Raw genomic sequence first — 144,179 nt, forward strand, 5'->3', positions numbered from 1 at the left:
GCCTTGAACACAGTACCAAAGTGCCCTTCCCCTAAAATTTCAACTGCCGAAAATATTTGAGAAAGGTACGGCTCTTCCAGCGTCTTGAGTGTCACTAAAATCCATAAAATATTCAATTAATTTTAACTCAGCAAGCATTTTCATCTTGTAAACATGCCTTTTATAAACTTTAACTTATTCAACTTTAAAAAACATAGAGATGAATCAAGATATATTATAAAAAAAATTAAAAATATGAAACAAAATTTTTAAGAAACGCTTTTCTTTAGTTACGAGTGACTAAAATTAAAAATAATATAAAAAAATCAACTAAAAAGCAAAAAAAAATTGAAAAAATCACACATTCGTGAAAGAAAAGCGTGGCGCGTCTTCAGCGAGTAAACGGTTTTCGTCCCACCCTTTTCATTAACGAATGTGTTAAATTTTTTAAATTTTTTCGCTTTTTGGTTGGTTTTTTTATACTATTTTTAAGTTTAGTCATTCGTAACTACAAGAAGTCACTACAAAATTTTAGTCACTCGTAACAAGGGAGCGCTGGTTAAAGGATCATGGTGGATCCAGAGCGAGGGGTCACGGGGTCATGACCCCCCCCCCCAAACGAAAATAAGTATCAATTCAATATTCCTAAAAAACGGAGAGCTGTCAAACAAAAAAAATTAGGCCCATCCCAAAAATCCAAAAAATAATTGAAAACCCACTTATCCTAGGGGTGGTAAGACTAAGCGACCTTGCATCAGAGAAAAGTAATTAAATCACCCTCAAGATCCATGACCCCCAAAAAAATTTCTGGATCCGCAACTGTAAAGGATGTAAAAATAAATTGTTTTGACTTACCTCTCTTATCTCAACTATTGTGCCGAAATCAGCCACTTCTTTGTACCAGGTTTTTTCCGTGTATTAGGATGTTATCATCCTTGATATCGTAATGGACCAAACGTCTTTCTGCCAGGTAGATAGAAGCGAGACATACATCACGGATGCAGTCCCAAAAGACGAATTCTGGAACATCATTGGTGATTTTAACGTAGTTTACCAGACTCGTCTGGGATAACTGCATCATGAGGTATATGTCAGCTTCCTGTTCCCGTCCCATGATGTAATTTACAATGTGGGGGTGGTACCACACTTGTTCGAAATTTCTTATTTCTTTGAATATTTCGGATTCAGAAATTTTATCTGCTTTCAATTTTTTTATGGCGTAGTTCTTGTGGTCAGATATGTGTTGAGCCTTGTACACAGTACCAAAGTGCCCTTCCCCTAAAATTTCAACTGCCGAAAATATTTGAGAAAGGTACGGCTCTTCCAGCATCTTTGAGCGTCACTAAAATCCATAAAATATTCAATTAATTTTAACTCAGCAAGCATTTTCATCTTGTAAACATGCCTTTTATAAATTTTAACTTATTCAACTTTAAAAAACTTATAGCTAAATCAAGATATCTTATAAAAAAATTAAAAATATGAAACAAAACTTTTAAGAAACGCTTTTCTTTAGTTATGAGTGACTAGAATTAAAAATAATATAAAAAAAATCAACTAAAAATCAAAAAAAAATTGAAAAAATCTAACACATTCGTGAAAGAAAAGCGTGGCGCGTCTTCATCGAATAAACGGCTTTCGTCCCACCCTTTTCTTTAACAAATGTGATTTTTTAAATTTTTTTGCTTTTTGGTTGATTTTTTTATAGTATTTTTAATTTTAGTCACTCGTAACTACAAGAAGTCACTACAAAATTTTAGTCACTCGTAACAAGGGAGCGTTGGTTAAAGGATCATGATAGATCCAGAGCGAGGGGTCACGGGGTCATGACCCCCCCCCCCCAAACGAAAATAAGTATGAATTCAATAATCCTAAAAAAACGGAGACCTGTCAAACAAAAAAGAATTAGGCCCATCCAAAAAATCCAAAAAATAATTTAAAACCCACTTATCCTAGGGGTGGTAAGACTAAGCGACCTTGCATCAGAGAAAAGTAATTAAATCACCCTCAAGATCCATGACCCCCAAAAAAATTTCTGGAACCGCCACTGTAAAGGATGTAAAATAAATTGTTTTGACTTACCTCTCTTATCTCAACTATTGTGCCGAAATCAGCCAGTTTAAAGTTTTTTCCGTGTATTAGGATGTTATCATCCTTGATATCGTAATGGACCAAATGTCTTTCTGCCAGGTAGATGGAAGCGAGACATACATCACGGATGCAGTCCCAAAAGACGAATAGTGGAACATCATTGGTCATTTTAACGTAGTTTACCAGACTCGTCTGGGATAACTCCATCATGAGGTATATGTCAGCTTCCTGTTCCCATCCCATGATGTAATTTACAATGTGGGGGTGGTACCCCACTTGTTCCAAATTTCTTATTTCTTTGAATATTTCGGATTCATTAATTTTATCTGCTTTCAATTTTTTATGGCGTAGTTCTTGTTCTCAGATATGTGTTGAGCCTTGTACACAGTACCAAAGTACCCTTCCCCTAAAATTTCAACTGCCGAAAATATTTGAGAAAGGTACGGCTCTTCCAGTATCTTTGAGCGTCACTAAAATAGATAAAATATTCAATTAATTTTAACTCGGCAAGCATTTTCATCTTGTAAACATGCCTTTTATAAATTTTAACTTATTCAACTTTAAAAAACTTATAGCTAAATCAAGATATCTTATAAAAAAATTAAAAATATGAAACAATACTTTTAAGAAACGCTTTTCTTTAGTTACGAGTGACTAAAATTAAAAATAATATAAAAAAATCAACTAAAAAGCAAAAAAAAAATTGAAAAAATCTAACACATTCGTGAAAGAAAAGCGTGGCGCATCTTCATCGAATAAACGGTTTTCTTCCCACTCTTTTCTTTAACGAATGTGTTAAATTTTTTAAATTTTTTTGCTTTTTTGTTGATTTTTTTTATAGTATTTTTAATTTTAGTTACTCGTAACTACAAGAAGTCACTACAAAATTTTACTCACTCGTAACAAGGGAGCGCTGGTTAAAGGATCATGGTAGATCCACCACTGTAAAAAAATATCTGGATCCGCCACTGTAAAGGATGTAAAATAAATTGTTTTGACTTACCTCACTTATCTCAACTATTGTGCCGAAATCAGCCACTTCTTTGTGCCAAGTTTTTTCCGTGTATTGGGATGTTATCATCCTTGATATCGTAATGGACCAAACGTCTTTCTGCCAGGTAGATGGAAGCGAGACATACATCACGGATGCAGTCCCAAAAGACGAATTCTGGAACATAATTGGTGATTTTAACGTAGTTTACCAGACCCGTCTGGGATAACTGCATCATGAGGTATATGTCAGCTTCCTGTTCCCATCCCATGATGTAATTTACCCACTTGTTCGAAATTTCTTATTTCTTTGAATTTTTCGGATTCAGAAATTTTATCTGCTTTCAATTTTTTTATGGCGTAGTTCTTGTTGTCAGATATGTGTTGAGCCTTGAACACAGTACCAAAGTGCCCTTCCCCTAAAATTTCAACTGCCGAAAATATTTGAGAAAGGTACGGCTCTTCCAGCGTCTTGAGTGTCACTAAAATCCATAAAATATTCAATTAATTTTAACTCAGCAAGCATTTTCATCTTGTAAACATGCCTTTTATAAACTTTAACTTATTCAACTTTAAAAAACATAGAGATGAATCAAGATATATTATAAAAAAAATTAAAAATATGAAACAAAATTTTTAAGAAACGCTTTTCTTTAGTTACGAGTGACTAAAATTAAAAATAATATAAAAAAATCAACTAAAAAGCAAAAAAAAATTGAAAAAATCACACATTCGTGAAAGAAAAGCGTGGCGCGTCTTCAGCGAGTAAACGGTTTTCGTCCCACCCTTTTCATTAACGAATGTGTTAAATTTTTTAAATTTTTTCGCTTTTTGGTTGGTTTTTTTATAGTATTTTTAAGTTTAGTCATTCGTAACTACAAGAAGTCACTACAAAATTTTAGTCACTCGTAACAAGGGAGCGCTGGTTAAAGGATCATGGTGGATCCAGAGCGAGGGGTCACGGGGTCATGACCCCCCCCCCCCCAAACGAAAATAAGTATCAATTCAATATTCCTAAAAAACGGAGAGCTGTCAAACAAAAAAAATTAGGCCCATCCCAAAAATCCAAAAAATAATTGAAAACCCACTTATCCTAGGGGTGGTAAGACTAAGCGACCTTGCATCAGAGAAAAGTAATTAAATCACCCTCAAGATCCATGACCCCCAAAAAAATTTCTGGATCCGCAACTGTAAAGGATGTAAAAATAAATTGTTTTGACTTACCTCTCTTATCTCAACTATTGTGCCGAAATCAGCCACTTCTTTGTACCAGGTTTTTTCCGTGTATTAGGATGTTATCATCCTTGATATCGTAATGGACCAAACGTCTTTCTGCCAGGTAGATAGAAGCGAGACATACATCACGGATGCAGTCCCAAAAGACGAATTCTGGAACATCATTGGTGATTTTAACGTAGTTTACCAGACTCGTCTGGGATAACTGCATCATGAGGTATATGTCAGCTTCCTGTTCCCGTCCCATGATGTAATTTACAATGTGGGGGTGGTACCACACTTGTTCGAAATTTCTTATTTCTTTGAATATTTCGGATTCAGAAATTTTATCTGCTTTCAATTTTTTTATGGCGTAGTTCTTGTGGTCAGATATGTGTTGAGCCTTGTACACAGTACCAAAGTGCCCTTCCCCTAAAATTTCAACTGCCGAAAATATTTGAGAAAGGTACGGCTCTTCCAGCATCTTTGAGCGTCACTAAAATCCATAAAATATTCAATTAATTTTAACTCAGCAAGCATTTTCATCTTGTAAACATGCCTTTTATAAATTTTAACTTATTCAACTTTAAAAAACTTATAGCTAAATCAAGATATCTTATAAAAAAATTAAAAATATGAAACAAAACTTTTAAGAAACGCTTTTCTTTAGTTATGAGTGACTAGAATTAAAAATAATATAAAAAAAATCAACTAAAAATCAAAAAAAAATTGAAAAAATCTAACACATTCGTGAAAGAAAAGCGTGGCGCGTCTTCATCGAATAAACGGCTTTCGTCCCACCCTTTTCTTTAACAAATGTGATTTTTTAAATTTTTTTGCTTTTTGGTTGATTTTTTTATAGTATTTTTAATTTTAGTCACTCGTAACTACAAGAAGTCACTACAAAATTTTAGTCACTCGTAACAAGGGAGCGTTGGTTAAAGGATCATGATAGATCCAGAGCGAGGGGTCACGGGGTCATGACCCCCCCCCCCAAACGAAAATAAGTATGAATTCAATAATCCTAAAAAAACGGAGACCTGTCAAACAAAAAAGAATTAGGCCCATCCAAAAAATCCAAAAAATAATTTAAAACCCACTTATCCTAGGGGTGGTAAGACTAAGCGACCTTGCATCAGAGAAAAGTAATTAAATCACCCTCAAGATCCATGACCCCCAAAAACATTTCTGGAACCGCCACTGTAAAGGATGTAAAATAAATTGTTTTGACTTACCTCTCTTATCTCAACTATTGTGCCGAAATCAGCCAGTTTAAAGTTTTTTCCGTGTATTAGGATGTTATCATCCTTGATATCGTAATGGACCAAATGTCTTTCTGCCAGGTAGATGGAAGCGAGACATACATCACGGATGCAGTCCCAAAAGACGAATAGTGGAACATCATTGGTCATTTTAACGTAGTTTACCAGACTCGTCTGGGATAACTCCATCATGAGGTATATGTCAGCTTCCTGTTCCCATCCCATGATGTAATTTACAATGTGGGGGTGGTACCCCACTTGTTCCAAATTTCTTATTTCTTTGAATATTTCGGATTCATTAATTTTATCTGCTTTCAATTTTTTATGGCGTAGTTCTTGTTCTCAGATATGTGTTGAGCCTTGTACACAGTACCAAAGTACCCTTCCCCTAAAATTTCAACTGCCGAAAATATTTGAGAAAGGTACGGCTCTTCAAGCATCTTTGAGCGTCACTAAAATCCATAAAATATTCAATTAATTTTAACTCAGCAAGCATTTTCATCTTGTAAACATGCCTTTTATAAATTTTAACTTATTCAACTTTAAAAAACTTATAGCTAAATCAAGATATCTTATAAAAAAATTAAAAATATGAAACAAAACTTTTAAGAAACGCTTTTCTTTACTTACGAGCGACCAAAAATTAAAAATAATATAAAAAAAAATCAACTAAAAATCAAAAAAAAAATTGAAAAAATCTAACACATTCGTGAAAGAAAAGCTTGGCGCGTCTTCAGCTAATAAACGGTTTTCGACCCACCCTTTTCTTGTTCTCAGATATAGTTCTTGTTCTCAGATATGTGTTGAGCCTTGTACACAGTACCAAAATACCCTTCCCCTAAAATTTCAACTGCCGAAAATATTTGAGAAAGGTACGGCTCTTCCAGCATCTTTGAGCGTCACTAAAATCCATAAAATATTCAATTAATTTTAACTCGGCAAGAATTTTCATCTTGTAAACATGCCTTTTATAAATTTTAACTTATTCAACTTTAAAAAACTTATAGCTAAATCAAGATATCTTATAAAAAAATTAAAAATATGAAACAAAACTTTTAAGAAACGCTTTTCTTTACTTACGAGCGACCAAAAATTAAAAATAATATAAAAAAAAATCAACTAAAAATCAAAAAAAAAATTGAAAAAATCTAACACATTCGTGAAAGAAAAGCGTGGCGCGTATTCATCGAATAAACGGCTTTCGTCCCACCCTTTTCTTTAACGAATGTGATTTTTTAAATTTTTTTGCTTTTTGGTTGATTTTTTTATAGTATTTTTAATTTTAGTCACTCGTAACTACAAGAAGTCACTACAAAATTTTAGTCACTCGTAACAAGGGAGCGCTGGTTAAAGGATCATGGTGGATCCAGAGCTTGGTCACGAGGTCATGACCCCCCCCCCAAACGAAAATAAGTATCAATTCAATAATCTAAAAAAAAACGGAGAGCTGTCAAACAGAAAAAATTAGGCCCATCCAAAAAATCCAAAAAATAATTAAAAACCCACTTATCCTAGGGGTGTTAAGACTAAGCGACCTTGCATCAGAGAAAAGTAATTAAATCACCCTCAAGATCCATGACCCCCAAAAAAATTTCTGGATCCGCCACTGTAAAGGATGTAAAATAAATTGTTTTGACTTACCTCTCTTATCTCAACTATTGTGCCGAAATCAGCCAGTTTAAAGTTTTTTCCGTGTATTAGGATGTTATCATCCTTGATATCGTAATGGACCAAATGTCTTTCTGCCAGGTAGATGGAAGCGAGACATACATCACGGATGCAGTCCCAAAAGACGAATTCTGGAACATCATTGGCGATTTTAACGTATTTTACCAGACTCGTCTGGGATAACTGCATCATGAGGTATATGTCAACTTCCTGTTCCCATCCCATGATGTAATTTACAATGTGGGGGTGGTACCCCACTTGTTCGAAATTTCTTATTTCTTTGAATATTTCGGATTCAGAAATTTTATCTGCTTTCAATTTTTTTTATGGCGTAGTTCTTGTTCTCAGATATGTGTTGACCCTTGTACACAGTACCAAAGTACCCTTCCCCTAAAATTTCAACTGCCGAAAATATTTGAGAAAGGTACGGCTCTTCCAGCATCTTTGAGCGTCACTAAAATAGATAAAATATTCAATTAATTTTAACTCAGCAAACATTTTCATCTTGTAAACATGCCTTTTATAAATTTTAACTTATTCAACTTTAAAAAACTTATAGCTAAATCAAGATATCTTATAAAAAAATTAAAAATATGAAACAAAACTTTTAAGAAACGCTTTTCTTTACTTACGAGCGACCAAAAATTAAAAATAATATAAAAAAAAAATCAACTAAAAATCAAAAAAAAAATTGAAAAAATCTAACACATTCGTGAAAGAAAAGCGTGGCGCGTCTTCATCGAATAAACGGCTTTCGTCCCACCCTTTTCTTTAACGAATGTGTTCAATTTTTTAAATTTTTTTGCTTTTTGGTTGATTTTTTATAGTATTTTTAATTTTAGTCACTCGTAACTACAAGAAGTCACTACAAAATTTTAGTCACTCGTAACAAGGGAGCGCTGGTTAAAGGATCATGGTAGATCCAGAGCGAGGGGTCACGGGGTCATGACCCCCTCCCCAAACGAAAATAAGTATGAATTCATTAATCCTAAAAAAACGGAGACCTGTCAAACAAGAAAAAATTAGGCCCATCCAAAAAATCCAAAAAATAATTGAAAACCCACTTATCCTAGGGGTGGTAAGACTAAGCGACCTTGCATCAGAGAAAAGTAATTAAATCACCCTCAAGATCCATGACCCCCAAAAAAATTTCTGGAACCGCCACTGTAAAGGATGTAAAATAAATTGTTTTGACTTACCTCTCTTATCTCAACTATTGTGCCGAAATCAGCCAGTTTAAAGTTTTTTCCGTGTATTAGAATGTTATCATCCTTGATATCGTAATGGACCAAATGTCTTTCTGCCAGGTAGATGGAAGCGAGACATACATCACGGATGCAGTCCCAAAAGACGAATAGTGGAACATCATTGGTCATTTTAACGTAGTTTACCAGACTCGTCTGGGATAACTCCATCATGAGGTATATGTCAGCTTGCTGTTCCCATCCCATGATGTAATTTACAATGTGGGGGTGGTACCCCACTTGTTCCAAATTTCTTATTTCTTTGAATATTTCGGATTCATTAATTTTATCTGCTTTCAATTTTTTATGGCGTAGTTCTTGTTCTCAGATATGTGTTGAGCCTTGTACACAGTACCAAAGTACCCTTCCCCTAAAATTTCAACTGCCGAAAATATTTGAGAAAGGTACGGCTCTTCAAGCATCTTTGAGCGTCACTAAAATCCATAAAATATTCAATTAATTTTAACTCAGCAAGCATTTTCATCTTGTAAACATGCCTTTTATAAATTTTAACTTATTCAACTTTAAAAAACTTATAGCTAAATCAAGATATCTTATAAAAAAATTAAAAATATGAAACAAAACTTTTAAGAAACGCTTTTCTTTACTTACGAGCGACCAAAAATTAAAAATAATATAAAAAAATCAACTAAAAATCAAAAAAAAAATTGAAAAAATCTAACACATTCGTGAAAGAAAAGCGTGGCGCGTCTTCAGCTAATAAACGGTTTTCGACCCACCCTTTTCTTGTTCTCAGATATAGTTCTTGTTCTCAGATATGTGTTGAGCCTTGTACACAGTACCAAAGTACCCTTCCCCTAAAATTTCAACTGCCGAAAATATTTGAGAAAGGTACGGCTCTTCCAGCATCTTTGAGCGTCACTAAAATCCATAAAATATTCAATTAATTTTAACTCGGCAAGCATTTTCATCTTGTAAACATGCCTTTTATAAATTTTAACTTATTCTGGATTTCGGTTAAAAAGTTTCTGGATCCGCCACTGTAAAGGATGTAAAATAAATTGTTTTGACTTACCTCTCTTATCTCAACTATTGTGCCGAAATCAGCCAGTTTAAAGTTTTTTCCGTGTATTAGGATGTTATCATCCTTGATATCGTAATGGACCAAATGTCTTTCTGCCAGGTAGATGGAAGCGAGACATACATCACGGATGCAGTCCCAAAAGACGAATTCTGGAACATCATTGGCGATTTTAACGTATTTTACCAGACTCGTCTGGGATAACTGCATCATGAGGTATATGTCAGCTTCCTGTTCCCATCCCATGATGTAATTTACAATGTGGGGGTGGTACCCCACTTGTTCGAAATTTCTTATTTCTTTGAATATTTCGGATTCAGAAATTTTATCTGCTTTCAATTTTTTTTATGGCGTAGTTCTTGTTCTCAGATATGTGTTGAGCCTTGTACACAGTACCAAAGTACCCTTCCCCTAAAATTTCAACTGCCGAAAATATTTGAGAAAGGTACGGCTCTTCCAGCATCTTTGAGCGTCACTAAAATAGATAAAATATTCAATTAATTTTAACTCAGCAAACATTTTCATCTTGTAAACATGCCTTTTATAAATTTTAACTTATTCAACTTTAAAAAACTTATAGCTAAATCAAGATATTTTATAAAAAAATTAAAAATATGAAACAAAACTTTTAAGAAACGCTTTTCTTTACTTACGAGCGACCAAAAATTAAAAATAATATAAAAAAAAATCAACTAAAAATCAAAAAAAAAATTGAAAAAATCTAACACATTCGTGAAAGAAAAGCGTGGCGCGTCTTCATCGAATAAACGGTTTCGTCCCACCCTTTTCTTTAACAAATGTGTTCAATTTTTTAAATTTTTTTGCTTTTTGGTTGATTTATTTGTAGTATTTTTAATTTAAGTCACTTCTAACTACAAGAAGTCACTACAAAATTTTAGTCACTCGTAACAAGGGAGCGCTGGTTAAAGGATCATGGTGGATCCAGAGCGAGGGGTCACGGGGTCATGACCCCCCCCCAAACGAAAAGAAGTATCAATTCAATATTCCTAAAAAACGGAGAGCTGTCAAACAAAAAAAATTAGGCCCATCCAAAAAATCCAAAAAATAATTGAAAACCCACTTATCCTAGGGGTGGTAAGACTAAGCGACCTTGCATCAGAGAAAAGTAATTAAATCACCCTCAAGATCCATGACCCCCAAAAAAATTTCTGGATCCGCAACTGTAAAGGATGTAAAAATAAATTGTTTTGACTTACCTCTCTTATCTCAACTATTGTGCCGAAATCAGCCACTTCTTTGTACCAGGTTTTTTCCGTGTATTAGGATGTTATCATCCTTGATATCGTAATGGACCAAACGTCTTTCTGCCAGGTAGATAGAAGCGAGGCATACATCACGGATGCAGTCCCAAAAGACGAATTCTGGAACATCATTGGTGATTTTAACGTAGTTTACCAGACTCGTCTGGGATAACTGCATCATGAGGTATATGTCAGCTTCCTGTTCCCATCCCATGATGTAATTTACAATGTGGGGGTGGTACCACACTTGTTCGAAATTTCTTATTTCTTTGAATATTTCGGATTCAGAAATTTTATCTGCTTTCAATTTTTTTATGGCGTAGTTCTTGTGGTCAGATATGTGTTGAGCCTTGTACACAGTACCAAAGTGCCCTTCCCCTAAAATTTCAACTGCCGAAAATATTTGAGAAAGGTACGGCTCTTCCAGCATCTTTGAGCGTCACTAAAATCCATAAAATATTCAATTAATTTTAACTCAGCAAGCATTTTCATCTTGTAAACATGCCTTTTATAAATTTTAACTTATTCAACTTTAAAAAACTTATAGCTAAATCAAGATATCTTATAAAAAAATTAAAAATATGAAACAAAACTTTTAAGAAACGCTTTTCTTTAGTTATGAGTGACTAGAATTAAAAATAATATAAAAAAAATCAACTAAAAATCAAAAAAAAATTGAAAAAATCTAACACATTCGTGAAAGAAAAGCGTGGCGCGTCTTCATCGAATAAACGGCTTTCGTCCCACCCTTTTCTTTAACAAATGTGATTTTTTAAATTTTTTTGCTTTTTGGTTGATTTTTTTATAGTATTTTTAATTTTAGTCACTCGTAACTACAAGAAGTCACTACAAAATTTTAGTCACTCGTAACAAGGGAGCGTTGGTTAAAGGATCATGATAGATCCAGAGCGAGGGGTCACGGGGTCATGACCCCCCCCCCCCCAAACGAAAATAAGTATGAATTCAATAATCCTAAAAAAACGGAGACCTGTCAAACAAAAAAGAATTAGGCCCATCCAAAAAATCCAAAAAATAATTTAAAACCCACTTATCCTAGGGGTGGTAAGACTAAGCGACCTTGCATCAGAGAAAAGTAATTAAATCACCCTCAAGATCCATGACCCCCAAAAAAATTTCTGGAACCGCCACTGTAAAGGATGTAAAATAAATTGTTTTGACTTACCTCTCTTATCTCAACTATTGTGCCGAAATCAGCCAGTTTAAAGTTTTTTCCGTGTATTAGGATGTTATCATCCTTGATATCGTAATGGACCAAATGTCTTTCTGCCAGGTAGATGGAAGCGAGACATACATCACGGATGCAGTCCCAAAAGACGAATAGTGGAACATCATTGGTCATTTTAACGTAGTTTACCAGACTCGTCTGGGATAACTCCATCATGAGGTATATGTCAGCTTCCTGTTCCCATCCCATGATGTAATTTACAATGTGGGGGTGGTACCCCACTTGTTCGAAATTTCTTATTTCTTTGAATATTTCGGATTCAGAAATTTTATCTGCTTTCAATTTTTTTTATGGCGTAGTTCTTGTTCTCAGATATGTGTTGACCCTTGTACACAGTACCAAAGTACCCTTCCCCTAAAATTTCAACTGCCGAAAATATTTGAGAAAGGTACGGCTCTTCCAGCATCTTTGAGCGTCACTAAAATAGATAAAATATTCAATTAATTTTAACTCAGCAAACATTTTCATCTTGTAAACATGCCTTTTATAAATTTTAACTTATTCAACTTTAAAAAACTTATAGCTAAATCAAGATATCTTATAAAAAAATTAAAAATATGAAACAAAACTTTTAAGAAACGCTTTTCTTTACTTACGAGCGACCAAAAATTAAAAATAATATAAAAAAAAAATCAACTAAAAATCAAAAAAAAAATTGAAAAAATCTAACACATTCGTGAAAGAAAAGCGTGGCGCGTCTTCATCGAATAAACGGCTTTCGTCCCACCCTTTTCTTTAACGAATGTGTTCAATTTTTTAAATTTTTTTGCTTTTTGGTTGATTTTTTATAGTATTTTTAATTTTAGTCACTCGTAACTACAAGAAGTCACTACAAAATTTTAGTCACTCGTAACAAGGGAGCGCTGGTTAAAGGATCATGGTAGATCCAGAGCGAGGGGTCACGGGGTCATGACCCCCTCCCCAAACGAAAATAAGTATGAATTCATTAATCCTAAAAAAACGGAGACCTGTCAAACAAGAAAAAATTAGGCCCATCCAAAAAATCCAAAAAATAATTGAAAACCCACTTATCCTAGGGGTGGTAAGACTAAGCGACCTTGCATCAGAGAAAAGTAATTAAATCACCCTCAAGATCCATGACCCCCAAAAAAATTTCTGGAACCGCCACTGTAAAGGATGTAAAATAAATTGTTTTGACTTACCTCTCTTATCTCAACTATTGTGCCGAAATCAGCCAGTTTAAAGTTTTTTCCGTGTATTAGAATGTTATCATCCTTGATATCGTAATGGACCAAATGTCTTTCTGCCAGGTAGATGGAAGCGAGACATACATCACGGATGCAGTCCCAAAAGACGAATAGTGGAACATCATTGGTCATTTTAACGTAGTTTACCAGACTCGTCTGGGATAACTCCATCATGAGGTATATGTCAGCTTGCTGTTCCCATCCCATGATGTAATTTACAATGTGGGGGTGGTACCCCACTTGTTCCAAATTTCTTATTTCTTTGAATATTTCGGATTCATTAATTTTATCTGCTTTCAATTTTTTATGGCGTAGTTCTTGTTCTCAGATATGTGTTGAGCCTTGTACACAGTACCAAAGTACCCTTCCCCTAAAATTTCAACTGCCGAAAATATTTGAGAAAGGTACGGCTCTTCAAGCATCTTTGAGCGTCACTAAAATCCATAAAATATTCAATTAATTTTAACTCAGCAAGCATTTTCATCTTGTAAACATGCCTTTTATAAATTTTAACTTATTCAACTTTAAAAAACTTATAGCTAAATCAAGATATCTTATAAAAAAATTAAAAATATGAAACAAAACTTTTAAGAAACGCTTTTCTTTACTTACGAGCGACCAAAAATTAAAAATAATATAAAAAAATCAACTAAAAATCAAAAAAAAAATTGAAAAAATCTAACACATTCGTGAAAGAAAAGCGTGGCGCGTCTTCAGCTAATAAACGGTTTTCGACCCACCCTTTTCTTGTTCTCAGATATAGTTCTTGTTCTCAGATATGTGTTGAGCCTTGTACACAGTACCAAAGTACCCTTCCCCTAAAATTTCAACTGCCGAAAATATTTGAGAAAGGTACGGCTCTTCCAGCATCTTTGAGCGTCACTAAAATCCATAAAATATTCAATTAATTTTAACTCGGCAAGCATTTTCATCTTGTAAACATGCCTTTTATAAATTTTAACTTATTCTGGATTTCGGTTAAAAAGTTTCTGGATCCGCCACTGTAAAGGATGTAAAATAAATTGTTTTGACTTACCTCTCTTATCTCAACTATTGTGCCGAAATCAGCCAGTTTAAAGTTTTTTCCGTGTATTAGGATGTTATCATCCTTGATATCGTAATGGACCAAATGTCTTTCTGCCAGGTAGATGGAAGCGAGACATACATCACGGATGCAGTCCCAAAAGACGAATTCTGGAACATCATTGGCGATTTTAACGTATTTTACCAGACTCGTCTGGGATAACTGCATCATGAGGTATATGTCAGCTTCCTGTTCCCATCCCATGATGTAATTTACAATGTGGGGGTGGTACCCCACTTGTTCGAAATTTCTTATTTCTTTGAATATTTCGGATTCAGAAATTTTATCTGCTTTCAATTTTTTTTATGGCGTAGTTCTTGTTCTCAGATATGTGTTGAGCCTTGTACACAGTACCAAAGTACCCTTCCCCTAAAATTTCAACTGCCGAAAATATTTGAGAAAGGTACGGCTCTTCCAGCATCTTTGAGCGTCACTAAAATAGATAAAATATTCAATTAATTTTAACTCAGCAAACATTTTCATCTTGTAAACATGCCTTTTATAAATTTTAACTTATTCAACTTTAAAAAACTTATAGCTAAATCAAGATATTTTATAAAAAAATTAAAAATATGAAACAAAACTTTTAAGAAACGCTTTTCTTTACTTACGAGCGACCAAAAATTAAAAATAATATAAAAAAAAATCAACTAAAAATCAAAAAAAAAATTGAAAAAATCTAACACATTCGTGAAAGAAAAGCGTGGCGCGTCTTCATCGAATAAACGGTTTCGTCCCACCCTTTTCTTTAACAAATGTGTTCAATTTTTTAAATTTTTTTGCTTTTTGGTTGATTTATTTGTAGTATTTTTAATTTAAGTCACTTCTAACTACAAGAAGTCACTACAAAATTTTAGTCACTCGTAACAAGGGAGCGCTGGTTAAAGGATCATGGTGGATCCAGAGCGAGGGGTCACGGGGTCATGACCCCCCCCAAACGAAAAGAAGTATCAATTCAATATTCCTAAAAAACGGAGAGCTGTCAAACAAAAAAAATTAGGCCCATCCAAAAAATCCAAAAAATAATTGAAAACCCACTTATCCTAGGGGTGGTAAGACTAAGCGACCTTGCATCAGAGAAAAGTAATTAAATCACCCTCAAGATCCATGACCCCCAAAAAAATTTCTGGATCCGCAACTGTAAAGGATGTAAAAATAAATTGTTTTGACTTACCTCTCTTATCTCAACTATTGTGCCGAAATCAGCCACTTCTTTGTACCAGGTTTTTTCCGTGTATTAGGATGTTATCATCCTTGATATCGTAATGGACCAAACGTCTTTCTGCCAGGTAGATAGAAGCGAGACATACATCACGGATGCAGTCCCAAAAGACGAATTCTGGAACATCATTGGTGATTTTAACGTAGTTTACCAGACTCGTCTGGGATAACTGCATCATGAGGTATATGTCAGCTTCCTGTTCCCATCCCATGATGTAATTTACAATGTGGGGGTGGTACCACACTTGTTCGAAATTTCTTATTTCTTTGAATATTTCGGATTCAGAAATTTTATCTGCTTTCAATTTTTTTATGGCGTAGTTCTTGTGGTCAGATATGTGTTGAGCCTTGTACACAGTACCAAAGTGCCCTTCCCCTAAAATTTCAACTGCCGAAAATATTTGAGAAAGGTACGGCTCTTCCAGCATCTTTGAGCGTCACTAAAATCCATAAAATATTCAATTAATTTTAACTCAGCAAGCATTTTCATCTTGTAAACATGCCTTTTATAAATTTTAACTTATTCAACTTTAAAAAACTTATAGCTAAATCAAGATATCTTATAAAAAAATTAAAAATATGAAACAAAACTTTTAAGAAACGCTTTTCTTTAGTTATGAGTGACTAGAATTAAAAATAATATAAAAAAAATCAACTAAAAATCAAAAAAAAATTGAAAAAATCTAACACATTCGTGAAAGAAAAGCGTGGCGCGTCTTCATCGAATAAACGGCTTTCGTCCCACCCTTTTCTTTAACAAATGTGATTTTTTAAATTTTTTTGCTTTTTGGTTGATTTTTTTATAGTATTTTTAATTTTAGTCACTCGTAACTACAAGAAGTCACTACAAAATTTTAGTCACTCGTAACAAGGGAGCGTTGGTTAAAGGATCATGATAGATCCAGAGCGAGGGGTCACGGGGTCATGACCCCCCCCCCCCAAACGAAAATAAGTATGAATTCAATAATCCTAAAAAAACGGAGACCTGTCAAACAAAAAAGAATTAGGCCCATCCAAAAAATCCAAAAAATAATTTAAAACCCACTTATCCTAGGGGTGGTAAGACTAAGCGACCTTGCATCAGAGAAAAGTAATTAAATCACCCTCAAGATCCATGACCCCCAAAAAAATTTCTGGAACCGCCACTGTAAAGGATGTAAAATAAATTGTTTTGACTTACCTCTCTTATCTCAACTATTGTGCCGAAATCAGCCAGTTTAAAGTTTTTTCCGTGTATTAGGATGTTATCATCCTTGATATCGTAATGGACCAAATGTCTTTCTGCCAGGTAGATGGAAGCGAGACATACATCACGGATGCAGTCCCAAAAGACGAATAGTGGAACATCATTGGTCATTTTAACGTAGTTTACCAGACTCGTCTGGGATAACTCCATCATGAGGTATATGTCAGCTTCCTGTTCCCATCCCATGATGTAATTTACAATGTGGGGGTGGTACCCCACTTGTTCCAAATTTCTTATTTCTTTGAATATTTCGGATTCATTAATTTTATCTGCTTTCAATTTTTTATGGCGTAGTTCTTGTTCTCAGATATGTGTTGAGCCTTGTACACAGTACCAAAGTACCCTTCCCCTAAAATTTCAACTGCCGAAAATATTTGAGAAAGGTACGGCTCTTCAAGCATCTTTGAGCGTCACTAAAATCCATAAAATATTCAATTAATTTTAACTCAGCAAGCATTTTCATCTTGTAAACATGCCTTTTATAAATTTTAACTTATTCAACTTTAAAAAACTTATAGCTAAATCAAGATATCTTATAAAAAAATTAAAAATATGAAACAAAACTTTCAAGAAACGCTTTTCTTTACTTACGAGCGACCAAAAATTAAAAATAATATAAAAAAAAATCAACTAAAAATCAAAAAAAAAATTGAAAAAATCTAACACATTCGTGAAAGAAAAGCTTGGCGCGTCTTCAGCTAATAAACGGTTTTCGACCCACCCTTTTCTTGTTCTCAGATATAGTTCTTGTTCTCAGATATGTGTTGAGCCTTGTACACAGTACCAAAATACCCTTCCCCTAAAATTTCAACTGCCGAAAATATTTGAGAAAGGTACGGCTCTTCCAGCATCTTTGAGCGTCACTAAAATCCATAAAATATTCAATTAATTTTAACTCGGCAAGAATTTTCATCTTGTAAACATGCCTTTTATAAATTTTAACTTATTCAACTTTAAAAAACTTATAGCTAAATCAAGATATCTTATAAAAAAATTAAAAATATGAAACAAAACTTTTAAGAAACGCTTTTCTTTACTTACGAGCGACCAAAAATTAAAAATAATATAAAAAAAAATCAACTAAAAATCAAAAAAAAAATTGAAAAAATCTAACACATTCGTGAAAGAAAAGCGTGGCGCGTATTCATCGAATAAACGGCTTTCGTCCCACCCTTTTCTTTAACGAATGTGATTTTTTAAATTTTTTTGCTTTTTGGTTGATTTTTTTATAGTATTTTTAATTTTAGTCACTCGTAACTACAAGAAGTCACTACAAAATTTTAGTCACTCGTAACAAGGGAGCGCTGGTTAAAGGATCATGGTGGATCCAGAGCTTGGTCACGAGGTCATGACCCCCCCCCCAAACGAAAATAAGTATCAATTCAATAATCTAAAAAAAAACGGAGAGCTGTCAAACAGAAAAAATTAGGCCCATCCAAAAAATCCAAAAAATAATTAAAAACCCACTTATCCTAGGGGTGTTAAGACTAAGCGACCTTGCATCAGAGAAAAGTAATTAAATCACCCTCAAGATCCATGACCCCCAAAAAAATTTCTGGATCCGCCACTGTAAAGGATGTAAAATAAATTGTTTTGACTTACCTCTCTTATCTCAACTATTGTGCCGAAATCAGCCAGTTTAAAGTTTTTTCCGTGTATTAGGATGTTATCATCCTTGATATCGTAATGGACCAAATGTCTTTCTGCCAGGTAGATGGAAGCGAGACATACATCACGGATGCAGTCCCAAAAGACGAATAGTGGAACATCATTGGTCATTTTAACGTAGTTTACCAGACTCGTCTGGGATAACTCCATCATGAGGTATATGTCAGCTTGCTGTTCCCATCCCATGATGTAATTTACAATGTGGGGGTGGTACCCCACTTGTTCCAAATTTCTTATTTCTTTGAATATTTCGGATTCATTAATTTTATCTGCTTTCAATTTTTTATGGCGTAGTTCTTGTTCTCAGATATGTGTTGAGCCTTGTACACAGTACCAAAGTACCCTTCCCCTAAAATTTCAACTGCCGAAAATATTTGAGAAAGGTACGGCTCTTCAAGCATCTTTGAGCGTCACTAAAATCCATAAAATATTCAATTAATTTTAACTCAGCAAGCATTTTCATCTTGTAAACATGCCTTTTATAAATTTTAACTTATTCAACTTTAAAAAACTTATAGCTAAATCAAGATATCTTATAAAAAAATTAAAAATATGAAACAAAACTTTTAAGAAACGCTTTTCTTTACTTACGAGCGACCAAAAATTAAAAATAATATAAAAAAATCAACTAAAAATCAAAAAAAAAATTGAAAAAATCTAACACATTCGTGAAAGAAAAGCGTGGCGCGTCTTCAGCTAATAAACGGTTTTCGACCCACCCTTTTCTTGTTCTCAGATATAGTTCTTGTTCTCAGATATGTGTTGAGCCTTGTACACAGTACCAAAGTACCCTTCCCCTAAAATTTCAACTGCCGAAAATATTTGAGAAAGGTACGGCTCTTCCAGCATCTTTGAGCGTCACTAAAATCCATAAAATATTCAATTAATTTTAACTCGGCAAGCATTTTCATCTTGTAAACATCCCTTTTATAAATTTTAACTTATTCAACTTTAAAAAACTTATAGCTAAATCAAGATATCTTATAAAAAAATTAAAAATATGAAACAAAACTTTTAAGAAACGCTTTTCTTTACTTACGAGCGACCAAAAATTAAAAATAATATAAAAAAAAATCAACTAAAAATCAAAAAAAAAATTGAAAAAATCTAACACATTCGTGAAAGAAAAGCGTGGCGCGTATTCATCGAATAAACGGCTTTCGTCCCACCCTTTTCTTTAACGAATGTGATTTTTTAAATTTTTTTACTTTTTGGTTGATTTTTTTATAGTATTTTTAATTTTAGTCACTCGTAACTACAAGAAGTCACTACAAAATTTTAGTCACTCGTAACAAGGGAGCGCTGGTTAAAGGATCATGGTGGATCCAGAGCTTGGTCACGAGGTCATGACCCCCCCCCCCAAACGAAAATAAGTATCAATTCAATAATCTAAAAAAAACGGAGAGCTGTCAAACAGAAAAAATTAGGCCCATCCAAAAAATCCAAAAAATAATTAAAAATCCACTTATCCTAGGGGTGTTAAGACTAAGCGACCTTGCATCAGAGAAAAGTAATTAAATCACCCTCAAGATCCATGACCCCCAAAAAAATTTCTGGATCCGCCACTGTAAAGGATGTAAAATAAATTGTTTTGACTTACCTCTCTTATCTCAACTATTGTGCCGAAATCAGCCAGTTTAAAGTTTTTTCCGTGTATTAGGATGTTATCATCCTTGATATCGTAATGGACCAAATGTCTTTCTGCCAGGTAGATGGAAGCGAGACATACATCACGGATGCAGTCCCAAAAGACGAATTCTGGAACATCATTGGCGATTTTAACGTATTTTACCAGACTCGTCTGGGATAACTGCATCATGCGGTATATGTCAGCTTCCTGTTCCCATCCCATGATGTAATTTACAATGTGGGGGTGGTACCCCACTTGTTCGAAATTTCTTATTTCTTTGAATATTTCGGATTCAGAAATTTTATCTGCTTTCAATTTTTTTTATGGCGTAGTTCTTGTTTTCAGATATGTGTTGAGCCTTGTACACAGTACCAAAGTACCCTTCCCCTAAAATTTCAACTGCCGAAAATATTTGAGAAAGGTACGGCTCTTCCAGCATCTTTGAGCGTCACTAAAATAGATAAAATATTCAATTAATTTTAACTCAGCAAACATTTTCATCTTGTAAACATGCCTTTTATAAATTTTAACTTATTCAACTTTAAAAAAGTTATAGCTAAATCAAGATATCTTATAAAAAAATTAAAAATATGAAACAAAACTTTTAAGAGACGCTTTTCTTTACTTACGAGCGACCAAAAATTAAAAATAATATAAAAAAAAAATCAACTAAAAATCAAAAAAAAAATTGAAAAAATCTAACACATTCGTGAAAGAAAAGCGTGGCGCGTCTTCATCGAATAAACGGCTTTCGTCCCACCCTTTTCTTTAACGAATGTGTTCAATTTTTTAAATTTTTTTGCTTTTTGGTTGATTTTTTATAGTATTTTTAATTTTAGTCACTCGTAACTACAAGAAGTCACTACAAAATTTTAGTCACTCGTAACAAGGGAGCGCTGGTTAAAGGATCATGGTAGATCCAGAGCGAGGGGTCACGGGGTCATGACCCCCTCCCCAAACGAAAATAAGTATGAATTCATTAATCCTAAAAAAACGGAGACCTGTCAAACAAGAAAAAATTAGGCCCATCCAAAAAATCCAAAAAATAATTGAAAACCCACTTATCCTAGGGGTGGTAAGACTAAGCGACCTTGCATCAGAGAAAAGTAATTAAATCACCCTCAAGATCCATGACCCCCAAAAAAATTTCTGGAACCGCCACTGTAAAGGATGTAAAATAAATTGTTTTGACTTACCTCTCTTATCTCAACTATTGTGCCGAAATCAGCCAGTTTAAAGTTTTTTCCGTGTATTAGGATGTTATCATCCTTGATATCGTAATGGACCAAATGTCTTTCTGCCAGGTAGATGGAAGCGAGACATACATCACGGATGCAGTCCCAAAAGACGAATAGTGGAACATCATTGGTCATTTTAACGTAGTTTACCAGACTCGTCTGGGATAACTCCATCATGAGGTATATGTCAGCTTGCTGTTCCCATCCCATGATGTAATTTACAATGTGGGGGTGGTACCCCACTTGTTCCAAATTTCTTATTTCTTTGAATATTTCGGATTCATTAATTTTATCTGCTTTCAATTTTTTATGGCGTAGTTCTTGTTCTCAGATATGTGTTGAGCCTTGTACACAGTACCAAAGTACCCTTCCCCTAAAATTTCAACTGCCGAAAATATTTGAGAAAGGTACGGCTCTTCAAGCATCTTTGAGCGTCACTAAAATCCATAAAATATTCAATTAATTTTAACTCAGCAAGCATTTTCATCTTGTAAACATGCCTTTTATAAATTTTAACTTATTCAACTTTAAAAAACTTATAGCTAAATCAAGATATCTTATAAAAAAATTAAAAATATGAAACAAAACTTTTAAGAAACGCTTTTCTTTACTTACGAGCGACCAAAAATTAAAAATAATATAAAAAAATCAACTAAAAATCAAAAAAAAAATTGAAAAAATCTAACACATTCGTGAAAGAAAAGCGTGGCGCGTCTTCAGCTAATAAACGGTTTTCGACCCACCCTTTTCTTGTTCTCAGATATAGTTCTTGTTCTCAGATATGTGTTGAGCCTTGTACACAGTACCAAAGTACCCTTCCCCTAAAATTTCAACTGCCGAAAATATTTGAGAAAGGTACGGCTCTTCCAGCATCTTTGAGCGTCACTAAAATCCATAAAATATTCAATTAATTTTAACTCGGCAAGCATTTTCATCTTGTAAACATCCCTTTTATAAATTTTAACTTATTCAACTTTAAAAAACTTATAGCTAAATCAAGATATCTTATAAAAAAATTAAAAATATGAAACAAAACTTTTAAGAAACGCTTTTCTTTACTTACGAGCGACCAAAAATTAAAAATAATATAAAAAAAAATCAACTAAAAATAAAAAAAAAAATTGAAAAAATCTAACACATTCGTGAAAGAAAAGCGTGGCGCGTATTCATCGAATAAACGGCTTTCGTCCCACCCTTTTCTTTAACGAATGTGATTTTTTAAATTTTTTTACTTTTTGGTTGATTTTTTTATAGTATTTTTAATTTTAGTCACTCGTAACTACAAGAAGTCACTACAAAATTTTAGTCACTCGTAACAAGGGAGCGCTGGTTAAAGGATCATGGTGGATCCAGAGCTTGGTCACGAGGTCATGACCCCCCCCCCCCAAACGAAAATAAGTATCAATTCAATAATCTAAAAAAAACGGAGAGCTGTCAAACAGAAAAAATTAGGCCCATCCAAAAAATCCAAAAAATAATTAAAAATCCACTTATCCTAGGGGTGTTAAGACTAAGCGACCTTGCATCAGAGAAAAGTAATTAAATCACCCTCAAGATCCATGACCCCCAAAAAAATTTCTGGATCCGCCACTGTAAAGGATGTAAAATAAATTGTTTTGACTTACCTCTCTTATCTCAACTATTGTGCCGAAATCAGCCAGTTTAAAGTTTTTTCCGTGTATTAGGATGTTATCATCCTTGATATCGTAATGGACCAAATGTCTTTCTGCCAGGTAGATGGAAGCGAGACATACATCACGGATGCAGTCCCAAAAGACGAATTCTGGAACATCATTGGCGATTTTAACGTATTTTACCAGACTCGTCTGGGATAACTGCATCATGAGGTATATGTCAGCTTCCTGTTCCCATCCCATGATGTAATTTACAATGTGGGGGTGGTACCCCACTTGTTCGAAATTTCTTATTTCTTTGAATATTTCGGATTCATTAATTTTATCTGCTTTCAATTTTTTATGGCGTAGTTCTTGTTCTCAGATATGTGTTGAGCCTTGTACACAGTACCAAAGTACCCTTCCCCTAAAATTTCAACTGCCGAAAATATTTGAGAAAGGTACGGCTCTTCCAGTATCTTTGAGCGTCACTAAAATAGATAAAATATTCAATTAATTTTAACTCGGCAAGCATTTTCATCTTGTAAACATGCCTTTTATAAATTTTAACTTATTCAACTTTAAAAAACTTATAGCTAAATCAAGATATCTTATAAAAAAATTAAAAATATGAAACAATACTTTTAAGAAACGCTTTTCTTTAGTTACGAGTGACTAAAATTAAAAATAATATAAAAAAATCAACTAAAAAGCAAAAAAAAAATTGAAAAAATCTAACACATTCGTGAAAGAAAAGCGTGGCGCATCTTCATCGAATAAACGGTTTTCTTCCCACTCTTTTCTTTAACGAATGTGTTAAATTTTTTAAATTTTTTTGCTTTTTTGTTGATTTTTTTTATAGTATTTTTAATTTTAGTTACTCGTAACTACAAGAAGTCACTACAAAATTTTACTCACTCGTAACAAGGGAGCGCTGGTTAAAGGATCATGGTAGATCCACCACTGTAAAAAAATATCTGGATCCGCCACTGTAAAGGATGTAAAATAAATTGTTTTGACTTACCTCACTTATCTCAACTATTGTGCCGAAATCAGCCACTTCTTTGTGCCAAGTTTTTTCCGTGTATTGGGATGTTATCATCCTTGATATCGTAATGGACCAAACGTCTTTCTGCCAGGTAGATGGAAGCGAGACATACATCACGGATGCAGTCCCAAAAGACGAATTCTGGAACATAATTGGTGATTTTAACGTAGTTTACCAGACCCGTCTGGGATAACTGCATCATGAGGTATATGTCAGCTTCCTGTTCCCATCCCATGATGTAATTTACCCACTTGTTCGAAATTTCTTATTTCTTTGAATTTTTCGGATTCAGAAATTTTATCTGCTTTCAATTTTTTTATGGCGTAGTTCTTGTTGTCAGATATGTGTTGAGCCTTGAACACAGTACCAAAGTGCCCTTCCCCTAAAATTTCAACTGCCGAAAATATTTGAGAAAGGTACGGCTCTTCCAGCGTCTTGAGTGTCACTAAAATCCATAAAATATTCAATTAATTTTAACTCAGCAAGCATTTTCATCTTGTAAACATGCCTTTTATAAACTTTAACTTATTCAACTTTAAAAAACATAGAGATGAATCAAGATATATTATAAAAAAAATTAAAAATATGAAACAAAATTTTTAAGAAACGCTTTTCTTTAGTTACGAGTGACTAAAATTAAAAATAATATAAAAAAATCAACTAAAAAGCAAAAAAAAATTGAAAAAATCACACATTCGTGAAAGAAAAGCGTGGCGCGTCTTCAGCGAGTAAACGGTTTTCGTCCCACCCTTTTCATTAACGAATGTGTTAAATTTTTTAAATTTTTTCGCTTTTTGGTTGGTTTTTTTATAGTATTTTTAAGTTTAGTCATTCGTAACTACAAGAAGTCACTACAAAATTTTAGTCACTCGTAACAAGGGAGCGCTGGTTAAAGGATCATGGTGGATCCAGAGCGAGGGGTCACGGGGTCATGACCCCCCCCCCCCAAACGAAAATAAGTATCAATTCAATATTCCTAAAAAACGGAGAGCTGTCAAACAAAAAAAATTAGGCCCATCCCAAAAATCCAAAAAATAATTGAAAACCCACTTATCCTAGGGGTGGTAAGACTAAGCGACCTTGCATCAGAGAAAAGTAATTAAATCACCCTCAAGATCCATGACCCCCAAAAAAATTTCTGGATCCGCAACTGTAAAGGATGTAAAAATAAATTGTTTTGACTTACCTCTCTTATCTCAACTATTGTGCCGAAATCAGCCACTTCTTTGTACCAGGTTTTTTCCGTGTATTAGGATGTTATCATCCTTGATATCGTAATGGACCAAACGTCTTTCTGCCAGGTAGATAGAAGCGAGACATACATCACGGATGCAGTCCCAAAAGACGAATTCTGGAACATCATTGGTGATTTTAACGTAGTTTACCAGACTCGTCTGGGATAACTGCATCATGAGGTATATGTCAGCTTCCTGTTCCCGTCCCATGATGTAATTTACAATGTGGGGGTGGTACCACACTTGTTCGAAATTTCTTATTTCTTTGAATATTTCGGATTCAGAAATTTTATCTGCTTTCAATTTTTTTATGGCGTAGTTCTTGTGGTCAGATATGTGTTGAGCCTTGTACACAGTACCAAAGTGCCCTTCCCCTAAAATTTCAACTGCCGAAAATATTTGAGAAAGGTACGGCTCTTCCAGCATCTTTGAGCGTCACTAAAATCCATAAAATATTCAATTAATTTTAACTCAGCAAGCATTTTCATCTTGTAAACATGCCTTTTATAAATTTTAACTTATTCAACTTTAAAAAACTTATAGCTAAATCAAGATATCTTATAAAAAAATTAAAAATATGAAACAAAACTTTTAAGAAACGCTTTTCTTTAGTTATGAGTGACTAGAATTAAAAATAATATAAAAAAAATCAACTAAAAATCAAAAAAAAATTGAAAAAATCTAACACATTCGTGAAAGAAAAGCGTGGCGCGTCTTCATCGAATAAACGGCTTTCGTCCCACCCTTTTCTTTAACAAATGTGATTTTTTAAATTTTTTTGCTTTTTGGTTGATTTTTTTATAGTATTTTTAATTTTAGTCACTCGTAACTACAAGAAGTCACTACAAAATTTTAGTCACTCGTAACAAGGGAGCGTTGGTTAAAGGATCATGATAGATCCAGAGCGAGGGGTCACGGGGTCATGACCCCCCCCCCCCAAACGAAAATAAGTATGAATTCAATAATCCTAAAAAAACGGAGACCTGTCAAACAAAAAAGAATTAGGCCCATCCAAAAAATCCAAAAAATAATTTAAAACCCACTTATCCTAGGGGTGGTAAGACTAAGCGACCTTGCATCAGAGAAAAGTAATTAAATCACCCTCAAGATCCATGACCCCCAAAAAAATTTCTGGAACCGCCACTGTAAAGGATGTAAAATAAATTGTTTTGACTTACCTCTCTTATCTCAACTATTGTGCCGAAATCAGCCAGTTTAAAGTTTTTTCCGTGTATTAGGATGTTATCATCCTTGATATCGTAATGGACCAAATGTCTTTCTGCCAGGTAGATGGAAGCGAGACATACATCACGGATGCAGTCCCAAAAGACGAATAGTGGAACATCATTGGTCATTTTAACGTAGTTTACCAGACTCGTCTGGGATAACTCCATCATGAGGTATATGTCAGCTTCCTGTTCCCATCCCATGATGTAATTTACAATGTGGGGGTGGTACCCCACTTGTTCCAAATTTCTTATTTCTTTGAATATTTCGGATTCATTAATTTTATCTGCTTTCAATTTTTTATGGCGTAGTTCTTGTTCTCAGATATGTGTTGAGCCTTGTACACAGTACCAAAGTACCCTTCCCCTAAAATTTCAACTGCCGAAAATATTTGAGAAAGGTACGGCTCTTCAAGCATCTTTGAGCGTCACTAAAATCCATAAAATATTCAATTAATTTTAACTCAGCAAGCATTTTCATCTTGTAAACATGCCTTTTATAAATTTTAACTTATTCAACTTTAAAAAACTTATAGCTAAATCAAGATATCTTATAAAAAAATTAAAAATATGAAACAAAACTTTTAAGAAACGCTTTTCTTTACTTACGAGCGACCAAAAATTAAAAATAATATAAAAAAAAATCAACTAAAAATCAAAAAAAAAATTGAAAAAATCTAACACATTCGTGAAAGAAAAGCTTGGCGCGTCTTCAGCTAATAAACGGTTTTCGACCCACCCTTTTCTTGTTCTCAGATATAGTTCTTGTTCTCAGATATGTGTTGAGCCTTGTACACAGTACCAAAATACCCTTCCCCTAAAATTTCAACTGCCGAAAATATTTGAGAAAGGTACGGCTCTTCCAGCATCTTTGAGCGTCACTAAAATCCATAAAATATTCAATTAATTTTAACTCGGCAAGAATTTTCATCTTGTAAACATGCCTTTTATAAATTTTAACTTATTCAACTTTAAAAAACTTATAGCTAAATCAAGATATCTTATAAAAAAATTAAAAATATGAAACAAAACTTTTAAGAAACGCTTTTCTTTACTTACGAGCGACCAAAAATTAAAAATAATATAAAAAAAAATCAACTAAAAATCAAAAAAAAATTGAAAAAATCTAACACATTCGTGAAAGAAAAGCGTGGCGCGTATTCATCGAATAAACGGCTTTCGTCCCACCCTTTTCTTTAACGAATGTGATTTTTTAAATTTTTTTGCTTTTTGGTTGATTTTTTTATAGTATTTTTAATTTTAGTCACTCGTAACTACAAGAAGTCACTACAAAATTTTAGTCACTCGTAACAAGGGAGCGCTGGTTAAAGGATCATGGTGGATCCAGAGCTTGGTCACGAGGTCATGACCCCCCCCCCAAACGAAAATAAGTATCAATTCAATAATCTAAAAAAAAACGGAGAGCTGTCAAACAGAAAAAATTAGGCCCATCCAAAAAATCCAAAAAATAATTAAAAACCCACTTATCCTAGGGGTGTTAAGACTAAGCGACCTTGCATCAGAGAAAAGTAATTAAATCACCCTCAAGATCCATGACCCCCAAAAAAATTTCTGGATCCGCCACTGTAAAGGATGTAAAATAAATTGTTTTGACTTACCTCTCTTATCTCAACTATTGTGCCGAAATCAGCCAGTTTAAAGTTTTTTCCGTGTATTAGGATGTTATCATCCTTGATATCGTAATGGACCAAATGTCTTTCTGCCAGGTAGATGGAAGCGAGACATACATCACGGATGCAGTCCCAAAAGACGAATTCTGGAACATCATTGGCGATTTTAACGTATTTTACCAGACTCGTCTGGGATAACTGCATCATGAGGTATATGTCAGCTTCCTGTTCCCATCCCATGATGTAATTTACAATGTGGGGGTGGTACCCCACTTGTTCGAAATTTCTTATTTCTTTGAATATTTCGGATTCAGAAATTTTATCTGCTTTCAATTTTTTTTATGGCGTAGTTCTTGTTCTCAGATATGTGTTGACCCTTGTACACAGTACCAAAGTACCCTTCCCCTAAAATTTCAACTGCCGAAAATATTTGAGAAAGGTACGGCTCTTCCAGCATCTTTGAGCGTCACTAAAATAGATAAAATATTCAATTAATTTTAACTCAGCAAACATTTTCATCTTGTAAACATGCCTTTTATAAATTTTAACTTATTCAACTTTAAAAAACTTATAGCTAAATCAAGATATCTTATAAAAAAATTAAAAATATGAAACAAAACTTTTAAGAAACGCTTTTCTTTACTTACGAGCGACCAAAAATTAAAAATAATATAAAAAAAAAATCAACTAAAAATCAAAAAAAAAATTGAAAAAATCTAACACATTCGTGAAAGAAAAGCGTGGCGCGTCTTCATCGAATAAACGGCTTTCGTCCCACCCTTTTCTTTAACGAATGTGTTCAATTTTTTAAATTTTTTTGCTTTTTGGTTGATTTTTTATAGTATTTTTAATTTTAGTCACTCGTAACTACAAGAAGTCACTACAAAATTTTAGTCACTCGTAACAAGGGAGCGCTGGTTAAAGGATCATGGTAGATCCAGAGCGAGGGGTCACGGGGTCATGACCCCCTCCCCAAACGAAAATAAGTATGAATTCATTAATCCTAAAAAAACGGAGACCTGTCAAACAAGAAAAAATTAGGCCCATCCAAAAAATCCAAAAAATAATTGAAAACCCACTTATCCTAGGGGTGGTAAGACTAAGCGACCTTGCATCAGAGAAAAGTAATTAAATCACCCTCAAGATCCATGACCCCCAAAAAAATTTCTGGAACCGCCACTGTAAAGGATGTAAAATAAATTGTTTTGACTTACCTCTCTTATCTCAACTATTGTGCCGAAATCAGCCAGTTTAAAGTTTTTTCCGTGTATTAGAATGTTATCATCCTTGATATCGTAATGGACCAAATGTCTTTCTGCCAGGTAGATGGAAGCGAGACATACATCACGGATGCAGTCCCAAAAGACGAATAGTGGAACATCATTGGTCATTTTAACGTAGTTTACCAGACTCGTCTGGGATAACTCCATCATGAGGTATATGTCAGCTTGCTGTTCCCATCCCATGATGTAATTTACAATGTGGGGGTGGTACCCCACTTGTTCCAAATTTCTTATTTCTTTGAATATTTCGGATTCATTAATTTTATCTGCTTTCAATTTTTTATGGCGTAGTTCTTGTTCTCAGATATGTGTTGAGCCTTGTACACAGTACCAAAGTACCCTTCCCCTAAAATTTCAACTGCCGAAAATATTTGAGAAAGGTACGGCTCTTCAAGCATCTTTGAGCGTCACTAAAATCCATAAAATATTCAATTAATTTTAACTCAGCAAGCATTTTCATCTTGTAAACATGCCTTTTATAAATTTTAACTTATTCAACTTTAAAAAACTTATAGCTAAATCAAGATATCTTATAAAAAAATTAAAAATATGAAACAAAACTTTTAAGAAACGCTTTTCTTTACTTACGAGCGACCAAAAATTAAAAATAATATAAAAAAATCAACTAAAAATCAAAAAAAAAATTGAAAAAATCTAACACATTCGTGAAAGAAAAGCGTGGCGCGTCTTCAGCTAATAAACGGTTTTCGACCCACCCTTTTCTTGTTCTCAGATATAGTTCTTGTTCTCAGATATGTGTTGAGCCTTGTACACAGTACCAAAGTACCCTTCCCCTAAAATTTCAACTGCCGAAAATATTTGAGAAAGGTACGGCTCTTCCAGCATCTTTGAGCGTCACTAAAATCCATAAAATATTCAATTAATTTTAACTCGGCAAGCATTTTCATCTTGTAAACATGCCTTTTATAAATTTTAACTTATTCTGGATTTCGGTTAAAAAGTTTCTGGATCCGCCACTGTAAAGGATGTAAAATAAATTGTTTTGACTTACCTCTCTTATCTCAACTATTGTGCCGAAATCAGCCAGTTTAAAGTTTTTTCCGTGTATTAGGATGTTATCATCCTTGATATCGTAATGGACCAAATGTCTTTCTGCCAGGTAGATGGAAGCGAGACATACATCACGGATGCAGTCCCAAAAGACGAATTCTGGAACATCATTGGCGATTTTAACGTATTTTACCAGACTCGTCTGGGATAACTGCATCATGAGGTATATGTCAGCTTCCTGTTCCCATCCCATGATGTAATTTACAATGTGGGGGTGGTACCCCACTTGTTCGAAATTTCTTATTTCTTTGAATATTTCGGATTCAGAAATTTTATCTGCTTTCAATTTTTTTTATGGCGTAGTTCTTGTTCTCAGATATGTGTTGAGCCTTGTACACAGTACCAAAGTACCCTTCCCCTAAAATTTCAACTGCCGAAAATATTTGAGAAAGGTACGGCTCTTCCAGCATCTTTGAGCGTCACTAAAATAGATAAAATATTCAATTAATTTTAACTCAGCAAACATTTTCATCTTGTAAACATGCCTTTTATAAATTTTAACTTATTCAACTTTAAAAAACTTATAGCTAAATCAAGATATTTTATAAAAAAATTAAAAATATGAAACAAAACTTTTAAGAAACGCTTTTCTTTACTTACGAGCGACCAAAAATTAAAAATAATATAAAAAAAAATCAACTAAAAATCAAAAAAAAAATTGAAAAAATCTAACACATTCGTGAAAGAAAAGCGTGGCGCGTCTTCATCGAATAAACGGTTTCGTCCCACCCTTTTCTTTAACAAATGTGTTCAATTTTTTAAATTTTTTTGCTTTTTGGTTGATTTATTTGTAGTATTTTTAATTTAAGTCACTTCTAACTACAAGAAGTCACTACAAAATTTTAGTCACTCGTAACAAGGGAGCGCTGGTTAAAGGATCATGGTGGATCCAGAGCGAGGGGTCACGGGGTCATGACCCCCCCCCAAACGAAAAGAAGTATCAATTCAATATTCCTAAAAAACGGAGAGCTGTCAAACAAAAAAAATTAGGCCCATCCAAAAAATCCAAAAAATAATTGAAAACCCACTTATCCTAGGGGTGGTAAGACTAAGCGACCTTGCATCAGAGAAAAGTAATTAAATCACCCTCAAGATCCATGACCCCCAAAAAAATTTCTGGATCCGCAACTGTAAAGGATGTAAAAATAAATTGTTTTGACTTACCTCTCTTATCTCAACTATTGTGCCGAAATCAGCCACTTCTTTGTACCAGGTTTTTTCCGTGTATTAGGATGTTATCATCCTTGATATCGTAATGGACCAAACGTCTTTCTGCCAGGTAGATAGAAGCGAGACATACATCACGGATGCAGTCCCAAAAGACGAATTCTGGAACATCATTGGTGATTTTAACGTAGTTTACCAGACTCGTCTGGGATAACTGCATCATGAGGTATATGTCAGCTTCCTGTTCCCATCCCATGATGTAATTTACAATGTGGGGGTGGTACCACACTTGTTCGAAATTTCTTATTTCTTTGAATATTTCGGATTCAGAAATTTTATCTGCTTTCAATTTTTTTATGGCGTAGTTCTTGTGGTCAGATATGTGTTGAGCCTTGTACACAGTACCAAAGTGCCCTTCCCCTAAAATTTCAACTGCCGAAAATATTTGAGAAAGGTACGGCTCTTCCAGCATCTTTGAGCGTCACTAAAATCCATAAAATATTCAATTAATTTTAACTCAGCAAGCATTTTCATCTTGTAAACATGCCTTTTATAAATTTTAACTTATTCAACTTTAAAAAACTTATAGCTAAATCAAGATATCTTATAAAAAAATTAAAAATATGAAACAAAACTTTTAAGAAACGCTTTTCTTTAGTTATGAGTGACTAGAATTAAAAATAATATAAAAAAAATCAACTAAAAATCAAAAAAAAATTGAAAAAATCTAACACATTCGTGAAAGAAAAGCGTGGCGCGTCTTCATCGAATAAACGGCTTTCGTCCCACCCTTTTCTTTAACAAATGTGATTTTTTAAATTTTTTTGCTTTTTGGTTGATTTTTTTATAGTATTTTTAATTTTAGTCACTCGTAACTACAAGAAGTCACTACAAAATTTTAGTCACTCGTAACAAGGGAGCGTTGGTTAAAGGATCATGATAGATCCAGAGCGAGGGGTCACGGGGTCATGACCCCCCCCCCCAAACGAAAATAAGTATGAATTCAATAATCCTAAAAAAACGGAGACCTGTCAAACAAAAAAGAATTAGGCCCATCCAAAAAATCCAAAAAATAATTTAAAACCCACTTATCCTAGGGGTGGTAAGACTAAGCGACCTTGCATCAGAGAAAAGTAATTAAATCACCCTCAAGATCCATGACCCCCAAAAAAATTTCTGGAACCGCCACTGTAAAGGATGTAAAATAAATTGTTTTGACTTACCTCTCTTATCTCAACTATTGTGCCGAAATCAGCCAGTTTAAAGTTTTTTCCGTGTATTAGGATGTTATCATCCTTGATATCGTAATGGACCAAATGTCTTTCTGCCAGGTAGATGGAAGCGAGACATACATCACGGATGCAGTCCCAAAAGACGAATAGTGGAACATCATTGGTCATTTTAACGTAGTTTACCAGACTCGTCTGGGATAACTCCATCATGAGGTATATGTCAGCTTCCTGTTCCCATCCCATGATGTAATTTACAATGTGGGGGTGGTACCCCACTTGTTCCAAATTTCTTATTTCTTTGAATATTTCGGATTCATTAATTTTATCTGCTTTCAATTTTTTATGGCGTAGTTCTTGTTCTCAGATATGTGTTGAGCCTTGTACACAGTACCAAAGTACCCTTCCCCTAAAATTTCAACTGCCGAAAATATTTGAGAAAGGTACGGCTCTTCAAGCATCTTTGAGCGTCACTAAAATCCATAAAATATTCAATTAATTTTAACTCAGCAAGCATTTTCATCTTGTAAACATGCCTTTTATAAATTTTAACTTATTCAACTTTAAAAAACTTATAGCTAAATCAAGATATCTTATAAAAAAATTAAAAATATGAAACAAAACTTTCAAGAAACGCTTTTCTTTACTTACGAGCGACCAAAAATTAAAAATAATATAAAAAAAAATCAACTAAAAATCAAAAAAAAAATTGAAAAAATCTAACACATTCGTGAAAGAAAAGCTTGGCGCGTCTTCAGCTAATAAACGGTTTTCGACCCACCCTTTTCTTGTTCTCAGATATAGTTCTTGTTCTCAGATATGTGTTGAGCCTTGTACACAGTACCAAAATACCCTTCCCCTAAAATTTCAACTGCCGAAAATATTTGAGAAAGGTACGGCTCTTCCAGCATCTTTGAGCGTCACTAAAATCCATAAAATATTCAATTAATTTTAACTCGGCAAGAATTTTCATCTTGTAAACATGCCTTTTATAAATTTTAACTTATTCAACTTTAAAAAACTTATAGCTAAATCAAGATATCTTATAAAAAAATTAAAAATATGAAACAAAACTTTTAAGAAACGTTTTTCTTTACTTACGAGCGACCAAAAATTAAAAATAATATAAAAAAAAATCAACTAAAAATCAAAAAAAAAATTGAAAAAATCTAACACATTCGTGAAAGAAAAGCGTGGCGCGTATTCATCGAATAAACGGCTTTCGTCCCACCCTTTTCTTTAACGAATGTGATTTTTTAAATTTTTTTGCTTTTTGGTTGATTTTTTTATAGTATTTTTAATTTTAGTCACTCGTAACTACAAGAAGTCACTACAAAATTTTAGTCACTCGTAACAAGGGAGCGCTGGTTAAAGGATCATGGTGGATCCAGAGCTTGGTCACGAGGTCATGACCCCCCCCCCAAACGAAAATAAGTATCAATTCAATAATCTAAAAAAAAACGGAGAGCTGTCAAACAGAAAAAATTAGGCCCATCCAAAAAATCCAAAAAATAATTAAAAACCCACTTATCCTAGGGGTGTTAAGACTAAGCGACCTTGCATCAGAGAAAAGTAATTAAATCACCCTCAAGATCCATGACCCCCAAAAAAATTTCTGGATCCGCCACTGTAAAGGATGTAAAATAAATTGTTTTGACTTACCTCTCTTATCTCAACTATTGTGCCGAAATCAGCCAGTTTAAAGTTTTTTCCGTGTATTAGGATGTTATCATCCTTGATATCGTAATGGACCAAATGTCTTTCTGCCAGGTAGATGGAAGCGAGACATACATCACGGATGCAGTCCCAAAAGACGAATAGTGGAACATCATTGGTCATTTTAACGTAGTTTACCAGACTCGTCTGGGATAACTCCATCATGAGGTATATGTCAGCTTGCTGTTCCCATCCCATGATGTAATTTACAATGTGGGGGTGGTACCCCACTTGTTCCAAATTTCTTATTTCTTTGAATATTTCGGATTCATTAATTTTATCTGCTTTCAATTTTTTATGGCGTAGTTCTTGTTCTCAGATATGTGTTGAGCCTTGTACACAGTACCAAAGTACCCTTCCCCTAAAATTTCAACTGCCGAAAATATTTGAGAAAGGTACGGCTCTTCAAGCATCTTTGAGCGTCACTAAAATCCATAAAATATTCAATTAATTTTAACTCAGCAAGCATTTTCATCTTGTAAACATGCCTTTTATAAATTTTAACTTATTCAACTTTAAAAAACTTATAGCTAAATCAAGATATCTTATAAAAAAATTAAAAATATGAAACAAAACTTTTAAGAAACGCTTTTCTTTACTTACGAGCGACCAAAAATTAAAAATAATATAAAAAAATCAACTAAAAATCAAAAAAAAAATTGAAAAAATCTAACACATTCGTGAAAGAAAAGCGTGGCGCGTCTTCAGCTAATAAACGGTTTTCGACCCACCCTTTTCTTGTTCTCAGATATAGTTCTTGTTCTCAGATATGTGTTGAGCCTTGTACACAGTACCAAAGTACCCTTCCCCTAAAATTTCAACTGCCGAAAATATTTGAGAAAGGTACGGCTCTTCCAGCATCTTTGAGCGTCACTAAAATCCATAAAATATTCAATTAATTTTAACTCGGCAAGCATTTTCATCTTGTAAACATCCCTTTTATAAATTTTAACTTATTCAACTTTAAAAAACTTATAGCTAAATCAAGATATCTTATAAAAAAATTAAAAATATGAAACAAAACTTTTAAGAAACGCTTTTCTTTACTTACGAGCGACCAAAAATTAAAAATAATATAAAAAAAAATCAACTAAAAATCAAAAAAAAATTGAAAAAATCTAACACATTCGTGAAAGAAAAGCGTGGCGCGTATTCATCGAATAAACGGCTTTCGTCCCACCCTTTTCTTTAACGAATGTGATTTTTTAAATTTTTTTACTTTTTGGTTGATTTTTTTTATAGTATTTTTAATTTTAGTCACTCGTAACTACAAGAAGTCACTACAAAATTTTAGTCACTCGTAACAAGGGAGCGCTGGTTAAAGGATCATGGTGGATCCAGAGCTTGGTCACGAGGTCATGACCCCCCCCCCCAAACGAAAATAAGTATCAATTCAATAATCTAAAAAAAACGGAGAGCTGTCAAACAGAAAAAATTAGGCCCATCCAAAAAATCCAAAAAATAATTAAAAATCCACTTATCCTAGGGGTGTTAAGACTAAGCGACCTTGCATCAGAGAAAAGTAATTAAATCACCCTCAAGATCCATGACCCCCAAAAAAATTTCTGGATCCGCCACTGTAAAGGATGTAAAATAAATTGTTTTGACTTACCTCTCTTATCTCAACTATTGTGCCGAAATCAGCCAGTTTAAAGTTTTTTCCGTGTATTAGGATGTTATCATCCTTGATATCGTAATGGACCAAATGTCTTTCTGCCAGGTAGATGGAAGCGAGACATACATCACGGATGCAGTCCCAAAAGACGAATTCTGGAACATCATTGGCGATTTTAACGTATTTTACCAGACTCGTCTGGGATAACTGCATCATGAGGTATATGTCAGCTTCCTGTTCCCATCCCATGATGTAATTTACAATGTGGGGGTGGTACCCCACTTGTTCGAAATTTCTTATTTCTTTGAATATTTCGGATTCAGAAATTTTATCTGCTTTCAATTTTTTTTATGGCGTAGTTCTTGTTTTCAGATATGTGTTGAGCCTTGTACACAGTACCAAAGTACCCTTCCCCTAAAATTTCAACTGCCGAAAATATTTGAGAAAGGTACGGCTCTTCCAGCATCTTTGAGCGTCACTAAAATAGATAAAATATTCAATTAATTTTAACTCAGCAAACATTTTCATCTTGTAAACATGCCTTTTATAAATTTTAACTTATTCAACTTTAAAAAAGTTATAGCTAAATCAAGATATCTTATAAAAAAATTAAAAATATGAAACAAAACTTTTAAGAGACGCTTTTCTTTACTTACGAGCGACCAAAAATTAAAAATAATATAAAAAAAAAATCAACTAAAAATCAAAAAAAAAATTGAAAAAATCTAACACATTTGTGAAAGAAAAGCGTGGCGCGTCTTCATCGAATAAACGGCTTTCGTCCCACCCTTTTCTTTAACGAATGTGTTCAATTTTTTAAATTTTTTTGCTTTTTGGTTGATTTTTTATAGTATTTTTAATTTTAGTCACTCGTAACTACAAGAAGTCACTACAAAATTTTAGTCACTCGTAACAAGGGAGCGCTGGTTAAAGGATCATGGTAGATCCAGAGCGAGGGGTCACGGGGTCATGACCCCCTCCCCAAACGAAAATAAGTATGAATTCATTAATCCTAAAAAAACGGAGACCTGTCAAACAAGAAAAAATTAGGCCCATCCAAAAAATCCAAAAAATAATTGAAAACCCACTTATCCTAGGGGTGGTAAGACTAAGCGACCTTGCATCAGAGAAAAGTAATTAAATCACCCTCAAGATCCATGACCCCCAAAAAAATTTCTGGAACCGCCACTGTAAAGGATGTAAAATAAATTGTTTTGACTTACCTCTCTTATCTCAACTATTGTGCCGAAATCAGCCAGTTTAAAGTTTTTTCCGTGTATTAGGATGTTATCATCCTTGATATCGTAATGGACCAAATGTCTTTCTGCCAGGTAGATGGAAGCGAGACATACATCACGGATGCAGTCCCAAAAGACGAATAGTGGAACATCATTGGTCATTTTAACGTAGTTTACCAGACTCGTCTGGGATAACTCCATCATGAGGTATATGTCAGCTTGCTGTTCCCATCCCATGATGTAATTTACAATGTGGGGGTGGTACCCCACTTGTTCCAAATTTCTTATTTCTTTGAATATTTCGGATTCATTAATTTTATCTGCTTTCAATTTTTTATGGCGTAGTTCTTGTTCTCAGATATGTGTTGAGCCTTGTACACAGTACCAAAGTACCCTTCCCCTAAAATTTCAACTGCCGAAAATATTTGAGAAAGGTACGGCTCTTCAAGCATCTTTGAGCGTCACTAAAATCCATAAAATATTCAATTAATTTTAACTCAGCAAGCATTTTCATCTTGTAAACATGCCTTTTATAAATTTTAACTTATTCAACTTTAAAAAACTTATAGCTAAATCAAGATATCTTATAAAAAAATTAAAAATATGAAACAAAACTTTTAAGAAACGCTTTTCTTTACTTACGAGCGACCAAAAATTAAAAATAATATAAAAAAATCAACTAAAAATCAAAAAAAAAATTGAAAAAATCTAACACATTCGTGAAAGAAAAGCGTGGCGCGTCTTCAGCTAATAAACGGTTTTCGACCCACCCTTTTCTTGTTCTCAGATATAGTTCTTGTTCTCAGATATGTGTTGAGCCTTGTACACAGTACCAAAGTACCCTTCCCCTAAAATTTCAACTGCCGAAAATATTTGAGAAAGGTACGGCTCTTCCAGCATCTTTGAGCGTCACTAAAATCCATAAAATATTCAATTAATTTTAACTCGGCAAGCATTTTCATCTTGTAAACATCCCTTTTATAAATTTTAACTTATTCAACTTTAAAAAACTTATAGCTAAATCAAGATATCTTATAAAAAAATTAAAAATATGAAACAAAACTTTTAAGAAACGCTTTTCTTTACTTACGAGCGACCAAAAATTAAAAATAATATAAAAAAAAATCAACTAAAAATAAAAAAAAAAATTGAAAAAATCTAACACATTCGTGAAAGAAAAGCGTGGCGCGTATTCATCGAATAAACGGCTTTCGTCCCACCCTTTTCTTTAACGAATGTGATTTTTTAAATTTTTTTACTTTTTGGTTGATTTTTTTATAGTATTTTTAATTTTAGTCACTCGTAACTACAAGAAGTCACTACAAAATTTTAGTCACTCGTAACAAGGGAGCGCTGGTTAAAGGATCATGGTGGATCCAGAGCTTGGTCACGAGGTCATGACCCCCCCCCAAACGAAAATAAGTATCAATTCAATAATCTAAAAAAAACGGAGAGCTGTCAAACAGAAAAAATTAGGCCCATCCAAAAAATCCAAAAAATAATTAAAAATCCACTTATCCTAGGGGTGTTAAGACTAAGCGACCTTGCATCAGAGAAAAGTAATTAAATCACCCTCAAGATCCATGACCCCCAAAAAAATTTCTGGATCCGCCACTGTAAAGGATGTAAAATAAATTGTTTTGACTTACCTCTCTTATCTCAACTATTGTGCCGAAATCAGCCAGTTTAAAGTTTTTTCCGTGTATTAGGATGTTATCATCCTTGATATCGTAATGGACCAAATGTCTTTCTGCCAGGTAGATGGAAGCGAGACATACATCACGGATGCAGTCCCAAAAGACGAATTCTGGAACATCATTGGCGATTTTAACGTATTTTACCAGACTCGTCTGGGATAACTGCATCATGAGGTATATGTCAGCTTCCTGTTCCCATCCCATGATGTAATTTACAATGTGGGGGTGGTACCCCACTTGTTCGAAATTTCTTATTTCTTTGAATATTTCGGATTCAGAAATTTTATCTGCTTTCAATTTTTTTTATGGCGTAGTTCTTGTTTTCAGATATGTGTTGAGCCTTGTACACAGTACCAAAGTACCCTTCCCCTAAAATTTCAACTGCCGAAAATATTTGAGAAAGGTACGGCTCTTCCAGCATCTTTGAGCGTCACTAAAATAGATAAAATATTCAATTAATTTTAACTCAGCAAACATTTTCATCTTGTAAACATGCCTTTTATAAATTTTAACTTATTCAACTTTAAAAAAGTTATAGCTAAATCAAGATATCTTATAAAAAAATTAAAAATATGAAACAAAACTTTTAAGAGACGCTTTTCTTTACTTACGAGCGACCAAAAATTAAAAATAATATAAAAAAAAAATCAACTAAAAATCAAAAAAAAAATTGAAAAAATCTAACACATTCGTGAAAGAAAAGCGTGGCGCGTCTTCATCGAATAAACGGCTTTCGTCCCACCCTTTTCTTTAACGAATGTGTTCAATTTTTTAAATTTTTTTGCTTTTTGGTTGATTTTTTATAGTATTTTTAATTTTAGTCACTCGTAACTACAAGAAGTCACTACAAAATTTTAGTCACTCGTAACAAGGGAGCGCTGGTTAAAGGATCATGGTAGATCCAGAGCGAGGGGTCACGGGGTCATGACCCCCTCCCCAAACGAAAATAAGTATGAATTCATTAATCCTAAAAAAACGGAGACCTGTCAAACAAGAAAAAATTAGGCCCATCCAAAAAATCCAAAAAATAATTGAAAACCCACTTATCCTAGGGGTGGTAAGACTAAGCGACCTTGCATCAGAGAAAAGTAATTAAATCACCCTCAAGATCCATGACCCCCAAAAAAATTTCTGGATCCGCCACTGTAGAGGATGTACAAATAAATTGTTTGACGTACCTCTCGTATCTCAACTATTGTGCCGAAATCAGCCACTTCTTTGTACCAGGTTTTTTCCGTGTATTAGGATGTTATTTTCCTTGATATCGTAATGGACCAAACGCCTTTCTGCCAGGTAGATAGAAGCGAGACATACATCACCGATGCAGTCCCAAAAGACGAATTCTGGAACATCATTGGTGATTTTAACGTAGTTTACCAGACTCGTGTGGGATAACTGCATCATGAGGTATATGTCAGCTTCCTGTTCCCATCCCATGATGTAATTTACAATGTGGGGGTGGTACCCCACGTGTTCGAAATTTCTTATTTCTTTGAATTTTTCGGATTCAGAAATTTTATCTGCTTTCAATTTTTTTATGGCGTAGTTCTTGTTGTCAGATATGTGTTCAGCCTTGTACACAGTACCAAAGTACCCTTCCCCTAAAATTTCAACTGCCGAAAATATTTGAGAAAGGTACGGATCTTCCAGCATCTTTGAGCGTCACTAAAATCCATAAAATATTCAATTAATTTTAACTCAGCAAGCATTTTCATCTTGTAAACATGCCTTTTATAAATTTTAACTTATTCAACTTTAAAAAACTTATAGCTAAATTAAGATATCTTATAAATAAATTAAAAATATGAAACAAAACTTTTAAGAAACGCTTTTCTTTAGTTACGAGTGACCAAAAATTAAAAATAATATAAAAAAAATAAACAAAAAATAAAAAAAAAATTGAAAAAATCTAACTCATTCGTGAAAGAAAAGCGTGGCGCGTCTTCATCGAATAAACGGTTTCGTCCCACCCTTTTCTTTAACAAATGTGTTCAATTTTTTAAATTTTTTTGCTTTTTGGTTGATTTATTTGTAGTATTTTTAATTTAAGTCACTTCTAACTACAAGAAGTCACTACAAAATTTTAGTCACTCGTAACAAGGGAGCGCTGGTTAAAGGATCATGGTGGATCCAGAGCGAGGGGTCACGGGGTCATGACCCCCCTTCCCCAAACGAAAATAAGTATCAATTCAATAATCTAAAAAAAAACGGAGAGCTGTCAAACAAAAAAAATCAGGCCCATCAAAAAAATCCAAAAAATAATTAAAAACCCACTTATCCTAGGGGTGGCAAGACTAAGCGACCTTGCATCAGAGAAAAGTAATTAAATCACCCTCAAGATCCATGACCCCCAAAAAAATTTCTGGATCCGCCACTGTAAAGGATGTAAAATAAATTGTTTTGACTTACCTCTCTTATCTCAACTATTGTGCCGAAATCAGCCAGTTTAAAGTTTTTTCCGTGTATTAGGATGTTATCATCCTTGATATCGTAATGGACCAAACGTCTTTCTGCCAGGTAGATCGAAGCGAGACATACATCACGGATGCAGTCCCAAAAGACGAATTCTGGAACATCATTGGTGATTTTAACGTAGTTTACCAGACTCGTTTGGGATAACTGCATCATTAGGTATATATCAGCTTCCTGTTCCCATATCATGATGTAATTTACAAGGTGGGGGTGGTACCCCACTTGTTCGAAATTTATTTCTTTGAATTTTTCGGATTCAGAAATTTTATCTGCTTTCAATTTTTTTATGGCGTAGTTCTTGTTGTCAGATATGTGTTGAGCCTTGAACACAGTACCAAAGTACCCTTCCCCTAAAATTTCAACTGCCGAAAATATTTGAGAAAAGTACGGCTCTTCCAGCATCTTTGGGCGTCACTAAAATCCATAAAATATTCAATTAATTTTAACTCAGCAAGCATTTTCATCTTGTAAACATGCCTTTTATAAACTTTAACTTATTCAACTTTAAAAAACTTATAGCTAAATCAAGATATCTTATAAAAAATTAAAAATGTGAAACAAAATAATTAATAAACGCTTTTCTTTAGTTACGAGTGACTAGAATTAAAAATAATATAAAAAAAATCAACTAAAAAGCAAAAAAAAAATTGAAAAACTCTAACACATTCGTGAAAGAAAAGCGTGGCGCGTCTTCATCGAATAAACGGTTTTCGTCCCACCCTTTTGTTTAACGAATATGTTAAATTTTTTAAATTTTTTTGCTTTTTGGTTGATTTATTTGTAGTATTTTTAATTTAAGTCACTTCTAACTACAAGAAGTCACTACAAAATTTTAGTCACTCGTAATAAGGGAGCGCTGGTTAAAGGATCATGGTGGATCCAGAGCGAGGGGTCACGGGGTCATGACCCCCCCCCCCAAACGAAAATAAGTATCAATTCAATAATCCTAAAAAACGTAGAGCTGTCAAACAAAAAAATTAGGCCCATCCAAAAAATCCAAAAAATAATTGAAATCCCACTTATCCTAGGGGTGGTAAGACTAAGCGACCTTGCATCAGAGAAAAGTAATTAAATCACCCTCAAGATCCATGACCCCCAAAAAAATTTCTGGATCCGCAACTGTAAAGGATGTAAAAATAAATTGTTTTGACTTACCTCTCTTATCTCAACTATTGTGCCGAAATCAGCCACTTCTTTGTACCAGGTTTTTTCCGTGTATTAGGATGTTATCATCCTTGATATCGTAATGGATCAAACGTCTTTCTGCCAGGTAGATGGAAGCGAGACATACATCACGGATGCAGTCCCAAAAGACGAATTCTGGAACATCATTGGTGATTTTAACGTAGTTTGCCAGACTCGTCTGGGATAACTGCATCATGAGGTATATGTCAGCTTCCTGTTCCCATCCCATGATGTAATTTACAATGTGGGGGTGGTACCACACTTGTTCGAAATTTCTTATTTCTTTGAATATTTCGGATTCAGAAATTTTATCTGCTTTCAATTTTTTTATGGCGTAGTTCTTGTGGTCAGATATGTGTTGAGCCTTGTACACAGTACCAAAGTGCCCTTCCCCTAAAATTTCAACTGCCGAAAATATTTGAGAAAGGTACGGCTCTTCCAGCATCTTTGAGCGTCACTAAAATCCATAAAATATTCAATTAATTTTAACTCAGCAAGCATTTTCATCTTGTAAACATGCCTTTTATAAATTTTAACTTATTCAACTTTAAAAAACTTATAGCTAAATCAAGATATCTTATAAAAAAATTAAAAATATGAAACAAAACTTTTAAGAAACGCTTTTCTTTAGTTATGAGTGACTAGAATTAAAAATAATATAAAAAAAATCAACTAAAAATCAAAAAAAAAATTGAAAAAATCTAACACATTCGTGAAAGAAAAGCGTGGCGCGTCTTCATCGAATAAACGGCTTTCGTCCCACCCTTTTCTTTAACAAATGTGATTTTTTAAATTTTTTTGCTTTTTGGTTGATTTTTTTATAGTATTTTTAATTTTAGTCACTCGTAACTACAAGAAGTCACTACAAAATTTTAGTCACTCGTAACAAGGGAGCGTTGGTTAAAGGATCATGATAGATCCAGAGCGAGGGGTCACGGGGTCATGACCCCCCCCCCCCCCAAACGAAAATAAGTATGAATTCAATAATCCTAAAAAAACGGAGACCTGTCAAACAAAAAAGAATTAGGCCCATCCAAAAAATCCAAAAAATAATTTAAAACCCACTTATCCTAGGGGTGGTAAGACTAAGCGACCTTGCATCAGAGAAAAGTAATTAAATCACCCTCAAGATCCATGACCCCCAAAAAAATTTCTGGAACCGCCACTGTAAAGGATGTAAAATAAATTGTTTTGACTTACCTCTCTTATCTCAACTATTGTGCCGAAATCAGCCAGTTTAAAGTTTTTTCCGTGTATTAGGATGTTACCATCCTTGATATCGTAATGGACCAAATGTCTTTCTGCCAGGTAGATGGAAGCGAGACATACATCACGGATGCAGTCCCAAAAGACGAATAGTGGAACATCATTGGTGATTTTAACGTAGTTTACCAGACTCGTCTGGGATAACTCCATCATGAGGTATATGTCAGCTTCCTGTTCCCATCCCATGATGTAATTTACAATGTGGGGGTGGTACCCCACTTGTTCCAAATTTATTATTTCTTTGAATATTTCGGATTTATTAATTTTATCTGCTTTCAATTTTTTATGGCGTAGTTCTTGTTCTCAGATATGTGTTGAGCCTTGTACACAGTACCAAAGTACCCTTCCCCTAAAATTTCAACTGCCGAAAATATTTGAGAAAGGTACGGCTCTTCAAGCATCTTTGAGCGTCACTAAAATCCATAAAATATTCAATTAATTTTAACTCAGCAAGCATTTTCATCTTGTAAACATGCCTTTTATAAATTTTAACTTATTCAACTTTAAAAAACTTATAGCTAAATCAAGATATCTTATAAAAAAATTAAAAATATGAAACAAAACTTTTAAGAAACGCTTTTCTTTACTTACGAGCGACCAAAAATTAAAAATAATATAAAAAAAAATCAACTAAAAATCAAAAAAAAAAATTGAAAAAATCTAACACATTCGTGAAAGAAAAGCGTGGCTCGTCTTCATCGAATAAACGGCTTTCGTCCCACCCTTTTCTTTAACGAATGTGTTCAATTTTTTAAATTTTTTTGCTTTTTGGTTGATTTTTTTATAGTATTTTTAATTTTAGTCACTCGTAACTACAAGAAGTCACTACAAAATTTTAGTCACTCGTAACAAGGGAGCGCTGGTTAAAGGATCATGGTAGATCCAGAGCGAAGGGTCACGGGGTCCCCCCCCAAACGAAAATAAGTATGAATTCATTAATCCTAAAAAAACGGAGACCTGTCAAACAAGAAAAAATTAGGCCCATCCAAAAAATCCAAAAAATAATTGAAAACCCACTTATCCTAGGGGTGGTAAGACTAAGCGACCTTGCATCAGAGAAAAGTAATTAAATCACCCTCAAGATCCATGACTCCCAAAAAAATTTCTGGATCCGCCACTGTAGAGGATGTACAAATAAATTGTTTGACGTACCTCTCGTATCTCAACTATTGTGCCGAAATCAGCCACTTCTTCGTACCAGGTTTTTTCCGTGTATTAGGATGTTATTATCCTTGATATCGTAATGGACCAAACGTCTTTCTGCCAGGTAGATAGAAGCGAGACATACATCACCGATGCAGTCCCAAAAGACGAATTCTGGAACATAATTGGTGATTTTAACGTAGTTTACCAGACTCGTGTGGGATAACTGCATCATGAGGTATATGTCAGCTTCCTGTTCCCATCCCATGATGTAATTTACAATGTGGGGGTGGTACCCCACGTGTTCGAAATTTCTTATTTCTTTGAATTTTTCGGATTCAGAAATTTTATCTGCTTTCAATTTTTTTATGGCGTAGTTCTTGTTGTCAGATATGTGTTGAGCCTTGTACACAGTACCAAAGTACCCTTCCCCTAAAATTTCAACTGCCGAAAATATTTGAGAAAGGTACGGCTCTTCCAGCATCTTTGAGCGTCACTAAAATAGATAAAATATTCAATTAATTTTAACTCGGCAAGCATTTTCATCTTGTAAACATGCCTTTTATAAATTTTAACTTATTCAACTTTAAAAAACTTATAGCTAAATCAAGATATCTTATAAAAAAATTAAAAATATGAAACAATACTTTTAAGAAACGCTTTTGTTTAGTTACGAGTGACTAAAATTAAAAATAATATAAAAAAATCAACTAAAAAGCAAAAAAAAAATTGAAAAAATCTAACACATTCGTGAAAGAAAAGCGTGGCGCATCTTCATCGAATAAACGGTTTTCTTCCCACTCTTTTCTTTAACGAATGTGTTAAATTTTTTAAATTTTTTTGCTTTTTTGTTGATTTTTTTTATAGTATTTTTAATTTTAGTTACTCGTAACTACAAGAAGTCACTACAAAATTTTACTCACTCGTAACAAGGGAGCGCTGGTTAAAGGATCATGGTAGATCCACCACTGTAAAAAAATATCTGGATCCGCCACTGTAAAGGATGTAAAATAAATTGTTTTGACTTACCTCTCTTATCTCAACTATTGTGCCGAAATCAGCCAGTTTAAAGTTTTTTCCGTGTATTTGGATGTTATCATCCTTGATATCGTAATGGACCAAACGTCTTTCTGCCAGGTAGATCGAAGCGAGACATACATCACGGATGCAGTCCCAAAAGACGAATTCTGGAACATCATTGGTGATTTTAACGTAGTTTACCAGACTCGTCTGGGATAACTGCATCATGAGGTATATGTCAGCTTCCTGTTCCCATCCCATGATGTAATATTCAATGTGGGGGTGGTACCCCACTTGTTCGAAATTTCTTATTCTTTGAATTTTTCGGATTCAGAAATTTTATCTGTTTTCAATTTTTTTATGGCGTAGTTCTTGTTGTTAGATATGTGTTGAGCCTTGAACACAGTATCAAAGTACCCTTCCGCTAAAATTTCAACTGCCGAAAATATTTGAGAAAAGTACGGCTCTTCCAGCATCTTTGGGCGTCACTAAAATCCATAAAATATTCAATTAATTTTAACTCAGCAAGCATTTTCATCTTGTAAACATGCCTTTTATAAACTTTAACGTATTCAGCTTTAAAAAACTTATAGCTAAATCAAGATATCTTATAAAAAAATTAAAAATATGAAACAAAATAATTAAGAAACGCTATTCTTTAGTTACGAGTGACTAGAATTAAAAATAATATAACATTTCACATTCGTGAAAGAAAAGCGTGGCGCGTCTTCATCGAATAAACGGTTTTCGTCCCACCCTTTTCTTTAACGAATGTGTTAAATTTTTAAAATTTTTTTGCTTTTTGGTTGATTTTTTTACAGTATTTTTAATTTTAGTCACTCGTAACTACAAGAAGTCACTACAAAAATTTTAGTCACTCGTAACAAGGGAGTGCTGGTTAAAGGATCATGGTGGATGCAGAGCGAGGGGTCACAGGGTCATGACCCCCCCCCCCCAAACGAAAATAAGTATCAATTCAATAATCCTAAAAAAACGGAGAGCTGTCAAACAAAAAAAAAATTAGGCCCAACCAAAAAATCCAAAAAATAATTGAAAACCCACTTATCCTAGGGGTGGTAAGACTAAGCGACCTTGCATCAGAGAAAAGTAATTAAATCATCCTCAAGATCCATGACCCCCAAAAAAATTTCTGGATCCGCCACTGTAAAGGATGCAAAAATAAATTGTTTTGACTTGCCTCTCTTATCTCAACTATTGTGCCGAAATCAGCCAGTTCTTTGTGCCAAGTTTTTTCCGTGTATTGGGATGTTATCATCCTTGATATCGTAATGGACCAAACGTCTTTCTGCCAGGTAGATGGACGCGAGACATACATCACGGATGCAGTCCCAAAATACGAATTCTGCAACATCATTGGTGATTTTAACGTAGTTTACCAGACTCGTCTGGGATAACTGCATCATGAGGTATATGTCAGCTTCCTGTTCCCATCCCATGATGTAATGTACAATGTGGGGGTGGTACCCCACTTGTTCGAAATTTCTTATTTCTTTGAATATTTCGGATTCAGAAATTTTATCTGCTTTCAATTTTTTTATGGCGTAGTTCTTGTTGTCAGATATGTGTTGAGCCTTGAACACAGTACCAAAGTACCCTTCCCCTAAAATTTCAACTGCCGAAAATATTTGAGAAAGGTATGGCTCTTCCAGCGTCTTTGAGCGTCACTAAAATCCATAAAATATTCAATTAATTTTAACTCAGCAAGCATTTTCATCTTGTAAACATGCCTTTTATAAATTTTAACTTATTCAACTTTAAAAAACTTATAGCTAAATCAAGATATCTTATAAAAAAAAAATTAAAAATATGAAACAAAACTTTTAAGAAACGCTTTTCTTTATTTACGAGTGACCAAAATTAAAAATAATATAAAAAAAATCAACTAAAAAGCAAAAAAAATTGAAAAAATCTAACACATTCGTGAAAGAAAAGCGTGGCGCGTCTTCATCGAATAAACGGTTTTCGTCCCACCCTTTTCTTTAACGAATGTGTTAAATTTTTTAAATTTTTTTGCTTTTTGGTTGATTTTTTTATAGTATTTTTAATTTTAGTCACTCGTAACTAAAAGAAGTCACTACAAAATTTTAGTCACTCGTAACAAGGGAGCGCTGGTTAAAGGATCATGGTGGATCCAGAGCGAGGGGTCACGGGGTCATGACCCCCCCCCAAACGAAAATAAGTATCAATTCAATAATCCTAAAAAAACGGAGAGCTGTCAAACAAAAAAAAATTAAGCCCATTCAAAAAAATCCAAAAAATAATTGAAAACCCACTTATCCTAGGGGTGGTAAGGACTAAGCGACCTTGCATCAGAGAAAAGTCATTAAATCACCCTAATGATCCATGACCCCCAAAAAAATTTCTGGATCCGCCACTGTAAAGGATGTAAAAATAAATTGTTTTAACTTACCTCTCTTATCTCAACTATTGTGCCGAAATCAGCCACTTCTTTGTACCAGGTTTTTTCCGTGTATTGGGATGTTATCATCCTTGATATCGTAATGGACCAAACGTCTTTCTGCCAGGTAGATGGAAGCGAGACATACATCACGGATGCAGTCCCAAAAGACGAACTCTGCAACATCATTGGTGATTTTAACGTAGTTTACCAGAGTCGTCTGGGATATCTGCATCATGAGGTATATGTCAGCTTCCTGTTCCCATCCCATGATGTAAATTACAATGTGGGGGTGGTACCCCACTTGTTCGAAATTTCTTATTTCTTTGAATATTTTGAATTCAGAAATTTTATCTGCTTTCAATTTTTTTATGGCGTAGTTCTTGTTGTCAGATATGTGTTGAGCCTTGAACACAGTACCAAAGTACCCTTCCACTAAAATTTCAACTGCGAAAATATTTGAGAAAGGTATGGCTCTTCCAGCGTCTTTGAGCGTCACTAAAATCCATAAAATATTCAATTAATTTTAACTCAGCAAGCATTTTCATCTTGTAAACATGCCTTTTATAAACTTTAACTTATTCAACTTTAAAAAACATAGAGATGAATCAAGATATATTATAAAAAAAATTAAAAATATGAAACAAAATTTTTAAGAAACGCTTTTCTTTAGTTACGAGTGACTAAAATTAAAAATAATATAAAAAAATCAACTAAAAAGCAAAAAAAAATTGAAAAAATCACACATTCGTGAAAGAAAAGCGTGGCGCGTCTTCAGCGAGTAAACGGTTTTCGTCCCACCCTTTTCATTAACGAATGTGTTAAATTTTTTAAATTTTTTCGCTTTTTGGTTGGTTTTTTTATAGTATTTTTAAGTTTAGTCATTCGTAACTACAAGAAGTCACTACAAAATTTTAGTCACTCGTAACAAGGGAGCGCTGGTTAAAGGATCATGGTGGATCCAGAGCGAGGGGTCACGGGGTCATGACCCCCCCCCCAAACGAAAATAAGTATCAATTCAATATTCCTAAAAAACGGAGAGCTGTCAAACAAAAAAAATTAGGCCCATCCAAAAAATCCAAAAAATAATTGAAAACCCACTTATCCTAGGGGTGGTAAGACTAAGCGACCTTGCATCAGAGAAAAGTAATTAAATCACCCTCAAGATCCATGACCCCCAAAAAAATTTCTGGATCCGCCACTGTAAAGGATGTAAAAATAAATTGTTTTGACTTACCTCTCTTATCTCAACTATTGTGCCGAAATCAGCCACTTCTTTGTACCAGGTTTTTTCCGTGTATTAGGATGTTATCATCCTTGATATCATAATGGACCAAACGTCTTTCTGCCAGGTAGATAGAAGCGAGACATACATCACGGATGCAGTCCCAAAAGACGAATTCTGGAACATCATTGGTGATTTTAACGTAGTTTACCAGACTCGTCTGGGATAACTGCATCATGAGGTATATGTCAGCTTCCTGTTCCCATCCCATGATGTAATTTACAATGTGGGGGTGGTACCACACTTGTTCGAAATTTCTTATTTCTTTGAATATTTCGGATTCAGAAATTTTATCTGCTTTCAATTTTTTTATGGCGTAGTTCTTGTTGTCAGATATGTGTTGAGCCTTGTACACAGTACCAAAGTACCCTTCCCCTAAAATTTCAACTGCCGAAAATATTTGAGAAAGGTACGGCTCTTCCAGTATCTTTGAGCGTCACTAAAATAGATAAAATATTCAATTAATTTTAACTCGGCAAGCATTTTCATCTTGTAAACATGCCTTTTATAAATTTTAACTTATTCAACTTTAAAAAACTTATAGCTAAATCAAGATATCTTATAAAAAAATTAAAAATATGAAACAATACTTTTAAGAAACGCTTTTCTTTAGTTACGAGTGACTAAAATTAAAAATAATATAAAAAAATCAACTAAAAAGCAAAAAAAAAAAATTGAAAAAATCTAACACATTCGTGAAAGAAAAGCGTGGCGCATCTTCATCGAATAAACGGTTTTCTTCCCACTCTTTTCTTTAACGAATGTGTTAAATTTTTTAAATTTTTTTGCTTTTTTGTTGATTTATTTTATAGTATTTTTAATTTTAGTTACTCGTAACTACAAGAAGTCACTACAAAATTTTACTCACTCGTAACAAGGGAGCGCTGGTTAAAGGATCATGGTAGATCCACCACTGTAAAAAAATATCTGGATCCGCCACTGTAAAGGATGTAAAATAAATTGTTTTGACTTACCTCACTTATCTCAACTATTGTGCCGAAATCAGCCACTTCTTTGTGCCAAGTTTTTTCCGTGTATTGGGATGTTATCATCCTTGATATCGTAATGGACCAAACGTCTTTCTGCCAGGTAGATGGAAGCGAGACATACATCACGGATGCAGTCCCAAAAGACGAATTCTGGAACATAATTGGTGATTTTAACGTAGTTTACCAGACCCGTCTGGGATAACTGCATCATGAGGTATATGTCAGCTTCCTGTTCCCATCCCATGATGTAATTTACCCACTTGTTCGAAATTTCTTATTTCTTTGAATTTTTCGGATTCAGAAATTTTATCTGCTTTCAATTTTTTTATGGCGTAGTTCTTGTTGTCAGATATGTGTTGAGCCTTGAACACAGTACCAAAGTGCCCTTCCCCTAAAATTTCAACTGCCGAAAATATTTGAGAAAGGTACGGCTCTTCCAGCGTCTTGAGTGTCACTAAAATCCATAAAATATTCAATTAATTTTAACTCAGCAAGCATTTTCATCTTGTAAACATGCCTTTTATAAACTTTAACTTATTCAACTTTAAAAAACATAGAGATGAATCAAGATATATTATAAAAAAAATTAAAAATATGAAACAAAATTTTTAAGAAACGCTTTTCTTTAGTTACGAGTGACTAAAATTAAAAATAATATAAAAAAATCAACTAAAAAGCAAAAAAAAATTGAAAAAATCACACATTCGTGAAAGAAAAGCGTGGCGCGTCTTTAGCGAGTAAACGGTTTTCGTCCCACCCTTTTCATTAACGAATGTGTTAAATTTTTTAAATTTTTTCGCTTTTTGGTTGGTTTTTTTATAGTATTTTTAAGTTTAGTCATTCGTAACTACAAGAAGTCACTACAAAATTTTAGTCACTCGTAACAAGGGAGCGCTGGTTAAAGGATCATGGTGGATCCAGAGCGAGGGGTCACGGGGTCATGACCCCCCCCCCAAACGAAAATAAGTATCAATTCAATATTCCTAAAAAACGGAGAGCTGTCAAACAAAAAAAATTAGGCCCATCCAAAAAATCCAAAAAATAATTGAAAACCCACTTATCCTAGGGGTGGTAAGACTAAGCGACCTTGCATCAGAGAAAAGTAATTAAATCACCCTCAAGATCCATGACCCCCAAAAAAATTTCTGGATCCGCCACTGTAAAGGATGTAAAAATAAATTGTTTTGACTTACCTCTCTTATCTCAACTATTGTGCCGAAATCAGCCACTTCTTTGTACCAGGTTTTTTCCGTGTATTAGGATGTTATCATCCTTGATATCATAATGGACCAAACGTCTTTCTGCCAGGTAGATAGAAGCGAGACATACATCACGGATGCAGTCCCAAAAGACGAATTCTGGAACATCATTGGTGATTTTAACGTAGTTTACCAGACTCGTCTGGGATAACTGCATCATGAGGTATATGTCAGCTTCCTGTTCCCATCCCATGATGTAATTTATAATGTGGGGGTGGTACCACACTTGTTCGAAATTTCTTATTTCTTTGAATATTTCGGATTCAGAAATTTTATCTGCTTTCAATTTTTTTATGGCGTAGTTCTTGTTGTCAGATATGTGTTGAGCCTTGTACACAGTACCAAAGTACCCTTCCCCTAAAATTTCAACTGCCGAAAATATTTGAGAAAGGTACGGCTCTTCCAGTATCTTTGAGCGTCACTAAAATAGATAAAATATTCAATTAATTTTAACTCGGCAAGCATTTTCATCTTGTAAACATGCCTTTTATAAATTTTAACTTATTCAACTTTAAAAAACTTATAGCTAAATCAAGATATCTTATAAAAAAATTAAAAATATGAAACAATACTTTTAAGAAACGCTTTTCTTTAGTTATGAGTGACTAGAATTAAAAATAATATAAAAAAATCAACTAAAAAGCAAAAAAAATTGAAAAAATCTAACACATTCGTGAAAGAAAAGCGTGGCGCGTCTTCAGCGAATAAACGGTTTTCGTCCCACCCTTTTCTTTAAGGAATGTGTTAAATTTTTTAAATTTTTTTGATTTTTGGTTGATTTTCTATACTATTTTTAATTTTAGTCACTCGTAACTACAAGAAGTCACTACGAAAATTTTAGTCACTCGTAACAAGGGAGCGCTGGTTAAAGGATCATGGTGGATCCAGAGCTTGGACACGAGGTCATGACCCCCCCCCCCCAAACGAAAATAAGTATCAACTCAATAATCTAAAAAAAAACGGAGAGCTATCAAACAGAAAAAATTAGGCCCATCCAAAAAATTCAAAAAATAATTAAAAACCCACTTATCCTAGGGGTGTTAAGACTAAGCGACCTTGCATCAGAGAAAAGTAATTAAATCACCCTCAAGATCCATGACCCCCAAAAAAATTTCTGGATCCGCCACTGTAAAGGATGTAAAATAAATTGTTTTGACTTACCTCTCTTATCTCAACTATTGTGCCGAAATCAGCCAGTTTAAAGTTTTTTCCGTGTATTAGGATGTTATCATCCTTGATATCGTAATGGACCAAATGTCTTTCTGCTAGGTAGATGGAAGCGAGACATACATCACGGATGCAGTCCCAAAAGACGAATTCTGGAACATCATTGGCGATTTTAACGTATTTTACCAGACTCGTCTGGGATAACTGCATCATGAGGTATATGTCAGCTTCCTGTTCCCATCCCATGATGTAATTTACAATGTGGGGGTGGTACCCCACTTGTTCGAAATTTCTTATTTCTTTGAATATTTCGGATTCAGAAATTTTATCTGCTTTCAATTTTTTTTATGGCGTAGTTCTTGTTCTCAGATATGTGTTGAGCCTTGTACACAGTACCAAAGTACCCTTCCCCTAAAATTTCAACTGCCGAAAATATTTGAGAAAGGTACGGCTCTTCCAGCATCTTTGAGCGTCACTAAAATAGATAAAATATTCAATTAATTTTAACTCAGCAAACATTTTCATCTTGTAAACATGCCTTTTATAAATTTTAACTTATTCAACTTTAAAAAACTTATAGCTAAATCAAGATATCTTATAAAAAAATTAAAAATATGAAACAAAACTTTTAAGAAACGCTTTTCTTTACTTACGAGCGACCAAAAATTAAAAATAATATAAAAAAAAATCAACTAAAAATAAAAAAAAAAAATTGAAAAAATCTAACACATTCGTGAAAGAAAAGCGTGGCGCGTCTTCATCGAATAAACGGCTTTCGTCCCCCCCTTTTCTTTAACGAATGTGTTCAATTTTTTAAATTTTTTTGCTTTTTGGTTGATTTTTTTATAGTATTTTTAATTTTAGTCACTCGTAACTACAAGAAGTCACTACAAAATTTTAGTCACTCGTAACAAGGGAGCGCTGGTTAAAGGATCATGGTAGATCCAGAGCGAGGGGTCATGGGGTCATGACCCCCTCCCCAAACGAAAATAAGTATGAATTCATTAATCCTAAAAAAACGGAGACCTGTCAAACAAGAAAAAATTAGGCCCATCCAAAAAATCCAAAAAATAATTGAAAACCCACTTATCCTAGGGGTGGTAAGACTAAGCGACCTTGCATCAGAGAAAAGTAATTAAATCACCCTCAAGATCCATGACCCCCAAAAAAATTTCTGGATCTGCCACTGTAGAGGATGTACAAATAAATTGTTTGACGTACCTCTCGTATCTCAACTATTGTGCCGAAATCAGCCACTTCTTTGTACCAGGTTTTTTCCGTGTATTAGGATGTTATTATCCTTGATATCGTAATGGACCAAACGTCTTTCTGCCAGGTAGATAGAAGCGAGACATACATCACCGATGCAGTCCCAAAAGACGAATTCTGGAACATCATTGGTGATTTTAACGTTGTTTACCAGACTCGTGTGGGATAACTGCATCATGAGGTATATGTCAGCTTCCTGTTCCCATCCCATGATGTAATTTGCAATGTGGGGGTGGTACCCCACGTGTTCGAAATTTCTTATTTCTTTGAATTTTTCGGATTCAGAAATTTTATCTGCTTTCAATTTTTTTATGGCGTAGTTCTTGTGGTCAGATATGTGTTGAGCCTTGTACACAGTACCAAAGTACCCTTCCCCTAAAATTTCAACTGCCGAAAATATTTGAGAAAGGTACGGCTCTTCCAGCATCTTTGAGCGTCACTAAAATCCATAAAATATTCAATTAATTTTAACTCAGCAAGCATTTTCATCTTGTAAACATGCCTTTTATAAATTTCAACTTATTCAACTTTAAAAAACTTATAGCTAAATCAAGATATCTTATAAAAAAATTAAAAATATGAAACAAAACTTTTAAGAAACGCTTTTCTTTACTTACGAGCGACCAAAAATTAAAAATAATATAAAAAAAAATCAACTAAAAATCAAAAAAAAAATTGAAAAAATCTAACACATTCGTGAAAGAAAAGCGTGGCGCGTCTTCATCGAATAAACGGTTTTCGTCCCACCCTTTTGTTTAACGAATATGTTAAATTTTTTAAATTTTTTTGCTTTTTGGTTGATTTATTTGTAGTATTTTTAATTTAAGTCACTTCTAACTACAAGAAGTCACTACAAAATTTTAGTCACTCGTAACAAGGGAGCGCTGGTTAAAGGATCATGGTGGATCCAGAGCGAGGGGTCACGGGGTCATGACCCCCCCCCCCCCCAAACGAAAATAAGTATCAATTCAATATTCCTAAAAAACGGAGAGCTGTCAAACAAAAAAAATTAGGCCCATCCAAAAAATCCAAAAAATAATTGAAAACCCACTTATCCTAGGGGTGGTAAGACTAAGCGACCTTGCATCAGAGAAAAGTAATTAAATCACCCTCAAGATCCATGACCTCCAAAAAAATTTCTGGATCCGCAACTGTAAGGATGTAAAAATAAATTGTTTTGACTTACCTCTCTTATCTCAACTATTGTGCCGAAATCAGCCACTTCTTTGTACCAGGTTTTTTCCGTGTATTAGGATGTTATCATCCTTGATATCGTAATGGACCAAACGTCTTTCTGCCAGGTAGATAGAAGCGAGACATACATCACCGATGCAGTCCCAAAAGACGAATTCTGGAACATCATTGGTGATTTTAACGTAGTTTACCAGACTCGTCTGGGATAACTGCATCATGAGGTATATGTCAGCTTCCTGTTCCCATCCCATGATGTAATTTACAATGTGGGGGTGGTACCACACTTGTTCGAAATTTCTTATTTCTTTGAATATTTCGGATTCAGAAATTTTATCTGCTTTCAATTTTTTTATGGCGTAGTTCTTGTGGTCAGATATGTGTTGAGCCTTGTACACAGTACCAAAGTACCCTTCCCCTAAAATTTCAACTGCCGAAAATATTTGAGAAAGGTACGGCTCTTCCAGCATCTTTGAGCGTCACTAAAATCCATAAAATATTCAATTAATTTTAACTCAGCAAGCATTTTCATCTTGTAAACATGCCTTTTATAAATTTTAACTTATTCAACTTTAAAAAACTTATAGCTAAATCAAGATATCTTATAAAAAAATTAAAAATATGAAACAAAACTTTTAAGAAACGCTTTTCTTTACTTACGAGTGACCAAAAATTAAAAATACTATAAAAAAAATCAACTAAAAATCAAAAAAAAAATTGAAAAAATCTAACACATTCGTGAAAGAAAAGCGTGGCGTGTCTTCATCGAATAAACGGCTTTCGTCCCACCCTTTTCTTTAACAAATGTGATTTTTTAAATTTGTTTGCTTTTTGGTTGATTTTTTTATAGTATTTTTAATTTTAGTCACTCGTAACTACAAGAAGTCACTACAAAATTTTAGTCACTCGTAACAAGGGAGCGCTGGTTAAAGGATCATGATAGATCCAGAGCGAGGGGTCACGGGGTCATGACCCCCCGCCCAAACGAAAATAAGTCTGAATTCAATAATCCTAAAAAAACGGAGACCTGTCAAACAAAAAAGAATTAGGCCCATCCAAAAAATCCAAAAAATAATTTAAAACCCACTTATCCTAGGGGTGGTAAGACTAAGCGACCTTGCATCAGAGAAAAGTAATTAAATCACCCTCAAGATCCATGACCCCCAAGAAAATTGCTGGAACCGCCACTGTAAAGGATGTAAAATAAATTGTTTTGACTTACCTCTCTTATCTCAACTATTGTGCCGGAATCAGCCAGTTTAAAGTTTTTTCCGTGTATTAGGATGTTATTGAGAGTAAAGAACCTCCTTGAGCCAAGAGATCCCGGTAGCTGATTGCAGTTTCGAAAAAGGTAGAACACAGCATCACGACAGAAGCAGGAACGAGAGCTATACCATCCTTGATATCGTAATGGACCAAATGTCTTTCTGCCAGGTAGATGGAAGCGAGACATACATCACGGATGCAGTCCCAAAAGACGAATAGTGGAACATCATTGGTGATTTTAACGTAGTTTACCAGACTCGTCTGGGATAACTCCATCATGAGGTATATGTCAGCTTCCTGTTCCCATCCCATGATGTAATTTACAATGTGGGGGTGGTACCCCACTTGTTCCAAATTTCTTATTTCTTTGAATATTTCGGATTCATTAATTTTATCTGCTTTCAATTTTTTATGGCGTAGTTCTTGTTCTCAGATATTTGTTGAGCCTTGTACACAGTACCAAAGTACCCTTCCCCTAAAATTTCAACTGCCGAAAATATTTGAGAAAGGTACGGCTCTTCAAGCATCTTTGAGCGTCACTAAAATCCATAAAATATTCAATTAATTTTAACTCAGCAAGCATTTTCATCTTGTAAACATGCCTTTTATAAATTTTAACTTATTCAACTTTAAAAAACTTATAGCTAAATCAAGATATCTTATAAAAAAATTAAAAATATGAAACAAAACTTTTAAGAAACGCTTTTCTTTAGTTATGAGTGACTAGAATTAAAAATAATATAAAAAAAATCAACTAAAAAGCAAAAAAAATTGAAAAAATCTAACACATTCGTGAAAGAAAAGCGTGGCGCGTCTTCATCGAATAAACGGCTTTCGTCTCACCCTTTTCTTTAACGAATGTGTTCAATTTTTTAAATTTTTTTGCTTTTTGGTTGATTTTTTTATAGTATTTTTAATTTTAGTCACTCGTAACTACAAGAAGTCACTACAAAATTTTAGTCACTCGTAACAAGGGAGCGCTGGTTAAAGGATCATGGTAGATCCAGAGCGAGGGGTCACGGGATCATGACCCCCCCTCCCCAAACGAAAATAAGTATCAATTCAATAATCTAAAAAAAAAACGGAGAGCTGTCAAACAAAAAAAATCAGGCCCATCAAAAAAATCCAAAAAATAATTAAAAACCCACTTATCCTAGGGGTGGTAAGACTAAGCGACCTTGCATCAGAGAAAAGTAATTAAATCACCCTCAAGATCCATGACCCCCAAAAAAATTTCTGGATCCGCCACTGTAAAGGATGTAAAATAAATTGTTTTGGCTTACCTCTCTTATCTCAACTATTGTGCCGAAATCAGCCACTTCTTTGTACCAGGTTTTTTCCGTGTATTAGGATGTTATCATCCTTGATATCGTAATGGACCAAACGTCTTTCTGCCAGGTAGATAGAAGCGAGACATACATCACCGATGCAGTCCCAAAAGACGAATTCTGGAACATCATTGGTGATTTTAACGTAGTTTACCAGACTCTTGTGGGATAACTGCATCATGAGGTATATGTCAGCTTCCTGTTCCCATCCCATGATGTAATTTACAATGTGGGGGTGGAACCCCACTTGTTTGAAATTTCTTATTTCTTTGAATTTTTCAGATTCAGAAATTTTATCTGCTTTCAATTTTTTTATGGCGTAGTTCTTGTTGTCAGATATGTGTTGAGCCTTGTACACAGTACCAAAGTACCCTTCCCCTAAAATTTCAACTGCCGAAAATATTTGAGAAAGGTGACAGCATCTTCCAGCATCTTTGAGCGTCACTAAAATCCATAAAATATTCAATTAATTTTAACTCAGCAAGCATTTTCATCTTGTAAACATGCCTTTTATAAATTTTAACTTATTCAACTTTAAAAAACTTATAGCTAAATCAAGATATCTTATAAAAAAATTAAAAATATGAAACAAAACTTTTAAGAAACGCTTTTCTTTAGTTACGAGTGACTAGAATTAAAAATAATATAAAAAAAATCAACTAAAAATAAAACAAAAATTGAAAAAATCTAACACATTCGTGAAAGAAAAGCGTGGCGCGTCTTCATCGAATAAACGGTTTTCGTCCCACCCTTTTGTTTAACGAATGTGTTAAATTTTCTAAATTTTTTTTGGTTTTTGGTTGATTTAATTATAGTATTTTTAATTTAAGTCACTTCTAACTACAAGGAGTCACTACAAAATTTTAGTCACTCGTAACAAGGGAGCGCTGGTGAAAGGATCATGGTGGATCCAGAGCGAGGGGTCACGCGGTCATGACCCCCCAAACGAAAATAAGTATCAATTCAATATTCCTAAAAAAACGGAGAGCTGTCAAACAAAAAAAATTAGGCCCATCCAAAAAATCCAAAAAATAATTGAAAACCCACTTATTCTATGGGTGGTAAGACTAAGAGACCTTGCATCAGAGAAAAGTAATTAAATCACCCTCAAGATCCATGACCCCCAAAAAAATTTCTGGATCCGCCACTGTCGAGGATGTAAAAATAAATTGTTTCGACGTACCTCTCTTATCTCAACTATTGTGCCGAAATCAGCCACTTCTTTGTACCAGGTTTTTTCCGTGTATTAGGATGTTATTATCCTTGATATCGTAATGGACCAAACGTCTTTCTGCCAGGTAGATAGAAGCGAGACATACATCACCGACGTAGTCCCAAAAGACGAATTCTGGAACATCATTGGTGATTTTAACGTAGTTTACCAGACTCGTGTGGGATAACTGCATCATGAGGTATATGTCAGCTTCCTGTTCCCATCCCATGATGTAATTTACAATGTGGGGGTGGTACCCCACTTGTTCGAAATTTCTTATTTCTTTGAATTTTTCGGATTCAGAAATTTTATCTGCTTTCAATTTTTTTATGGCGTAGTTCTTGTTGTCAGATATGTGTTGAGCCTTGTACACAGTACCAAAGTACCCTTCCCCTAAAATTTCAACTGCCGAAAATATTTGAGAAAGGTACGGCTCTTCCAGCATCTTTGAGCGTCACTAAAATCCATAAAATATTCAATTAATTTTAACTCAGCAAGCATGTTCATCTAGTAAACATGCCTTTTATAAATTTTAACTTATTCAACTTTAAAAAACTTATAGCTAAATCAAGATATCTTATAAAAAAATTAAAAATTTGATACAAAACTTTTAAGAAACGCATTTCTTTAGTTACGAGTGACCAAAAATTAAAAATAATATAAAAAATCAACTAAAAATAAAAAAAAAATTGAAAAAATCTAAAACATTCGTGAAAGAAAAGCGTGGCGCGTCTTCAGCGAATAAACGGTTTTCGTCCCACCCTTTTCATTAACGAATGTGTTAAATTTTTTAAATTTTTTGGCTTTTTGGTTGGTTTTTTTATAGTATTTTTAAGTTTAGTCATTCGTAAATACAAGAAGTCACTACAAAATTTTAGTCACTCGTAACAAAGGGAGCGCTGGTTAAAGGATCATGGTGGATCCAGAGCGAGGGGTCACGGGGTCATGGCCCCCCCCCCAAACGAAAATAAGTATCAATTCAATATTCCTAAAAAACGGAGAGCTGTCAAAAAAAAACATTAGGCCCATCCAAAAAATCCAAAAAATAATTGAAAACCCACTTATCCTAGGGGTGGTAAGACTAAGCGACCTTGCATCAGAGAAAAGTAATTAAATCACCCTCAAGATCCATGACCCCCAAAAAAATTTCTGGATCCGCCACTGTAAAGGATGTAAAAATAAATTGTTTTGACTTACCTCTCTTATCTCAACTATTGTGCCGAAATCAGCCACTTCTTTGTACCAGGTTTTTTCCGTATATTAGGATGTTATCATCCTTGATATCGTAATGGACCAAACGTCTTTCTGCCAGGTAGATAGAACCGAGACATACATCACGGATGCAGTCCCAAAAGACGAATTCTGGAACATCATTGGTGATTTTAACGTAGTTTACCAGACTCGTCTGGGATAACTGCATCATGAGGTATATGTCAGCTTCCTGTTCCCATCCCATGATGTAATTTACAATGTGGGGGTGGTACCCCACTTGTTCGAAATTTCTTATTTCTTTGAATATTTCGGATTCAGAAATTTTATCTGCTTTCAATTTTTTTATGGCGTAGTTCTTGTTGTCAGATATGTGTTAAGCCTTGTACACAGTACCAAAGTACCCTTCCCCTAAAATTTCAACTGCCGAAAATATTTGAGAAAGGTACGGCTCTTCCAGCATCTTTGAGCGTCACTAAAATCCATAAAATATTCAATTAATTTTAACTCAGCAAGCATTTTCATCTTGTAAACATGCCTTTTATAAATTTTAACTTATTCAACTTTAAAAAACTTATAGCTAAATCAAGATATCTTATAAAAAAATTAAAAATATGAAACAAAACTTTTAAGAAACGCTTTTCTTTAGTTATGAGTGACTAGAATTAAAAATAATATAAAAAAAATCAACTAAAAAGCAAAAAAAATTGAAAAAATCTAACACATTCGTGAAAGAAAAGCGTGGCGCGTCTTCAGCGAATAAACGGTTTTCGTCCCACCCTTTTCTTGTTCTCAGATATAGTTCTTGTTCTCAGATATGTGTTGAGCCTTGTACACAGTACCAAAGTACCCTTCCCCTAAAATTTCAACTGCCGAAAATATTTGAGAAAGGTACGGCTCTTCCAGCATCTTTGAGCGTCACTAAAATCCATAAAATATTCAATTAATTTTAACTCAGCAAGCATTTTCATCTTGTAAATATGCCTTTTATAAATTTTAACTTATTCAACTTTAAAAAACTTATAGCTAAATTAAGATATCTTATAAATAAATTAAAAATATGAAACAAAACTTTTAAGAAACGCTTTTCTTTAGTTACGAGTGACCAAAAATTAAAAATAATATAAAAAAAATCAACTAAAAATAAAAAAAAATTGAAAAAATCTAACTCATTCGTGAAAGAAAAGCGTGGCGCGTCTTCATCGAATAAACGGTTTCGTCCCACCCTTTTCTTTAACAAATGTGTTCAATTTTTTAAATTTTTTTGCTTTTTGGTTGATTTTTTTATAGTATTTTTAATTTTAGTCACTCGTAACTACAAGAAGTCACTACAAAAATTTTAGTCACTCGTAACAAGGGAGCGCTGGTTAAAGGATCATGGTGGATCCAGAGCTTGGTCACGGGGTCATGACCCCCCCTCCCCAAACGAAAATAAGTATCAATTCAATAATCTAAAAAAAACGGAGAGCTGTCAAACAAAAAAAATCAGGCCCATCAAAAAAATCCAAAAAATAATTAAAAACCCACTTATCCTAGGGGTGGCAAGACTAAGCGACCTTGCATCAGAGAAAAGTAATTAAATCACCCTCAAGATCCATGACCCCCAAAAAAATTTCTGGATCCGCCACTGTAAAGGATGTAAAATAAATTGTTTTGACTTACCTCTCTTATCTCAACTATTGTGCCGAAATCAGCCAGTTTAAAGTTTTTTCCGTGTATTAGGATGTTATCATCCTTGATATCGTAATGGACCAAACGTCTTTCTGCCAGGTAGATCGAAGCGAGACATACATCACGGATGCAGTCCCAAAAGACGAATTCTGGAACATCATTGGTGATTTTAACGTAGTTTACCAGACTCGTCTGGGATAACTGCATCATGAGGTATATATTAGCTTCCTGTTCCCATATCATGATGTAATTTACAATGTGGGGGTGGTACCCCACTTGTTCGAAATTTATTTCTTTGAATTTTTCGGATTCAGAAATTTTATCTGCATTCAATTTTTTTATGGCGTAGTTCTTGTTGTCAGATATGTGTTGAGCCTTGTACACAGTACCAAAGTACCCTTCCCCTAAAATTTCAACTGCCGAAAATATTTGAGAAAAGTACGGCTCTTCCAGCATCTTTGGGCGTCACTAAAATCCATAAAATATTCAATTAATTTTAACTCAGCAAGCATTTTCATCTTGTAAACATGCCTTTTATAAACTTTAACTTATTCAACTTTAAAAAACTTATAGCTAAATCAAGATATCTTATAAAAAAATTAAAAATGTGAAACAAAATAATTAAGAAACGCTTTTCTTTAGTTACGAGTGACTAGAATTAAAAATAATATAAAAAAAATCAACTAAAAAGCAAAAAAAAATTGAAAAAATCTAACACATTCGTGAAAGAAAAGCGTGGCGCGTCTTCATCGAATAAACGGTTTTCGTCCCACCCTTTTGTTTAACGAATGTGTTAAATTTTTTAAATTTTTTTGCTTTTTGGTTGATTTATTTATAGTATTTTTAATTTAAGTCACTTCTAACTACAAGAAGTCACTACAAAATTTTAGTCACTCGTAACAATGGAGCGCTGGTTAAAGGATCATGGTGGATCCAGAGCTTGGTCACGGGGTCATGACCCCCCCTCCCCAAACGAAAATAAGTATCAATTCAATAATCTAAAAAAAACGGAGAGCTGTCAAACAAAAAAAATCAGGCCCATCAAAAAAATCCAAAAAATAATTAAAAACCCGCTTATCCTAGGGGTGGCAAGACTAAGCGACCTTGCATCAGAGAAAAGTAATTAAATCACCCTCAAGATCCATGACCCCCAAAAAAATTTCTGGATCCGCCACTGTAAAGGATGTAAAATAAATTGTTTTGACTTACCTCTCTTATCTCAACTATTGTGCCGAAATCAGCCAGTTTAAAGTTTTTTCCGTGTATTAGGATGTTATCATCCTTGATATCGTAATGGACCAAACGTCTTTCTGCCAGGTAGATCGAAGCGAGACATACATCACGGATGCAGTCCCAAAAGACGAATTCTGGAACATCATTGGTGATTTTAACGTAGTTTACCAGACTCGTCTGGGATAACTGCATCATGAGGTATATATCAGCTTCCTGTTCCCATATCATGATGTAATTTACAATGTGGGGGTGATACCCCACTTGTTCGAAATTTATTTCTTTGAATTTTTCGGATTCAGAAATTTTATCTGCTTTCAATTTTTTTATGGCGTAGTTCTTGTTGTCAGATATGTGTTGAGCCTTGAACACAGTACCAAAGTACCCTTCCCCTAAAATTTCAACTGCCGAAAATATTTGAGAAAAGTACGGCTCTTCCAGCATCTTTGGGCGTCACTAAAATCCATAAAATATTCAATTAATTTTAACTCAGCAAGCATTTTCATCTTGTAAACATGCCTTTTATAAACTTTAACTTATTCAACTTTAAAAAACTTATAGCTAAATCAAGATATCTTATCAAAAAATTAAAAATGTGAAACAAAATAATTAAGAAACGCTTTTCTTTAGTTACGAGTGACTAGAATTAAAAATAATATAAAAAAAATCAACTAAAAAGCAAAAAAAAATTGAAAAAATCTAACACATTCGTGAAAGAAAAGCGTGGCGCGTCTTCATCGAATAAACGGTTTTCGTCCCACCCTTTTGTTTAACGAATGTGTTAAATTTTTTAAATTTTTTTGCTTTTTGGTTGATTTATTTATAGTATTTTTAATTTAAGTCACTTCTAACTACAAGAAGTCACTACAAAATTTTAGTCACTCGTAACAAGGGAGCGCTGGTTAAAGGATCATGGTGGATCCAGAGCTTAGTCACGGGGTCATGACCCCCCCTCCCCAAACGAAAATAAGTATCAATTCAATAATCTAAAAAAAAACGGAGAGCTGTCAAACAAAAAAAATCAGGCCCATCAAAAAAATCCAAAAAATAATTAAAAACCCACTTATCCTAGGGGTGGCAAGACTAAGCGACCTTGCATCAGAGAAAAGTAATTAAATCACCCTCAAGATCCATGACCCCCAAAAAAATTTCTGGATCCGCCACTGTCGCGGATGTAAAAATAAATTGTTTCGACGTACCTCTCTTATCTCAACTATTGTGCCGAAATCAGCCACTTCTTTGTACCAGGTTCTTTCCGTGTATTAGGATGTTATTATCCTTGATATCGTAATGGACCAAACGTCTTTCTGCCAGGTAGATAGAAGCGAGACATACATCACCGATGCAGTCCCAAAAGACGAATTCTGGAACATCATTGGCGATTTTAACGTAGTTTACCAGACTCGTCTGGGATAACTGCATCATGAGGTATATATCAGCTTCCTGTTCCCATCCCATGATGTAATTTACAATGTGGGGGTGGTACCCCACTTGTTCGAAATTTATTTCTTTGAATTTTTCGGATTCAGAAATTTTATCTGCTTTCTTCAATTTTTTTATGGTGTAGTTCTTGTTGTCAGATATGTGTTGAGCCTTGAACACAGTACCAAAGTACCCTTCCCCTAAAATTTCAACTGCCGAAAATATTTGAGAGAAGTACGGCTCTTCCAGCATCTTTGGGCGTCACTAAAATCCATAAAATATTCAATTAATTTTAACTCAGCAAGCATTTTCATCTTGTAAACATGCCTTTTATAAACTTTAACTTATTCAACTTTAAAAAACTTATAGCTAAATCAAGATATCTTATAAAAAAATTAAAAATGTGAAACAAAATAATTAAGAAACGCTTTTCTTTAGTTACGAGTGACTAGAATTAAAAATAATATAAAAAAAATCAACTAAAAGGCAAAAAAAAATTGAAAAAATCTAACACATTCGTGAAAGAAAAGCGTGGCGCGTCTTCATCGGATAAACGGTTTTCGTCCCACCCTTTTGTTTAACGAATGTGTTAAATTTTTTTGCTTTTTGGTTGATTTATTTATAGTATTTTTAATTTGTCACTTCTAACTACAAGAAGTCACTACAAAATTTTAGTCACTCGTAACAAGGGAGCGCTGGTTAAAGGATCATGGTGGATCCAGAGCGAGGGGTCACGCGGTCATGACCCCCCAAACGAAAATAAGTATCAATTCAATATTCCTAAAAAAACGGAGAGCTGTCAAAAAAAAATTAGGCCCATCCAAAAAATCCAAAAAATAATTGAAAACCCACTTATTCTAGGGGTGGTAAGACTAAGCGACCTTGCATCAGAGAAAAGTAATTAAATCACCCTCAAGATCCATGACCCCCAAAAAAATTTCTGGATCCGCCACTGTCGAGGATGTAAAAATAAATTGTTTCGACGTACCTCTCTTATCTCAACTATTGTGCCGAAATCAGCCACTTCTTTGTACCAGGTTTTTTCCGTGTATTAGGATGTTATTATCCTTGATATCGTAATGGACCAAACGTCTTTCTGCCAGGTAGATAGAAGCGAGACATACATCACCGACGTAGTCCCAAAAGACGAATTCTGGAACATCATTGGTGATTTTAACGTAGTTTACCAGACTCGTGTGGGATAACTGCATCATGAGGTATATGTCAGCTTCCTGTTCCCATCCCATGATGTAATTTACAATGTGGGGGTGGTACCCCACTTGTTCGAAATTTCTTATTTCTTTGAATTTTTCGGATTCAGAAATTTTATCTGCTTTCAATTTTTTTATGGCGTAGTTCTTGTTGTCAGATATGTGTTGAGCCTTGTACACAGGACCAAAGTACCCTTCCCCTAAAATTTCAACTGCCGAAAATATTTGAGAAAGGTACGGCTCTTCCAGCATCTTTGGGCGTCACTAAAATCCATAAAATATTGAATTAATTTTAACTCAGCAAGCATTTTCATCTTGTAAACATGCCTTTTATAAATTTTAACTTATTCAACTTTAAAAAACTTATAGCTAAATCAAGATATCTTATAAAAAAATTAAAAATATGAAACAAAACTTTTAAGAAACGCATTTCTTTAGTTACGAGTGACCAAAAATTAAAAATAATATAAAAAAAATCAACTAAAAATAAAAAAAAAATTGAAAAAATCTAACACATTCGTGAAAGAAAAGCGTGGCGCGTCTTCAGCGAATAAACGGTTTTCGTCCCACCCTTTTCTTTAACGAATGTGTTAAATTTTTTAAATTTTTTGGCTTTTTGGTTGGTTTTTTTATAGTATTTTGTAAGTTTAGTCATTCGTAACTACAAGAAGTCACTACAAAATTTTAGTCACTCGTAACAAGGGAGCGTTGGTTAAAGGATCATGGTGGATCCAGATCGAGGGGTCACGGGGTCATGACCCCCCCCAAACGAAAATAACTATCAATTCAATATTCCTAAATAACGGAGAGCTGTCAAACAAAAAAAATTAGGCCCATCCAAAAAATCCAAAAAATTATTGAAAACCCACTTATCCTAGGGGTGGTAAGACTAAGCGACCTTGCATCAGAGAAAAGTAATTAAATCACCCTCAAGATCCATGACCCCCAAAAAAATTTCTGGATCCGCCACTGTAAAGGATGTAAAAATAAATTGTTTTGACTTACCTCTCTTATCTCAGCTATTGTGCCGAAATCAGCCACTTCTTTGTACCAGGTTTTTTCCGTATATTAGGATGTTATCATCCTTGATATCGTAATGGACCAAACGTCTTTCTGCCAGGTAGATAGAAGCGAGACATACATCACGGATGCAGTCCCAAAAGACGAATTCTGGAACATCATTGGTGATTTTAACGTAGTTTACCAGACTCGTCTGGGATAACTCCATCATGAGGTATATGTCAGCTTCCTGTTCCCATCCCATGATGTAATTTACAATGTGGGGGTGGTACCCCACTTGTTCCAAATTTATTATTTCTTTGAATATTTCGGATTCATTAATTTTATCTGCTTTCAATTTTTTATGGCGTAGTTCTTGTTCTCAGATATGTGTTGAGCCTTTTACACAGTACCAAAGTACCCTTCCCCTAAAATTTCAACTGCCGAAAATATTTGAGAAAGGTACGGCTCTTCAAGCATCTTTGAGCGTCACTAAAATCCATAAAATATTCAATTAATTTTAACTCAGCAAGCATTTTCATCTTGTAAACATGCCTTTTATAAATTTTAACTTATTCAACTTTAAAAAACTTATAGCTAAATCAAGATATCTTATAAAAAAATTAAAAATATGAAACAAAACTTTTAAGAAACGCCTTTCTTTAGTTACGAGTGACTAGAATTAAAAATAATATAAAAAAAATCAACTAAAAATAAAACAAAAATTGAAAAAATCTAACACATCCGTGAAAGAAAAGCGTGGCGCGTCTTCATCGAATAAACGGTTTTCGTCCCACCCTTTTGTTTAACGAATGTGTTAAATTTTCTAAATTTTTTTTGGTTTTTGGTTGATTTAATTATAGTATTTTTAATTTAAGTCACTTCTAACTACAAGGAGTCACTACAAAATTTTAGTCACTCGTAACAAGGGAGCGCTGGTTAAAGGATCATGGTGGATCCAGAGCGAGGGGTCACGCGGTCATGACCCCCAAACGAAAATAAGTATCAATTCAATATTCCTAAAAAAACGGAGAGCTGTCAAACAAAAAAAATTAGGCCCATCCAAAAAATCCAAAAAATAATTGAAAACCCACTTATTCTAGGGGTGGTAAGACTAAGAGACCTTGCATCAGAGAAAAGTAATTAAATCACCCTCAAGATCCATGACCCCCAAAAAAATTTCTGGATCCGCCACTGTCGAGGATGTAAAAATAAATTGTTTCGACGTACCTCTCTTATCTCAACTATTGTGCCGAAATCAGCCACTTCTTTGTACCAGGTTTTTTCCGTATATTAGGATGTTATTATCCTTGATATCGTAATGGACCAAACGTCTTTCTGCCAGGTAGATAGAAGCGAGACATACATCACCGATGTAGTCCCAAAAGACGAATTCTGGAACATCATTGGTGATTTTAACGTAGTTTACCAGACTCGTGTGGGATAACTGCATCATGAGGTATATGTCAGCTTCCTGTTCCCATCCCATGATGTAATTTACAATGTGGGGGTGGTACCCCACTTGTTCGAAATTTCTTATTTCTTTGAATTTTTCGGATTCAGAAATTTTATCTGCTTTCAATTTTTTTATGGCGTAGTTCTTGTTGTCAGATATGTGTTGAGCCTTGTACACAGTACCAAAGTACCCTTCCCCTAAAATTTCAACTGCCGAAAATATTTGAGAAAGGTACGGCTCTTGCAGCATCTTTGAGCGTCACTAAAATCCATAAAATATTCAATTAATTTTAACTCAGCAAGCATTTTCATCTAGTAAACATGCCTTTTATAAATTTTATCTTATTCAACTTTAAAAAACTTATAGCTAAATCAAGATATCTTATAAAAAAATTAAAAATTTGAAACAAAACTTTTAAGAAACGCATTTCTTTAGTTACGAGTGACCAAAAATTAAAAATAATATAAAAAAATCAACTAAAAATAAAAAAAAAATGAAAAAATCTAAAACATTCGTGAAAGAAAAGCGTGGCGCGTCTTCAGCGAATAAACGGTTTTCGTCCCACCCTTTTCATTAACGAATGTGTTAAATTTTTTAAATTTTTTGGCTTTTTGGTTGGTTTTTTTATAGTATTTTTAAGTTTAGTCATTCGTAACTACAAGAAGTCACTACAAAATTTTAGTCACTCGTAACAAAGGGAGCGCTGGTTAAAAGATCATGGTGGATCCAGAGCGAGGGGTCACGGGGTCATGCCCCCCCCCCAAACGAAAATAAGTATCAATTCAATATTCCTAAAAAACGGAGAGCTGTCAAACAAAAAACATTCGGCCCATCCAAAAAATCCAAAAAATAATTGAAAACCCACTTATCCTAGGGGTGGTAAGACTAAGCGACCTTGCATCAGAGAAAAGTAATTAAATCACCCTCAAGATCCATGACCCCCAAAAAAATTTCTGGATCCGCCACTGTAAAGGATGTAAAAATAAATTGTTTTGACTTACCTCTCTTATCTCAACTATTGTGCCGAAATCAGCCACTTCTTTGTACCAGGTTTTTTCCGTATATTAGGATGTTATCATCCTTGATATCGTAATGGACCAAACGTCTTTCTGCCAGGTAGATAGAAGCGAGACATACATCACGGATGCAGTCCCAAAAGACGAATTCTGGAACATCATTGGTGATTTTAACGTAGTTTACCAGACTCATCTGGGATAACTGCATCATGAGGTATATGTCAGCTTCCTGTTCCCATCCCATGATGTAATTTACAATGTGGGGGTGGTACCCCACTTGTTCGAAATTTCTTATTTCTTTGAATATTTCGGATTCAGAAATTTTATCTGCTTTCAATTTTTTTATGGCGTAGTTCTTGTTGTCAGATATGTGTTAAGCCTTGTACACAGTACCAAAGTACCCTTCCCCTAAAATTTCAACTGCCGAAAATATTTGAGAAAGGTACGGCTCTTCCAGCATCTTTGAGCGTCACTAAAATCCATAAAATATTCAATTAATTTTAACTCAGCAAGCATTTTCATCTTGTAAACATGCCTTTTATAAATTTTAACTTATTCAACTTTAAAAAACTTATAGCTAAATCAAGATATCTTATAAAAAAATTAAAAATATGAAACAAAAGTTTTAAGAAACGCTTTTCTTTAGTTATGAGTGACTAGAATTAAAAATAATATAAAAAAAATCAACTAAAAAGCAAAAAAAATTGAAAAAATCTAACACATTCGTGAAAGAAAAGAGTGGCGCGTCTTCAGCGAATAAACGGTTTTCGTCCCACCCTTTTCTTGTTCTCAGATATAGTTCTTGTTCTCAGATATGTGTTGAGCCTTGTACACAGTACCAAAGTACCCTTCCCCTAAAATTTCAACTGCCCAAAATATTTGAGAAAGGTACGGCTCTTCCAGCATCTTTGAGCGTCACTAAAATCCATAAAATATTCAATTAATTTTAACTCAGCAAGCATTTTCATCTTGTAAACATGCCTTTTATAAATTTTAACTTATTCAACTTTAAAAAACTTATAGCTAAATTAAGATATCTTATAAATAAATTAAAAATATGAAACAAAACTTTTAAGAAACGCTTTTCTTTAGTTACGAGTGACCAAAAATTAAAAATAATATAAAAAAAATCAACTAAAAATAAAAAAAAAATTGAAAAAATCTAACTCATTCGTGAAAGAAAAGCGTGGCGCGTCTTCATCGAATAAACGGTTTCGTCCCACCCTTTTCTTTAACAAATGTGTTCAATTTTTTAAATTTTTTTGCTTTTTGGTTGATTTTTTTATAGTATTTTTAATTTTAGTCACTCGTAACTACAAGAAGTCACTACAAAAATTTTAGTCACTCGTAACAAGGGAGCGCTGGTTAAAGGATCATGGTGGATCCAGAGCTTGGTCACGGGGTCATGACCCCCCCTCCCCAAACGAAAATAAGTATCAATTCAATAATCTAAAAAAAACGGAGAGCTGTCAAACAAAAAAAATCAGGCCCATCAAAAAAATCCAAAAAATAATTAAAAACCCACTTATCCTAGGGGTGGCAAGACTAAGCGACCTTGCATCAGAGAAAAGTCATTAAATCACCCTCAAGATCCATGACCCCCAAAAAAATTTCTGGATCCGCCACTGTAAAGGATGTAAAATAAATTGTTTTGACTTACCTCTCTTATCTCAACTATTGTGCCGAAATCAGCCAGTTTAAAGTTTTTTCCGTGTATTAGGATGTTATCATCCTTGATATCGTAATGGACCAAACGTCTTTCTGCCAGGTAGATCGAAGCGAGACATACATCACGGATGCAGTCCCAAAAGACGAATTCTGGAACATCATTGGTGATTTTAACGTAGTTTACCAGACTCGTCTGGGATAACTGCATCATGAGGTATATATCAGCTTCCTGTTCCCATATCATGATGTAATTTACAATGTGGGGGTGGTACCCCACTTGTTCGAAATTTATTTCTTTGAATTTTTCGGATTCAGAAATTTTATCTGCTTTCAATTTTTTTATGGCGTAGTTCTTGTTGTCAGATATGTGTTGAGCCTTGAACACAGTACCAAAGTACCCTTCCCCTAAAATTTCAACTGCCGAAAATATTTGAGAAAAGTACGGCTCTTCCAGCATCTTTGGGCGTCACTAAAATCCATAAAATATTCAATTAATTTTAACTCAGCAAGCATTTTCATCTTGTAAACATGCCTTTTATAAACTTTAACTTATTCAACTTTAAAAAACTTATAGCTAAATCAAGATATCTTATAAAAAAATTAAAAATGTGAAACAAAATAATTAAGAAACGCTTTTCTTTAGTTACGAGTGACTAGAATTAAAAATAATATAAAAAAAATCAACTAAAAAGCAAAAAAAAATTGAAAAAATCTAACACATTCGTGAAAGAAAAGCGTGGCGCGTCTTCATCGAATAAACGGTTTTCGTCCCACCCTTTTGTTTAACGAATGTGTTAAATTTTTTAAATTTTTTTGCTTTTTGGTTGATTTATTTATAGTATTTTTAATTTAAGTCACTTCTAACTACAAGAAGTCACTACAAAATTTTAGTCACTCGTAACAATGGAGCGCTGGTTAAAGGATCATGGTGGATCCAGAGCTTGGTCACGGGGTCATGACCCCCCCTCCCCAAACGAAAATAAGTATCAATTCAATAATCTAAAAAAAACGGAGAGCTGTCAAACAAAAAAAATCAGGCCCATCAAAAAAATCCAAAAAATAATTAAAAACCCACTTATCCTAGGGGTGGCAAGACTAAGCGACCTTGCATCAGAGAAAAGTAATTAAATCACCCTCAAGATCCATGACCCCCAAAAAAATTTCTGGATCCGCCACTGTAAAGGATGTAAAATAAATTGTTTTGACTTACCTCTCTTATCTCAACTATTGTGCCGAAATCAGCCAGTTTAAAGTTTTTTCCGTGTATTAGGATGTTATCATCCTTGATATCGTAATGGACCAATCTGCCAGGTAGATCGAAGCGAGACATACATCACGGATGCAGTCCCAAAAGACGAATTCTGGAACATCATTGGTGATTTTAACGTAGTTTACCAGACTCGTCTGGGATAACTGCATCATGAGGTATATATCAGCTTCCTGTTCCCATATCATGATGTAATTTACAATGTGGGGGTGGTACCCCACTTGTTCGAAATTTATTTCTTTGAATTTTTCGGATTCAGAAATTTTATCTGCTTTCAATTTTTTTATGGCGTAGTTCTTGTTGTCAGATATGTGTTGAGCCTTGAACACAGTACCAAAGTACCCTTCCCCTAAAATTTCAACTGCCGAAAATATTTGAGAAAAGTACGGCTCTTCCAGCATCTTTGGGCGTCACTAAAATCCATAAAATATTCAATTAATTTTAACTCAGCAAGCATTTTCATCTTGTAAACATGCCTTTTATAAACTTTAACTTATTCAACTTTAAAAAACTTATAGCTAAATCAAGATATCTTATAAAAAAATTAAAAATGTGAAACAAAATAATTAGGAAACGCTTTTCTTTAGTTACGAGTGACTCGAATTAAAAATAATAAAAAAAAAATCAACTAAAAAGCAAAAAAAATTGAAAAAATCTAACACATTCGTGAAAGAAAAGCGTGGCGCGTCTTCATCGAATAAACGGTTTTCGTCCCACCCTTTTGTTTAACGAATGTGTTAAATTTTTTTGCTTTTTGGTTGATTTATTTATAGTATTTTTAATTTGTCACTTCTAACTACAAGAAGTCACTACAAAATTTTAGTCACTCGTAACAAGGGAGCGCTGGTTAGAGGATCATGGTGGATCCAGAGCGAGGGGTCACGCGGTCATGACCCCCCAAACGAAAATAAGTATCAATTCAATATTCCTAAAAAAACGGAGAGCTGTCAAAAAAAAAATTAGGCCCATCCAAAAAATCCAAAAAATAATTGAAAACCCACTTATTCTAGGGGTGGTAAGACTAAGCGAACTTGCATCAGAGAAAAGTAATTAAATCACCCTCAAGATCCATGACCCCCAAAAAAATTTCTGAATCCGCCACTGTCGTGGATGTAAAAATAAATTGTTTCGACGTACCTCTCTTATCGCAACTATTGTGCCGAAATCAGCCACTTCTTTGTACCAGGTTTTTTCCGTGTATTAGGATGTTATTATCCTTGATATCGTAATGGACCAAACGTCTTTCTGCCAGGTAGATAGAAGCGAGACATACATCACCGACGTAGTCCCAAAAGACGAATTCTGGAACATCATTGGTGATTTTAACGTAGTTTACCAGACTCGTGTGGGATAACTGCATCATGAGGTATATGTCAGCTTCCTGTTCCCATCCCATGATGTAATTTACAATGTGGGGGTGGTACCCCACTTGTTCGAAATTTCTTATTTCTTTGAATTTTTCGGATTCAGAAATTTTATCTGCTTTCAATTTTTTTATGGCGTAGTTCTTGTTGTCAGATATGTGTTGAGCTTTGTACACAGGACCAAAGTACCCTTCCCCTAAAATTTCAACTGCCGAAAATATTTGAGAAAGGTACGGCTCTTCCAGCATCTTTGGGCGTCACTAAAATCCATAAAATATTGAATTAATTTTAACTCAGCAAGCATTTTCATCTTGTAAACATGCCTTTTATAAATTTTAACTTATTCAACTTTAAAAAACTTATAGCTAAATCAAGATATCTTATAAAAAAATTAAAAATATGAAACAAAACTTTTAAGAAACGCATTTCTTTAGTTACGAGTGACCAAAAATTAAAAATAATATAAAAAAAATCAACTAAAAATAAAAAAAAAATTGAAAAAATCTAACACATTCGTGAAAGAAAAGCGTGGCGCGTCTTCAGCGAATAAACGGTTTTCGTCCCACCCTTTTCATTAACGAATGTGTTAAATTTTTTAAATTTTTTGGCTTTTTGGTTGGTTTTTTTATAGTATTTTTAAGTTTAGTCATTCGTAACTACAAGAAGTCACTACAAAATTTTAGTCACTCGTAACAAGGGAGCGCTGGTTAAAGGATCATAGTGGATTCAGAGCGAGGGGTCACGGGGTCATGACCCCCCCCCCAAACGAAAATAAGTATCAATTCAATATTCCTAAAAAACGGAGAGCTGTCAAACAAAAAAAATTAGGCCCATCCAAAAATTCCAAAAAATAATTGAAAACCCACTTATCCTAGGGGTGGCAAGACTAAGCGACCTTGCATCAGAGAAAAGTAATTAAATCACCCTCAAGATCCATGACCCCCAAAAAAATTGCTGGATCCGCCACTGTCGAGGATGTAAAAATAAATTGTTTCGACGTACCTCTGTTATCTCAACTATTGTGCCGAAATCAGCCATTTCTTTGTACCAGGTTTTTTCCGTGTATTAGGATGTTATTATCCTTGATATCGTAATGGACCAAACGTCTTTCTGCCAGGTAGATAGAAGCGAGACATACATTACGGATGCAGTCCCAAAAGACGAATTCTGGAACATCATTGGTGATTTTAACGTAGTTTACCAGACTCGTCTGGGATAACTGCATCATGAGGTATATGTCAGCTTCCTGTTCCCATCCCATGATGTAATTTACAATGTGGGGGTGGTACCCCACTTGTTCGAAATTTCTTATTTCTTTGAATATTTCGGATTCAGAAATTTTATCTGCTTTCAATTTTTTTATGGCGTAGTTCTTGTTGTCAGATATGTGTTGAGCCTTGTACACAGTACCAAAGTACCCTTCCCCTAAAATTTCAACTGCCGAAAATATTTGAGAAAAGTACGGCTCTTCCAGCATCTTTGGGCGTCACTAAAATCCATAAAATATTCAATTAATTTTAACTCAGCAAGCATTTTCATCTTGTAAACATGCCTTTTATAAACTTTAACTTATTCAACTTTAAAAAACTTATAGCTAAATCAAGATATCTTATAAAAAAATTAAAAATATGAAACAAAACTTTTAAGAAACGCTTTTCTTTAGTTACGAGTGACTAGAATTAAAAATAATATAAAAAAAATCAACTAAAAATAAAACAAAAATTGAAAAAATCTAACACATTCGTGAAAGAAAAGCGTGGCGCGTCTTCATCGAATAAACGGTTTTCGTCCCACCCTTTTGTTTAACGAATGTGTTAAATTTTCTAAATTTTTTGTGGTTTTTGGTTGATTTTTTTATAGTGTTTTTAATTTTAGTCATTCGTAACTACAAGAAGTCACTACAAAATTTTAGTCACTCGTAACAAGGGAGCGCTGGTTAAAGGATCATGGTGGATCCAGAGCTTGGTCACGGGATCATGACCCCCCCCCCAAACGAAAATAAGTATCAATTTAATAATCTAAAAAAAACGGAGAGCTGTCAAACAAAAAAAATCAGGCCCATCAAAAAAATCCAAAAAATAATTAAAAACCAACTTATCCTAGGGGTGGCAAGACTAAGCGACCTTGCATCAGAGAAAAGTAATTAAATCACCCTCAATATCCATGACCCCCAAAAAAATTTCTGGATCCGCCACTGTCGAGGATGTAAAAATAAATTGTTTCGACGTACCTCTCTTATCTCAACTATTGTGCCGAAATCAGCCACTTCTTTGTACCAGGTTTTTTCCGTGTATTAGGATGTTATTATCCTTGATATCGTAATGGACCAAACGTCTTTCTGCCAGGTAGATAGAAGCGAGACATACATCACCGATGCAGTCCCAAAAGACGAATTCTGGAACATCATTGGTGATTTTAACGTAGTTTACCAGACTCGTCTGGGATAACTGCATCATGAGGTATATATCAGCTTCCTGTTCCCATCCCATGATGTAATTTACAATGTGGGGGTGGTACCCCACTTGTTCGAAATTTATTTCTTTGAATTTTTCGGATTCAGAAATTTTATCTGCTTTCAATTTTTTTATGGCGTAGTTCTTGTTGTCAGATATGTGTTGAGCCTTGAACACAGTACCAAAGTACCCTTCCCCTAAAATTTCAACTGCCGAAAATATTTGAGAAAGGTACGGCTCTTCCAGCGTCTTTGAGCGTCACTAAAATCCATAAAATATTCAATTAATTTTAACTCAGCAAGCATTTTCATCTTGTAAACATGCCTTTTATAAACTTTAACTTATTCAACTTTAAAAAACTTAGAGCTAAATCAAGATATCTTATAAAAAAATAAAAAATATGAAACAAAATTTTTAAGAAACGCTTTTCTTTAGTTACGGGTGACTAAAATTAAAAATAATATAAAAAAAATCAACTAAAAAGCAAAAAAAAATTGAAAAAATCTACCACATTCGTGAAAGAAAAGCGTGGCGCGTCTTCATCGAATAAACGGTTTTCGTCCCACCCTTTTCTTTAACGAATGTGTTAAATTTTTTTGCTTTTTGGTTGATTTATTTATAGTATTTTTAATTTAAGTCACTTCCAACTACAAGAAGTCACTACAAAATTTTAGTCACTCGTAACAAGGGAGCGCTGGTTAAAGGATCATGGTGGATCCAGAGCGAGGGGTCACGCGGTCATGACCCCCCAAACGAAAATAAGTATCAATTCAATATTCCTAAAAAAACGGAGAGCTGTCAAACAAAAAAAATTAGGCCCATCCAAAAAATCCAAAAAATAATTGAAAACCCACTTATTCTAGGGGTGGTAAGACTAAGCGACCTTGCATCAGAGAAAAGTAATTAAATCACCCTTAAAATCCATGACCCCCAAAAAAATTTCTGGATCCGCCACTGTCGAGGATGTAAAAATAAATTGTTTCGACGTACCTCTCTTATCTCAACTATTGTGCCGAAATCAGCCACTTCTTTGTACCAGATTTTTTCCGTGTATTAGGATGTTATTATCCTTGATATCGTAATGGACCAAACGTCTTTCTGCCAGGTAGATAGAAGCGAGACATACATCACCGACGTAGTCCCAAAAGACGAATTCTGGAACATCATTGGTGATTTTAACGTAGTTTACCAGACTCGTGTGGGATAACTGCATCATGAGGTATATGTCAGCTTCCTGTTCCCATCCCATGATGTAATTTACAATGTGGGGGTGGTACCCCACTTGTTCGAAATTTATTTCTTTGAATTTTTCGGATTCAGAAATTTTATCTGCTTTCAAATTTTTTATGGCGTAGTTCTTGTTGTCAGATATGTGTTGAGCCTTGAACACAGTACCAAAGTACCCTTCCCCTAAAATTTCAACTGCCGAAAATATTTGAGAAAAGTACGGCTCTTCCAGCATCTTTGGGCGTCACTAAAATCCATAAAATATTCAATTAATTTTAACTCAGCAAGCATTTTCATCTTGTAAACATGCCTTTTATAAACTTTAACTTATTCAACTTTAAAAAACTTATAGCTAAATCAAGATATCTTATAAAAAAATTAAAAATGTGAAACAAAATAATTAAGAAACGCTTTTCTTTAGTTACGAGTGACTAGAATTAAAAATAATATAAAAAAAATCAACTAAAAAGCAAAAAAAAATTGAAAAAATCTAACACATTCGTGAAAGAAAAGCGTGGCGCGTCTTCATCGAATAAACGGTTTTCGTCCCACCCTTTTGTTTAACGAATGTGTTAAATTTTTTAAATTTTTTTGCTTTTTGGTTGATTTATTTATAGTATTTTTAATTTAAGTCACTTCTAACTACAAGAAGTCACTACAAAATTTTAGTCACTCGTAACAAGGGAGCGCTGGTTAAAGGATCATGGTGGATCCAGAGCGAGGGGTCACGGGGTCATGACCCCCCCCCAAACGAAAATAAGTATCAATTTCCTAAAAAACGGAGAGCTGTCAAACAAAAAAAATTAGGCCCATCCAAAAAATCCAAAAAATAATTGAAAACCCAGTTATCCTAGGGGTGGTAAGACTAAGCGACCTTGCATCAGAGAAAAGTAATTAAATCACCCTCAAGATCCATGACCCCCAAAAAAATTTCTGGATCCGCCACTGTAAAGGATGTAAAAATAAATTGTTTTGACTTACCTCTCTTATCTCAACTATTGTGCCGAAATCAGCCACTTCTTTGTACCAGGTTTTTTCCGTATATTAGGATGTTATCATCCTTGATATCGTAATGGACCAAACGTCTTTCTGCCAGGTAGATAGAAGCGAGACATACATCACGGATGCAGTCCCAAAAGACGAATTCTGGAACATCATTGGTGATTTTAACGTAGTTTACCAGACTCTTGTGGGATAACTGCATCATGAGGTATATGTCAGCTTCCTGTTCCCATCCCATGATGTAATTTACAATGTGGGGGTGGTACCCCACTTGTTCGAAATTTCTTATTTCTTTGAATTTTTCGGATTCAGAAATTTTATCTGCTTTCAATTTTTTTATGGCGTAGTTCTTGTTGTCAGATATGTGTTGAGCCTTGTACACAGTACCAAAGTACCCTTCCCCTAAAATTTCAACTGCCGAAAATATTTGAGAAAAGTACGGCTCTTCCAGCATCTTTGGGCGTCACTAAAATCCATAAAATATTCAATTAATTTTAACTCAGCAAGCATTTTCATCTTGTAAACATGCCTTTTATAAACTTTAACTTATTCAACTTTAAAAAACTTATAGCTAAATCAAGATATCTTATAAAAAAATTAAAAATATGAAACAAAACTTTTAAGAAACGCTTTTCTTTAGTTACGAGTGACTAGAATTAAAAATAATATAAAAAAAATCAACTAAAAATAAAACAAAAATTGAAAAAATCTAACACATTCGTGAAAGAAAAGCGTGGCGCGTCTTCATCGAATAAACGGTTTTCGTCCCACCCTTTTGTTTAACGAATGTGTTAAATTTTCTAAATTTTTTGTGGTTTTTGGTTGATTTTTTTATAGTGTTTTTAATTTTAGTCATTCGTAACTACAAGAAGTCACTACAAAATTTTAGTCACTCGTAACAAGGGAGCGCTGGTTAAAGGATCATGGTGGATCCAGAGCTTGGTCACGGGATCATGACCCCCCCCCCCCAAACGAAAATAAGTATCAATTTAATAATCTAAAAAAAACGGAGAGCTGTCAAACAAAAAAAATCAGGCCCATCAAAAAAATCCAAAAAATAATTAAAAACCAACTTATCCTAGGGGTGGCAAGACTAAGCCACCTTGCATCAGAGAAAAGTAATTAAATCACCCTCAATATCCATGACCCCCAAAAAAATTTCTGGATCCGCCACTGTCGAGGATGTAAAAATAAATTGTTTCGACGTACCTCTCTTATCTCAACTATTGTGCCGAAATCAGCCACTTCTTTGTACCAGGTTTTTTCCGTGTATTAGGATGTTATTATCCTTGATATCGTAATGGACCAAACGTCTTTCTGCCAGGTAGATAGAAGCGAGACATACATCACCGATGCAGTCCCAAAAGACGAATTCTGGAACATCATTGGTGATTTTAACGTAGTTTACCAGACTCGTCTGGGATAACTGCATCATGAGGTATATATCAGCTTCCTGTTCCCATCCCATGATGTAATTTACAATGTGGGGGTGGTACCCCACTTGTTCGAAATTTATTTCTTTGAATTTTTCGGATTCAGAAATTTTATCTGCTTTCAATTTTTTTATGGTGTAGTTCTTGTTGTCAGATATGTGTTGAGCCTTGAACACAGTACCAAAGTACCCTTCCCCTAAAATTTCAACTGCCGAAAATATTTGAGAAAAGTACGGCTCTTCCAGCATCTTTGGGCGTCACTAAAATCCATAAAATATTCAATTAATTTTAACTCAGCAAGCATTTTCATCTTGTAAACATGCCTTTTATAAACTTTAACTTATTCAACTTTAAAAAACTTATAGCTAAATCAAGATATCTTATAAAAAAATTAAAAATGTGAAACAAAATAATTAAGAAACGCTTTTCTTTAGTTACGAGTGACTAGAATTAAAAATAATATAAAAAAAATCAACTAAAAAGCAAAAAAAAATTGAAAAAATCTAACACATTCGTGAAAGAAAAGCGTGGCGCGTCTTCATCGAATAAACGGTTTTCGTCCCACCCTTTTGTTTAACGAATGTGTTAAATTTTTTTGCTTTTTGGTTGATTTATTTATAGTATTTTTAATTTAAGTCACTTCCAACTACAAGAAGTCACTACAAAATTTTAGTCACTCGTAACAAGGGAGCGCTGGTTAAAGGATCATGGTGGATCCAGAGCGAGGGGTCACGCGGTCATGACCCCCCAAACGAAAATAAGTATCAATTCAATATTCCTAAAAAAACGGAGAGCTGTCAAACAAAAAAAATTAGGCCCATCCAAAAAATCCAAAAAATAATTGAAAACCCACTTATCCTAGGGGTGGTAAGACTAAGCGACCTTGCATCAGAGAAAAGTAATTAAATCACCCTCAAGATCCATGACCCCCAAAAAAATTTCTGGATCCGCCACTGTAAAGGATGTAAAAATAGATTGTTTTGACTTACCTCTCTTATCTCAACTATTGTGCCGAAATCAGCCACTTCTTTGTACCAGATTTTTTCCGTGTATTAGGATGTTATTATCCTTGATATCGTAATGGACCAAACGTCTTTCTGCCAGGTAGATAGAAGCGAGACATACATCACCGACGTAGTCCCAAAAGACGAATTCTGGAACATCATTGGTGATTTTAACGTAGTTTACCAGACTCGTGTGGGATAACTGCATCATGAGGTATATGTCAGCTTCCTGTTCCCATCCCATGATGTAATTTACAATGTGGGGGTGGTACCCCACTTGTTCGAAATTTATTTCTTTGAATTTTTCGGATTCAGAAATTTTATCTGCTTTCAAATTTTTTATGGCGTAGTTCTTGTTGTCAGATATGTGTTGAGCCTTGAACACAGTACCAAAGTACCCTTCCCCTAAAATTTCAACTGCCGAAAATATTTGAGAAAAGTACGGCTCTTCCAGCATCTTTGGGCGTCACTAAAATCCATAAAATATTCAATTAATTTTAACTCAGCAAGCATTTTCATCTTGTAAACATGCCTTTTATAAACTTTAACTTATTCAACTTTAAAAAACTTATAGCTAAATCAAGATATCTTATAAAAAAATTAAAAATGTGAAACAAAATAATTAAGAGACGCTTTTCTTTAGTTACGAGTGACTAGAATTAAAAATAATATAAAAAAAATCAACTAAAAAGCAAAAAAAAATTGAAAAAATCTAACACATTCGTGAAAGAAAAGCGTGGCGCGTCTTCATCGAATAAACGGTTTTCGTCCCACCCTTTTGTTTAACGAATGTGTTAAATTTTTTAAATTTTTTTGCTTTTTGGTTGATTTATTTATAGTATTTGTAATTCAAGTCACTTCTAACTACAAGAAGTCACTACAAAATTTTAGTCACTCGTAACAAGGGAGCGCTGGTTAAAGGATCATGGTGGATCCAGAGCGAGGGGTCACGGTGTCATGACCCCCCAAACGAAAATAGGTATCAATTCAATATTCCTAAAAAAACGGAGAGCTGTCAAACAAAAAAAATTAGGCCCATCCAAAAAATCCAAAAAATAATTGAAAACCCACTTATCCTAGGGGTGGTAAGACTAAGCGACCTTGCATCAGAGAAAAGTAATTAAATCACCCTCAAGATCCATGACCCCCAAAAAAATTTCTGGATCCGCCACTGTAGAGGATGTAAAAATAAATTGTTGTGACGTACCTCTCTTATCTCAACTATTGTGCCGAAATCAGCCACTTCTTTGTACCAGGTTTTTTCCGTGTATTAGGATGTTATTATCCTTGATATCGTAATGGACCAAACGTCTTTCTGCCAGGTAGATAGAAGCGAGACATACATCACCGATGCAGTCCCAAAAGACGAATTCTGGAACATCATTGGTGATTTTAACGTAGTTTACCAGACTCTTGTGGGATAACTGCATCATGAGGTATATGTCAGCTTCCTGTTCCCATCCCATGATGTAATTTACAATGTGGGGGTGGTACCCCACTTGTTCGAAATTTCTTATTTCTTTGAATTTTTCGGATTCAGAAATTTTATCTGCTTTCAATTTTTTTATGGCGTAGTTCTTGCTGTCAGATATGTGTTGAGCCTTGTACACAGTACCAAAGTACCCTTCCCCTAAAATTTCAACTGCCGAAAATATTTGAGAAAAGTACGGCTCTTCCAGCATCTTTGGGCGTCACTAAAATCCATAAAATATTCAATTAATTTTAACTCAGCAAGCATTTTCATCTTGTAAACATGCCTTTTATAAACTTTAACTTATTCAACTTTAAAAAACTTATAGCTAAATCAAGATATCTTATAAAAAAATTAAAAATATGGAACAAAACTTTTAAGAAACGCATTTCTTTAGTTACGAGTGACCAAAAATTAAAAATAATATAAAAAAAATCAACTAAAAATAAAAAAAAAATTGAAAAAATCTAACACATTCGTGAAAGAAAAGCGTGGCGCGTCTTCAGCGAATAAACGGTTTTCGTCCCACCCTTTTCATTAACGAATGTGTTAAATTTTTTAAATTTTTTGGCTTTTTGGTTGGTTTTTTTATAGTATTTTTAAGTTTAGTCATTCGTAACTACAAGAAGTCACTACAAAATTTTAGTCACTCGTAACAAGGGAGCGCTGGTTAAAGGATCATGGTGGATCCAGAGCGAGGGGTCACGGGGTCATGACCCCCCCCCCAAACGAAAATAAGTATCAATTCAGTATTCCTAAAAAACGGAGAGCTGTCAAACAAAAAAAATTAGGCCCATCCAAAAAATCCAAAAAATAATTGAAAACCCACTTATCCTAGGGGTGGTAAGACTAAGCGACCTTGCATCAGAGAAAAGTAATTAAATCACCCTCAAGATCCATGACCCCCAAAAAAATTTCTGGATCCGCCACTGTAAAGGATGTAAAAATAAATTGTTTTGACTTACCTCTCTTATCTCAACTATTGTGCCGAAATCAGCCACTTCTTTGTACCAGGTTTTTTCCGTGTATTAGGATGTTATTATCCTTGATATCGTAATGGACCAAACGTCTTTCTGCCAGGTAGATAGAAGCGAGACATACATCACCGATGCAGTCCCAAAAGACGAATTCTGGAACATCATTGGTGATTTTAACGTAGTTTACCAGACTCTTGTGGGATAACTGCATCATGAGGTATATGTCAGCTTCCTGTTCCCATCCCATGATGTAATTTACAATGTGGGGGTGGTACCCCACTTGTTCGAAATTTCTTATTTCTTTGAATTTTTCGGATTCAGAAATTTTATCTGCTTTCAATTTTTTTATGGCGTAGTTCTTGTTGTCAGATATGTGTTGAGCCTTGTACACAGTACCAAAGTACCCTTCCCCTAAAATTTCAACTGCCGAAAATATTTGAGAAAAGTACGGCTCTTCCAGCATCTTTGGGCGTCACTAAAATCCATAAAATATTCAATTAATTTTAACTCAGCAAGCATTTTCATCTTGTAAACATGCCTTTTCTAAACTTTAACTTATTCAACTTTAAAAAACTTATAGCTAAATCAAGATATCTTATAAAAAAATTAAAAATATGAAACAAAACTTTTAAGAAACGCTTTTCTTTAGTTACGAGTGACTAGAATTAAAAATAATATAAAAAAAATCAACTAAAAATAAATCAAAAATTGAAAAAATCTAACACATTCGTGAAAGAAAAGCGTGGCGCGTCTTCATCGAATAAACGGTTTTCGTCCCACCCTTTTGTTTAACGAATGTGTTAAATTTTCTAAATTTTTTGTGGTTTTTGGTTGATTTTTTTATAGTGTTTTTAATTTTAGTCATTCGTAACTACAAGAAGTCACTACAAAATTTTAGTCACTCGTAACAAGGGAGCGCTGGTTAAAGGATCATGGTGGATCCAGAGCTTGGTCACGGGATCATGACCCCCCCCCCCAAACGAAAATAAGTATCAATTTAATAATCTAAAAAAAACGGAGAGCTGTCAAACAAAAAAAATCAGGCCCATCAAAAAAATCCAAAAAATAAATTAAATAAATTAAAAACCAACTTATCCTAGGGGTGGCAAGACTAAGCGACCTTGCATCAGAGAAAAGTAATTAAATCACCCTCAATATCCATGACCCCCAAAAAAATTTCTGGATCCGCCACTGTCGAGGATGTAAAAATAAATTGTTTCGACGTACCTCTCTTATCTCAACTATTGTGCCGAAATCAGCCACTTCTTTGTACCAGGTTTTTTCCGTGTATTAGGATGTTATTATCCTTGATATCGTAATGGACCAAACGTCTTTCTGCCAGGTAGATAGAAGCGAGACATACATCACCGATGCAGTCCCAAAAGACGAATTCTGGAACATCATTGGTGATTTTAACGTAGTTTACCAGACTCGTCTGGGATAACTGCATCATGAGGTATATATCAGCTTCCTGTTCCCATCCCATGATGTAATTTACAATGTGGGGGTGGTACCCCACTTGTTCGAAATTTATTTCTTTGAATTTTTCGGATTCAGAAATTTTATCTGCTTTCAATTTTTTTATGGCGTAGTTCTTGTTGTCAGATATGTGTTGAGCCTTGTACACAGTACCAAAGTACCCTTCCCCTAAAATTTCAACTGCCGAAAATATTTGAGAAAGGTACGGCTCTTCCAGCATCTTTGAGCGTCACTAAAATCCATAAAATATTCAATTAATTTTAACTCAGCAAGCATTTTCATCTTGTAAACATGCCTTTTATAAATTTTAACTTATTCAACTTTAAAAAACTTATAGCTAAATCAAGATATCTTATAAAAAAATTAAAAATATGAAACAAAACTTTTAAGAAACGCATTTCTTTAGTTACGAGTGACCAAAAATTAAAAATAATATAAAAAAAATCAACTAAAAATAAAAAAAAAATTGAAAAAATCTAACACATTCGTGAAAGAAAAGCGTGGCGCGTCTTCAGCGAATAAACGGTTTTCGTCCCACCCTTTTCATTAACGAATGTGTTAAATTTTTTAAATTTTTTGGCTTTTTGGTTGGTTTTTTTATAGTATTTTTAAGTTTAGTCATTCGTAACTACAAGAAGTCACTACAAAATTTTAGTCACTCGTAACAAGGAAGCGCTGGTTAAAGGATCATGGTGGATCCAGAGCGAGGGGTCACGGGGTCATGACCCCCCCCCCCCCAAACGAAAATAAGTATCAATTCAGTATTCCTAAAAAACGGAGAGCTGTCAAACAAAAAAAATTAGGCCCATCCAAAAAATCCAAAAAATAATTGAAAACCCACTTATCCTAGGGGTGGTAAGACTAAGCGACCTTGCATCAGAGAAAAGTAATTAAATCACCCTCAAGATCCATGACCCCCAAAAAAATTTCTGGATCCGCCACTGTAAAGGATGTAAAAATAGATTGTTTTGACTTACCTCTCTTATCTCAACTATTGTGCCGAAATCAGCCACTTCTTTGTACCAGGTTTTTTCCGTATATTAGGATGTTATCATCCTTGATATCGTAATGCACCAAACGTCTTTCTGCCAGGTAGATAGAAGCGAGACATACATCACGGATGCAGTCCCAAAAGACGAATTCTGGAACATCATTGGTGAATTTAACGTAGTTTACCAGACTCGTCTGGGATAACTGCATCATGAGGTATATGTCAGCTTCCTGTTCCCATCCCATGATGTAATTTACAATGTGGGGGTGGTACCCCACTTGTTCGAAATTTCTTATTTCTTTGAATATTTCGGATTCAGAAATTTTATCTGCTTTCAATTTTTTTATGGCGTAGTTCTTGTTGTCAGATATGTGTTGAGCCTTGTACACAGTACCAAAGTACCCTTCCCCTAAAATTTCAACTGCCGAAAATATTTGAGAAAGGTACGGCTCTTCCAGCATCTTTGAGCGTCACTAAAATCCATAAAATATTCAATTAATTTTAACTCAGCAAGCATTTTCATCTTGTAAACATGCCTTTTATAAATTTTAACTTATTCAACTTTAAAAAACTTATAGCTAAATCAAGATATCTTATAAAAAAATTAAAAATATGAAACAAAACTTTTAAGAAACGCTTTTCTTTACTTACGAGTGACCAAAAATTGAAAATAATATAAAAAAAATCAACTAAAAATAAAAAAAAAATTGAAAAAATCTAACACATTCGTGAAAGAAAAGCGTGGCGCGTCTTCATCGAATAAACGGCTTTCGTCCCACCCTTTTCGTTAACGAATGTGATTTTTAAATTTTTTTGCTTTTTGCTTGATTTTTTCATAGTATTTTTAATTTTAGTCACTCGTAACTACAAGAAGTCACTACAAAATTTTAGTAACTCGTAACAAGAGAGCGCTGGTTAAAGGATCATGGTAGATCCAGAGCGAGGGGTCACGGGGTCATGACCCCCCCCCCCCCCAAACGAAAATAAGTATGAATTCAATAATCCTAAAAAAACGGAGACCTGTCAAACAAAAAAGAATTAGGCCCATCCAAAAAATCCAAAAAATAATTGAAAACCCACTTATCCTAGGGGTGGTAAGACTAAGCGACCTTGCGTCAGAGAAAAGTAATTAAATCACCCTCAAGATCCATGACCCCCAAAAAAATTTCAGGATCCGCCACTGTAAAGGATGTAAAATAAATTGTTTTGACTTACCTCTCCTATCTCAACTATTGTGCCGAAATCAGCCAGTTTAAAGTTTTTTCCGTGTATTAGGATGTTATCATCCTTGATATCGTAATGGACCAAACGTCTTTCTGCCAGGTAGATCGAAGCGAGACATACATCACGGATGCAGTCCCAAAAGACGAATTCTGGAACATCATTGGTGATTTTAACGTAGTTTACCAGACTCGTCTGGGATAACTGCATCATGAGGTATATATCAGCTTCCTGTTCCCATATCATGATGTAATTTACAATGTGGGGGTGGTACCCCACTTGTTCGAAATTTATTTCTTTGAATTTTTCGGATTCAGAAATTTTATCTGCTTTCAATTTTTTTATGGCGTAGTTCTTGTTGTCAGATATGTGTTGAGCGTTGAACACAGTACCAAAGTACCCTTCCCCTAAAATTTCAACTGCCGAAAATATTTGAGAAAAGTACGGCTCTTCCAGCATCTTTGGGCGTCACTAAAATCCATAAAATATTCAATTAATTTTAACTCAGCAAGCATTTTCATCTTGTAAACATGCCTTTTATAAACTTTAACTTATTCAACTTTAAAAAACTTATAGCTAAATCAAGATATCTTATAAAAAAATTAAAAATGTGAAAAAAAATAATTAAGAAACGCTTTTCTTTAGTTACGAGTGACTAGAATTAAAAATAATATAAAAAAAATCAACTAAAACGCAAAAAAAATTGAAAAAATCTAACACATTCGTGAAAGAAAAGCGTGGCGCGTCTTCATCGAATAAACGGTTTTCGTCCCACCCTTTTGTTTAACGAATGTGTTAAATTTTTTAAATTTTTTTGCTTTTTGGTTGATTTATTTATAGTATTTTTAATTTAAGTCACTTCTAACTACAAGAAGTCACTACAAAATTTTAGTCACTCGTAACAAGGGAGCGCTGGTTAAAGGATCATGGTGGATCCAGAGCGAGGGGTCACGGGGTCATGACCTTCCAAACGAAAATAGGTATCAATTCAATATTCCTAAAAAACGGAGAGCTGTCAAACAAAAAAAATTAGGCCCATCCAAAAAATCCAAAAAATAATTGAAAACCCACTTATCCTAGGGGTGGTAAGACTAAGCGATCTTGCATCAGAGAAAAGTAATTAAATCACCCTCAAGATCCATGACCCCCAAAAAAATTTCTGGATCCGCCACTGTAGAGGATGTAAAAATAAATTGTTTTGACGTACCTCTCTTATCTCAACTATTGTGCCGAAATCAGCCACTTCTTTGTACCAGGTTTTTCCGTGTATTAGGATGTTATTATCCTTGATATCGTAATGGACCAAACGTCTTTCTGCCAGGTAGGTAGAAGCGAGACATACATCACCGATGCAGTCCCAAAAGACGAATTCTGGAACATCATTGGTGATTTTAACGTAGTTTACCAGACTCGTGTGGGATAACTGCATCATGAGGTATATGTAAGCTTCCTGTTCCCATCCCATGATGTAATTTACAATGTGGGGGTGGTACCCCACTTGTTCGAAATTTCTTATTTCTTTAAATTTTTCGGATTCAGAAATTTTATCTGCTTTCAATTTTTTTATGGCGTAGTTCTTGTTGTCAGATATGTGTTGAGCCTTGTACACAGTACCAAAGTACCCTTCCCCTAAAATTTCAACTGCCGAAAATATTTGAGAAAGGTACGGCTCTTCCAGCATCTTTGAGCGTCACTAAAATCCATAAAATATTCACTTAATTTTAACTCGGCAAGCATTTTCATCTTGTAAACATGCCTTTTATAAATTTTAACTTATTCAACTTTAACAAACTTATAGCTAAATCAAGATGTCTTATAAAGAAATTAAAAATATATGAAACAAGATTTTTAAGAAACGCTTTTCTTTAGTTACGAGTGACTAAAATTAAAAATAATGTAAAAAAATCAACTAAAAAGAAAAAAAAATTGAAAAAATCTAACACATTCGTGAAAGAAAAGCGTGGCGCGTCTTCAGCGAATAAACGGTTTTCGTCCCACCCTTTTCTTTAACGAATGTGTTAAATTTTTTAAAATTTTTTTGCTTTTTGGTTGATTTTTATATAGTATTTTTAATTTAAGTCACTCGTAACTACAAGAAGTCACTACAAAATTTTAGTCACTCGTAACAAGGGAGCGCTGGTTAAAGGATCATGGTGGACCCAGAGCGAGGGGTCACGGGGTCATGACCCCCCCCCCAAACGAAAATAAGTATCAATTCAATAATCCTAAAAAAACGGAGAGCTGTCAAACAAAAAAAAATTAGGCCCATCCAAAAAATCCAAAAAATAATTGAAAACCCACTTATCCTAGGGGTGGTAAGACTAAGCGACCTTGCATCAGAGAAAAGTAATTAAATCACCCTCAAGATCCATGACCCCCAAAAAAATTTCTGGATCCGCCACTGTAAAGGATGTAAAATAAATTGTTTTGACTTACCTCTCGTATCTCAACTATTGTGCCGAAATCAGCCAGTTTAAAGTTTTTTCCGTGTATTAGGATGTTATCATCCTTGATATCGTAATGGACCAAACGTCTTTCTGCCAGGTAGATCGAAGCGAGACATACATCACGGATGCAGTCCCAAAAGACGAATTCTGGAACATCATTGGTGATTTTAACGTAGTTTACCAGACTCGTCTGGGATAACTGCATCATGGGGTATATGTCAGCTTCCTGTTCCCATCCCATGATGTAATTTACAATGTGGGGGTGGTACCCCACTTGTTCGAAATTTCTTATTTCTTTGAATTTTTCGGATTCAGAAATTTTATCTGCTTTCAATTTTTTTATGGCGTAGTTCTTGTTGTCAGATATGTGTTGAGCCTTGTACACAGTACCAAAGTACCCTTCCCCTAAAATTTCAACTGCCGAAAATATTTGAGAAAGGTACGGCTCTTCCAGCATCTTTGAGCGTCACTAAAATCCATAAAATATTCAATTAATTTAAACTCAGCAAGCATTTTCATCTTGTAAACATGCCTTTTATAAACTTTAACTTATTCAACTTTAAAAAACTTATAGCTAAATCAAGATATCTTATAAAGAAATTAAAAATATATAAAACAAAATTTTTAAGAAACGCTTTTCTTTAGTTACGAGTGACTAAAATTAAAAATAATATAAAAAAAAAATCAACTAAAAAGCAAAAAAAATTGAAAAAATCTAACACATTCGTGAAAGAAAAGCGTGGCGCGACTTCATCGAATAAACGGTTTTCGTCCCACCCTTTTCTTTAACGAATGTGTTAAATTTTTTAAAAATTTTTTGCTTTTTGGTTGATTTTTTTATAGTATTTTTAATTTAAGTCACTCGTAACTACAAGAAGTCACTACAAAATTTTAGTCACTCGTAACAAGGGAGCGCTGGTTAAAGGATCATGGTGGATCCAGAGCGAGGGGTCACGCGGTCATGACCCCCCCCCAAACGAAAATAAGTATCAATTCAATAATCCTAAAAAAACGGAGAGCTGTCAAACAAAAAAAAATTAGGCCCATCCAAAAAATCCAAAAAATAATTGAAAACCCACTTATCCTAGGGGTGGTAAGACTAAGCGACCTTGCATCAGAGAAAAGTAATTAAATCACCCTCAAGATCCATGACCCCCAAAAAAATTTCTGGATCCGCCACTGTAAAGGATGTAAAATAAATTGTTTTGACTTACCTCTCTTATCTCAACTATTGTGCCGAAATCAGCCAGTTTAAAGTTTTTTCCGTGTATTAGGATGTTATCATCCTTGATATCGTAATGGATCAAACGTCTTTCTGCCAGGTAGATGGAAGCGAGACATACATCACGGATGCAGTCCCAAAAGACGAATTCTGGAACATCATTGGTGATTTTAACGTAGTTTACCAGACTCGTCTGGGATAACTGCATCATGGGGTATATGTCAGCTTCCTGTTCCCATCCCATGATGTAATTTACAATGTGGGGGTGGTACCCCACTTGTTCGAAATTTCTTATTTCTTTGAATTTTTCGGATTCAGAAATTTTATCTGCTTTCAATTTTTTTATGGCGTAGTTCTTGTTGTCAGATATGTGTTGAGCCTTGTACACAGTACCAAAGTACCCTTCCCCTAAAATTTCAACTGCCGAAAATATTTGAGAAAGGTACGGCTCTTCCAGCATCTTTGAGCGTCACTAAAATCCATAAAATATTCAATTAATTTTAACTCAGCAATCATTTTCATCTTGTAAACATGCCTTTTATAAATTTTAACTTATTCAGCTTTAAAAAACTTATAGCTAAATCAAGATATCTTATAAAAAAATTAAAAATATGAAACAAAACTTTTAAGAAACGCTTTTCTTTAGTTACGAGTGACTAGAATTAAAAATAATATAAAAAAAATCAACTAAAAATAAAACAAAAATTGAAAAAATCTAACACATTCGTGAAAGAAAAGCGTGGCGCGTCTTCATCGAATAAACGGTTTTCGTCCCACCCTTTTCTTGTTCTCAGATATAGTTCTTGTTCTCAGATATGTGTTGAGCCTTGTACACAGTACCTAAGTACCCTTCCCCTAAAATTTCAACTGCCGAAAATATTTGAGAAAGGTACGGCTCTTCCAGCATCTTTGAGCGTCACTAAAATCCATAAAATATTCAATTAATTTTAACTCAGCAATCATTTTCATCTTGTAAACATGCCTTTTATAAATTTTAACTTATTCAGCTTTAAAAAACTTATAGCTAAATCAAGATATCTTATAAAAAAATTAAAAATATGAAACAAAACTTTTAAGAAACGCTTTTCTTTAGTTACGAGTGACTAGAATTAAAAATAATATAAAAAAAATCAACTAAAAATAAAACAAAAATTGAAAAAATCTAACACATTCGTGAAAGAAAAGCGTGGCGCGTCTTCATCGAATAAACGGTTTTCGTCCCACCCTTTTGTTTAACGAATGTGTTAAATTTTCTAAATTTTTTTTGGTTTTTGGTTGATTTTTTTATAGGGTTTTTAATTTTAGTCATTCGTAACTACAAGAAGTCACTACAAAATTTTAGTCACTCGTAACAAGGGAGCGATGGTTAAAGGATCATGGTGGATCCAGAGCTTGGTCACGGGATCATGAGCCCCCCCCCCAAACGAAAATAAGTATCAATTCAATATTCCTAAAAAACGGAGAGCTGTCAAACAAAAAAAATTAGGCCCATCCAAAAAATCCAAAAAATAATTGAAAACCCACTTATCCTAGGGGTGGTAAGACTACGCGACCTTGCATCAGAGAAAAGTAATTAAATCACCCTCAAGATCCATGACCCCAAAAAAAATTTCTGGATCCGCCACTGTAGAGGATGTAAAAATAAATTGTTTTGACTTACCTCTCTTATCTCAACTATTGTGCCGAAATCAGCCACTTCTTTGTACCAGGTTTTTTCCGTATATTAGGATGTTATCATCCTTGATATCGTAATGGACCAAACGTCTTTCTGCCAGGTAGATAGAAGCGAGACATACATCACGGATGCAGTCCCAAAAGACGAATTCTGGAACATCATTGGTGATTTTAACGTAGTTTGCCAGACTCGTCTGGGATAACTGCATCATGAGTTATATGTCAGCTTCCTGTTCCCATCCCATGATGTAATTTACAATGTGGGGGTGGTACCTCACTTGTTCGTAATTTCTTATTTCTTTGAATATTTCGGATTCAGAAATTTTATCTGCTTTCAATTTTTTTATGGCGTAGTTCTTGTTGTCAGATATGTGTTGAGCCTTGTACACAGTACCAAAGTACCCTTCCCCTAAAATTTCAACTGCCGAAAATATTTGAGAAAGGTACGGCTCTTCCAGCATCTTTGAGCGTCACTAAAATCCATAAAATATTCAATTAATTTTAACTCAGCAAGCATTTTCATCTTGTAAACATGCCTTTTATAAATTTTAACTTATTCAACTTTAAAAAACTTATAGCTAAATCAAGATATCTTATAAAAAAATTAAAAATATGAAACAAAACTTTTAAGAAACGCTTTTCTTTAGTTATGAGTGACTAGAATTAAAAATAATATAAAAAAAATCAACTAAAAAGCAAAAAAAATTGAAAAAATCTAACACATTCGTGAAAGAAAAGCGTGGCGCGTCTTCAGCGCATAAACGGTTTTCGTCCCACCCTTTTCTTGTTCTCAGATATAGTTCTTGTTCTCAGATATGTGTTGAGCCTTGTACACAGTACCAAAGTACCCTTCCCCTAAAATTTCAACTGCCGAAAATATTTGAGAAAAGTACGGCTCTTCCAGCATCTTTGAGCGTCACTAAAATCCATAAAATATTCAATTAATTTTAACTCAGCAAGCATTTTCATCTTGTAAACATGCCTTTTATAAATTTTAACTTATTCAACTTTAAAAAACTTATAGCTAAATCAAGATATCTTATAAAAAAATTAAAAATATGAAACAAAACTTTTAAGAAACGCTTTTCTTTACTTACGAGTGACCAAAAATTAAAAATAATATAAAAAAAAATCAACTAAAAAGCAAAAAAAATTGAAAAAATCTAACACATTCGTGAAAGAAAAGCGTGGCGCGTCTTCATCGAATAAACGGCTTTCGTCCCACCCTTTTTGTTAACGAATGTGATTTTTTAAATTTTTTTGCTTTTTGCTTGATTTTTTTATAGTATTTTTAATTTTAGTCACTCGTAACTAGAAGAAGTCACTACAAAATTTTAGTCACTCGTAACAAGAGAGCGCTGGTTAAAGGATCATGGTAGATCCAGAGCGAGGGGTCACGGGGTCATGACCCCCCCCCCAAACGAAAATAAGTATGAATTCAATAATCCTAAAAAAACGGAGACCTGTCAAACAAAAAAAAATTGGGCCCATCCAAAAAATCCAAAAAATAATTGAAAACCCACTTATCCTAGGGGTGGCAAGACTAAGCGACCTTGCATCAGAGAAAAGTAATTAAATCACCCTCAAGATCCATGACCCCCAAAAAAATTTCAGGATCCGCCACTGTAAAGGATGTAAAATAAATTGTTTTGACTTACCTCTCTTATCTCAACTATTGTGCCGAAATCAGCCAGTTTAAAGTTTTTTCCGTGTATTAGGATGTTATCATCCTTGATATCGTAATGGACCAAATGTCTTTCTGCCAGGTAGATCGAAGCGAGACATACATCACGGATGCAGTCCCAAAAGACGAATTCTGGAACATCATTGGTGATTTTAACGTAGTTTACCAGACTCGTCTGGGATAACTGCATCATGAGGTATATATCAGCTTCCTGTTCCCATATCATGATGTAATTTACAATGTGGGGGTGGTACCCCACTTGTTCGAAATTTATTTCTTTGAATTTTTCGGATTCAGAAATTTTATCTGCTTTCAATTTTTTTATGGCGTAGTTCTTGTTGTCAGATATGTGTTGAGCCTTGAACACAGTACCAAAGTACCCTTCCCCTAAAATTTCAACTGCCGAAAATATTTGAGAAAAGTACGGCTCTTCCAGCATCTTTGGGCGTCACTAAAATCCATAAAATATTCAATTAATTTTAACTCAGCAAGCATTTTCATCTTGTAAACATGCCTTTTATAAACTTTAACTTATTCAACTTTAAAAAACTTATAGCTAAATCAAGATATCTTATAAAAAAATTAAAAATGTGAAAAAAAATAATTAAGAAACGCTTTTCTTTAGTTACGAGTGACTAGAATTAAAAATAATATAAAAAAAATCAACTAAAAAGCAAAAAAAAATTGAAAAAATCTAACACATTCGTGAAAGAAAAGCGTGGCGCGTCTTCATCGAATAAACGGTTTTCGTCCCACCCTTTTGTTTAACGAATGTGTTAAATTTTTTAAATTTTTTTGCTTTTTGGTTGATTTATTTATAGTATTTTTAATTTAAGTCACTTCTAACTACAAGAAGTCACTACAAAATTTTTGGTCACTCGTAACAAGGGAGCGCTGGTTAAAGGATCATGGTGGATCCAGAGCGAGGGGTCACGGGGTCATGACCTTCCAAACGAAAATAGGTATCAATTCAATATTCCTAAAAAAACGGAGAGCTGTCAAACAAAAAAAATTAGGCCCATCCAAAAAATCCAAAAAATAATTGAAAACCCACTTATCCTAGGGGTGGTAAGACTAACGCCCGGTTTCCGAAAGGATGATCATCTCAAAAATTATGTAATCGACGATTAACAATAGATTAAATGCGTCAGAAACGTCAAACAAACTAGTTTTAACCACAGTCGATCATCTGACAAAAGATTAATCGTTAGTTAACAGCCGATCATGAGTGTTTTGAGTCTGCTAAAGTTCGATTAACCAGTTTCGCTTGTCAAACGGCGGTAAAAATGGACTGTTACCTAATCTGCGACTATGCGTCGACTAACGGGCTGTTAAGAGTTTTTTTTTAGTTTTTTAATTTCTGTAATTAACAAATTCCTGGAAAAAGTTGTCAAATAACACATATATAAATGATATAAATCATATTATTCAATAAAAATAAGATTTTTTTATGGAAGAAATAATTTAAAATATTTATTTAACTTGCAGAACATGGATATATCGGACATTTTTTATATTTGATTATACAATTTATATTTTTTTTTTCTTTTAAAAATGTAAGGTAACAAGGATGCTAGACTCATGGAGCTATTTTTTGAGAGGCCAGAGCTCTAAAAAGCAGAACATAATGATTATAGCGATGTAAATAAGAGGGAAAACGTGTGAGAAATTATAGCAGCTAACTTTGAAGACAATAAAACAGCCGGTAAATAAATTAAAAATAAATATAAAAAGTAAATATATAAACCAAAAATAAAAAGAAGATAATAAAATATTATAGATCATAAATAAACTGTTTTATATCTCCAAGTTTCGTCACAATACCTAGCCTCATTTTTAAAATGCTCTCGTTCAATTCTTGCTCCAAACCAAAGTGACAGTACGTAAGAGAGAATGCACCTTTAGAATCTAACGATACAAGTTTGGATTTAGAGGTTAATATAATTGAAATTTTGAAGGATAACAGCCAATTGTGACAGTATCGCTACCAAGTCGTATGTCAGATCATCGATTACATGATCTATGATCATGCAATTTTACAATAATTGGCGTTCGAGAAACCCATCACTGGTTAACAGTTGATCAAATCTGACAGCCGATTAGATGATCGGAGATTTGAATAACGTTTCGGAAACCGGCTGTAAGCGACCTTGCATCAGAGAAAAGTAATTAAATCACCCTCAAGATCCATGACCCCCAAAAAAATTTCTGGATCCGCCACTGTAGAGGATGTACAAATCAATTGTTTGACGTACCTCTCGTATCTCAACTATTGTGCCGAAATCAGCCACTTCTTTGTACCAGATTTTTTCCGTGTATTAGGATGTTATTATCCTTGATATCGTAATGGACCAAACGTCTTTCTGCCAGGTAGATAGAAGCGAGACATACATCACCGACGTAGTCCCAAAAGACGAATTCTGGAACATCATTGGTGATTTTAACGTAGTTTACCAGACTCGTGTGGGATAACTGCATCATGAGGTATATGTCAGCTTCCTGTTCCCATCCCATGATGTAATTTACAATGTGGGGGTGGTACCCCACTTGTTCGAAATTTATTTCTTTGAATTTTTCGGATTCAGAAATTTTATCTGCTTTCAAATTTTTTATGGCGTAGTTCTTGTTGTCAGATATGTGTTGAGCCTTGTACACAGTACCAAAGTACCCTTCCCCTAAAATTTCAACTGCCGAAAATATTTGAGAAAAGTACGGCTCTTCCAGCATCTTTGAGCGTCACTAAAATCCATAAAATATTCAATTAATTTTAACTCAGCAAGCATTTTCATCTTGTAAACATGCCTTTTATAAATTTTAACTTATTCAACTTTAAAAAACTTATAGCTAAATCAAGATATCTTATAAAAAAATTAAAAATATGAAACAAAACTTTTAAGAAACGCTTTTCTTTAGTTACGAGTGACCAAAAATTAAAAATAATATAAAAAAAATCAACTAAAAATAAAAAAAAAATTGAAAAAATCTAACACATTCGTGAAAGAAAAGCGTGGCGCGTCTTCAGCGAATAAACGGTTTTCGTCCCACCCTTTTCATTAACGAATGTGTTAAATTTTTTAAATTTTTTTGCTTTTTGGTTGCTTTTTTTATAGTATTTTTAAGTTTAGTCATTCGTAACTACAAGAAGTCACTACAAAATTTTAGTCACTCGTAACAAGGGAGCGCTGGTTAAAGGATCATGGTGGATCCAGAGCGAGGGGTCACGGGGTCATGACCCCCCGCCCCCAATCGAAAATAAGTATCAATTTCCTAAAAAACGGAGAGCTGTCAAACAAAAAAAATTAGGCCCATCCAAAAAATCCAAAAAATAATTGAAAACCCACTTATCCTAGGGGTGGTAAGACTAAGCGACCTTGCATCAGAGAAAAGTAATTAAATCACCCTCAAGATCCATGACCCCCAAAAAAATTTCTGGATCCGCCACTGTAAAGGATGTAAAAATAAATTGTTTTGACTTACCTCTCTTATCTCAACTATTGTGCCGAAATCAGCCACTTCTTTGTACCAGGTTTTTTCCGTATATTAGGATGTTATCATCCTTGATATCGTAATGGACCAAACGTCTTTCTGCCAGGTAGATAGAAGCGAGACATACATCACGGATGCAGTCCCAAAAGACGAATTCTGGAACATCATTGGTGATTTTAACGTAGTTTACCAGACTCGTCTGGGATAACTGCATCATGAGGTATATGTCAGCTTCCTGTTCCCATCCCATGATGTAATTTACAATGTGGGGGTGGTACCCCACTTGTTCGAAATTTCTTATTTCTTTGAATTTTTCGGATTCAGAAATTTTATCTGCTTTCAATTTTTTTATGGCGTAGTTCTTGTTGTCAGATATGTGTTGAGCCTTGTACACAGTACCAAAGTACCCTTCCCCTAAAATTTCAACTGCCGTAAATATTTGAGAAAGGTACGGCTCTTCCAGCATCTTTGAACGTCACTAAAATCCATAAAATATTCAATTAATTTTAACTCAGCAAGCATTTTCATCTTGTAAACATGCCTTTTATAAATTTTAACTTATTCAACTTTAAAAAACTTATAGCTAAATCAAGATATCTTATAAAAAAATTAAAAATATGAAACAAAACTTTTAAGAAACGCTTTTCTTTAGTTACGAGTGACCAAAAATTAAAAATAATATAAAAAAAATCAACTAAAAATAAAAAAAAAATTGAAAAAATCTAACACATTCGTGAAAGAAAAGCGTGGCGCGTCTTCAGCGAATAAACGGTTTTCGTCCCACCCTTTTCATTAACGAATGTGTTAAATTTTTTAAATTTTTTTGCTTTTTGGTTGCTTTTTTTATAGTATTTTTAAGTTTAGTCATTCGTAACTACAAGAAGTCACTACAAAATTTTAGTCACTCGTAACAAGGGAGCGCTGGTTAAAGGATCATGGTGGATCCAGAGCGAGGGGTCACGGGGTCATGACCCCCCCCAAACGAAAATAAGTATCAATTTCCTAAAAAACGGAGAGCTGTCAAACAAAAAAAATTAGGCCCATCCAAAAAATCCAAAAAATAATTGAAAACCCACTTATCCTAGGGGTGGTAAGACTAAGCGACCTTGCATCAGAGAAAAGTAATTAAATCACCCTCAAGATCCATGACCCCCAAAAAAATTTCTGGATCCGCCACTGTAAAGGATGTAAAAATAAATTGTTTTGACTTACCTCTCTTATCTCAACTATTGTGCCGAAATCAGCCAGTTTAAAGTTTTTTCCGTGTATTAGGATGTTATCATCCTTGATATCGTAATGGATCAAACGTCTTTCTGCCAGGTAGATGGAAGCGAGACATACATCACGGATGCAGTCCCAAAAGACGAATTCTGGAACATCATTGGTGATTTTAACGTAGTTTGCCAGACTCGTCTGGGATAACTGCATCATGAGGTATATGTCAGCTTCCTGTTCCCATCCCATGATGTAATTTACAATGTGGGGGTGGTACCCCACTTGTTCGAAATTTCTTATTTCTTTGAATTTTTCGGATTCAGAAATTTTATCTGCTTTCAATTTTTTTATGGCGTAGTTCTTGTTGTCAGATATGTGTTGAGCCTTGAACACAGTACCAAAGTACCCTTCCCCTAAAATTTCAACTGCCGAAAATATTTGAGAAAGGTACGGCTCTTCCAGCGTCTTTGAGCGTCACTAAAATCCATAAAATATTCAATTAATTTTAACTCAGCAAGCATTTTCATCTTGTAAACATGCCTTTTATAAACTTTAACTTATTCAACTTTAAAAAACTTATAGCTAAATCAAGATATCTTATAAAGAAATTAAAAATATATAAAACAAAATTTTTAAGAAACGCTTTTCTTTAGTTACGAGTGACTAAAATTAAAAATAATATAAAAAAAATCAACTAAAAAGCAAAAAAAATTTAAAAAAATCTAACACATTCGTGAAAGAAAAGCGTGGCGCGACTTCATCGAATAAACGGTTTTCGTCCCACCCTTTTCTTTAACGAATGTGTTAAATTTTTTAAAATTTTTTTGCTTTTTGGTTGATTTTTTTATAGTATTTTTAATTTAAGTCACTCGTAACTACAAGAAGTCACTACAAAATTTTAGTCACTCGTAACAAGGGAGCGCTGGTTAAAGGATCATGGTGGATCCAGAGCGAGGGGTCACGGGGTCATGACCCCCCCCCCCCAAACGAAAATAAGTATCAATTCAATAATCCTAAAAAAACGGAGAGCTGTCAAACAAAAAAAAAATAGGCCCATCCAAAAAATCCAAAAAATAATTGAAAACCCGCTTATCCTAGGGGTGGTAAGACTAAGCGACCTTGCATCAGAGAAAAGTAATTAAATCACCCTCAAGATCCATGACCCCCAAAAAAATTTCTGGATCCGCCACTGTAAAGAATGTAAAATAAATTGTTTTGACTTACCTCTCTTATCTCAACTATTGTGCCGAAATCAGCCAGTTTAAAGTTTTTTCCGTGTATTAGGATGTTATCATCCTTGATATCGCAATGGACCAAACGTCTTTCTGCCAGGTAGATCGAAGCGAGACATACATCACGGATGCAGTCCCAAAAGACGAATTCTGGAACATCATTGGTGATTTTAACGTAGTTTACCAGACTCGTCTGGGATAACTGCATCATGGGGTATATGTCAGCTTCCTGTTCCCATCCCATGGTGTAATTTACAATGTGGGGGTGGTACCCCACTTGTTCGAAATTTCTTATTTCTTTGAATTTTTCGGATTCAGAAATTTTATCTGCTTTCAATTTTTTTATGGCGTAGTTCTTGTTGTCAGATATGTGTTGAGCCTTGTACACAGTACCAAAGTACCCTTCCCCTAAAATTTCAACTGCCGAAAATATTTGAGAAAGGTACGGCTCTTCCAGCATCTTTGAGCGTCACTAAAATCCATAAAATATTCAATTAATTTTAACTCAGCAAGCATTTTCATCTTGTAAACATGCCTTTTATAAACTTTAACTTATTCAACTTTAAAAAACTTATAGCTAAATCAAGATATCTTATAAAGAAATTAAAAATATATAAAACAAAATTTTTGAGAAACGCTTTTCTTTAGTTACGAGTGACTAAAATTAAAAATAATATAAAAAAAATCAACTAAAAAGCAAAAAAAATTGAAAAAATCTAACACATTCGTGAAAGAAAAGCGTGGCGCGACTTCATCGAATAAACGGTTTTCGTCCCACCCTTTTCTTTAACGAATGTGTTAAATTTTTTAAAATTTTTTTGCTTTTTGGTTGATTTTTTTATAGTATTTTTAATTTAAGTCACTCGTAACTACAAGAAGTCACTACAAAATTTTAGTCACTCGTAACAAGGGAGCGCTGGTTAAAGGATCATGGTGGATCCAGAGCGAGGGGTCACGGGGTCATGACCCCCCCCAAACGAAAATAAGTATCAATTCAATAATCCTAAAAAAACGGAGAGCTGTCAAACAAAAAAAAATTAGGCCCATCCAAAAAATCCAAAAAATAATTGAAAACCCACTTATCCTAGGGGTGGTAAGACTAAGCGACCTTGCATCAGAGAAAAGTAATTAAATCACCCTCAAGATCCATGACCCCCAAAAAAATTTCTGGATCCGCCACTGTAAAGGATGTAAAAATAAATTGTTTTGACTTACCTCTCTTATCTCAACTATTGTGCCGAAATCAGCCAGTTTAAAGTTTTTTCCGTGTATTAGGATGTTATCATCCTTGATATCGTAATGGACCAAACGTCTTTCTGCCAGGTAGATCGAAGCGAGACATACATCACGGATGCAGTCCCAAAAGACGAATTCTGGAACATCATTGGTGATTTTAACGTAGTTTACCAGACTCGTCTGGGATAACTGCATCATGGGGTATATGTCAGCTTCCTGTTCCCATCCCATGATGTAATTTACAATGTGGGGGTGGTACCCCACTTGTTCGAAATTTCTTATTTCTTTGAATTTTTCGGATTCAGAAATTTTATTTGCTTTCAATATTTTTATGGCGTAGTTCTTGTTGTCAGATATGTGTTGAGCCTTGAACACAGTACCAAAGTACCCTTCCCCTAAAATTTCAACTGCCGAAAACATTTGAGGAAGGTATGTAAACATGCCTTTAATAAACTTTAACTTATTCAACTTTATGGCTAATTGGCTATGTCAAAGCCATTAATAAAAAAAAAACTTTAAAAAACTTATAGCTAAATCAAGATATCTTATAAAAAAATTAAAAATATGACACAAAATTTTTAAGAAACGCTTTTCTTTAGTTACGAGTGACCAAAATTAAAAATAATATAAAAGAAATCAACTAAAAAGCAAAAAAAAATTGAAAAAATCTAACACATTCGTGAAAGAAAAGCGTGGCGCGTCTTCATCGAATAAACGGTTTTCGTCCCACCCTTTTCTTTAACGAATGTGTTAAAATTTTTAAATTTTTTTGCTTTTTGATTGATTTTTTTATAGTATTTTTAATTTTAGTCACTCGTAACTAAAAGAAGTCACTACAAAATTTTAGTCACTCGTAACAAGGGAGCGCTGGTTAAAGGATCATGGTGGATCCAGAGCGAGGGGTCACGGGGTCATGACCCCCCCAGACGAAAATAAGTATCAATTCAATAATCCTAAAAAAACGGAGAGCTGTCAAACAAAAAAAATTAAGCCCATCCAAAAAATCCAAAAAATAATAGAAAACCCACTTATCCTAGGGGTGGTAAGACTAAGCGACCTTGCATCAGAGAAAAGTAATTAAATCACCCTCAAGATCCATGACCCCCAAAAAAATTTCTGGATCCGCCACTGTAAAGGATGCAAAAATAAATTGTTTTGACTTGCCTCTCTTATCTCAACTATTGTGCCGAAATCAGCCAGTTCTTTGTGCCAAGTTTTTTCCGTGTATTGGGATGTTATCATCCTTGATATCGTAATGGACCAAACGTCTTTCTGCCAGGTAGATCGAAGCGAGACATACATCACGGATGCAGTCCCAAAAGACGAATTCTGGAACATCATTGGTGATTTTAACGTAGTTTACCAGACTCGTCTGGGATAACTGCATCATGGGGTATATGTCAGCTTTCTGTTTCCATCCCATGATGTAATTTACAATGTGGGGGTGGTACCCCACTTGTTCGAAATTTCTTATTTCTTTGAATTTTTCGGATTCAGAAATTTTATCTGCTTTCAATTTTTTTATGGCGTAGTTCTTGTTGTCAGATATGTGTTGAGCCTTGTACACAGTACCAAAGTGCCCTTCCCCTAAAATTTCAACTGCCGAAAATATTTGAGAAAGGTACGGCTCTTCCAGCATCTTTGAGCGTCACTAAAATCCATAAAATATTCAATTAATTTTAACTCAGCAAGCATTTTCATCTTGTAAACATGCCTTTAATAAACTTTAACTTATTCAACTTTAAAAAACTTATAGCTAAATCAAGATATCTTATAAAAAAAAATTAAAAATATGACACAAAGTTTTTAAGAAACGCTTTTCTTTAGTTACGAGTAACTAAAATTAAAAATAATGTAACAAAAGTCAACTAAAAAGAAAAAAAAATTGAAAAAATCTAACACATTCGTGAAAGAAAAGCGTGGCGCGTCTTCATCGAATAAACGGTTTTCGTCCCACCCTTTTCTTTAACGAATGTGCTAAATTTTTTAAAATTTTTTTGCTTTTTGGTTGATTTTTTTGTAGTATTTTTAATTTAAGTCACTCGTAACTACAAGAAGTCACTACAAAATTTTAGTCACTCCTAACAAGGGAGCGCTGGTTAAAGGATCATGGTGGATCCAGAGCGAGGGGTCACGGGGTCATGACCCCCCCAAACGAAAATAAGTATCAATTCAATAATCCTAAAAAAACGGAGAGCTGTCAAACAAAAAAACATTAGGCCCATCCAAAAAATCCAAAAAATAATTGAAAACCCACTTATCCTAGGGGTGGTAAGACTAAGCGACCTTGCATCAGAGAAAAGTAATTAAATCACCCTCAAGATCCCTGACCCCCAAGAAAATTTCTGGATCCGCCACTGTAAAGGATGCAAAAATAAATTGTTTTGACTTGCCTCTGTTATCTCAACTATTGTGCCGAAATCAGCCAGTTCTTTGTGCCAAGTTTTTTCCGTGTATTGGGATGTTATCATCCTTGATATCGTAATGGACCAAACGTCTTTCTGCCAGGTAGATGGAAGCGAGACATACATCACGGATGCAGTCCCAAAATACGAATTCTGGAACATCATTTGTGATTTTAACGTAGTTTACCAGACTCGTCTGGGATAACTGCATCATGAGGTATATGTCAGCTTCCTGTTCCCATCCCATGATGTAATTTACAATGTGGGGGTGGTACCCCACTTGTTTGAAATTTCTTGTTTCTTTGAATTATTCGGATTCAGAAATTTTATTTGCTTTCAATTTTTTTAAGGCGTAGTTCTTGTTGTCAGATATGTGTTGAGCCTTGTACACAGTACCAAAGTACCCTTCCCCTAAAATTTCAACTGCCGAAAATATTTGAGAAAGGTACGGCTCTTCCAGCATCTTTGAGCGTCACTAAAATCCATAAAATATTCAATTAATTTAAACTCAGCAAGCATTTTCATCTTGTAAACATGCCTTTTATAAACTTTAACTTATTCAACTTTAAAAAACTTATAGCTAAATCAAGATATCTTATAAAAAAAAATTAAAAATATGACACAAAGTTTTTAAGAAACGCTTTTCTTTAGTTACGAGTAACTAAAATTAAAAATAATGTAAAAAAAGTCAACTAAAAAGAAAAAAAAATTGAAAAAATCTAACACATTCGTGAAAGAAAAGCGTGGCGCGTCTTCATCGAATAAACGGTTTTCGTCCCACCCTTTTCATTAACGAATGTGTTAAATTTTTTAAATTTTTTGGCTTTTTGGTTGGTTTTTTTATAGTATTTTTAAGTTTAGTCATTCGTAACTACAAGAAGTCACTACAAAATTTTAGTCACTCGTAACAAGGGAGCGCTGGTTAAAGGATCATGATGGATCCAGAGCGAGGGGTCACGGGGTCATGACCCCCCCCCCCAAACGAAAATAAGTATCAATTCAGTATTCCTAAAAAACGGAGAGCTGTCAAACAAAAAAAATTAGGCCCATCCAAAAAATCCAAAAAATAATTGAAAACCCACTTATCCTAGGGGTGGTAAGACTAAGCGACGTTGCATCAGAGAAAAGTAATTAAATCACCCTAAAGATCCATGACCCCCAAAAAAATTTCTGGATCCGCCACTGTAAAGGATGTAAAAATAAATTGTTTTGACTTACCTCTCTTATCTCAACTATTGTGCCGAAATCAGCCACTTCTTTGTACCAGGTTTTTTTCCGTGTATTAGGATGTTATTATCCTTGATATCGTAATGGACCAAACGTCTTTCTGCCAGGTAGATAGAAGCGAGACATACATCACCGATGCAGTCCCAAAAGACGAATTCTGGAACATCATTGGTGATTTTAACGTAGTTTACCAGACTCTTGTGGGATAACTGCATCATGAGGTATATGTCAGCTTCCTGTTCCCATCCCATGATGTAATTTACAATGTGGGGGTGGTACCCCACTTGTTTGAAATTTCTTATTTCTTTGAATTTTTCGGATTCAGAAATTTTATCTGCTTTCAATTTTTTTATGGCGTAGTTCTTGTTGTCAGATATGTGTTGAGCCTTGTACACAGTACCAAAGTACCCTTCCCCTAAAATTTCAACTGCCGAAAATATTTGAGAAAAGTACGGCTCTTCCAGCATCTTTGGGCGTCACTAAAATCCATAAAATATTCAATTAATTTTAACTCAGCAAGCATTTTCATCTTGTAAACATGCCTTTTATAAACTTTAACTTATTCAACTTTAAAAAACTTATAGCTAAATCAAGATATCTTATAAAAAAATTAAAAATATGAAACAAAACTTTTAAGAAACGCTTTTCTTTAGTTACGAGTGACTAGAATTAAAAATAATATAAAAAAAATCAACTAAAAATAAAACAAAAATTGAAAAAATCTAACACATTCGTGAAAGAAAAGCGTGGCGCGTCTTCATCGAATAAACGGTTTTCGTCCCACCCTTTTGTTTAACGAATGTGTTAAATTTTCTAAATTTTTTGTTGTTTTTGGTTGATTTTTTTATAGTGTTCTTAATTTTAGTCATTCGTAACTACAAGAAGTCACTACAAAATTTTAGTCACTTGTAACAAGGGAGCGCTGGTTAAAGGATCATGGTGGATCCAGAGCTTGGTCACGGGATCATGACCCCCCCCCCAAACGAAAATAAGTATCAATTTAATAATCTAAAAAAAACGGAGAGCTGTCAAACAAAAAAAATCAGGCCCATCAAAAAAATCCAAAAAATAATTAAAGACCAACTTATCCTAGGGGTGGCAAGACTAAGCGACCTTGCATCAGAGAAAAGTAATTAAATCACCCTTAATATCCATGACCCCCAAAAAAATTTCTGGATCCGCCACTGTCGAGGATGTAAAAATAAATTGTTTCGACGTACCTCTCTTATCTCAACTATTGTGCCGAAATCAGCCACTTCTTTGTACCAGGTTTTTTTCCGTGTATTAGGATGTTATTATCCTTGATATCGTAATGGACCAAACGTCTTTCTGCCAGGTAGATAGAAGCGAGACATACATCACCGATGCAGTCCCAAAAGACGAATTCTGGAACATCATTGGTGATTTTAACGTAGTTTACCAGACTCGTCTGGGATAACTGCATCATGAGGTATATATCAGCTTCCTGTTCCCATCCCATGATGTAATTTACAATGTGGGGGTGGTACCCCACTTGTTCGAAATTTATTTCTTTGAATTTTTCGGATTCAGAAATTTTATCTGCTTTCAATTTTTTTATGGCGTAGTTCTTGTTGTCAGATATGTGTTGAGCCTTGTACACAGTACCAAAGTACCCTTCCCCTAAAATTTCAACTGCCGAAAATATTTGAGAAAGGTACGGCTCTTCCAGCATCTTTGAGCGTCACTAAAATCCATAAAATATTCAATTAATTTTAACTCAGCAAGCATTTTCATCTTGTAAACATGCCTTTTATAAATTTTAACTTATTCAACTTTAAAAAACTTATAGCTAAATCAAGATATCTTATAAAAAAATTAAAAATATGAAACAAAACTTTTAAGAAACGCATTTCTTTAGTTACGAGTGACCAAAAATTAAAAATAATATAAAAAAAATCAACTAAAAATAAAAAAAAAATTGAAAAAATCTAACACATTCGTGAAAGAAAAGCGTGGCGCGTCTTCAGCGAATAAACGGTTTTCGTCCCACCCTTTTCATTAACGAATGTGTTAAATTTTTTAAATTTTTTGGCTTTTTGGTTGGTTTTTTTATAGTATTTTTAAGTTTAGTCATTCGTAACTACAAGAAGTCACTACAAAATTTTAGTCACTCGTAACAAGGAAGCGCTGGTTAAAGGATCATGGTGGATCCAGAGCGAGGGGTCACGGGGTCATGACCCCCCCCCCCCCCCAAACGAAAATAAGTATCAATTCAGTATTCCTAAAAAACGGAGAGCTGTCAAACAAAAAAAATTAGGCCCATCCAAAAAATCCAAAAAATAATTGAAAACCCACTTATCCTAGGGGTGGTAAGACTAAGCGACCTTGCATCAGAGAAAAGTAATTAAATCACCCTCAAGATCCATGACCCCCAAAAAAATTTCTGGATCCGCCACTGTAAAGGATGTAAAAATAGATTGTTTTGACTTACCTCTCTTATCTCAACTATTGTGCCGAAATCAGCCACTTCTTTGTACCAGGTTTTTTCCGTATATTAGGATGTTATCATCCTTGATATCGTAATGCACCAAACGTCTTTCTGCCAGGTAGATAGAAGCGGGACATACATCACGGATGCAGTCCCAAAAGACGAATTCTGGAACATCATTGGTGAATTTAACGTAGTTTACCAGACTCGTCTGGGATAACTGCATCATGAGGTATATGTCAGCTTCCTGTTCCCATCCCATGATGTAATTTACAATGTGGGGGTGGTACCCCACTTGTTCGAAATTTCTTATTTCTTTGAATATTTCGGATTCAGAAATTTTATCTGCTTTCAATTTTTTTATGGCGTAGTTCTTGTTGTCAGATATGTGTTGAGCCTTGTACACAGTACCAAAGTACCCTTCCCCTAAAATTTCAACTGCCGAAAATATTTGAGAAAGGTACGGCTCTTCCAGCATCTTTGAGCGTCACTAAAATCCATAAAATATTCAATTAATTTTAACTCAGCAAGCATTTTCATCTTGTAAACATGCCTTTTATAAATTTTAACTTATTCAACTTTAAAAAACTTATAGCTAAATCAAGATATCTTATAAAAAAATTAAAAATATGAAACAAAACTTTTAAGAAACGCTTTTCTTTACTTACGAGTGACCAAAAATTAAAAATAATATAAAAAAAATCAACTAAAAATAAAAAAAAAATTGAAAAAATCTAACACATTCGTGAAAGAAAAGCGTGGCGCGTCTTCATCGAATAAACGGCTTTCGTCCCACCCTTTTCGTTAACGAATGTGATTTTTAAATTTTTTTGCTTTTTGCTTGATTTTTTCATAGTATTTTTAATTTTAGTCACTCGTAACTACAAGAAGTCACTACAAAATTTTAGTCACTCGTAACAAGAGAGCGCTGGTTAAAGGATCATGGTAGATCCAGAGCGAGGGGTCACGGGGTCATGACCCCCCCCCCCCAAACGAAAATAAGTATGAATTCAATAATCCTAAAAAAACGGAGACCTGTCAAACAAAAAAGAATTAGGCCCATCCAAAAAATCCAAAAAATAATTGAAAACCCACTTATCCTAGGGGTGGTAAGACTAAGCGACCTTGCGTCAGAGAAAAGTAATTAAATCACCCTCAAGATCCATGACCCCCAAAAAAATTTCAGGATCCGCCACTGTAAAGGATGTAAAAGAAATTGTTTTGACTTACCTCTCCTATCTCAACTATTGTGCCGAAATCAGCCAGTTTAAAGTTTTTTCCGTGTATTAGGATGTTATCATCCTTGATATCGTAATGGACCAAACGTCTTTCTGCCAGGTAGATCGAAGCGAGACATACATCACGGATGCAGTCCCAAAAGACGAATTCTGGAACATCATTGGTGATTTTAACGTAGTTTACCAGACTCGTCTGGGATAACTGCATCATGGGGTATATGTCAGCTTCCTGTTCCCATCCCATGATGTAATTTACAATGTGGGGGTGGTACCCCACTTGTTCGAAATTTATTTCTTTGAATTTTTCGGATTCAGAAATTTTATCTGCTTTCAATTTTTTTATGGCGTAGTTCTTGTTGTCAGATATGTGTTGAGCCTTGAACACAGTACCAAAGTACCCTTTCCCTAAAATTTCAACTGCCGAAAATATTTGAGAAAGGTACGGCTCTTCCAGCATCTTTGAGCGTCACTAAAATCCATAAAATATTCACTTAATTTTAACTCAGCAAGCATTTTCATCTTGTAAACATGCCTTTTATAAATTTTAACTTATTCAACTTTAACAAACTTATAGCTAAATCAAGATGTCTTATAAAGAAATTAAAAATATATGAAACAAGATTTTTAAGAAACGCTTTTCTTTAGTTACGAGTGACTAAAATTAAAAATAATGTAAAAAAAATCAACTAAAAAGAAAAAAAAATTGAAAAAATCTAACACATTCGTGAAAGAAAAGCGTGGCGCGTCTTCAGCGAATAAACGGTTTTCGTCCCACCCTTTTCTTTAACGAATGTGTTAAATTTTTTAAAATTTTTTTGCTTTTTGGTTGATTTTTTTATAGTATTTTTAATTTAAGTCACTCGTAACTACAAGAAGTCACTACAAAATTTTAGTCACTCGTAACAAGGGAGCGCTGGTTAAAGGATCATGGTGGATCCAGAGCGAGGGGTCACGGGGTCATGACCCCCCCCCCCAAACGAAAATAAGTATCAATTCAATAATCCTAAAAAAACGGAGAGCTGTCAAACAAAAAAAAAATTAGGCCCATCCAAAAAATCCAAAAAATAATTGAAAACCCACTTATCCTAGGGGTGGTAAGACTAAGCGACCTTGCATCAGAGAAAAGTAATTAAATCACCCTCAAGATCCATGACCCCCAAAAAAATTTCTGGATCCGCCACTGTAGAGGATGTAAAAATAAATTGTTTTGACGTACCTCTCTTATCTCAACTATTGTGCCGCAATCAGCCACTTCTTTGTACCAGGTTTTTTCCGTGTATTAGGATGTTATTATCCTTCATATCGTAATGGACCAAACGTCTTTCTGCAAGGTAGATAGAAGCGAGACATACATCACCGATGCAGTCCCAAAAGACGAATTCTGGAACATTATTGGTGATTTTAACGTAGTTTACCAGACTCGTGTGGGATAACTGCTTCATGAGGTATATGTCAGCTTCCTGTTCCCATCCCATGATGTAATTTACAATGTGGGGGTGGTACCCCACTTGTTCGAAATTTCTTATTTCTTTAAATTTTTCGGATTCAGAAATTTTATCTGCTTTCAATTTTTTTATGGCGTAGTTCTTGTTGTCAGATATGTGTTGAGCCTTGTACACAGTACCAAAGTACCCTTCCCCTAAAATTTCAACTGCCGAAAATATTTGAGAAAGGTACGGCTCTTCCAGCATCTTTGAGCGTCACTAAAATCCATAAAATATTCACTTAATTTTAACTCAGCAAGCATTTTCATCTTGTAAACATGCCTTTTATAAATTTTAACTTATTCAACTTTAACAAACTTATAGCTAAATCAAGATGTCTTATAAAGAAATTAAAAATATATGAAACAAGATTTTTAAGAAACGCTTTTCTTTAGTTACGAGTGACTAAAATTAAAAATAATGTAAAAAAAATCAACTAAAAAGAAAAAAAAATTGAAAAAATCTAACACATTCGTGAAAGAAAAGCGTGGCGCGTCTTCAGCGAATAAACGGTTTTCGTCCCACCCTTTTCTTTAACGAATGTGTTAAATTTTTTAAAATTTTTTTGCTTTTTGGTTGATTTTTTTATAGTATTTTTAATTTAAGTCACTCGTAACTACAAGAAGTCACTACAAAATTTTAGTCACTCGTAACAAGGGAGCGCTGGTTAAAGGATCATGGTGGATCCAGAGCGAGGGGTCACGGGGTCATGACCCCCCCCCCAAACGAAAATAAGTATCAATTCAATAATCCTAAAAAAACGTAGAGCTGTCAAACAAAAAAATTAGGCCCATCCAAAAAATCCAAAAAATAATTGAAATCCCACTTATCCTAGGGGTGGTAAGACTAAGCGACCTTGCATCAGAGAAAAGTAATTAAATCACCCTCAAGATCCATGACCCCCAAAAAAATTTCTGGATCCGCCACTGTAAAGGATGTAAAATAAATTGTTTTGACTTACCTCTCTTATCTCAACTATTGTGCCGAAATCAGCCAGTTTAAAGTTTTTTCCGTGTATTAGGATGTTATCATCCTTGATATCGTAATGGACCAAACGCCTTTCTGCCAGGTAGATCGAAGCGAGACATACATCACGGATGCAGTCCCAAAAGACGAATTCTGGAACATCATTGGTGATTTTAACGTAGTTTACCAGACTCGTCTGGGATAACTGCATCATGGGGTATATGTCAGCTTCCTGTTCCCATCCCATGATGTAATTTACAATGTGGGGGTGGTACCCCACTTGTTCGAAATTTCTTATTTCTTTGAATTTTTCGGATTCAGAAATTTTATCTGCTTTCAATTTTTTTATGGCGTAGTTCTTGTTGTCAGATATGTGTTGAGCCTTGTACACAGTACCAAAGTACCCTTCCCCTAAAATTTCAACTGCCGAAAATATTTGAGAAAGGTACGGCTCTTCCAGCATCTTTGAGCGTCACTAAAATCCATAAAATATTCAATTAATTTTAACTCAGCAAGCATTTTCATCTTGTAAACATGCCTTTTATAAACTTTAACTTATTCAACTTTAAAAAACTTATAGCTAAATCAAGATATCTTATAAAGAAATTAAAAATATATAAAACAAAATTTTTAAGAAACGCTTTTCTTTAGTTACGAGTGACTAAAATTAAAAATAATATAAAAAAAAATCAACTAAAAAGCAAAAAAAATTGAAAAAATCTAACACATTCGTGAAAGAAAAGCGTGGCGCGACTTCATCGAATAAACGGTTTTCGTCCCACCCTTTTCTTTAACGAATGTGTTAAATTTTTTAAAATTTTTTTGCTTTTTGGTTGATTTTTTTATAGTATTTTTAATTTAAGTCACTCGTAACTACAAGAAGTCACTACAAAATTTTAGTCACTCGTAACAAGGGAGCGCTGGTTAAAGGATCATGGTGGATCCAGAGCGAGGGGTCACGGGGTCATGACCCCCCCCCCCAAACGAAAATAAGTATCAATTCAATAATCCTAAAAAAACGGAGAGCTGTCAAACAAAAAAAAATTAGGCCCATCCAAAAAATCCAAAAAATAATTGAAAACCCACTTATCCTAGGGGTGGTAAGACTAAGCGACCTTGCATCAGAGAAAAGTAATTAAATCACCCTCAAGATCCATGACCCCCAAAAAAATTTCTGGATCCGCCACTGTAAAGGATGTAAAATAAATTGTTTTGACTTACCTCTCTTATCTCAACTATTGTGACGAAATCAGCCAGTTTAAAGTTTTTTCCGTGTATTAGGATGTTATCATCCTTGATATCGTAATGGACCAAACGTCTTTCTGCCAGGTAGATCGAAGCGAGACATACATCACGGATGCAGTCCCAAAAGACGAATTCTGGAACATCATTGGTGATTTTAACGTAGTTTACCAGACTCGTCTGGGATAACTGCATCATGGGGTATATGTCAGCTTCCTGTTCCCATCCCATGATGTAATTTACAATGTGGGGGTGGTACCCCACTTGTTCGAAATTTCTTATTTCTTTGAATTTTTCGGATTCAGAAATTTTATTTGCTTTCAATATTTTTATGGCGTAGTTCTTGTTGTCAGATATGTGTTGAGCCTTGAACACAGTACCAAAGTACCCTTCCCCTAAAATTTCAACTGCCGAAAACATTTGAGGAAGGTATGTAAACATGCCTTTAATAAACTTTAACTTATTCAACTTTATGGCTAATTGGCTATGTCAAAGCCATTAATAAAAAAAAAACTTTAAAAAACTTATAGCTAAATCAAGATATCTTATAAAAAAATTAAAAATATGACACAAAATTTTTAAGAAACGCTTTTCTTTAGTTACGAGTGACCAAAATTAAAAATAATATAAAAGAAATCAACTAAAAAGCAAAAAAAATTGAAAAAATCTAACACATTCGTGAAAGAAAAGCGTGGCGCGTCTTCATCGAATAAACGGTTTTCGTCCCACCCTTTTCTTTAACGAATGTGTTAAAATTTTTAAATTTTTTTGCTTTTTGGTTGATTTTTTTATAGTATTTTTAATTTTAGTCACTCGTAACTAAAAGAAGTCACTACAAAATTTTAGTCACTCGTAACAAGGGAGCGCTGGTTAAAGGATCATGGTGGATCCAGAGCGAGGGGTCACGGGGTCATGACCCCCCCCCCAGACGAAAATAAGTATCAATTTAATAATCCTAAAAAAACGGAGAGCTGTCAAACAAAAAAAATTAAGCCCATCCAAAAAATCCAAAAAATAATAGAAAACCCACTTATCCTAGGGGTGGTAAGACTAAGCGACCTTGCATCAGAGAAAAGTAATTAAATCACCCTCAAGATCCATGACCCCCAAAAAAATTTCTGGATCCGCCACTGTAAAGGATGCAAAAATAAATTGTTTTGACTTGCCTCTCTTATCTCAACTATTGTGCCGAAATCAGCCAGTTCTTTGTGCCAAGTTTTTTCCGTGTATTGGGATGTTATCATCCTTGATATCGTAATGGACCAAACGTCTTTCTGCCAGGTAGATCGAAGCGAGACATACATCACGGATGCAGTCCCAAAAGACGAATTCTGGAACATCATTGGTGATTTTAACGTAGTTTACCAGACTCGTCTGGGATAACTGCATCATGGGGTATATGTCAGCTTTCTGTTTCCATCCCATGATGTAATTTACAATGTGGGGGTGGTACCCCACTTGTTCGAAATTTCTTATTTCTTTGAATTTTTCGGATTCAGAAATTTTATCTGCTTTCAATTTTTTTATGGCGTAGTGCTTGTTGTCAGATATGTGTTGAGCCTTGTACACAGTACCAAAGTGCCCTTCCCCTAAAATTTCAACTGCCGAAAATATTTGAGAAAGGTCCGGCTCTTCCAGCATCTTTGAGCGTCACTAAAATCCATAAAATATTCAATTAATTTTAACTCAGCAAGCATTTTCATCTTGTAAACATGCCTTTAATAAACTTTAACTTATTCAACTTTAAAAAACTTATAGCTAAATCAAGATATCTTATAAAAAAATTAAAAATATGACACAAAGTTTTTAAGAAACGCTTTTCTTTAGTTACGAGTAACTAAAATTAAAAATAATGTAAAGAAAGTCAACTAAAAAGAAAAAAAAATTGAAAAAATCTAACACATTCGTGAAAGAAAAGCGTGGCGCGTCTTCATCGAATAAACGGTTTTCGTCCCACCCTTTTCTTTAACGAATGTGCTAAATTTTTTAAAATTTTTTTGCTTTTTGGTTGATTTTTTTGTAGTATTTTTAATTTAAGTCACTCGTAACTACAAGAAGTCACTACAAAATTTTAGTCACTCCTAACAAGGGAGCGCTGGTTAAAGGATCATGGTGGATCCAGAGCGAGGGGTCACGGGGTCATGACCCCCCCAAACGAAAATAAGTATCAATTCAATAATCCTAAAAAAACGGAGAGCTGTCAAACAAAAAAACATTAGGCCCATCCAAAAAATAATTGAAAACCCACTTATCCTAGGGGTGGTAAGACTAAGCGACCTTGCATCAGAGAAAAGTAATTAAATCACCCTCAAGATCCCTGACCCCCAAGAAAATTTCTGGATCCGCCACTGTAAAGGATGCAAAAATAAATTGTTTTGACTTGCCTCTGTTATCTCAACTATTGTGCCGAAATCAGCCAGTTCTTTGTGCCAAGTTTTTTCCGTGTATTGGGATGTTATCATCCTTGATATCGTAATGGACCAAACGTCTTTCTGCCAGGTAGATGGAAGCGAGACATACATCACGGATGCAGTCCCAAAATACGAATTCTGGAACATCATTTGTGATTTTAACGTAGTTTACCAGACTCGTCTGGGATAACTGCATCATGAGGTATATGTCAGCTTCCTGTTCCCATCCCATGATGTAATTTACAATGTGGGGGTGGTACCCCACTTGTTTGAAATTTCTTGTTTCTTTGAATTATTCGGATTCAGAAATTTTATTTGCTTTCAATTTTTTTAAGGCGTAGTTCTTGTTGTCAGATATGTGTTGAGCCTTGTACACAGTACCAAAGTACCCTTCCCCTAAAATTTCAACTGCCGAAAATATTTGAGAAAGGTACGGCTCTTCCAGCATCTTTGAGCGTCACTAAAATCCATAAAATATTCAATTAATTTAAACTCAGCAAGCATTTTCATCTTGTAAACATGCCTTTTATAAACTTTAACTTATTCAACTTTAAAAAACTTATAGCTAAATCAAGATATCTTATAAAGAAATTAAAAATATATAAAACAAAATTTTTAAGAAACGCTTTTGTTTAGTTACGAGTGACTAAAATTAAAAATAATATAAAAAAAAATCAACTAAAAAGCAAAAAAAATTGAAACACATTCGTGAAAGAAAAGCGTGGCGCGACTTCATCGAATAAACGGTTTTCGTCCCACCCTTTTCTTTAACGAATGTGTTAAATTTTTTAAAATTTTTTTGCTTTTTGGTTGATTTTTTTATAGTATTTTTAATTTAAGTCACTCGTAACTACAAGAAGTCACTACAAAATTTTAGTCACTCGTAACAAGGGAGCGCTGGTTAAAGGATCATGGTGGATCCAGAGCGAGGGGTCACGGGGTCATGACCCCTTCCCCCCAAACGAAAATAAGTATCAATTCAATAATCCTAAAAAAACGGAGAGCTGTCAAACAAAAAAAAAATTAGGCCCATCCAAAAAATCCAAAAAATAATTGAAAACCCACTTATCCTAGTGGTGGTAAGACTAAGCGACCTTGCATCAGAGAAAAGTAATTAAATCACCCTCAAGATCCATGACCCCCAAAAAAATTTCTGGATCCGCCACTGTAAAGGATGTAAAATAAATTGTTTTGACTTACCTCTCTTATCTCAACTATTGTGCCGAAATCAGCCAGTTTAAAGTTTTTTCCGTGTATTAGGATGTTATCATCCTTGATATCGTAATGGACCAAACGTCTTTCTGCCAGGTAGATCGAAGCGAGACATACATCACGGATGCAGTCCCAAAAGACGAATTCTGGAACATCATTGGTGATTTTAACGTAGTTTACCAGACTCGTCTGGGATAACTGCATCATGGGGTATATGTCAGCTTCCTGTTCCCATCCCATGATGTAATTTACAATGTGGGGGTGGTACCCCACTTGTTCGAAATTTCTTATTTCTTTGAATTTTTCGGATTCAGAAATTTTATTTGCTTTCAATATTTTTATGGCGTAGTTCTTGTTGTCAGATATGTGTTGAGCCTTGAACACAGTACCAAAGTACCCTTCCTCTAAAATTTCAACTGCCGAAAACATTTGAGGAAGGTATGTAAACATGCCTTTAATAAACTTTAACTTATTCAACTTTATGGCTAATTGGCTATGTCAAAGCCATTAATAAAAAAAAAACTTTAAAAAACTTATAGCTAAATAAAGATATCTTATAAAAAAATTAAAAATATGACACAAAATTTTTAAGAAACGCTTTTCTTTAGTTACGAGTGACCAAAATTAAAAATAATATAAAAGAAATCAACTAAAAAGCAAAAAAAATTGAAAAAATCTAACACATTCGTGAATGAAAAGCGTGGCGCGTCTTCATCGAATAAACGGTTTTCTTCCCACCCTTTTCTTTAACGAATGTGTTAAAATTTTTAAATTTTTTTGCTTTTTGGTTGATTTTTTTATAGTATTTTTAATTTTAGTCACTCGTAACTAAAAGAAGTCACTACAAAATTTTAGTCACTCGTAACAAGGGAGCGCTGGTTAAAGGATCATGGTGGATCCAGAGCGAGGGGTCACGGGGTCATGACCCCCCCCCCAGACGAAAATAAGTATCAATTCAATAATCCTAAAAAAACGGAGAGCTGTCAAACAAAAAAAATTAAGCCCATCCAAAAAATCCAAAAAATAATAGAAAACCCACTTATCCTAGGGGTGGTAAGACTAAGCGACCTTGCATCAGAGAAAAGTAATTAAATCACCCTCAAGATCCATGACCCCCAAAAAAATTTCTGGATCCGCCACTGTAAAGGATGTAAAAATAAATTGTTTTGACTTACCTCTCTTATCTCAACTATTGTGCCGAAATCAGCCACTTCTTTGTACCAGGTTTTTTCCGTGTATTAGGATGTTATTATCCTTGATATCGTAATGGACCAAACGTCTTTCTGCCAGGTAGATAGAAGCGAGACATACATCACCGATGCAGTCCCAAAAGACGAATTCTGGAACATCATTGGTGATTTTAACGTAGTTTACCAGACTCGTCTGGGATAACTGCATCATGGGGTATATGTCAGCTTTCTGTTTCCATCCCATGATGTAATTTACAATGTGGGGGTGGTACCCCACTTGTTCGAAATTTCTTATTTCTTTGAATTTTTCGGATTCAGAAATTTTATCTGCTTTCAATTTTTTTATGGCGTAGTTCTTGTTGTCAGATATGTGTTGAGCCTTGTACACAGTACCAAAGTGCCCTTCCCCTAAAATTTCAACTGCCGAAAATATTTGAGAAAGGTACGGCTCTTCCAGCATCTTTGAGCGTCACTAAAATCCATAAAATATTCAATTAATTTTAACTCAGCAAGCATTTTCATCTTGTAAACATGCCTTTAATAAACTTTAACTTATTCAACTTTAAAAAACTTATAGCTAAATCAAGATATCTTATAAAAAAATTAAAAATATGACACAAAGTTTTTAAGAAACGCTTTTCTTTAGTTACGAGTGACTAAAATTAAAAATAATGTAAAAAAAGTCAACTAAAAAGAAAAAAAAATTGAAAAAATCTAACACATTCGTGAAAGAAAAGCGTGGCGCGTCTTCATCGAATAAACGGTTTTCGTCCCACCCTTTTCTTTAACGAATGTGCTAAATTTTTTAAAATTTTTTTGCTTTTTGGTTGATTTTTTTGTAGTATTTTTAATTTAAGTCACTCGTAACTACAAGAAGTCACTACAAAATTTTAGTCACTCCTAACAAGGGAGCGCTGGTTAAAGGATCATGGTGGATCCAGAGCGAGGGGTCACGGGGTCATGACCCCCCCAAACGAAAATAAGTATCAATTCAATAATCCTAAAAAAACGGAGAGCTGTCAAACAAAAAAACATTAGGCCCATCCAAAAAATCCAAAAAATAATTGAAAACCCACTTATCCTAGGGGTGGTAAGACTAAGCGACCTTGCATCAGAGAAAAGTAATTAAATCACCCTCAAGATCCCTGACCCCCAAGAAAATTTCTGGATCCGCCACTGTAAAGGATGCAAAAATAAATTGTTTTGACTTGCCTCTGTTATCTCAACTATTGTGCCGAAATCAGCCAGTTCTTTGTGCCAAGTTTTTTCCGTGTATTGGGATGTTATCATCCTTGATATCGTAATGGACCAAACGTCTTTCTGCCAGGTAGATGGAAGCGAGACATACATCACGGATGCAGTCCCAAAATACGAATTCTGGAACATCATTTGTGATTTTAACGTAGTTTACCAGACTCGTCTGGGATAACTGCATCATGAGGTATATGTCAGCTTCCTGTTCCCATCCCATGATGTAATTTACAATGTGGGGGTGGTACCCCACTTGTTTGAAATTTCTTGTTTCTTTGAATTATTCGGATTCAGAAATTTTATTTGCTTTCAATTTTTTTAAGGCGTAGTTCTTGTTGTCAGATATGTGTTGAGCCTTAAACACAGTACCAAAGTACCCTTCCCCTAAAATTTCAACTGCCGAAAACATTTGAGGAAGGTATGTAAACATGCCTTTAATAAACTTTAACTTATTCAACTTTATGGCTAATTGGCTATGTCAAAGCCATTAATAAAAAAAAAAAAAAAAAAAAAAAAAAAAAAAAAAAAAAAAAAAAACTTATAGCTAAATCAAGATATCTTATAAAAAAATTAAAAATATGACACAAAATTTTTAAGAAACGCTTTTCTTTAGTTACAAGTGACCAAAATTAAAAATAATATAAAAAAAATCAACTAAAAAGCAAAAAAAATTGAAAAAATCTAACACATTCGTGAAAGAAAAGCGTGGCGCGTCTTCATCGAATAAACGGTTTTCGTCCCACCCTTTTCTTTAACGAATGTGTTAAATTTTTTAAATTTTTTTGATTTTTGGTTGATTTTTTTATAGTATTTTTAATTTTAGTCACTCGTAACTATAAGAAGTTACTACAAAAATTTTAGTCACTCGTAACAAGGGAGTGCTGGTTAAAGGAATCATGGTGGATCCAGAGCGAGGGGTCACAGGGTCATGACCCCCCCCCAAACGAAAATAAGTATCAATTCAATAATCCTAAAAAAACGGAGAGTTGTCAAACAAAAAAAAATTAGGCCCATCCAAAAAATCCAAAAAATAATTAAAAACCGACTTATCCTAGGGGTGGTAAGACTAAGCGACCTTGCATCAGAGAAAAGTAATTAAATCACCCTCAAGATCCATGACCCCCAAAAAAATTTCTGGATCCGCCACTGTCAAGGATGTAAAAATAAATTGTTTTGACTTGCCTCTCTTATCTCAACTATTGTGCCGAAATCAGCCAGTTCTTTGTGCCAAGTTTTTTCCGTTTATTTGGATGTTATCATCCTTGATATCGTAATGGACCAAACGTCTTTCTGCCAGGTAGATGGAAGCGAGACATACATCACGGATGCAGTCCCAAAATACGAATTCTGGAACATCATTGGTGATTTTAACGTAGTTTACCAGACTCGTCTGGGATAACTGCATCATGAGGTATATGTCAGCTTCCTGTTTTCATCCCATGATGTAATTTACAATGTGGGGGTGGTACCCCACTTGTTCGAAATTTCTTATTTCTTTGAATTTTTCGGATTCAGAAATTTTATCTGCTTTCAATTTTTTTATGGCGTAGTTCTTGTTGTCAGATATGTGTTGAGCCTTGAACACAGTACCAAAGTACCCTTCCCCTAAAATTTCAACTGCCGAAAACATTTGAGGAAGGTATGTAAACATGCCTTTAATAAACTTTAACTTATTCAACTTTAAAAAACTTATAGCTAAATCAAGATATCTTATAAAAAAATTAAAAATATGACACAAAATTTTTAAGAAACGCTTTTCTTTAGTTACGAGTGGATTACTAGAATTAAAAATAATATAAAAAAAATCAACTAAAAAGCAAAAAAATTGAAAAAATCTAATACATTCGTGAAAGAAAAGCGTGGCGCTTCTTCAGCGAATAAACGGTTTTCGTCCCACCCTTTTCTTTAACGAATGTGTTAAATTTTTTAAATTTTTTTGCTTTTTGTTTGATTTTTTTATAGTATTTTTAATTTAAGTTACTCGTAACTACAAGAAGTCACTACAAAATTTTAGTCACTCGTAACAAGGGAGCGCTGGTTAAAGGATCATGGTGGATCCAGAGCGAGGGGTCACGGGGTCATGACCCCCCCCCCCAAAACGAAAATAAGTATCAATTCAATATTCCTAAAAAAACGGAGAGCTGTCAAACAAAAAAAATTAGGCCCATCCAAAAAATCCAAAAAATAATTGAAAACCCACTTATCCTAGGGGTGGTAAGACTAAGCGACCTTGCATCAGATAAAAGTAATTAAATCACCCTCAAGATCCATGACCCCCAAAAATATTTCTGGATCCGCCACTGTAAAGGATGCAAAAATAAATTGTTTTGACTTGCCTCTCTTATCTCAACTATTGTGCCGAAATCAGCCAGTTTAAAGTTTTTTACGTGTATTAGGATGTTATCATTCTTGATATCGTAATGGACCAAACGTCTTTTTGCCAGGTAGATGGAAGCGAGACATACATCACGGATGCAGTCCCAAAAGACGAATTCTGGAACATCGTTGGTGATTTTAACGTAGTTTACCAGACTCGTCTGGGATAACTGCATTATGAGGTAAATGTCAGCTTCCTGTTCCCATCCCATGATGTAATTTACAATGTGGGGGTGGTACCCCACTTGTTCGAAATTTCTTATTTCTTTGACTATTTCGGATTCGGAAATTTTATCTGCTTTCAATTTTTTTATGGCGTAGTTCTTGTTGTCAGATATGTGTTGAGCCTTGTACACAGTACCAAAGTACCCTTCCCCTAAAATTTCAACTGCCGAAAATATTTGAGAAAGATACGGCTCTTCCAGCATCTTTGAGCGTCACTAAAATCCATAAAATATTCAATTAATTTTAACTCAGCAAGCATTTTCATCTTGTAAACATGCCTTTTATAAACTTTAACTTATTCAACTTTAAAAAACTTATAGGTAAATCAAGATATCTTATAAAAAAATTAAAAATATGAAACAAAATTTTTAAGAAACGCTTTTCTTTAGGTACGAGTGACTAAAATTAAAAATAATATAAAAAAAATCAACTAAAAAGCAAAAAAAAATGAAAAATCCAACACATTCGTGAAAGAAAAGCATGGCGCGTCTTCATCGAATAAACGGTTTTTGTCCCACCCTTTTCTTTAACGAATGTGTTAAATTTTTTTGCTTTTTGGTTGATTTTTTTATAGCATTTTTAATTTTAGTCACTCGTAACTACAAGAAGTCACTACAAAAATTTTAGTCACTCGTAACAAGGGAGCGCTGGTTAAATGGGATCATGGTGGATCCAGAGCTTGGTCACGGGTTCATGACCCCCCCCCCCCCCAAACGAAAATAAGTATCAATTCAATAATCTAAAAAAAAAACTGAGCTGTGAAACAAAAAAAATTAGGCCCATCCAAAAAATCCAAAAAATAATTAAAAACCCACTTATCCTAGGGGTGGTAGGACTAAGCGACCTTGCATCAGAGAAAAGTAATTAAATCACCCTCAAGATCCATGCCCCCCAAAAAAATTTCTGGATCCGCCACTGTAAAGGATGTAAAATAAATTGTTTTGACTTACCTCTCTTATCTGAACTATTGTGCCGAAATTAGCCAGTTTTATAGTTTTTTCCGTGTATTAGGATGTTATCATCCTTGATATCGTAATGGACCAAACGTCTTTCTGCCAGGTAGATCGAAGCGAGACATACATCACGGATGCAGTCCCAAAAGACGAATTCTGGAACATCATTGCTGATTTTAACGTAGTTTACCAGACTCGTCTGGGATAACTGCATCATGAGGTATATGTCAGCTTCCTGTTCCCATCCCATGATGTAATTTACAATGTGGGGGTGGTACCCCACTTGTTCGAAATTTCTTATTTCTTTGAATTTTTCGGATTCAGAAATTTTATCTGCTTTCAATTTTTTTTATGGCTTAGTTCTTGTTGTCAGATATGTGTTGAGCCTTGAACACAGTACCAAAGTACCTTTCCCCTAAAATTTCAACTGGCGAAAATATTTGAGAAAGGTACGACTCTTCCAGCATCTTTGAGCGTCACTAAAATCCATAAAATATTCAATTAATTTTAACTCAGCAAGCATTTTCATCTTGTAAACATGCCTTTTATAAACTTTAACTTATTCAACTTTAAAAAACGTAGAGCTAAATCAAGATATCTTATAAAAAAATAAAAAAATATGAAACAAAATTTTTAAGAAACGCTTTTCTTTAGTTACGAGTGACTAAAATTAAAAATAGTATAAAAAATCAACTAAAAAGCAAAAAAAATGAAAAAATCTAACACATTCGTGAAAGAAAAGCGTGGCGCGTCTTCATCGAATAAACGGTTTTCGTCCCACACTTTTCTTGAACGAATGTGTTAAATGTTTTAAATTTTTTTGCTTTTTGGTTGATTTTTTTATAGTATTTTTAATTTTAGTCACTCGTAACTACAAAAAGTCGTTTCTTAAAAAAAATTTTATTTTGTACTTTTTAGTCTTACACTTTTCAAACATTAAAATATATCGTCATGTTTATTAAAATATATGTATAAAACATATGATGTACACTTCGCGTCAAAAAAACTGGTACAGCTCTTATAACCGAAATTCGTATTTTTCAAGTTGTGTAAGTTGATCTTGTCACAAGTGTCATTCAAATTTCTAGGGCAACGTTGCCAGTTCAACGAAAATATTATATCAAACTAGGTAAAAACGGGGCTGAGCGACAGATCGTATTTTTTAATATACTAAAAACTAAAACAATGGTAATTTTGCGTCATCTCAATTAAGTATCGATACAGTTTTTTTATTTAGGAAAAACCGCATTAACCACGAAGGTCATTAGCGGGGTAACGAGAATACAATATTAATAGGTGTACAAAGTATGAAATTAGTTACAATATATCTTGCTAAGTTATGTTTGTTAAGGAATTGGTAAAGAGGTTACAGTCGCTTTGATGGATTAAGAATGTCTTTTATATTGTTTGAATAACCAGATATCGATTGTTTGCAAGAGTCAAATTTATCACATTCTATTAACACATGTGTTATTAATATTAGTATATTACATTTTCTCATGAGTAAGTGTAGTAGTGTTCTAACCGAAGATGAGATAGGATCACTTAACCATAGGATTCCATGGACCAGTAACTTCTTTTATCTCTCTTGATTTGCTTGTAGACGTTTTCCCTATTTTGTGTTGAGTCGAGTGTATTTGTTAGGTCTCTTGAGATAGGTTTGAGATGTCAGATTGGGCTTCTATTAATTCTTCTTGAAATTGATCTAATAATTTGTTTTTAAGCTTTGTGACACGAGTTTTTAGCTTTTTAGTGTTTGCGTGGGAACATATTTCTTCTAACATTTCTATTAATTTTGGAATATCTTCTGTGAAGTCTTCAGCAAGACTAAGAACATCCCTTGCTCTGCATGTATTTTCTAGGAGCTGTTTGAACTGATGGCTGTTGATTATGAGAGGAGGAGAGTGGGAGTCGATATAGTTTATAATGGGTTCAGTGAGTGCTATTTCTTGATCTGATGTATTAGATTTGGGCTTTTTGTTTTTACGAAGGACTGTTGGGGAAGAGAGAAGGTAGAAGTATTGGGTGGCGCTTGTTCTTCTGGAGTAGCTGGAGACACGTCTTCAGCTGTTCGTTTTGTTGCGGAGAAGGTTGTTGAATTAGAAGTTTTTGGGATATTTGCAGATTGAACAGTGCGATCTGGATATGTGGCCATAGTTGAATTTGTTGAATTAGAAGTTTTATCGGCGGTTGGGGTATTTGCAGCTTGAACAGTGCTATCTGGATTTGTTGCCAGAGTGGGTGTGATTAAAGTAATATTGGCGTCATTTGGACAATTTTCTACTAATAAGGAATTTTCGGCAGGTTGAGACTTTGCCGAGATCTGAATATTTTGTGTGGGTTGTGGTGATTGTTGGATATTTGGGTTAATATTGCCGGAAGGGCATTGGGATGCAAAATGTCCCGACAGTTGGCAAGTGAAGCAGCGTTGACTGTCTAGGGATAAAAAGATTCGATATGATAGATTCTCATGCGTTATTTCCAAGGATTCGGGTATGATGGTATCTGGGGAAGAAGCAATATGCACCTGTCTTCTAAAGCTATGTATGTGTTGATATTCCGGATTTGATGCCACTATTCTAAGAAAGTTTATTGGAGATACTAATTTTAATCCAATATTTTCCAGTAAGGTTACAAGAGATTCATGTGGGATCGTTGGGTCTACATTCGATAGTACTAGTCTGTCCGCTGGTGAAATTAGACGTCTTCCTTTGATAATTTCATTATTTACAATTTCACCATGTTTAGTTAAGAACTCATCAACTAGTGATTTATTTGTTAGATAAATACATATTCTGTTGTGTGAGATTCTGCTACAGAAAATAATATTATTTGGTTTGACCAGAGGTCCCAATTGGAGAAGATAATCTTGAAGTTTTGCACCCTGGATAGAGCTGAAGATAATTGCTTGATCCTTGCGTGGATACTTGTAGATATTTTGGGAGACAGTGCTTGCATAAGATGCGTTGGAGGTACTCATATTATTAAAATTGGAATTGTCAGTATTCTCTTGTAGGTGGATGTTGGTGAAAGAAGATTGGTTTTTAGATGTTGACTGTGACATTATATTTGTAATAGTAAAATTTGTTAAGTTATTCTGTTCTATATAATTAGTGTCCAAAACATATTTTAAGGCCGACCCTGCCTTTTTGTTGAAGTTCACTAATCACCGATCCAGTTTTTTACGTTAGGTAATTAAACATTTAGTAGAGTGGATTTGATTTTTAACCTCAAACTCGAATTAATAATGGTCCCTTAGATGCCCTTAGATGCAGTAATTATTAAAAATTTTACTCACAGAATAATTCTTGATGTTTTGTATCAGTAATCTTTTAAAACTTAACTATTAAACGGCTTTAATTTAGCGATACTTTGGCTTAAGTCGTTGGTGAATTGTATACGTGTGTTTACAAACAGGTCTCACAAACAAGTCCTATCCCATACATTGATTCGTGTTTTATTATAATTTATGAAAATATTTCAATTCAAAAATAATGATAGATATAAATCTTGACATGACTTTAAATTATTATGTTTAATGTCAAATCGAGAGGTGTGATTGTTTTCTCGTAAATTGTAGGACAAAACTGCATTAAGTTGTGTAAAATAAATAAAAAACACTGGAAAAATTAAAAATTTAATTTGAAATACAAAATGAATAACTTTTACAGTGACCAAGTATGGAATTTAAATATATGTATTACAATGCGAAATATACATTTTAAACGTTATTTTTTTATTTAGATTTCGTGCAATTCCGTTATCTGTGATGGCAACAACGAAGCGATTCACGAACAATAATTGTCAGTCTGAACACAGGTTTACATTGGGAAAAAAAGTGTACCAGTTTTATATGACGCGAAGTGTACAAACATGAAAAGTAGTCGGAATAGGCAAAAATTTTGAAACTTTATTGTTTATTTATGAAGCATAACGTAAACAATTAACGTCAAAAGTGAAATTATCTATAGGTTATATAATTAGCTACAATCTGTAAAAGTGTCAAGTTTCTTCATTGTAAAAAGCAAGAGAATTTAAGCATTTTCCGTTATATTCGTTTTTTTTATTTAACCTATTTGATCCCACGACATTTATTTTTCGATAAAACAAAATTTTTTTGAATGCCCTTGCTAAACCTGGGTTAAATAGCAAAAGGTGTTATTTGACATAAAAAATTGAATTTTTAGCAAAAAGTAGGTGTCCTCGTACGAGTACAGTGGGCTGATCGGGAGTCAAAATATGTATAAAACATTGTGTAAAAATGAAAATGTTTTATTTTCTTACAATATAGCTAGGTACATACGTACTTGGGTATATCCTGTATTATAATCTAACTAGCATGAAATTGTACAAAACAATCACGTTTCAAACACAGAGTAACTTCACACTTTATACTACAAGTCCAACGCACTTTATTGGCATAGGCTACATCGAAGTTGTTTGTCCATTTTCTTTGAAAAATGACCGCTTTCATCCATTTTTAGACTAATTGGTACAAATTCTGTTAGTCGTTTTTTAGAATAAGTAGATTTTTTAATGTAGGTGTTTTTAAATTTCTTGGAAACGGGTCCAAGAAATTGCACTAGTCACCAATAATTGCGCTCTCGTGCATATATATGGTATCCAGTAAAAAGTAAAATAGCCAGAAATATCTTTATCTCTTCCTGCGTTACATAAAGTGATGAATATTATTTTGAACGGCATATGGCATATATAATATATACTTGACTGTTCTGTAAAGTATTCAATAAATTCATTGTCAAAAAATTTCTCGAAATAGTTCGATACGAGATTTACCTCGGATTTACTCTTTCATATCATCCAGACGGGCCTTGTAACCTGTTGTAGATGTAATTCTAATATCAGTAATTTCTTCTGTCCGGTCAGATTCTTTGGTTTTATTTTGACCCTTAAATGAATTTTCTTCTTCTAATGGCAAGGGTAAGATTATCTTCTTTGTCGTTGTCAGTCATCACTCACGTAATGAACTATTTCTCTATTTCTCCGAGAATATCATTCGGAAAGCTTTGGGTCTGAAGATCATCCTTTATCTATGTCCTCATTGTCAGTTTGATAGTCAACCTTAGGAGGAATAACTACCGTCGATACATCTTATGAGTGAACATATTTGATCTCATACAAACCCACTGTACTCAAATGAGTACATGTCTATTTTGTAACATAAAAACAATAATAATAAAAAGATTCTTACACTGTATAAATAAACATTACCAGTAGTTACCCTTCCAACAACAAAATTTAAAAAGCGGTAAATAATATCAAAACCAGAAAATAGCAACACTTCAATGATTCAACAGAAATATGGAGCTTAGCTTCTAATTACTGCGTCACAGGTTAGGAAGAGGAGCGCCTCCGAGGGTATAATTTGTGAAAATCTATTAGAACACTTCCTAACAGAATCGGATATATACATGGAGTACCACTCTTTTGCAATAAGTGTCACTACTAGGCCATTTTTGCTGCTGTACTCCGACGAATACAGTGGGACCAAATAGGTAAAACAAATAATAAACATAAAAAAAATCGTTGACTATTCGTGTATTGTTCCCGCGAATGCATATGTCTGCAAAATTGTCAGTCATTTGCATTGAAGAAAAGGCAGTCAAATTAACGTCTAAAGATTTGACCTAAACGATTGAACAAAAGAAAAGCATTTAATTAATACGACAAAACCAATTCTAATGTTAATTGTAGCACGAAAAGTCTATACCGGTGGTTTATCTAAGACTACGATAAAAACACGAATTTTTTGAATTCAATCTTTGATTGAAGTTTTGTTTCGTATCGTATTGAAATTTGACACGAATAAGCGCCGATTTTTATACAAGGTGGTCCAGAATTATGTACATTAATTTCTAGAGCTCATAGTACGTCCAAAAATAAGGGTACTTCTTTATGTACACTTTTTTATAAAACTGAATAATAAATGAGATACAACCCTTTAAAGGGGTGAATTGAAATTCTTATTTTTTCAAATATCTTCCAAACGGTTTTGAATACGGAGTTCATATTTTGGGAGTGATTATAAGACATTAGGATAATTAATTTCATGTCACCACCTACCACATCCTATATTAATACAGGGTAGTTTTGGAGGGTAAGTGGGGGTTATTGCCTCACATGTTTTTTAATTTTTACATATTTTAAAAAAATATTTTAAAAATTGTTTCCTTAGACTTTTCTACGCAAAAAAGGTGCTCTTGTAATATTTCGATAGATAAATATTACCGTTTTCGATTTATTTAAACTCGAAGGTATACATGTATTTTATTGTAATCGTTACATTTCTTAATATTCATCAAGTATGCTTTGGAATTGACACTTGTGTTAGCAATAATATTACAAACTAATGGAAAACTTAATTAATACTTAACATTTAATTAATGGCGAAAATAATATTTCACAACAACTGTTCAAAATGTCCTCCATTTTGTTGAATACATAATCTAATTCTTTTATTTAGCGAACGCATTAATCCATTTAATGTTACTGCATCGTTTTGTAAATCGGTAAATACTTGTTCAATTTTGTCTCTTAACTCATTTACTGTATTAATTGGAGTGTTATACACTTTTGATTTCAAATAACTCCATACTGTAAAGTCCATTGGATTAAGATCACAACTACGAGCAGGCCAATGAATCGGTGCATCCGCACCCCGGCCTATCCACCTATCAGGAAAATGTTCATGTAACCACCTTCTACAAATTCTTGTGTAATGTGGTGTAGCACCATCATGCATGAAAAACATGTTTCTTCGTATTTGTAATGGAATATTTTCCAAAATATCATGTAAAATATTGTCTAGAAAATTGTAATACATGTTACCATTTAAATTTCCGGGAAAGATGTGGTATCCTATGAAACTATTTCCTAAAGTAGCTGCCCAAACGTTTATCTTGAACGTGTGTTGGAAGCGAGTTTTCATTGTAGCCCTTGGATTTTCTTCAGCCCAGAAGTGCATATTTCTAGAATTGAACATACCTTGTCTTGTAAATGTGGCCTCGTCTGTAAACAGAATGTTGCTTAAAAAATTTGGTGCAGTTTGAACTTTATTTTGCAATACTTCACAAAAATCAACTCTAAGTGGCATATCGTCAGGTAACAATTCCTGCACCTGTCGATAGTGGTAAGGATGTAATTGCTGTTCATGCAGAACTCTTAAAACACTTTGATGGGAAATATTCGTTCTTAATCCTAACCTGCGTGTACTTATTGTGGGGTCATTTATTACAGCATCCAATATTTGCTGTTCAACGCGAACATTTCTTGCTTCTCTACGACGACCAGCATCTGTATTCCTTCTTTGAAGACAACCGGTTTCTCTCAGTCGTCGTTCAGTACTTACAAAAGTCCTGGCATTGGGAATATTTCTGTTCGGATACTTTTCTCTGTAGCGTCTTACAGCGGCAGCAGCATTTCCCGAACATTCCCCTAATACTAAAAGTATGTCTGTCATCTCAGAATTTGAATAGTGTGCCATATTGCGGGCAAACAAATTAAAAATATAGCAAAAGAGATGTGTTAAACAAATTTCACTGTCGAGTACAATAAAAGTGTAGATAAAATAATTTAATTGTTATTAAACGTCACTGACAATTCATAGACTACTTGAGATTAAAGTGTTGTTGCTAACACAAGTGTCAATTTCAAAGCATACTTGATGAATATTAAGAAATGTAACGATTACAATAAAATACATGTATACCTTCGAGTTTAAATAAATCGAAAACGGTGATATCTATCGAAATATTACAAGAGCACCTTTTTTGCGTAGAAAAGTCTAAGGAAACAATTTTTAAAATATTTTTTTAAAATATGTAAAAATTAAAAAACATGTGAGGCAATAACCCCCACTTACTCTCCAAAACTACCCTGTATTAATATAGGATGTGGTAGGTGGTGACATAAAATTAATTATCCTAATGTCTTATAATCACTCCCAAAATATGAACTCCGTATTCAAAAAAGGTTGGAAGATATTTGAAAAAATAAGAATTTCAATTCACCCCTTTAAAGGGTTGTATCTCCCTTATTATTCCGTTTTATAAAAAAGTATACATGAAGAAGTACCCTTATTTTTGGACGTACTATGAGCTCTAGAAATTAATGTACATAATTCTGGACCACCTTGTATAAACAAATATAATATGAGCGTTAAAAATTTGAAACTTTGTTTATTTATGAAGCATAACGTAAACAATTAACGTAAAAAGTGAAATTTTGTATAGTTCATATCATTAGCTACAATCCGTAAAAGTTTCAAGTTTCTAAATTGGAAAAAATAAGAGAATTTAAGCATTGTCTATTAAAATCGTTTATTTTTTATTTAAACAATTAATAAACATAAAAAAAATATTGGCTATTCGTGTATTGTTCCCGCGAATGCATATGTATGCAAATTATCATTCATTTGTAGTGATGAAAAGGCAGTCAAATTAACGTCTAAAGATTTGACGCAAACTATTGAACTAAAGAAGAGCGTTTAAAAAAAGCTTAATTTTCTGAATATTATACGAACTTATACAATAAATGATTCAAACAAAAAGTTGACTATTACAAGTTGAACTCAAGCGTAAGAATGATTAGATTTTTTCTAGTTCCCTATTTTATAACATTCTAACTAATAAATTAAAAACTAATGGGTTCATTGCATCGTGGCTGTGTCTTCCGTCCAGGTGGTCCAGGCGGGAGTCTTATCGCGTTGGTATCCATAAAGGGTGATAATATGGTTACATTTCTATATAGTACGTGTTTTACTTACATAAGTGTTATCATAAGTCTTTCTTCTGAACTAACACACTCACGCATGTTAGTATTGTGCTTTTGAATGGCAGAACCTACAATTAACACCAATTCTTTAAATGTATTTTTAGACATTCTGCAAAATGTGTGGAATTTAGAGTCATCTTCCGACAACTCTTTGGCGACAATAAATAACCTTCTGTTGTAGTTTTTGTAGATATAATGATGCACCCAAAATTTCCAGTTTCTTTTTTTTTGCGGTGGCGAAGATAATTTAACAAAAGTACCACTTCACATCTTCAGTCTTCATCACTTCACATCTTTGCAACTACTGTAAAAGCATGGAAAGCCTTAAAACAAGACGATCACATGGCGCTTGCAAATTGAATCGTTTGCGGATTTTAAGACGTACCACTATTTGTCAACTTTTTGCGACATTCTTTTTCCAAATATTTTATTGTCTTAGTCTTTTCTTTCCTTTCTTCAGTTGGTATTGGATTTTGATGTTTCATTAAAGGTGATGTTAAAATCTCATGTTGAATAATATCAGATAACAGATTGTCTTGTTCAAATATAGATGGTGATGGATTTTATATATAAATGCAGATGGTGATCAATTTAAATGTTCAAATACAGATAGGGACAAATTTTCAGGCTGAACTAAAGGTAGTGTTGGATCTTGGTAATCCGGATCTTTTACTGAATCATCACTATCTGAATATTACACTGTACTTATACAATAATTATAATTAAGTGCTTCAAACAAAAAGTTGACTGTTACAAGTTGAACTCTAACGTAAGAATGATTAGATTTTTTCTAGTTCCCTATTTTATAACATTCTAACTAATAAATTAAAAACTAATGGGTTCTTTGCATCGTGGCTGTGTCTTCCATCCAGGTGGTCCAGGCGGAAGTCGTATAGCGGTGGCATCCATAAAGGGTGATACGGTTACATTTCTATATACATATACAGGTATAAAACTCAAATTAACATTTTAGTGTATTGTGAAATATCTACAATAGCTTAAAATATTTATGTTCAATATGCAAAAAATTCTTTTCTCGTAGAGATTTGGATAATCATTATTTTGCGCATACATCCGGATAAAACAGTTGAAATACTTCCAAAAATACATTGTTGCCAAATATGCTCATATAAAACTGCATCCTCATCTCATTTAAATCAACGTAACTGTAAAGGTGACTTCTTCTTGATGTGCCTATCCGTGACGAATGTTAGCGATCATCATGGCAGTCTTCACTTTATCTGCAGCAACGCGGAAAAGCTGCACAAATGTTGTGTTGAACCAGGTTCTGAGGTTCTTTAACCAGGATGTTCTTCGTCTTCCTGGACCTTGCTTTCCAAATATTTTTCTTTACAGGATAGCTTGTAGGAGGGCATATCTTGATTCATTTCGCATAATGTGTCCAAAGTATTTCAACTTTCGAGGTTTGATCGTGGTTAGTACCTCTCGGTTCTTCCCGATTCTCCTAAGGACCTCCTCATTTGTGACCCCGATCAGTCCATGGGATTTTAATAATTCTCCGATATAGCCACATCTCAAATGCTTCCAATTTTCTGCACATATCTTCTTTCAAGGTCCATGATTCAACACCATAAAAAAGGACAGAGAAAACGTAGCATCTCAGCATTCTTACTTTTATAGCAAGAGAAAGGTTGTGGCTCTTAAAAAGGCCCCCATACTGTTGAAGGTTGATCTACTCTTTTCCGATGCGCGTTTTTATCTCTTGTTGGTCCATTCTTCATTTATTAGTGATAAAATAGCTTTGAATAAAAACAATGAACCTACAAGCAGAAAGGCTATTTCTATGAAAGACAACAAGGATAATGAAGAATTGCAGACACAACGAAAGCATATCATAATAGCTTAAAATATTTATGTTCAATTTGCAAAAAATACTTTTCTCATAGAGATTTTGATATCATCATTTGCGCATACATACAGATATTTTGAATAGTTGAAAGAATCAGTTGAAATACTTTCAAAAGTACATTGTTGCCAAACATGCTCATATAAAACTACATACTCATCTCATTTATATCAATAACTGTTGTTGGGGTTTTGGAATGGACTGTATTATTTTATTAATTTTAACACTTTGGATAAACTTTTTTCGCTTCGTCTCTTCGTTCCGAATTTGTGTGCGCGCTTGTCGTTCTTCCACCACGTGGGGTGCGCGCTCATTTCGCCATCGAGATTGCGCCTCCATCTTCACTCGTCGTCGCATCGGACAAGACCGTACGTGGATTCTGGACAACTGTAAAGGTGACGATCGACAAAAATATGGTTGTAGCAATTGTAAGTTTGTTTGTAAATATAAGGAGAGTTTAGTTAAACATTTAAGACTTCATGTTGGTCAAAAACCTTTTGCTTGTTTAGAATGCAATAAACAGTTTAGTGAAAAACGGAAATTAGATAATCAAATCGTCGTTGTAGAGATAAAACTCACTATGTGACATGTAGTTTTGAGATATTGAGGATTTAAATTTATTTAGACTTATTTTATTTTATAACAAACAGGAACATTTTGATAATTTGAAATAATTCATAATAACTTAAACTATTGCTTTGAATGGTACATTTGTGTATGTGATAGGTTAGAAATATTGCCTTCTGATCAGCAAAACATTTTTTTCGCAATTAATGAGTTTTACCCCTGATGTATCTAGAGTTTTTACCAATATAATGAGGAATTGAATAATAAGAAAAAGTACTAAAATTTTATTGAAAAAAGAAATATAACACCTAAACAACATAAAAAATTAACATAAAATATTGTAATCATAGTCAAAGTTTAGCCACTCCCACTTTCTTCAGATTATTGTTCATGCAGAGTCTGACTCTGGACCTCTTTCTTCCTGTCGAGAAGTTACGGTAGGGAGATTTCGATACCACTTTTGTAATTCTTTAGGGATTAACCTATGTCACATATTTTTAAAAGATCTAGTTTCTTCAATTTACTAATAGCAGTCTACTTGTATAAGCTTGTTTGATAATAATAGACGTGTTATGATGTTGTTACGGCAGTGGACTGTCAAATGATGGTTCCTTTGAACAAGCTTCTGCCTGTGGATGAGGATGGATGCACTGGGATGGATTAATATTACCAAATCAGGTTACACACACAATTGCGGTTACAAGTACATGAGTGTGAATGTCCTTAAGGTCTACATTACAATATCACGCTTGCACGCGACGCTATCATACAGATCCCTACAGAGGTCCATAATAAAGATTCTTACAATCAAATCAAGTCGCAGATCGCTGCGTCCACAACACTTCTACCGTTCGACACGGGATGGCGCAAACAGATGTCTACCCTTACGTTTTACATATTTTTTTAAATCTACTTGACGATTATATTTATAAAATATGACATCTGGGTTTTTCTTCTCGTACTTAAAACATTTTATTTTAAGCCAGTTTACTGTGCTACCATCTTCGTCTACATTTCTGTTCTTTATTATCTTCTTTGACAAATCATGAAGATCAAAAAATGGTTATATTTTAATGCCTTCGTAAGAATTCTTTTTGGTAGTTCTTTGAGATCTTGCACTTTTGAATATTTCTTTCCAATCATTCATGGGAAGTATAGATCTGTACTATTTAGCATTTTCAATGGTAGAATGCACTGAATCGCATTCCATAAATTAATGACCGGATTCAAGAAATGTGTGCTCAATAACCTCAAGACTTGGACGATTTTCATCATCCGTACTTATTGCGGTTTTGGCCACTACAGGTATCGGAAAACATAGTCACGTGCGTTATAGAGCTGTCAATACCCTCTAAATATTTAAAAAGAATGGTTTCTATTTCATTTGCGCCTCTCTGTCCGTCTATTTCATTCCAGCAGAAACAAAATCCTTTTTTTCCTTTATCCTCCTTCGTATATTGCCAGGTTGTATAAGCATAATTTTCGGCTATGGTACAATTGCCCTATATTTCAAGTAGGTAGCTGAAGGACACTCTGTAAATCATAAGTAATTGTCTGAAAGGATTAAATTTCTTTAGCTTTCCTTTTTTCAGCATCTTTCTCTCTGTTACTTTTTTCTTTATTTTAATATGATCATCATAATTGTCTTTCAATAATTAATGGACTTGAATTTAAAAGTTGAGGTGTCCCAGAATGTTTTACAATTTTCTAAAATGAAGACACAAACAATTTTGTTCCATAAGCAGTTTCCATACTTTATATATTTTCAAAATTTCACCCTGTATTATTCATAATTATAGTTCGTTGAAATCAGATTGTTAAGTTGTTTTTGAAAATATAAAAGTATACAGGGTGTTCCATTAAAAATAAATCTTATGAACTCTGCTAGGCTTGCGTGAATCGCACTATAGATGTAAATTGACGTTTAAAAATAGCACATTTATATATCAAAATCGACGGGTCTCAGCGTTTTTTATAGTTTTTTAAAACAAGAACAGAAATAATTTTATTCCATAAGTGCCTTCCACACTGTATATTGTTGTTTTCATCATCCAGCCTCAAAGGTTCACTGCTGAACATAGACCTCCTCCCCCTCATTAAATAAACTTAAAGTAACATTTTAAAGTATTGTAAAATATCTACAGTAGCTTAAAATATTTAGATCTGTTCAATATGCAAAAAATTCTTTTCTCGTAGAGATGTGGATAATCATTATTTGCGCATACATCCAGATAAAACAGTAAGTACTTCCAAAAATACATTGTTGCCATATATGCTCATATAATACTGCATCCACATCCCATTTAAATAAACGTAACTGTAAAGGTGGCCATCGACCAAAATATGGTAGTGGTCTTTAGGAGATTTTAGTTCAACATTTAAGACTTTATGTTGGTCAAAAACCTTTTGCTTGTTTGGAATGCAATAAACAGTTTAGTGAAGAATGGAAATTATATAATCAAATATTAACGAAACATAATGATAATATTATTAAAGTCGGTTATAAAGTACAAAAATTTGGTGTGTTCTTTTTGTAATTACAAAACCACAAATAAACCAAGTTACAACATTCATCTGTTAAACCGTTCTCAAGAAACTCATGTTTGTTCCGAAGGGCGTAGAAACTTTCGACACCAAGCAGGTAGCGACTAAAATTTAATGGCAATTTTTGACACCAGCTGCAAAAGCCGGATTTTATCTTACATCAATATTCGACACTAAATGAATATAGCTGCAGCAGAAATAAAATACCATAATCAATTAATTTATTTATTTTAATAAAAGTAATATGCATTTTATTTCTTTACGACTGTAATAATATCTGAATATATTACACCTAACAGTATTTTTTCTACATTTTGCCGTTAATGTAAAGGCATGCTTACAATTTATTTGCTATTTATTATAGGAATAATAGGATATTTATAACTTTTATAAAATCGATTGGGATCGTATTCGTAATTTATCCACAATTTTCTCCAAAATTGCCAATTTAGACTTAAGGAGAAAGGAACAAAAAGAAAAATTTGGACGCCTGTCAAAATTTTCAATGTATTTTAAATGTATGTGATTATTTTTTCGATTGCTGAGAAAACAGTATTTTCAAAGTATTTTTGAAAAATTTAAACGCCGAATGAAAGATTACTTTATTACCGAGGGCCGAAAGTACCCTAGAATGAATCAAAAGTTTCTTTTGTATGAGATATTTGAAATTAAAAATCACATTAACTTTTCTTAGTTTTCCACCTGTAACTTATTAAATGAAACATTATAGAAGTTTTTAGGGACTTTCGGCCATCGGTAATGACGTAATCTTTCATTCTGCGTTTACATTTTTCAAAATACTTATTAGTTTTCTCAGGATTAGAAAAAAATGAATCCTATTTAAATATCATTTAAGCTGAAAGTTCTTACCCATCCCCTTAACGGTAGTACGTAACTTTAATTTTGATGGTATTTGTAAACTATTTATTTTGACATAAGTGACTACTTAAAGTTCTTTCAACTTTCTAATAAAAATAAAAATAGAAGTATACGTTGAATAAAAAGAAAAATTAAATCTCGAATGAAAAGATTCGCATACATTCGTGGTCCTCGCAATAGATGGATTCTGATTAGACCACATTGTAACGGTCACGTTACGAAATTAGCTTTAATTATTTTTATAATTATTTTCCCTCGGTCTCTCATTTAAATTCTTTAATTTCTCGTATAGGACTACTGAGGTGACGTCATACCTCGGTGATGGAACGTACTATGTACGCCACCTATCGAGAATTATTTCGTGTTCTGAGAGAATTTGACGTTTACCTTGGCGGAGAAACGGCTCTCGTTCTTTACTTGACTGTTGGCTGTTGTGTCGAATAGGTACCATAAAATGGCGGATGATTTCATCCAACGTATTTTATAACATCAAGCAGTGATAATTGAGGTGAAAAGTTACCACAAATGGTTTTATGCAGTAGGGAGACAGGGGGATAAAACAACCCCTCTTGGAATCAGAATAGAAATCCCCGGTAATAAAATCTTTTTTATAATAATTTTTTGTTAGTTTTTTATTGGAATATTAGTTTCATTGTTAAATTTCCTTAGTGAAGCCATTAGGTGAAGTTATATAGATTATTTCGATTATTTAATATCCATATTCAAGTAAAATTATATATTAATCGATTTTGGTTAGACATAACCAAACATATGCAATTCTCAATTAATATTGAAAATAATTATCATTTCTCTGTAGGTTTTAAATTTATTGAACATCCAATATTTTATAAATTCAATATAGTTTTACAGATATTCTCTCAGATAAATCATATTTTATATTCCCATTTCAAATTCAAGATCAGTTGTTCATGTCTTCACACTCAAAAATAGTTCAAGGTTACTTGAGATTGGTTTTTGTTCCATTTTTAATGGTCGGTTTTTCTATACTATCGCTTCTAAAAAGTTTCCTCATTTATTTCTTTCTTCCCTTTACTTTTTGCTCATGTTTATATGGGAGATAAAACTGGGAATGTTTTTTTAGCCATTTGGGAGAAACCCTAACGAAGTCGTAGCCCCTTATTTGACCACCCAGGGAAACCACTACAGCCACAGTCAAGTCACCATTGGGAGTATGCCATTTGGGAAACACTTCGGGCGTTCCTGCTCCTGATTTTCATTCTACAGCTGGACATATAGGAGGTACCGTTTCGTACCACCCATGTGTTCATTTTGGATTGCAGCATCGGACTTTACCTTGAAGTCTTTGGATGAAGGTATTGGTTTGGGAACATTTAGTGATGTGTTTTAGTAACTATTGGTTTTTTTTACATTTCAGACTCTCGGTTTAATGCACTATGTTAATTAATTTTTTTTCCAGATTTAGTTTACCTCTGTTTTTTTTTAATATGACATATTTGTATACTATTGTATTAGGTTCCCAAACTTATGGTTAGTTACTTAACACAAGGTAATACGCCTAGAAAATTAGGTTTTTATATTTTATTATTGGTCTGATATTTATTTTTGTAATATTACTTGCTTGTTTCCCAAATATGTTATTATTTATTCGCTTTATTTCATTTGTTCAGTTAATTCGTCGCTACTTTATTTTATTGCATTTGCTCGGGTAATTTAGGTCATCGTTTCGGTATTTATCTTAGCTTCATTTTTATAACTGGTATTAATTCATTTTGCTTAATTCATCATGTATTTTCTCTTCTCTTTTCTCTTAGTCATATTTTTCGGGTTTTAATTCAGTTGTACGTAGCAAGCGTACTATAACCATTGGGTAGAAATCTCATGTGAGTTGTACCCTATATGTAAGTGAGAGGTAATTATGTAATTTGTAACAGATTAGTTATTGTAGTTAGCACAAATATAACTTGTGTATAACTTTTGTCATGTTAGAGTCACAGGACTTGTGTAGCTTTGTGTAACTCAGAGATTATCAAAAATCTAGTAGTTATTTTAATAAATGTTTATTTATTTTGTATATCATTTATTTTTATTATTCCTTTATGTTCATTATTACAGGTTTGATATATTTAATATTTGACAGCAGTATAAGATATCTGGGAGAATGATCGAAGATCATTTTCATGGCGCCCATGATTTGTTAGATTTATTTATCTTGTTCGTCTTTAGAAATTATTCATCTTCATTCCTCTTCAGTACATTATTCTTATTTTATTAGTTCACCTTTTAGTCATCATTACTATCTACATAGAGCTACTGTTCTTCGACAGGCATGCAAATGAGCCGTATCCATCCTTGAGTGTCAAGTTGTTCTCTTGTATCTCTTGCTAGCCAACTCTATTCAGTTTGCCTCTGTCTCTCCATACTTCTACTGCTATCCCTATTATCCCTTTTAACACCCCCTTCTCTTCAGTTCTACATCCTTTCACTTTCCTCCACTAATACTACTGGAAAGTAGTATTTTTTCTTACTTCGGCTTCAACGCTGAAGCTCCTTCATTTTTATTTTCATAATATTTAATTATTTAGTTATCTTTTCTTTTTTTCCTTACTTCTGTTGGAGTATATCTTTGTTTTTACTTTCACTCCAACAGAAGTTTTCTTCTTTTTGTTACATTGGCGCCCAACGTGGGGCCAACCGTTTATGGTTCTAAGACAGTATCTTTTAGTTCATTTTTCTTTTATCTGAATTTTCTGTTATTGCCTTTTTTGATATCTTTGTATACATGTTATTTCTAATTTAGTTCTATTTTTAATTTTTATTCATACTAAACAGGTAAAATTATACTGCTTCGTTGTTTTTGATTAGTTTATTTTCGATACCTAATTTTTATTTAGTGGTACAGCTCATATCTTAGTTTGGATTTTGTATTTTTATTGGAAACTTATTTATGTATTTAGATTGAGTATACATAACTGACATTATGTTCTATTAGTATAAATTTTTATTCCTTCTACCGATGGTAGTATGTTTGCTCGTACAATTAATCGGTGATTATATGCATACATTTTTACTAGTATGGTTATATTTTACACCTAACTAGAAATTATTTTCAGTATTTAGGTATTTTATTTACTTTATTGATTTGATTTTTTATATATTTTGCTGGCATTTTTTATTTGTTGGTGTGTCGCTAATATTTTCTCCACATGTATATTTGTCTTACAAACTTTAGATTATATTTTATATTTGTTATTTTTGATATTTGGGTTGTTTGGTAAGGCAGGCACACACCACAAAGCAATATCAGTCCAGAACATTAGCTTCTATACATGATACGTTGAATTCGCATGGTTCGGATGATTACAGATGGTCATCCAAATTATTTTTCTTTAATTGGTAGTGTTAAACATAACAATTATAATTATTGTATGATAAAGTAGTTCCATTATCCATCTTAGCTTCTAGTTTTGTTAATGTTGATAATATTATATCAGTGTGGGTACGATAATATAGGTAATGCTTATAAATCAGATACTTTAGGTTGAGATTCAAATATAAATTCTTTATTAGTTAGGAAATATTGATACTATTTTTCTATTAAGTTATAGAACAATCCTCAGAAGAAGATTACCTTAACAGTGTTGTTCAAGCTAATCTCTTCTTCTGTTTGTCTTTAGCTTAGCTCAATCTTTAGTATGGTTATAAATTTTAGTCCAATATTGTTTTTTTATCATCTGATAATGCAGGTACCCACATACATTGCTTGATTTCATCTTTGGCTTAGTTTTGATGACTTTTATTTATTACTTATTAATTTAATTATTATGTAGTACTTTATGTATGAGTTTATTTTTTTTGGTATTAGGCATGGTGCATTGTAATTATTATTATGAGTCAATATTATTAATTGCTAAGCCTGTCAGTAGGATTATACAATTAATAAGAACTTCACTTGTATTTTTGTCTAGTTTTTGCACACCTAACCCCTACGTTAGAAGGGTTGTTGAGTATTATATATTTATATATTTGGATAGGTGAACTCATACAAGTACCTACTCTTGGTTAATATGTATATTAGGGTGGGCCGAAAAAGGGAAGAAAAAATTTTTTTTGGAAAATGAAGTTGGTATAGTAAAAAAAAGTTGCAAAATGGGCAGACAATCAAACAGTTTTTTTTTTATTTTAATTAAAAAAAATTTAGCCCCGCCCCAAGGGGTCAAAAAAAATTTTTTTCTGAATTTTTTTTTTTGATTTGGTATAGCATAAAACTAAAAGATATAAGCCCATTTATGATGAGAAAAAAATTTGGTCAAATTATTTTAATATTTAACCGCGCCCCTGGCGTTTTGAAAAATGCACTTGAATAAAAAATTCGAAATATGCAGCTCTTCGCTTGAAAAAATGATGATTTATTTAAATTTTGCAATAACATTCTATTTTTATCATCATTTATTCAACCCACAACTCACCACGGGGAGGTGGCTGCATGTCGAGTTGCACCCGCCTCCCTCCCTTAAATGTTATGTTGTAAATCTAAATTTAATAATATGTAGTAAAGTAAAAGTTAATTATTTGATGTTCTTACCTTTTTAGCTGTAACATATTGTGACTTATTCTCGAATGTAGGTAAGTTCTGTCTTGCCTCTAGTCTAACTCTTATAAATCCGTCCCTAGCCGAGTGACCACAAACTTTGCTAGATGCCTCTGTTACAATCTTTATACATCGCTCAACGGCTTGAGTGTGACTTGGTAATTTGCTTATATTTAAAAACGACCTATTTTTAATAGCTGCTAGCAGTTCTTCATTTTTAAAACCCATCGTTAGCGGGGGCTCTGTTAAAAAGCATTCATTCCAATTAATTAGCTCACTATAATTCTCGGCATTCCAATTTATGGCAGGGATTTTAAAAACACGAACTTTTTCTGGTTGATCTCTAGTTCTAGCCTTTAATATGCGTCGAAAACCAAGTTCTCTAATATGACTTCTTTCGTCGGCAATCATAGCTGTCAATATATTCTCCGGATGGGCAAAATAAGCGTTAGTTTGAATCACTTTATCTATAATTATTTTCACTTCTTCAGGAAGGTGTCTTGATTTATTTATGGTTTCCCATAAATGTATGGAGCCATATTCAATTGAAGGACGCGATTTTATGTTAAACCACATAGGTGCGTAAACTTTCGTAATAAACTCAACTAAAAGAAGAAAATTCTGGGAAGGATTAGTTGTGGCTACATACAAGCGCAGTAGTCGATTGGCTGTGGTTAACCACCGCGCATGATTGATTTTTCCAGGATCTCTTTTAGATAAAGCTTCAGAACAAAAACCATTTTTAATTGCACAACAAATCTGATATAGATATCTCTGATCTGTGCTTAAACTATTTTTGTCAACTTCAGGTAATACGATATCAATTGACTCAAACTTTTGGATGGGTTTGGTTTCGCATGATGCCAGCAATAAACCAATTGGTCCCGAAAACGAGTTTGGTCCTTTCGTTTGTCCATCAAAGTGTTGGAGCAAGTGACGTAGGGGTAACTCATTTGCATGTAGCAAACAAACAACCCATTGAAGTGGCTTTCCAATTTGAACCTCAATTGTTCTAATTACACCGCCCTTCCAGCCAGTGTTGACGTTCGTGCCATCGCAGCCTATTGCTTTAAGGTTTCTTGGGTTAACGAAATTTTCCTTCATATAAGATAAAATATTTTTCGCTATGTTGGCAGCGTTTGCTGGTGGATTTATTGATAGGTGACCAAAATATTTGCTTCCCGGCTCCTCTAATAAGGCTACATGTTCCTCTTGTTCAATGTTACGGCGGCCTTCAACTAGCTTCATTGTTTGATCTTTTCTACCATCAAAGTAAATAGCTTCAATGTTTTTTCTTTGTTTGGTAGCATTTTCTTGTAAGTGTTTTCTTCTTTTTTGTAATTCTCGACGAACCTTATTTTTATCCACTACATTAATTAGATTATCTGACGTGACAAGTCCAAAATCTTCCAATGTAGCTGTTGCAATTTTGGCTACTGTTCGATTTGATGCACCAGTCATATCGGCAATCTGAGCAACATTTGGTAATGCAACTCTGAGTTGGTTGGATGTTTTCGTTAGTGAATTTTTCTCCTGTGGCTCTTCTAGAGAATATGACCACTTAAAGTCTTCATCTTTGGTAAAGTCTTCTTCGCTGGAGGAAATTTCACTTTCGGGTTCGCCTCTACATGAGTTGGTATCAATCTTTTGACTACTTGTCGAAGGTATTGAAAGTTTAAGAAGCCTTTCTTCCCTTTTTTTATTTTTTTCAGTATTTAACTTATCTACTCCAGCAATTCGCATCATTCCTCTGATCCTTTAAAAACCCTTGTTCTAACAAAGGCACTTTATAGAGTTTTTCACATTTACAAGATTTAAAATCACTGCATTTACATGAAGAAATGTCAAATAATTTTTTAGAGTCCAGTTTGAAATTTTGCACTTTTTGTAAAAAAGATGGCGATTTTCGTGTTTTTAGGGGTTTTCTTAGGTTGCGATATTTCTTATGATATGCTATTATCATGGCTATGACGCGTTTGGAACCAACTGTTGGAAGTGAAGCAAGTTTCCATATAGCTTCTATTTTATTGGCAACCAGTTTCGCAACTTCCCACTCAGGCGGCTGCTTGCTCGAATTTCCCTTGATCTGTTCCCTTGTAAATAAATAACATCGAAACACATCCTCTTTGGTCGGCAAACAATTTTTACATTCTAAGTCGGAAGAAAAGCCAAATATTGGGCAAATGTCTGTTTTCCTAGTTTTAACTTTATCCATGTTTATGTTATGTGTCCAAATTGCACTATAACACGACCAATGTTTTTTTGCACGGATATTTTATGTAATTTATCACTTATCACTAACTGATTGAATAAACAAAGGCAGTCCTGGATACGATGACACAACACGGCGTAACGTTCTCAGTTCTCGCGGTAAAAAAATGCCTTTAATGAACAATACCATGTTCTAACAACAGTTTAAGACAAACTGATGTCTGTCTCGTATGATATTCCTATTTCCGGTCGCCAACTTAGGCGAATTGCACAGGGGCGGTGCGGCTAAATATTCAAAAGTATTAATCAAATTCTTCAAAGCTCCAGGGGCGCGGCTAAATATTAAAAAAATTTAACTAAATTTTTTCCACATTATAAGTGAATTAATATCTTCTAGTTTTCTGCTATACCAAATTAAAAAAATATTATTAAAAAAAAAATTTTTTTCAGCCCCCTGGGGCGCGGCTCTTTTTTGAAAGAAAAAATTAAAAAAAAAATAGGTTTAATTGTCGACCCATTTTGCAACTTTTTTCTACTATGCCAACTAAAATTTCCAAAAAAAATTTTTTCGGCCCACCCTAATGTATATTATGATGGAACTATGTTACACTACCATA

The 144,179-nt window shown here is 34.0% G+C and overlaps 2 protein-coding genes across 2 annotated transcripts; both read right to left on the bottom strand.

Moving 5' to 3' along the window:
• Positions 1 to 42,438: 42,438 nt before the first annotated feature.
• Positions 42,439 to 79,630, bottom strand: LOC126892575 (membrane-associated tyrosine- and threonine-specific cdc2-inhibitory kinase-like). The gene is made up of 2 exons (XM_050662137.1): positions 78,603 to 79,630; positions 42,439 to 42,583 (listed from the first exon to the last, which is right to left on the bottom strand). The coding sequence occupies exon 1, from the start codon at positions 79,182 to 79,184 to the stop codon at positions 78,738 to 78,740; it is 447 nt and encodes a 148-aa protein (XP_050518094.1). The 5' UTR covers positions 79,185 to 79,630; the 3' UTR covers positions 42,439 to 42,583; positions 78,603 to 78,737.
• Positions 79,631 to 92,481: 12,851 nt separating this feature from the next.
• On the bottom strand, positions 92,482 to 99,607 carry LOC126892576 (membrane-associated tyrosine- and threonine-specific cdc2-inhibitory kinase-like). The gene is made up of 2 exons (XM_050662138.1): positions 99,032 to 99,607; positions 92,482 to 92,635 (listed from the first exon to the last, which is right to left on the bottom strand). The coding sequence occupies exons 1-2, from the start codon at positions 99,281 to 99,283 to the stop codon at positions 92,549 to 92,551; spliced, it is 339 nt and encodes a 112-aa protein (XP_050518095.1). The 5' UTR covers positions 99,284 to 99,607; the 3' UTR covers positions 92,482 to 92,548.
• Between the last annotated feature and the right edge of the window lie 44,572 nt (positions 99,608 to 144,179).

Source organism: Diabrotica virgifera, chromosome 9 (genome assembly GCF_917563875.1).
Source record: "Diabrotica virgifera virgifera chromosome 9, PGI_DIABVI_V3a".
NCBI lineage: Eukaryota > Metazoa > Arthropoda > Insecta > Coleoptera > Chrysomelidae > Diabrotica > Diabrotica virgifera.

Bases quoted from the DNA above. Each gene is read 5' to 3' on its own strand.
- LOC126892575 (XM_050662137.1), bottom strand. From the start codon at position 79,184: ATGCTGGAAGAGCCGTACTTTTCTCAAATATTTTCGGCAGTTGAAATT.
- LOC126892576 (XM_050662138.1), bottom strand. From the start codon at position 99,283: ATGGGATGGGAACAGGAAGCTGACATATACCTCATGATGCAGTTATCC. The intron at 92,636-99,031 runs GTAAGTCAAAAC...GAGATAAGAGAG, and splicing joins CAATAGTTGAGATAAGAGAG to GTAAGTCAAAACAATTTATT.